At 42.6% G+C, this 144,179-nt stretch overlaps 10 protein-coding genes across 14 annotated transcripts in view; 7 read left to right on the forward strand and 3 right to left on the reverse strand.

The window, feature by feature from the left end:
- The window catches only part of LOC306743194 (actin-related protein 2/3 complex subunit 5-like), a 7,011-nt gene extending 5,429 nt beyond the window's left edge, over positions 1 to 1,582 (forward strand). The window contains exon 4 of the mRNA XM_079225687.1: positions 919 to 1,582. Within this exon, the coding sequence (XP_079081813.1) occupies positions 919 to 981 (63 nt within the window). The 3' untranslated portion in view covers positions 982 to 1,582. The remainder of the gene's footprint in view (positions 1 to 918) is intronic.
- Positions 1,583 to 2,266: 684 nt separating this feature from the next.
- On the forward strand, positions 2,267 to 4,593 carry tmem70 (transmembrane protein 70). Its single transcript, XM_079227556.1, has 3 exons — positions 2,267 to 2,424; positions 3,075 to 3,174; positions 3,904 to 4,593. Exons 1-3 carry the CDS (start codon positions 2,269 to 2,271, stop codon positions 4,341 to 4,343), a joined length of 696 nt encoding a protein of 231 aa, XP_079083682.1. The 5' UTR covers positions 2,267 to 2,268; the 3' UTR covers positions 4,344 to 4,593.
- Positions 4,594 to 17,019: 12,426 nt separating this feature from the next.
- Positions 17,020 to 29,802, forward strand: LOC306742992 (casein kinase I-like; the record flags this gene model as incomplete). Of its 2 annotated transcripts, XM_079225457.1 has the most annotated exons (11): positions 17,020 to 17,313; positions 17,583 to 17,652; positions 18,725 to 18,873; positions 18,971 to 19,205; positions 20,157 to 20,242; positions 20,342 to 20,426; positions 20,650 to 20,798; positions 22,048 to 22,128; positions 22,658 to 22,759; positions 25,354 to 25,460; positions 28,556 to 29,802. In XM_079225457.1, 11 exons carry the CDS (start codon positions 17,020 to 17,022, stop codon positions 28,608 to 28,610), a joined length of 1,413 nt encoding a protein of 470 aa, XP_079081583.1. In that variant the 3' UTR covers positions 28,611 to 29,802. The 2 variants fall into 2 exon arrangements, with proteins under 2 accessions (XP_079081583.1, XP_079081584.1); XM_079225458.1 differs by lacking the exon at positions 22,658 to 22,759.
- A 2,252-nt stretch (positions 29,803 to 32,054) lies between these two features.
- On the forward strand, positions 32,055 to 41,760 carry LOC306746233 (major facilitator superfamily domain-containing protein 12-like; the record flags this gene model as incomplete). Its single annotated transcript, XM_079229112.1, has 11 exons — positions 32,055 to 32,202; positions 33,932 to 34,051; positions 35,321 to 35,531; positions 35,628 to 35,757; positions 37,769 to 38,005; positions 38,114 to 38,206; positions 38,313 to 38,405; positions 39,156 to 39,326; positions 39,416 to 39,510; positions 40,023 to 40,153; positions 40,243 to 41,760. 11 exons carry the CDS (start codon positions 32,055 to 32,057, stop codon positions 40,284 to 40,286), a joined length of 1,473 nt encoding a protein of 490 aa, XP_079085238.1. The 3' UTR covers positions 40,287 to 41,760.
- Positions 41,761 to 42,383: 623 nt separating this feature from the next.
- Positions 42,384 to 68,671, reverse strand: depdc5 (DEP domain containing 5, GATOR1 subcomplex subunit). 4 transcript variants are annotated; one of them, XM_079229079.1, is made up of 42 exons: positions 68,468 to 68,671; positions 68,284 to 68,371; positions 68,155 to 68,201; positions 67,416 to 67,501; positions 67,253 to 67,336; positions 67,118 to 67,167; positions 66,786 to 66,855; positions 66,571 to 66,649; positions 66,397 to 66,458; positions 66,249 to 66,318; positions 66,093 to 66,165; positions 65,487 to 65,590; positions 65,297 to 65,371; positions 64,731 to 64,865; positions 64,567 to 64,628; positions 64,412 to 64,485; positions 64,078 to 64,147; positions 63,967 to 64,003; positions 62,289 to 62,409; positions 61,598 to 61,821; positions 60,912 to 61,112; positions 60,436 to 60,571; positions 60,241 to 60,332; positions 59,677 to 59,730; positions 58,452 to 58,608; positions 56,964 to 57,121; positions 56,605 to 56,725; positions 54,962 to 55,129; positions 54,631 to 54,853; positions 53,874 to 54,010; positions 53,686 to 53,782; positions 53,377 to 53,439; positions 51,776 to 51,888; positions 51,431 to 51,511; positions 50,790 to 50,922; positions 50,274 to 50,373; positions 48,758 to 48,997; positions 46,628 to 46,797; positions 45,632 to 45,803; positions 45,485 to 45,545; positions 42,924 to 43,006; positions 42,384 to 42,830 (listed from the first exon to the last, which is right to left on the reverse strand). In XM_079229079.1, exons 1-42 carry the CDS (start codon positions 68,526 to 68,528, stop codon positions 42,532 to 42,534), a joined length of 4,731 nt encoding a protein of 1,576 aa, XP_079085205.1. In that variant the 5' UTR covers positions 68,529 to 68,671; the 3' UTR covers positions 42,384 to 42,531. The 4 variants fall into 4 exon arrangements, with proteins under 4 accessions (XP_079085205.1, XP_079085204.1, XP_079085203.1 ...); XM_079229078.1 differs by having other exon boundaries at positions 53,874 to 54,007; positions 58,452 to 58,635; XM_079229077.1 differs by having other exon boundaries at positions 58,452 to 58,635.
- Positions 68,672 to 70,014: 1,343 nt separating this feature from the next.
- rab36 (RAB36, member RAS oncogene family) lies at positions 70,015 to 74,932 on the reverse strand (the record flags this gene model as incomplete). The annotated part of the gene is made up of 10 exons (XM_079218266.1): positions 70,015 to 70,355; positions 70,452 to 70,565; positions 70,654 to 70,744; positions 70,829 to 70,910; positions 71,481 to 71,532; positions 71,656 to 71,720; positions 71,795 to 71,896; positions 73,627 to 73,701; positions 73,804 to 73,895; positions 74,855 to 74,932. The coding sequence occupies 10 exons, from the start codon at positions 74,930 to 74,932 to the stop codon at positions 70,294 to 70,296; spliced, it is 813 nt and encodes a 270-aa protein (XP_079074392.1). The 3' UTR covers positions 70,015 to 70,293.
- Positions 74,933 to 84,843: 9,911 nt separating this feature from the next.
- On the forward strand, positions 84,844 to 88,025 carry LOC306749306 (phosducin-like; the record flags this gene model as incomplete). The annotated part of the gene is made up of 6 exons (XM_079232578.1): positions 84,844 to 84,920; positions 86,031 to 86,091; positions 86,308 to 86,444; positions 86,638 to 86,857; positions 87,013 to 87,125; positions 87,837 to 88,025. The coding sequence occupies exons 2-6, from the start codon at positions 86,043 to 86,045 to the stop codon at positions 88,023 to 88,025; spliced, it is 708 nt and encodes a 235-aa protein (XP_079088704.1). The 5' UTR covers positions 84,844 to 84,920; positions 86,031 to 86,042.
- Positions 88,026 to 89,133: 1,108 nt separating this feature from the next.
- LOC306737208 (kinesin-associated protein 3-like) lies at positions 89,134 to 105,026 on the forward strand (the record flags this gene model as incomplete). The annotated part of the gene is made up of 20 exons (XM_079218914.1): positions 89,134 to 89,162; positions 90,350 to 90,481; positions 90,877 to 91,034; positions 92,603 to 92,664; positions 93,220 to 93,361; positions 94,493 to 94,592; positions 94,677 to 94,810; positions 95,072 to 95,161; positions 96,409 to 96,587; positions 97,677 to 97,839; positions 98,042 to 98,142; positions 98,603 to 98,711; positions 99,099 to 99,211; positions 99,436 to 99,601; positions 99,705 to 99,830; positions 100,086 to 100,184; positions 100,332 to 100,417; positions 100,779 to 100,932; positions 102,050 to 102,134; positions 103,224 to 105,026. 20 exons carry the CDS (start codon positions 89,134 to 89,136, stop codon positions 103,324 to 103,326), a joined length of 2,331 nt encoding a protein of 776 aa, XP_079075040.1. The 3' UTR covers positions 103,327 to 105,026.
- Positions 105,027 to 106,298: 1,272 nt separating this feature from the next.
- On the reverse strand, positions 106,299 to 120,091 carry LOC306747480 (protein Niban 1-like; the record flags this gene model as incomplete). Its single annotated transcript, XM_079230537.1, has 15 exons — positions 106,299 to 107,325; positions 107,419 to 107,903; positions 108,445 to 108,556; positions 108,670 to 108,777; positions 110,623 to 110,733; positions 110,825 to 110,971; positions 111,057 to 111,232; positions 111,400 to 111,562; positions 112,231 to 112,335; positions 112,467 to 112,582; positions 115,468 to 115,629; positions 117,560 to 117,677; positions 117,781 to 117,918; positions 118,087 to 118,217; positions 120,037 to 120,091. The coding sequence occupies 15 exons, from the start codon at positions 120,089 to 120,091 to the stop codon at positions 106,543 to 106,545; spliced, it is 2,910 nt and encodes a 969-aa protein (XP_079086663.1). The 3' UTR covers positions 106,299 to 106,542.
- An 8,443-nt stretch (positions 120,092 to 128,534) lies between these two features.
- The window catches only part of xkr4 (XK related 4), a gene marked incomplete at both ends in the record, with an annotated part of 16,525 nt that continues 880 nt past the window's right edge, over positions 128,535 to 144,179 (forward strand). Inside the window, 3 exons of the mRNA XM_079232527.1 lie at positions 128,535 to 129,244; positions 138,821 to 139,020; positions 143,570 to 143,924. Of these exons, the coding sequence (XP_079088653.1) occupies positions 128,535 to 129,244; positions 138,821 to 139,020; positions 143,570 to 143,924 (1,265 nt within the window). The remainder of the gene's footprint in view (positions 129,245 to 138,820; positions 139,021 to 143,569; positions 143,925 to 144,179) is intronic.

The raw sequence follows: 144,179 nt of genomic DNA on the forward strand, positions 1-144,179 counted from the left end.
ATGTTGCAGGTGAGAGGGAAGCCTGGGTCAGCCTGCTGGGCCTGCTGCCACCGCGACTTGACCCTGGACTAAGCGGATGATAATGGATGGATGGATGGATGGATGTTCTTGTCAACAAAGCCAAGAAAATGTGTCTTTGGTCATGGCCGGCATTACATTTTAGGACATGGAGAAATATGAAGACATTTTTATATTGAGCTTTTTGTCTTGCCTGGATGTGCGCAAACTTGATCCCTTTTATGAAAACAATTCCCTCACCTGCTGAATGACTGAGATGTAGTGTCCAGGGTGCACCACTTGAGACCGCTTTAAAGCAGAAGCAAAACAGATAGCAGTCGGAGAGGTTACTCAGTGATCTAAAGCAGCGGTCCCCAACCTTTTTTGCGCAACGGACCGGTAAGACAATATTTTCACGGACCGGCCTTTGCGGTGTGGGCGAAAATTTTTGGGGTAACGTATCACGTAACCAGTCTATTGTTATGTCTGAGGTTATGCACAGACCAATATATCTGGTCATTTTTCAAAATAAAATCTCTTGTCTAAGGTTTTTAAAGCACTTCTTAGGAAGGTGTTCACCACTCCAATGTGGAGTCATTCTTTTGCTTCATAAAACACATTTGAATGATTAACTCATTGTTCAAGACTTTCCTTTTCACTTCCACATAACACTTCACCCCCAAAGTGACTAGTTATATATCGATTTCTCCCCACACGTTAGTGGGATCTGGGATTTGTTGTTAAACGCATCCTTTAATTCTAATATGAGAGAACTGGTTTAAGTAATTAAAAATATTGTAATTTCCTCAACTCTCTTTATGGTGAGTTGTTACCTTCGTACTTCATTGTGAAATACAACTATTTTGATCAGTGCACTACGCCTTACATCAGCCTGTAATGTGCGTGTTTGTGTGTCCACAGGCTCTGGCAGTGGGAGGAGTTGGCTCTATAGTTAGAGTCCTGACTGCCAGGAAGACCGTATGATCCTTCCAGAACCCACAGAGTCCATCTGCAACACAAGATCACCAGACCTGAGTATGACGTTCTGTTTTTGAACACGATTCCTGTTTGTTTTATTTTTTTAAAGCGGAGTGCCCTCCTCATGCAGGTCTGTCCTCTGTTTTTCTGCATTCACTGTTTTCAATCACACCTCTGGAGTTTGTCCGTGCTGGATGTCCGGCAGTGAGGTGCTGGCACCTCACATGTCTGTCGGACATGCAGAGAGAAAAGACACATTTGAGATGCTTCACTTGGACACTTGGCTTCTTTAAATTGCCTCACTCTCTGATGCCTCCCTGTAACCTTCTCCTACCTCTCTGAAGCCTCAGAGTCATCCAGGTTGAAGAAAAGATTGTTCTTGGATGGACCATCATAGACTGGTGACCTGTCCAGGATGTTTCCCTGCCTTTTTGCCCAGTGCATGCTGGGATTGTAGTTATTTTATTTCCTCATATCATTCTAACTTTGTAACGTTTTTGTTTGTCGACTATTGTTTTCTACTTACACCACATTGTTGTGTGCAGCCTGGCTATTTGTCTTTGATATCTAAAGAAAGCTACAAAATAAAGTAATAAACTTGAATATATACTGGTTACTTTCATGTCTCTTGCATCGTTCCTTATTGCATTACATCTGTAATTGTAAACTACCAAAGACACTGAATAGGCCTATATATTATGTTGCTACAGTATAAAATAATCTCAAACTGCTGATCTTTTGATGGGAAGATGGCCCACTCTAACTCTGAGCCACGAGAAGCAGTCAAAATGGGAATTATTGAAGTCATCAAAAGAGCAAAGTCAGAGGGGAAATAGTGTAGAGAAAGGTACACCATCATTGGCATCAGCAGTGGAACAATTTCCTCGACACTTACACTTTTATCATAGGAAAACATCCAACAGGTCTTTGTGATCTATGCTATGCTGCTGAGACAGTAACATGCATATATACATACAGGAAATTGACTTATGACACAACTTATGACAAAGGAAAATGGGGCGTGTACAGAACAACCTTAAAGTAGATTAGAGTGTGGAGACAGCGCTCAAGGGAATAAGTGGTTAGGCTATTTCGTCTTTTCAGAGCGACTGGACTGGCAAAACGTCTTTAAACAGAAAGGAAACCTTCCCGCCTGCAGGTGGCAGTAATGAGACACTGGGGATGCCCACTGCCGTGAGACCTCAACGAAGAAGAAGAAGAAGAACGGAAGCGGAAGTACTTCAAGCGTGTGTGAAATGCAGAATGTCAGTCAGGGTCGGTAACAAAATCACGATGTTTTCTGTGAATATTTTGCGGAGACTACGACCCTGTGTAGTTCCCCAGTCCCTCGGAAACACACACTTAACGTCTGCGCGACGTGCTGCTTCGTTCAGCGAGTCTAGGAACCAGCTTCAGGCTCACAGAAGGTCCTTCCTCAACCTAAACAAGGTACAACTTCATATTTATACTCAAGTATCCCTGCTAAATTACATTCATTTTTTTAAATTATATTTATTTTGATAGCACAATATCACAAACATACATTTTCTTCAGAGGCTTTTACACATGTGACCCTCACGTGTAAACCCCCTTTAAAGGGGGAGGGCAGTTGTAGCACAAATAAATAGCAGTCATAACAATAGAAAAATGATTACAACTACTAACAACAGCAGTGGATAGACCGATTAATAATGATGATGAAAGCCGTAGTAATGGCACTAATAATAAATAATAATAGGAATGTGTCATAATATTGATAGTGTCAGCAGGGCCATGGCAGGAGGCGGGACCATGGTCCAGATATAACCACAATTCATGTAAACCTGTGAGGAGAGGGAGCAGTTCTGTCGACTGCAGAAACCACAGACGGAGGTTTCCATCTCTTTGTCATTTCTATGCGACGAGATAGGATTAGGGGGAAACCTTTTGTTTTGTTTGTTTGTTCAGTAGATAGCATAGATGGGAAGCCATTTAGAATGATAACGTGTACCACATAAATACCTTACAGGATATCACAACAGACTTAAGAGTTCTAACAGAGTAGTTTATCCGTGCTAAATCCAGCTCTCATCGTGTTTGTCTGCTGTTTCTTTGAGTAGGTGCAGTCCCACTGTCCGTCCACCTGTTGTTTCTCCACCGTGACCCACTCTGAGGATGGGAACCTCATCTACACTGGCAGCCTGGGAAGTGCTGTTCGTGGTGAGTCACTTTCACCTTGTTACAACTGTGTCTTTTTTCCCCTATGTCTGATATGAGTGCTTATTTAGTTAAAATGAAATTGAAACTCTTGCTACTCTTTCCTGCATAGTAGACCAGGGGTGGGCAATTAATATTCCCAAGGGGCCACATGAGAAATTGGGACCGTTGTGGAGGGCCGAACCAATAGACTGAACTTAATTCAATTATCTGTAGCTCCTATTGCTTCAATATCATTACATGAGAGGAAGGATGACTTGATGAACAGATATGACTGGTGGGTCTGTAGTGTAAAAAATGTGTCCCTAGTGGCAATTTAGCAATCAGGTACGATTGTCTGTGGGAGATTGTCTTTTTGGAGCCAGAATTAACATGGGGTTTAATGGAGGAGAGAGGTGGACGTCCTCTCACAATCTGTCGGATGCAGGGAGATTTGTGGATTCAATCGACCCAAGTTTCTGACAAAAGACAAGATTTCCGTTTGTCTATGAAAAATTATGCCTAAAGATTATTATGAATACTTTAGTCTTTAAAAAAGGCCAGCGGCCTGTAGTAGCTGAATGAATTGTAGTCACAAGATGACATTACGGCCACTACTACGCCTTTTTAAAGCCTTGTTGTGTACGTATACATGGCTCATGCTTCTGTGTATTGTATTTAGTTAGCTTTTTATTCTTGGCAATCTTGCTTCACAAACTGTGTGAGTAACATCAACTTTTTCTCTTTTGTCAGGGGTGAAACTGTTTTCATACAGCACCAGCGGGACCAGCCTCTTCATCATGCCCTACACCATGCTGAATACCGGATTAGTGGTCCAGAGCGTTGTCATGAAGGCCGCTTTCTGTGGAGTCATTGGATTCTTCACCTTCCTCACCCCTATCCTCCTCCATTTCATCACCAAGGGCTATGTGATTCGCCTGTACCACAACGCAGACAGAGACACCTACACAGCCATCACCTACAGTGTCTTCCTCACAGAAAAAAAGAGTGTATTTCACCAGAGGCAGGTTAGGATCCCAGCTATAAGCCAGATGTTCACCACCTTCTATGCTGACAAAATGGGGCTCCTGGTAAACCCGGACATGTTCCCCATTCCGCAGGACTATAACCACCTGATGGGCTACGATAAGCCCTTCAGCTTTGACACAGACCAAATAAATAAACCTGATTAGAGCTGAACTGCCAACAGTTTAAATGTGGTGTTGGTATATGAATTGTATCCTCGAGTTCAATCTCCACAGTACATACATTCACATTTCATAGCAGGGTGAAACATCCACGGAGCACATAGCAATGATCTCTCAAAACAGATTTTTTTGTTGTCAATATTTTTGATTGATCTTACACATTAATAAATGCTAACTACATTAACCTGTTCAAACAGGTTTCTTGGTCTCTGTAACTATCAATAAAATGGTACCTTTCCCAAGTTGCAAAAATTCTCTCTCTCTCAGGAGCTACATGCTACTCTCATAAAATGACCATAGCCTGCCAGAACTTCTTGTAATAGGTCCAAAAAGGCAGAACCACAAATGATTTGATTTGAACCGAGACCACTTGTATTCATCGAACCAATGGTTGGATGTTTGGTGCAGATCGTGGTCTGGAGGAAGTTTGGACCTGTAATTTTGGTTTGGATCAATCTGTGAGTCTGAATCAACATGAGGCTGTGGAGGCCGTAGATGGCTGTCAAAGTTCTGGACATTTTTCGTTGGTTATCGAGGTTCAGTACATGACAGATTTTGAGAAACTGCCCCATTTACAGGACACATGGTCACATAGATTGTTGGATGTCAATCCATGTGTCTTGGTCTTCTTACTGAGCTTTTTCTAGGTTGGTTTGGATTGTATTTTCTTTCTGTATCTTATTGATAACATTCTTCCTGAAGTCTAAAGTTGGGGGAAAACATCAGATTTCTGTTTAGTCAGTAAACTTATATTAGCCAGTGTAAGATCTGTGCTGACTTTATAATAGTAAGAAGAAAGTTATCCTTTTATTAATCCCCTTGGGGAAATTCTTCTCTGCATTTGACCCATCCTTGGTAAAGGAGCAGTGGGCTGCCCTTTGAGGCGCCCGGGGAGCAGCCAGGGGTTCAGTGTCTTGCTCAGGGACACTTCGACATGTGAACTATGGGGGGACTGAGGATCGAACCGGCTACCTTGTGGTTGCGGGCTGATGCCGTCTAATGAGATAGGCCACAAATTGGACAAACGCATTTGTTTTTAAATTCTCTTATAGCTCTTTGCAAAGCATCAATTATTTCTAGATAATTAGAAAAGCACAAAGAATGGGATGTCCAAGCAAAGTTTTATAACATGATACTCCAGTCGGTTATCAAACAGAAAAATGTGTGTCGGGGGGACTTCCGGTTAGCATGCTAGGGGGATAGACGTGTCTAAGGGAGGCTCCCGTGCTTCGCTACTTTTCTTAAACTTAAACCTTATTTCGTCGTCATATTACCCATTCTTCAATCTCAAAAACAGTGAAAAAAATTATGTTGGCCGATTTATTCCCCACTTCGCCAACTTTGGACCGGGCGCACCGGATCGCCCAAAAAGCACGGAGATATATTTATATACCTATATATCTATATAGCAATCATTTGTCCAATATAAGTCAAAAACTACATTTTTGACATTATATGAAGTAACATGAAGTTACACCACTAAAAAGGTTTGAACATTATAATATTACCAAGTTATAATCTTTAACCATGTTCATTGGTTAGCTACAATTTCCACTGGATTCTTGTTCATGAGGACTCAAAAGACAATGATATTCATAATTGACCCATATTTAGATTATAAAAGCAGATCCTTAAAAGATTATATAAAGATTCAAATGGATTCTTATTCATGAGTACTTCTGCCATGTCCATGTTTATTGCAATTATATTTTACTGTACAGTTTAAGAAAATGTAATGCAAAGTCAGCTGAAAGACAATGATATTCATAATTTACCCATACTTAAACAGTTATAAAAGCAGTCTCTATGGATTCTTCCACCTCTTCTTTTGCCTCTTCCCAGGCTGAAACGTCTTTTGTGAGCATAAAAGGCCAGATATAAGGCAGTAAAGTGATGAAAGCATCAGGTATTCATGAAAAGAAAATTAAATTAAACTATGGATTCTTCAAGCTCTTATTTTGCCTCTTCCCAGGCTGAAACGTCTTTTCGGAGCATAAAAAGGTGGCAATGCAGCATTGAGGCAGTAAAGTGATCAAAGATCAAGTATTCATTAAAATATCATGAAACCTGTAAGACTGCTCTTCTGAGACACTTTATTGAGGAAAATCAAGTAAATTATATTCTATAAGAAAATCCCCTTCTGGCCCCACTCCAGCCTGAAACGTCTTTTGTGAGCATAAAAGGTGGAAACTCAGCTCTAAGGCAGTCTAAGTGAAGAAAGCATTAAACCTGTTTAGAGTCACTTTATTGAGAAAAAAAAACATGAAACAGTGTTTCAACAATGCTTCAACAACAGCCACGTTATGCCACTATGTTTCCACTATCTTCAACAACATCCACGTGTTGCCTCTTCCCAGGCTGAAAGGGCTTTTCTGAGCATTAAAAGCAATGCAGCTTTGAGGCAGTAGAGTGATGAAAGATCCGGTATTCATTACAATGTCATGGAACCTGTAAGACTGCTTTTCTGAGACACTTCATTCACACGAAGCCTCGCGGGCCTCCCAATGATGGACACAGGACACGGACTTGTACTATTTGAATTACATTTTTTTTTTTTTACATCACATCCCGTGTCACAAGCGACAACGCATGAAAACACACATCTCCGACACGGGGTCGGTTACACAGGTGCAAACGTCAGGCCGTCGAGAGTGCATTTGAGCACGTCGGAGGAGACGAGGTGTCTTCCACAACTTTTCCTCACGACTCTGCAGCAGAGTGAGCTGCACTGTGCTTTGTTAATAATCTCTGTCACCTTTTTTTGTGGGGGGTTGTTAAACCGTGTGGTGAACTATATAGATATTAACACGCACATAAAAAAAACATAAAAGACGCGACAGACCACCAGATACCATTAATATATGACTTATAGGATTTATGTATCATTATCACCTGGTATGAAATGGGTAGATCAGTCAGAGTTTAACTGGTAAACAACTGATAAATAATATAAAACTGTATAATATATGTGTATATACATATATGTGACTGTAGGGGAGGAGGAGCGGCTGACCTTGTGCCATGTCAGATGTTGTTCCTTCAAATGTACTCTGTATGTATTTTGAGGTATGAACGTTTATTTTTGGCTGAATAGGCCAACGGTATTTTGCTCCTGCTTTCAAAACATTAGATTGAACATTAAACTTCGATCAATTCATCTCTAGGTTGTTGGCTACAGAAGAACATGAACAACCCATGTTAATATAGATGTTGCTAGCTTGGTTTATCATGGCTGCAAGCAGGGACGGTTGTAACGCACACACGTGTTGACATACTTTTTAGAAAGAGTTTTTACTGGATTTGAGTGCAAATTAAAAGGGTGTAATAAGTTGCATGTGTTTATTTTAAGGATAGCAGCTCATAAATAAAGATACTTCAAATTGTGTTGCAATTGTAACACTCGGACATCTTGAATTCAATATTATAGGCTTGTCCTTATTTGTGAGAAGTCTTATTCTGTTAAAACAAATACCTCATCTTTACCTGCCTATGTCTCTCAATTAATTGACTTCATTGTCTAAATTGTTCAGAAAACCATCCCCTCAATTCAGTGTTGTAATCTTTCCCTGTCTTACTCCAAACTATTGCGTTGACCTCTGATTTGCTGAATGGAACAATCCACAGCTTCTCTCTCTGTACAGCTTGTTTTGCTAACCGCTCCACCTGCTCATTTCCCTTCAGACCTAGCCTACATGGACAGGAACCCACATCAACAGAATTGACATACTTCCATGAATGAGTCTGGAATGTAGGCTACTTGTCATTGGCTGGATAAAATGACTTGACGGGTAAAATTTGAAAGATCTCAGGCTGTTGACAACAGAAAACGAATTGATTCCTGGTTTATATTCCTCTGCTTAATGCAGAGCCAAGAGTAGCCTATTGTACTAGCATCTCCACTGAATAACTCCCACACTATATATACACAATATAAAAATGAGTCTCTCTCTCTCTCTCTCTTTCTCTCTCTCTCTTTCTCTCTCCCTCTCCCTCTCTCCCTCTCCCTCTCTCTCTCTTTCTCTCTCCCTCTCCCTCTCTCCCTCTCCCTCTCCCTCTCTCTCCCTCTCCCTCTCCCCCCCTCTCTCTCCCTCTCCCTCTCCCCCTCTCTCTCTCCCTCTCTCTCTCCGTCTCTCTCTCTCTCCCTCTCCCTCTCCCCCCCTCTCTCTCCCTCTCTCCCCCTCTCTCTCTCTCTCTCTCTCTCTCTCCCCAAAACATCCTAAACACAACAATGATGAAAAATTGTCTACCTCCACACTTCAGTACTATATAGTTCACAGTCTTTTCAAATGTTTTCAGCTAGTATTTTCTAACATGTACAATGTGTTTAGAAACTAATCTCAGACTTTACCCAGACTTTAAATGATTATTTTGAGGACTAATTAATGCAGAAATAAAGAATATTGGAGAGAGGGAGAGAGAGAGAGAGAGAGAGAGAGAGAAAGAGAGAGATCTGGATCCTTCTTTCCTGCTCGCTTCCTCTTGTATTTTACAGCCAGAGGCCAAACTGAGGAGGAGGATGTCAGTTTTTCCCAGAAGAATCCAATACCATATCTGATCCTGCGGACCTGTACATGGACACAGACAGATGCAGATTAGTTACATCAAATCTCTCAAATGCAAAGCTGATGTATGTAGCATTGTTAAAAATCAAACCGAACACAGACCATAAAAACACCCCCGTCTCCTAAAAGTTATGTTCCCCTGCAGCAAAACTGTTTTGTGGATTACGTTTAAAAGGAAACGTATTTTACAAAAATGATTTTGAAGTTAAATGTTTCTTGCTCCAAGCATGGGAAATGCTCCAGACCCTGAACAGGAAGCCTCGTCTAAAATTGTTAAATGAATGCATCAATATTAGTCTGTACTTGAGGTATATAATATGAAATAAGATATAATATTCTGCCATAGTTCACAGTTCAAAGAATCCATATCCCTTTTGAGATGTTGCACGACATGGCTGTGAGCTCTTACCTGCTGTGCTGATTGGTGCAGCTGGACTATGCAGGATCCTGTTTGTGGACTTCAGCTCTGCCTTTAACACCATCATCTCGGCTCAGATGCATTACTAGCTCTCAAGCTGCACATGTCTCAGAGACTTCCTGTCCGACAGGAAGCAGCAGCTGAATCTGGGGAAGCACGCCTTTGACTCTCCCCATCAGCACTGGTTTCTTTCAAGACTGAGTCCTTTCCCCTCTGCTCTTCTCCCTGTACTCCAACAGCTGCGTCTCCAGTCACCAGTCCTTCATTTGACTCCTCTCTGGAGGGGATGAGTCCATCTACAGGTGGGATACCTGTACGTATATATATATATATATATATATATATATATATATATATATATATATATATATATATATATATATATATATATATATATATATATATATATCAAATGTGACAAACCTTGACATGATGTAAAAGTGTCATGGGGAAAATAACTTGAAACGGGTCATTTGGAAATACAATTTTAAATATAACTGTAACCTGCTCCCGTTACCCCGTTGTGTTTTCCCTCGCACAATGACCCCTCCACCCTACCCTTCACCTGCTAACCCCTGCTCCCTACCCTCTACTACTACACGACTCATTCTGTTGCAGTACCAACAATGTTCTGTTCATTTGTTTTGTTTGCTCCTTTGTCTTTCTATTTTTTGTTTTGTTCTGTTTGTCTCTGTCCTATGTAAAGCGTCTTTGAGTATTCAGTAAAGCGCTTTATAAAATTAAAGTATTATTATTATTATTATTATTATTATTATTATTATTATTATTATTATTATTATTAAGGGGCATCAGGCCATACTTTGTTGTGCTGGACCTCTATAGTCCATACTAACCCTTAGTATTTATCATTAGTCTAATCATGCCAATCCCACCAGTAGTCCTAAACCGGCACATCAATCTGCTTGACGTTTGTGGCTAATAGACTTCAACTTCTCTAAAAGATTAGGAACCAAATATTATTATTATATTCAAAATTATATTTAAAAATGCAACAATGTACTGCTGTCCATATTGGATACAAGTATTTACACACAAAGTATGAAAAAGCCAGAGCTGGTCAACGTAAAAACAACTCTTCTCCACAAATCAAAGTGTGCGTGACCCCCTCTCACGTACTCACACAGACCCACATCCGCGCACACAGATTTTCTGTCGATATTCTTCAAAGCAGTTTACGGTCGCCCCTTCCGTTCGCTGCGCCTACTTATCTTCCACTACGCAAATTGCGCTATAGTCACTGGCGAGGCTTTTCAGCTGGTTAGCCAAACATCCAGAGAAAAAGAGATGAGCAGGAAAACGAGACGGAAGAAAATAAGAACAGTTTATTCCAAGCTAGACAAATAGCGACATAAATATACTCTGTTTAGGTACGTAATGTCCCTTTTCAACTTTGTACAAATGTGTTTGTTAAATTATCTTCCGTTTGCTACGTGTACGAATGAATATATGTATGGGCAGAAATTCTGCGTTAGCCAACATTGGCTAGTTAGCTGGTTGGCTAACATGTTAGCTAACGCTTGAGTCTATTATCGGACTACGTCTCGTTCCGACCACAGAAGCTAGTGGACGCTAGCCGGGTAGCGAGTTGTTGATGTGGCTCACATGCCCCGCATACACTGCTGCTCGTCGCTGTTGCCCTGGTTGTGTTCTCTGACACGACTTCGCTTCTGTCGCTATTGCATTCTCTCCAATCAGCGAGCTATTTCAAACGAGTTTCAATGAAGCTCAGGTTGTCAGGCTACACCGAGGCCAAACACTCACACTAACTACTGTGGCCTCATCCTAACTTCCTGCGTTACCTAGCTTGGTTGCTCATTTGTCGTGCAATAACTCCATGCTATTATATTTTCCACAATGGGCTCCTTACCAACGTCGGGTAGCGATCGCAGACGCATAGTTCGCAGATTGAACAGGCTCTGCTCCACTGATGCTGGAATCTGCTGCAGTCGTATCAGCTAACGTTAGCTCCACTAGCAAACTCAAAGAGTTCGTCCCCTGAACAGTGCTCTTGTCCAAATGTTGAAATTGTGACGGCTCGCGACGATCTTCAACAAAACCGTGTTGTCCAGTCTCTCGGGTTGACTTGTCGTTCTCAGGTGTTTACTGGAGAAATGAGGACGAGGTGGGGCAGCTGAGTTGCTCGTTGCAGTGTGGGTGGTGAGGCCAGGCCATGTTGGTACAGCTAGATTGTATTTCCCTTAAAAATTCCATCGAGAACTCTGTCCTGTCTGCCGAGAACAGTGTGAAATGATCAGATTGAATATTAAGATAATAGCGTTTGAACCCACAGGGGCCATACGCACTAACATGCACTTATTAGCTAGTTCCACTGTAAGGGGCCATTGCTGCATAAAATGACAAACCTCAACAAGAATATACATTTATGAAATAGTAATAAGGTGGACTGGAAATGTAGAGACAGCAGTAAAAGTAGAATTGTAGTCACCATCGCATAGAGTAAAGGATATAGAGGAAATTGTGAATGGTCATAAATGTATCTTTACAGAAAGGAACAGCATACCTTTGTTTGATTTGGGCCAGCAATGTTAAGGACATTATAGCCAAGGGCTATTCTTTTATTGTTAATCTCTGGATAGTTTTTTTTAATCAGTAAATTATGATTTAATTCCATGGATTAAATTAATTATTCATCAATCAAAACCATAGAGAGTAAAGTAAAATTTAGGCTAATTGTAAATACAGTAACCATAGAAACCTCAGAGAATCTACATCACCCCTTGTAAATTAATTTCCCCATTGTTAGAATGTATTGCAGTTTGCCGTTACCGATCTGATGTGAGGTCCCGGGACAGGTATGTGTACAGATTGTAAAGCCCACTGAGACAAATTTGTGATTCTGGGCTATACAAATTACATTGAATTGAATGGAACTCACTTTTTGTTCCATATGAACACAATTTATACAGCAGACAAATTGTGTATCGAGGCTTTGCACAGATGTTTTCAAGTCTCTAAATTGTCATATTTAAGAAACAGTTCCTGCGTGTCAGGTTTGTCTTGTGGAGAAACTGTTGAATCGGTTGTCCCAGTTGCTTGGTAATTGGGGTCAGGTCTGTAGCCTGTGGACATGCGTGTAGTGGATACTATTGGGTGTGAGGCTGTATGCAGGTTAGTGGGTGGAGTAAAATACTTTGCTTTCACTGTTCAGCTTGACATTGTCAGATAGGAGGGGAACCAAAACATTGCTGACAATGACTCTGTGTGGGATACCAAAATTGGTGTCTTGATATCAGTGCCTCACAAATACTATTGTCATTACCTACATAGCTTTAATATTTTAGAAATGTTATTTAGTTACCAGTGAATTATACAGTCATTTTCAGTAAAGTTGGGGCATCCGAGGATTCCTAAAAAGTCTTTAAACTCTTAAAAAACCCTGAAAGTATATGTTAAGACATCATCAATTGTTTTGAGAAAAGGGATGCAGGGATACAATACTGTGGTCAAAGACAAGCTTAAAAGCCTTCCTGATGGTATTTTATGTGAACCTTAAAAATACATAGTTTTTTATACCAAACTATTTCAGAACATATTTCCAAATTAAATGCATGATTTGATTTTAAAGGAGGTTATAGTAATGGTCAATAATTTGTCAAGAGAGAAAAATATAAATATCAGGCACAGGCCAAAGCATAAAAAACAACCAGCTTTGGTACAATAAGTACACTCTTACTAGCTAGACAACTAGCTCAAAACAATATTTCAGCAAATGCCCCGGCCTTTTAGATTATATTCATGCAAGAGCTGCATACTCTTCCTTTAGCTGAGGCCAAAGACAGTGTGTGGGAGTGATGTTGCCTCTTGCTTTGAGCAGGCCTAACCCATTCTCATGCATGGCCTATACAGTAGCATTGATTTTTTTTTTTGTGGGAGTTGCTCAATCTGACAGAGGCCTCTGTGGGAGGGGAAAAAACTGTTTGACCTGCTGCAGCGGATGTAATTACAGACATAGGACTGACTTCAGTCAGGGCAGAAGGCTGTTCAATGTTTTTATGGAATCTGATTTTAGCAAGACCTACAAACCGGTTTGCTCATTTTTGAGCAACCAAATTGTCTTATTTGTCAAACTCAGCTGAGCAGCGTTCCCACATAATCAACAAATTCAAGTTGTCCGTTTACGCAGCTGCACTGGAAGTGAAGTTTTGGTTGCACTCAGCTCATGTCTTTTTTAATCAATGTCTTCATAGAATGGAATCGCCATCAATCTTTATTTTAACATGCATTTTTTAGTAACTCTTATTGGCTGCAAATATCCTGTGTCTCCGCTAGTAAAATCAGTTTGATGAATTCAGATCATCAATATCTGAATAGACTGTAATAGTAGTTTGTAAGACCACAGTGGTTTGTCACATGACGTATGCTGTGATTTTTCTTCTATCGCAGTTAAGAAGCTGTATTGACTAAAGTAGAGATGTATTTGGGCAGCCTGCAGACATTCAGCAAACACAATAAAAACCCACACAATAAAAGCATTGGATTCACATGCGTGTTGCACGTACTCACAGGGGCTCGGAGGTAATGTTATTCCTGTTAATGACATCAGAGGAGATGCTTTGACAAACTGCACATTGTCCGCTATCTCAGACATTTCCTCCTCCTCCTCCTCTTCACTGTTATCCTCCTCTTTGTGTCCTCCATGTTATTATCACCAGTAAAGAAGTGGTCAAGAAACCCATGGGCACTGAACTATTGTTCTGAAGTTGAACAACCTGAATCTTTTGATATTCAGCCGACAAATATATTTACCACACGATGCTATGGACATAATGCACAAATATAGATATTCTAATAGTTCAAACTTATTTGTTTTCTTTTAAGAATGAATATTTGCATTTTTGTAATTTTTGGTCAATTGAGATCACCACAATCTAAGACTTCAGTGCTAAAGGGCCAATGGATCTGTGTTGACAATCAGCACAAAGACCAAAATTGTAAAGGGAGAGAAGAAACTGAGGGTGGACACGTTACCTGATAGTATCAGATAATACGCAAACTACAACATTTTGTTTGATTACTGTAATAGAGCTGTTCTTCTTTAATGCTTTTTCTTGATTGAGCTGGCATAGTATCTTAATACTCATAACATGAATAACATTTTTCAGTGATTTTATTTTATTCTGTACAAATTGTCTTGCAACAAAGTATTCTGAGGCTGAACCAAAACAACAGCAAAGCCACGATGTAAAGTTAAATGAGATGGATGTGATAAGCTGTGCTGTGTTGGAGTAAAACTTCACTGGCTGTGGGGCAGCTGTGGCTCAGGGAGGGAGCGGGTCATCTGAATGTGAATTAGTTTAGCGTCCTGGTGGGCAGGTGGCACTTTGCATGGGAGCCTCTGCCATCAGTGTGTGACTGGGTGAATGAAGACATAAATGCAAGTCCATTAACTATTGACCCTTAATCTCCCCTAAAGTTAATTTACAAGGCAGAAAACAGGACCCAACCAACTGTAGCTCAAATTCTCGATGGACATTTACTTTTGCTTTGAGTGGCAGTTAAGGATTTTACTTTATTTGCAGCAATTATATAGTCAACAATTGCTCTGCAGTTATATACAGTATATATAATATATATTCACCACAAAAAGTTGAAGATAAGAATAGATGACTGACGTAATATATCGGACTTGTTGTTTTTAAAAAACACAAATGATCACTCAATGGGAGATTACCTGAAGGCCAACTGCAAAGTCAGATTTGTATTTTTTTTTTAAATGAAGGGGAAGTTGTGTTTGACTTGGATGTGCAGAGAAGGAAGGAATGAGAGAAGCCAGGATGAGTGATATTGTTCGAAGAGGAAATCAGCAACACGAGAGAACATTTCCTGTCCTGGTCTGGTTTTAGGAAGGCCAAATGTTGTCACTTGGTTTCTCTTTTAGATTTTTAAATCTAAATACCTAAATACTAAAATGCAAAATGTTTATTGAATGCAATAAATATATTTCTTTAGATTTTAGAGGTGAGAGGAGCTCAGTGTATCCTAAGATGTTCCCCAGCAGCCTAAGCCTATAGCAGAACTGAAACTTCTGCATTTCTGAAAATTCTGAAATTTGAAGAGGAGGAGCAATCTCTCTGACAGAATCACGGGCTGAGATGCCCTCGTGAATTGCGAGGGGAGTTGTCTGACTCTCCCTCTCCTGACGGAGCCAGCCCTAACTATAAGCGCTATCAAAGAGAACCTTTTGATAGCTAACACATAACTCTGTGTTATCTCAAAGTACGGGTCTCATGAAAACCGATACTTCGGATCCAAGTAAAAATTCTGAAAACCTGAGACTAGTACTGGTTATCTAGTGCGGCAGGTACCGACGTCAGGGTTTGAGTCATGGCTCTGTCGTCTAAGGGACAATATAACATTTCCCTGATAAGTCAACACTGTGAATAACAAATCTGTGTGGTAATCAGCAGGAGGAGAGCTAGGTAGCGTTTGCTGTTCGCTATTGGCAGCCAATGAGCATCATGGTTTTGCTTGGCTAAATGGGCGACCACTCATCCCCCTGAGCTACAGCCGCCCCACTTGTATGCATATTAGTTATTCTGGATGGGCAGGTGGCACCTTACATGTTAGTCCCTCCCATCAGTGTATAAATGTGTGATGACAAGCAGTGTTAAAGTGCTTTGAGTGGTCGGAAGACGAGAAAAGAGCTATACAAGTACAGTCCATTTACCATAAATCAGGGAGCTAACATACGGACGTTGCATTGAGTTACATTATGATGAGTTGAAGTTCTTTTCATGTATTGGGTGAAGGTCAATTACAACGTTATGATGTGTTCAAATGTAACAAAATATTGTATGTTTTTTTTTGCTACACATTATGTATTAAAATATGGTTCAACTTTTATGAAATAATTTCATGTTTTTTCTGTTTCTATCAGGTGGTACGTTGGAACTTTGGCCCACAGCATTCCAAACACCTGATGTTCTGACAGTGGACAAGTACAGAAATCCAGCCTTTATAGGATCAAATGCTCTAAAACCAACTAACCTATGGCAATAAATCACACGCCTAAAGTTTTTAGTCATTCCTGAATATCAGATGCAAAAAAGGGGATCCTGTGAAATACTTTTTTACCTCTAAACAGTTTCTGCAGTTCTGAGGTTGGGTGCATGGGTGTTGTGCTGACAGCAGGCTGTTGTCATGGTGGACTGGTTTGTCTGAGCCTGAAGCTAGCGTAGCTTCCCAGTTTCATATAGCATGTTAGCTTATGGCTAGCCACGTATGGTGACTGATCAGGCCATTATACTCTTCCCCTCCATCACCATCTCTGGCCCCCTTCAAGGGGGTATAAACTAGTTGGTAGTGGTGCCCCCTTACCCTGTCCTCTTTTCATTTCTCTTTCATTTAGTCATCTATCCACCCCACCCCCAACTCATCAGCTTTTGCTTTCTTTCATTCACGTCTGCACTCATCACTTTTTCTTGGTACTAAGCACTCTTTCACTTTTTCTCATCTCACATCTATCCCACTTCAGCTTCTGTTACCCCAGCTCAATCCCCGCCCTGTTTAAGTCTCATTTTGGCCAAACCTAGCCCACCCTGACGTCTTGACAGCGTAGCTGCTTGGCAGTTCTTTTGGTAGTTGTTTTTGGTTGCATGGAATCGGCTTAACCGTGGAGAGACCAGGCTACCACAAACTGATGGACTTTGACAAGCGAGGAGTAGGGGGAGGAGGTGGTGGAGGAGGAGGAGGAGGTGGTGGAGGAGGTGGTGGAGGAGGAGGTGGAGGGAAGGCGGATACAGAGGAGGGGAAAAGGATGCCTGGGAAGACGGGGAGTCGATCGGGGCATGGCGGCCGGAGTGCCAGCTCCAACTCCGGGGTTCTGATGGTCGGCCCAAACTTCCGCGTCGGAAAGAAGATCGGCTGTGGGAACTTTGGAGAGCTGCGACTTGGAAAGAACCTGTATACTAATGAATACGTGGCTATCAAACTGGTAAAAAAAACGTGTCTCTAGTTTATAGTATTGTAGTGCGTGATAGTGATAAGAACAATTAATAATCAATATTTCAGAATATAATAATTAGCACTTGGAAGGGACAGAAAGCTGTTTCACATTGTACTTAAACCATTATATTCACAACATTCGGGTTTGATTGCCCTGAAAAGATGTGTATTATGAATTGTATATTATGAATTTAATTTAATTTCATCTATTGTGTGACAAAATAATTATTCTAATTCAAACATAATCCTCCTTTGTAGGAGCCTATCAAGTCACGTGCTCCACAGCTCCACCTAGAATATCGCTTCTACAAACAGCTGGGAAGTTCAGGTGAGGAGCACTGTTTCTTTTGTCAGGTTTTCTACTGTGAGAATCAGCATTTTGATTTGTATGTGATGAAATAATATATTGAAGTTGGCAGCATCAACACTAATGCCAGCTAGCAAATAAGTATTTTTAAAGTTTTTAAAGTGGGAGGTTCATGCTATCCCCCCATTGTGTCGACCAACCAGTATGTGTTGTTTGTGCCGCAACAAACTCAAGACCACCTGCTGGATATTGAACCCTGGGTCTCTTGTGCACCACATAAAGTAGAATACAACACCATGCATAGTCGCAGCTGCAGTCCTCTGTCTGTGTCTACACAGGGGGCAATCAGGCACAGTATTGAGTAAGGGCTGGGTATCGGGGAAGCCTCACCACACACACACACACACACACACAGACACAGACAGACAGACAGACAGACAGACAGAAGAATATTAGTTTAAAACTGATTGGTGATGCTGTTTTGCCCTCATTTGTCTTCGTGAAGATTGCTGTAAGTATGTAATGTAGCCCCGGTGCCAGTTATGTGGAGTAAGCACTGCACTGGCCTCAACCAGCCTGTCAACAACCAGTACAATGGAAGAAAATATACTTGAAGCCCATGAATTGGCTTCTGGCCGTGGTTAGAAAACCCGTCTTTACTCAGCCACGTAAAGTGTGTTTCCACCTGGACTTTGAAGGTCAAGGTTACTTTGACCTCATCTGTACCATTCTTGTAGGATCTTGAGGGCCGAAACATCCACCTGGACACAAATTAACTGAGTAGATTTAGGTGATAATAACGTTTACCTCACAGAACACTTCATCTACGAGGATAACATGATTTAAGTTATGATATTTTGGACATACATGGACGTATACTGCAACTTGACTGGTTGGCCGAGGCATATACCCTAGAGGCAGTAATCCTAGTTTTATGGTGGAGAATGAATTTAGGAGTGGAACAGGCGGTTGCTGGGGTGGATATTAACTTTGAATTTTTTGGGACATTGCGCAGGCACCTCACCGATATCACAGATCAATGTTAACGTTTATACTTAAATGTATTCTGACTGTCCTTTATCTGTTCATCCAGAGAGCGTACCGCAGGTGTTTTACTTTGGACCATGTGGTAAATACAATGCTATGGTTCTGGAGCTACTGGGACCAAGCTTAGAAGATCTGTTCGACCTCTGTGACCGGACCTTCTCTCTAAAAACTGTACTTATGATAGCCATACAACTGGTAAACACATACAAACAATAATATATATATATTTTAAACACTTTAGTTTAGTGTTGGATTACTTAGCTCTGCATCTTTGTTCTGTCCTTTCCCTTAGATAACCCGTATGGAGTTTGTCCACACCAGAAGCCTGATCTATCGAGACGTGAAGCCTGAAAACTTCCTGGTGGGCCGACCTGGTTCCAAACGGCAACACACCATCCACATCATAGACTTTGGCCTGGCGAAAGAATACATAGACCCAGAGACCAAGAAACACATCCCATACCGAGAACACAAGAGTCTGACTGGAACTGCGAGATATATGAGCATCAATACACATCTGGGGAAAGGTGAGCTGCTCCGTCATGCTACATGTGCACATATATACTGATACTGTGTGGGTGTGTATATATGTGTGTGTGTGTATGTATGTATATATATATATATAGCTATATATATATATAGCTATATATATATATATAGCTATATATATATATATATATATATATATATATATATATATATATATAGCTATATATATATATATATATATATATAGCTATATATATATATATATATAGCTATATAGCTAATATTAGGTGAGTATGTGAGCGCATCATTCTCCAGGTGATGAGGTGGTTCACACTGATCTTTAGCTTCAGCTTCTATCTTTATCTTTTTAACCTGTTTTCACTGCTGAATCAGTTTGTCATCCTGGATACATCATTCAACACATATAGTAGACCCTTCTGTCTGCTTCTCTCTGAAATTGTTTGGATGATAATTATTCAGGTAGAGCAGTTAGTGACAGTGTGGATTCCATAGTAGCTCGGACAGCTAGACTGTGTGGCAGTTGAGGGAGGGGCTTAACAAAGGGTCAATGGAAGGTAAAAAGACACAACCAGGCGGCAACCTCCAGGTCTGAAAAGTGAAGCCAATGCAGAAGTGTCGAACACTTCAGTGGGCGACTCCTCTGGAAGCAGAAAGTGTATTACCTCAGTAAACATTGTCAATATGAGTTTGTTGTTTCAAGTCTTCTTCAATACAGCATAATGCTCATTTAGTAAAGGATTGCAGTCCAATGGGTGACGATAAGACCTTGATGACTGGGTGCTGGATAATATTAAAAGGAAAGATGAGAAGGGCACTCCAATTTGACTTTTTAATCTTGTTTTATGGATGTGGATTCATACATGCTTAAGAACGACATTTTGCCCAAAAACATTTTGTCCTGACCCCAACGTGACATCTTCAAATAATTTGTTTTGTCAGTCATTCATTCATGTGCTTCTGTGTTTCAGAGCAAAGCAGGCGGGATGACCTGGAAGCTTTGGGCCACATGTTCATGTACTTCCTGCGAGGCAGCCTACCCTGGCAGGGACTCAAGGTTAGGAGGCAGTTGACCTACAGTGTGATGTCAATCCAGTCATCTTTGTTTGATTGGTCTTTCATTGCTAATATGTTTAAATGTCCCTTTCTTCACCAGGCTGACACTCTGAAAGAGCGTTATCAGAAGATAGGAGACACAAAGAGAGACACGCCCATAGAGGTCCTCTGTGAAAGCTTCCCAGGTTCGCGAACACACAGACACACACACACACACACACACACACACACACACACACACACACACACACACACACACACACACACACACACACACACACACACACCTACAAACAAAGTCAGCGTTCCTGTGCAGCGGTTGCATTTATGATCAGGTTAGCAGATGTTGATCTTGTGTGTCTGTGTGTGAATGTGTGTGTGGCTTTGGTGCCTGTGCGTCTGCAACAGAAGAGATGGCCACCTACCTGCGGTACGTGCGTCGGCTGGACTTCTTCGAGAAGCCAGATTACGACTATCTGAGGAAACTCTTCACGGACCTCTTTGACAGAAACGGATACATCTTCGACTACCAGTACGACTGGACTGGGAAGCCACTGGTGAGTGTGTGGTCTGAGCTGAACTTACAGCTGGGTTTAGGGCAAGGTCAGGGTTCAGAGGGCAGTTCAATGAAGCATAATCATTTGGATGATCTACTGTGTCGTAGTCATAGGGTGCAACCGGAGGTTGTTCCACCAGAGCAGTGTTTTTCAACCTTTTTTGAGCCGCGGCACATTTTCTACAATAAAAATATCCCACGGCACACCAACAACCCAAAACCTTACAAAATGTCAAATTGTAGCATAATAAAGCATGTGTGGTAGGTAATTAGTGCAAAGTAATACCTCACAGTACTTCTAGGCACTCCATCTGTGCTTTTATAAATAATAGAATAAAGAACATTGCAATCACTTTCAAGTAAACCAGATTGCTCCATCAGACAAAAAAAAGTGTTATATCCGTACAAAAAACAACTAATATTTAGTTACTACTAAATGGCTTATTGTGGAAAACAATAAGCTATTTTTTTGCAAAACAGAATGAGTGCAGATATGTGAGCATCAGTATTAGTGGCTGCAGTGAGCTTCTTTCCTCTACACATCTTTTAAAACAGGGTTGTAGATTTGATACGGCTCTCAATTAATGCTCAATGTTGAGAAACGCTACAACAGAAATGACCTCACGGAGGGAGATCTCATAAAGATCGGCTTTTGACAAAATGACAAGTGATACTAGTGATAACTGTGTCTTTATTAGTATTAGTACACTGATGATACCTGTGTCTTTATTAGTACAGTGACGATAACTGTCTTTATTAGTACACTGATGATAACTGTCTTTATTAGTGTTAATACAGTGATACATTTTTCTAAAAACACATTTCTTCGTTTCCTCCCTCCTCGCGTGGTTGCCTTGCGTCTCTCTACACCGCAGGTGGGAGAGACTAAGACAAAACTTTAGGAGACTTGAGATGCAGCCAAATTATTGTTGTCTCTTATCTCCAGAAAGACACTTCCTCCTCCTCCTTTAAGCTTCTTTAAAAACTGTAATCTGAATAGACTCACTTTAAGTGATAAATAAAGTGAGCCGAGTTCAGCGGTAAGGTTTGAACTTTGAGTGGTACATTCAGCATCCTCACGCTCATGCCTCGAGGCTCATTTTTAATGGCTAAATGTACAGGGTTCCTTTTGTACAGCAACATTATCCATAACATTAATAATAGTGAGTCCACATGAAGAAACGTCTTGCATTCAAATGTGCATTTCCTTACTCTGACACCATGTTTGACCCAACTTCCTGTGTGTTTAGCCCACTCCAATAGGTCCGGTGGCCAGTGAGACTCCACTTCAGACGAGCAACCGAGAGAAAGCGCCGCAGACCAAAAACCAGGTACACGCACTCAAACCAATATTAACATTCCCAATCAATATAATTGCATATTTTACAGTGAGGTGTTCTGGTGATACCCCCATCTTCTACATTCACAAACACAAATGCACATCAGTCTTACAAAAGTTTCTATGTGGGTCTTAACACCCCCCAAAAAAATCTGGTTTGAGGCAGGTGAGGTTGAGGAAACACAGAAAGTAGACCACCTCCTTCCCCTTTTGCATGGGGCTTCACCCGCCTGTTACTCCTCCACCAAATACTGACTCTGAACTCACTATTTCTTCTCTCTTTCCTCATTCTTTTCTCTGCTCCTCACCCCACCACTCCTCTTTTCCATCGGCCCTGTCTTCTCACTTCACCCTCACCTTACTGCTTCTTCTGTTTTCTCTTTTACACCCTGTCTCCACCACTTTCCATGGCGTGCCTCCTCTTCCATCTTATGTCCTTTTCACCTTTTCCCTTCCACCACCACTTCCTCCTCCTCCCTCCCTTCTCGTTCCTCCTGCGATCGGCTTCCTGTCTCCTCTAGTCTCCAGAGGGGAAAGGCAGTGAGTCGCAACCCACTCCAGTGACCAATCGAGAGCTGCTGGGCTCCCATCTCACTGCTGATAGGCTGGGCGGGTCCGTCCAGGTACTGAGAGGAAGGGTTAGCTCTGCTGGCTTCTTGTCTGTCTGCCTACCTGTCTATCTGTCTGCCTGCATGACCTTCTCCGAGACGGAGCACGGCCAACCTCTAGTCTGTTTCCTCACAACCTCAATAAGCCCCTCCCAGGGGACTATTGTAAATTGAGATTCTAAATGAATGCATCACCCCTCTCAATAGTTTGGGCACTTCTTTTCAAACTAGCACCCCCATTGTCACATTAAAATAATGGAGACTCTGCCAGAGACCGAAGGTTGTGTCCCGGCTTCTCTATGGACAGAACAGAAAGTGTAGAGACCATATGATGTAGACTGACTAGTGACGAGGTAGAAGAGGCTGGCTTTCACACTGTGTTGGTATCAACAACTGGAATAAACTGGAAAATTAGCAGAAGTTAAGTTGATAGTTATTGCTGAGATCATGTGAGTTGGTGTATACTCTGTGTGTGACGTAGGAGTTTGGTGACGAAAAGTTCAGCTTGCATTTGGCCTTTTGTTCTGTTATATCCAGGTCTCCAAATGTAGCTCAACACATGCCGTTGCTCAACGAGCTGTGACCGGGTATATTATCAAACCACAGTTCAAAGGGAAATGTGGTGTTACAGAGTTGGTGTTTATTGAGAATTTTCACATGACATCATCCATGTCTAAACACTAGTGGTGCAACGGGTCCTAAAACTCACAGTTCGGATCAGATTCACAGATCGGATCAGCACAAAAAAATAAAGGGAACAAATATAACTTTTAGATGTTCTGTTCACATTTGCTATAATATGATACTAATTGCTGATCAATGATGATCCATAATAACAGCTACAGATCCCTTTTGTTGTAAAGCTGCTCTTCAAGGACTAGACTATTTATTTTCTCAACCGTCCAAAAAATGATTTCAACACTGAAGTCCATCAACAATTCTAAATGCTATCTTTTACTTTGTTTTTTTTCTTCATAAAAACACACAATTCAAATAAGGAAATATACAATTGTATTTTTATGGATTAAAACAAATCTCGTTGTAGTATAAATAATCTTCTTAGAGCTAGTGTAAACAGCTCACAATTCATCTCTATCTATTTATGTTGTTGTTGAAAACATCTCCTGCTAATGCTGATGTTACTAGCACTCCTCCTGTGGATTTACATAGTAACAATATAGCATGAATGATGTCCTGATCACATATTTTATTAAATATTGGATGGATAAAGAACGTCAGTAAAACTATATTTCACACTGTGGTTAACGTTATACTGTGTAATTAATCCGCGGTTCACATGCGTGCCAAACTGTAAGGGGGGGGGGGGGGATCAGTATGGATCAGGGATCCAAAGGGCTCCGTTCCACAACGACTAAACATATTGGGATTTAGTGCATTCTGATGCACTAGTAGTTTCCCTGTCAGCTGACGTTGGATGCACTAGATGAAGGCACACAGGATTTCTTCTCCAGAAGTAGTGTTCATGCCTCATGTAAGGTCACTGACTGTTAACATGCACAAAACATTACATGTTTTACCCTCATTCAGAAAAAGACAATATTGCTATATCAGTTGTTAACATGGCAAATGGAAATGAATTATCCAAAAATTTTCCTTTTTTACATGCAGCCATGCATAACCTACTCTGATTAACAATCTAAATATGGAAAAAAAAAAGGAACGACTGTGCCCGTTTGCTTCTTTGCTTTAAAATCTGAAGTTTTCACCGGTGGTGAACGGTTCGACTGATCTCCAAGTCTTTCATGAAGTAAAGAAGTAGCGGTGTGTCTACCTCCGACTAGAGAGGTGGGCCTTTTCTGTCGGGCATGCAGGGTTGTACAACAATGTAGACATGAAGGGCTCATTCCAACGAAAACTCAACGAGCCTTAGTTTCAGGTGATATCATACATTAATAGTTATGAATATTCAATTTCTGCCAATAAATCTTACACACTGCCCCCTTTAAGCCTCTGCAGTATTGGCAAGTCGATTTCACATTTCGTGAATATCAGCCGCACTGAATGGAAGACTACTTTGAACAGCAGCCGTTCTGACATCACAAGCATGCTTTTAGAGTGAAAACATGTCAAGGCCACACAGTCGTCATTGCTTGTTGTTATAAGACATAAAGCAGAGGTGTCGCTTTTCTTTTTTGCATGGCAGCAAAATTAATGTTGACATTGCCTGTGTCTGGAGTTGTGATGCTTCCCTGGAGGCCACAACTCTTATTCAATTTATTTCAATTTATTTTGTATAGTCCAAAATCTAAAATTACAAATTAGCTTCAGAGGGCTTTACAATCCGTATGGACTGTTCAGACCACGTTAAGCCGGCTACATTTTAAAACAATCTTTTCCTTCTGTGAAGGGGAGAGCAGGATGCAGATGGACGTCTGACCAGCTGAGACTAAAGTGAAGAAAAACATGACTTTAAGCTGCTTTTCTATTGTTTTGGTGCTACAGTGTCGGAAAAAAACGTCCGGAAAACTGACCCGAAAAGCACATGGAAGCATGTTGTTTTTACTCACAAACAACATTTTCAAAGCACATAGGAATCTATGTGTTGGTGCACTGCACTCATCCATCTCTCCTCCATTTGTCACCTGCAGGTGATGAGTTCCACCAATGGGGAGCTGAATACAGACGACCCCACTGCAGGACACTCCAATGCACCAATCACAGCCAATGCAGAGGTGGAGGTGGCTGATGATACCAAGTAAGGACACACACACGAGGCGGGCCGACTGTGGCTCAATAGAAGAGCGGGTCGATCCCTGGCTCCGCTAGTCCATATCAATGAGTCCTTGGGCAAGACACACCCTAGTTGCTCCCGTAGATGTTCCTATGGTGTATGAATGTTAGATAGTCTTGATGGGCAGGAGGCCCCTTGCATGGTAGCTCCTGCTATCAGTCTATGAATGGCTGTGAACGGATAAATGATGACATGAAGTGTCACACACAATATATACTAGAATATGTATAGAGAATGGCAACACCTGCAACTCTTCTTTGAACCATTTGCAATTCCAGGTAAAATATAATTTTGATTAAACAAAAACCAGGTAAGTTGGTCATGTGACTGTTAGCTTGACTTCCTGAGGCTCTAACTACTTCTCCTCTCAAAAGCAGTGCTTTAGAAAGTGTTGACTTTGCATTAACAGGATGCTGACAGTGCCAGTCTCATTCCACAGAAGAGCTTTCTGTTTTGTTTTTTTGGAACATTTATTATTAGATCATATTTTTCCAACTAAGCCACTTCAAAGTACTTTTCTGAGCCCAGAAGAAAACCACTTAAATACAGATCTGTTCTGTGAAATAACTAGACATGGGACTGATCCGATCCAACATCGGTATTGCCCTCAGATACTGAGATAATCGGATAGCGAACTTAGGTTACCGATCCATATAAATATATATATATATACTGTGTGTGTGTGTGTGTGTGTGTGTGTGTGTGTGTGTGTGTGTGTGTGTGTGTGTGTGTGTGTGTGTGGCATACATACATACATACGACTGCAAAGGAGCCTATTAGCTACACTGGAGGCCTTAGCACGGAGGCTGCTCCGAGCCCACGACAGGAGACGAACAACACATCGCTACGATTGTGTGTGTGTGTACTGACACAGCCGTCCGTTTGCCCCGGGGCAGTTGGTAACTCGGCATTTCAAACGGAAGGTGAAAGTAACGCCCGGTGATCTCAATAAGCCCTTCAGCATTCAGGCTACTGCTAGAGGGTATTAATAATCTAGCTTGTCGTAGATGTACCGCATTTCCAGCTGATTTCCTACTCTCATCACCACTTCCTTGAGTCAACATCCAACACAAACAGACCTCTGGCCTCACCTTTTAGTATCATTACTCACTATTCTGTTACCGATTTTAAGAAGCTGCCACGTACATTGTAGATATTCATTTCTCCACACATTTCAGGAGTTGCCATGACAATTTGCACTGCTACACATGTTTGTCTGTGAATCCGACCTTGGGAGTTCAGATGAATAGCTTTGGAATACATTTCAATGTATTATTTACTTATTTATTTAGTTGTTGTGCTCTGATATCGGAGTTGCATCTGTATGGGCAGGTATCCAGTATCGGGTCGGAACAGGAAAACAGTGGATCAGTGCATCTCTAGAAGTAACCAAAAGTGTTCTAACTTAGGCTGAAAGGTTTGTGTTCATGTGGGACCCCATCAACCATAGTATACAACATCTAGTAACTCTAATCTAGTTGTCAATATTTAAATTTTTATCTTATTTTATTAAGTGTGTCTTCTTTTGAAATGTATGTTACTAAGTGCTGGTGCATAGGTGCATGCAGCAAACATGGGTACTGATTTGAATATTTAAAAAAGCATTATTGTTGCTGCTAATGGTTGGTAGACTTGGACACGAAGTGTGTGTCCTCAGAACCCCCACAATGCCACAGGGGCAGTGTCCTGGCTGCAGCTGCCTCAGATAAGAGCAGAGGGGTGGAGGTTACACCCTCACCAAGACGCAGGCAGCTTCTGTGTTTGCTTCTAGCCTCAGGAACCCGTCATTAATGAAGCACTAGACAAGTGTTTTTTTAGTCTTCATTCTATTTCTATTCGGGCTGCAACAACGAATCGATAAAAATCCATTATCAAAAGAGTTGGCAACAAATTTCATTATCGATTCGTTGTGTCGCGTGATTATTACGGCAGTCAATAAGTCGCGGAGAAAGAAAAAAAAGAGCAGAGTAACTGGCCTGCCAGCGTTTCTGAGATTGGAGTGAGACACGGAGAAAAGCTGAGGTTGTGATCAGATGAGATGTCAACAGCGTCTTCATGTTCCTCAAACTTGTTTTTAATGGAAGCTAGTCAGCTTGCTATCGCGTTAGCTAACGTGTTTGGGTTGTGTATTGTCGTTAAAGTTACGTTATGTTCCGTTACAGTTCAGTCTTGCTTGTAAAAAAACGTAACGTGATGAAACATGCCGTAACCCCCCGGTCTGGTTCAGTTCACGCTGTCACTCGTTAACGTTAAACCGGCACACCGGCGGATCTGGCTGCAGGTTTTATTTTTTCTCAAAGTAGAATGAATCAAATCACATAGTTGGGCTTAGCCAACAATGTGATGTCGTGGTCATAAGAGACCCAGAATTAAATAGTTTAAGGAAGAGGACGCTCTATATGCAGCGCAGCTTGATGCAGGGCTGAGATGAAGTGGAGCTGGGCCTGAAGATGGAGGTCAAAACAGACGTGAGAGGAGCAGTAAAGCTTCCCACTGTCCCAGTGTTTCATACATATTGATAAAGCAGGGTATGCTAAATGCAGCCTCTGCTCCAAGGAGATCAATTACAGTAAAAAGGGCTCACATTTGGCAGATGTAAAGCATACATGTGTAGGTTTTTTGTGTTAGTCCATTTTAATTTTTTAATTAACAGCTCAGGGATGTTTAAAGAGCAACCTGTTTTTACTTTCTGAAGATGTTTTGCACCGTCAGTTCTGTTTTTGAATAAAGGGTTGGAAATTAATGCTTTTTAGTTTTTTTATCCGATTCATCGATTAATCGAAAAAATTATCAACCGATTAATCGATTATTAAAATAATCGTTAGTTCTAGCCCTATTCTCTATCTTCCTTTTATTTCTTGTATGAGAGGTACTACACAAACACAGTTTAATTATTCATATTATAATCATCATCCTTATTGTTATTGGTTCGCTGCATGAGAGGTCCTACCAGAATGTACACGTTTATTTCACAAAACTTGTTACTTCAAATACATGATAGAAAAAGAAAAGAGTATTTGGAGAAGAGAAGTGTGTTAATGACTGGTGGTGTGTTGCAGGTGCTGCTGTTTCTTCAAGAGGAGGAAGAGGAAAGCTCTCCAGAGACACAAATGAAAGCGAGAGGGGAGAGAGAAGCCCTGGTCCCTTTGTGGGTTCTCTCAGTCTCTTCCTCGAGCCCTCTTCATGTAACCCTCTCTTCACCCTCTCCCCCTCCCCCCTCCCTCAGTCCCCCTCTGACCCTCCTTGCCTGCTGTTGGAGGTCCTGTAGTTTACCTTAAGTCGGCTGGACTGGCTGGGCCACCGGGCAGCAGGATATGTTTGCTAAGCTGATCTACTGGTTTCTACCGGACTACCATGACCGGACTGGCAAAGTGTTTGCGGTTCCACCTGGGAGCTTTAACCGTGGACTAGCCGCACCAGCGGTGGGGTCTTCTTGTATTTATGGTCAGAACTGAAGTGAAACTGGATCAACCCGAACTGCTGGGGGGAAACAAGAGACCACACAAACAGTTGAGACTGTAAAGGGCAGATGATTGGCTGACAGACTGGATTCAGCTGGTTTTCGGGCATACGGGCTAGTTCTCTATTTTTTGTTTTTTTGTTTATTTCTTCCTTATTGACTGGAGAGAGTGTACTTCTGAGGAGATACAGAAGAGAGGACAACAAAAAAGATGGGAAGCAATGAGACTGCCGGACCACACGTGCGTGCGCGCGCACACACACACACACACACACACACACACACACACACACACACACACACACACACACAGATATGTACAAACACGCAGCACACATTCTTGAGCTCGTCACAAAGAGACTTCATGGACAAAAAAGATGCAGCTCTCGCATATAGTCTATAAAGTTTTTATTCTCTAGGGGTCAAAGGAAGACACCGTGGGCGGCTTGGTCTATTTCCTGCAACAGACTGAGCTCAGTGTTCTTCTCAGACACATTCACCCTCAGAGGAAAAACCTCACAACCACCAGAATCAAAAGTTTAAAAAGATGTTTATGTGAAAACTATGCTTTTTCGTGTTTTAATTTGTAACTAAAAAAAACTGTCTACAATTTGGATCCTGTGTTTTTATTTTCTGTCTTTATGCGTTCAAAAAGTTTGTGTTTTGTAGCTTGGAGTGTGTTCCTCAATGTTTTTTTGTTTTTTTTAATAACTTGTAATTTTAATTTTCTGTTTTATTTTTTCCTCTTTCTCTCTGGGTTGGAAGATGGAAAGTCGGATAACTCCATTAAAAAAAAACAAAAAAAAACAACCAAACAAAATAAAAGCTGATCTTTATTTAAGGAATCGTGAACAACGTTTGTTTCAGTATTTTATGTTTGATACGTGTGCCTATGATGGATCATTCTAAAGCTTGATCAGAGAGGTCTTGTTGGTCCCTTCGTGTTTAGATTGCGGTGGCCTCGCAAAGAGCACATTACTGCCACCCCTGGAACAGGATCAAACCAGGTCCAGATCTCGCTGGAGAGTGTCACGGTCAATGTCAGTGTCTTTAAGTTGCAGTAATATTAAATCACTTTAACCAATGGCATGGATGCCTTGAACTGTAAGAAAAGGGCTCTGCAGACTAAATAGGACACCAATCGCCTACAGTCGTGATTATGAGGCGCCAACATTCACTGTCAAGGGAACCAAATTGTAGAATGGATTAAAAATTGAGACAAAGTTTAGTTTTTGTCGTTTTCTGTCTCCGTCTCCAGCCCTCCTATCACTCCTCCTCCTCGAGTGGGGCTGAAATAGGCACACTGCAACTAAGTGGGCTATTTGTAAAAGGGACCTTTATGCAGAATAAATATATACAAATATGTATATATTCATTTTTTTTGTATTAGATTTTCAAAGGTTTTCTTAAGTATGGGGAAAAAAATGTACACAACACATGTAAATAATATTAGCACAAATTTTGTTCCATGGTCCTTCAAGAGGAGATGTTGTAAGGCCTCCACAAATCCAATTTTGGTAATCTCACTTTATGCTCTGGACCTCTTGAAGATGAGAGTTGTTTATACTTTGAAAAACATTACACACAATTACCAGGTAAATATTAATATCAATGGGCAACAAATCAAGGGTTTCTTTCTGTCATATTTGTTTTTCTGGCAGCTACATTGAAATGATGTTTAATGAGCATGAATATCAGTCAGCTCAGTAGGAGATATACATCATTTGAAACATTTTTCTAATTTATTATTTAAAATAGTTACCCAAACACAGGATAGAAGAGACAATCTCCGATTAGCTGTCATATTTGAGGGCCGTTTGAGACGTCCTAAATGTGACGCCTAACTGCTTGGATATGCTGTGACAATAACTTTGGCATAAAAATGTAGTGATTTTTTTTTTGAATCATGAATAGTGACAGAGCTCAGGGAAGCAAAAACTGTCCCACGGGTGTAGAACTAAAGTCATGCATGCTATTGAGGGATACACTTGTATTTGATCCTGAACACCACGTCAACATGCATCTAATGCCAGCTGTGACCTTGTGAGGCAGGCAGCTAATTACTTCCTGTTGAAATAACTCTTGTGCCCCTGAGCAAGGCACTGGATTCAAACTGCTGAAAGGGAGCAAGAACTGAGGCATAACATGTATCATAGCCTGGGTTGTACTTTTTTGGAGAAATCAAATTCTGCTCGGTTGTTTTTGAAAATATAATTTGACTAATGCAAAATGTGTATAATAATAATACAGCACCTACTTTTATAATATTGCCTAATTGTGGCCAAATTGACAGTGATTTATGGCTTTGACGCTTATGTGACATCTTTACGCAACTGCGGAAGTGACCTGGGGATGTCGCTCACACCATTTAGATTTGTTACGACACACACGATCTTTGGCTGTCACGTGAGGAAGTTGAACCCACGCGGCTTCCGCTATTGAACCGGAGCAGGAGGGCTTCCTATTGGTCAATCCCTCTGCCTTGTCACGCTCTCGTCATCATCAGCAGCGCCGGGTCTATGTTGTTTGTTTAACGGTCTGTTTATGTTTGTTTCGCCAGACGTGTCCGCTGTAGCTCGTTAGCGGTAGGTTACCGGGGTGTTCTCCGTCCCGAGCGGTTACCGTCCACGCTGCTGCCGTGGAGCGAGATGTACGAAGAAAAGGCGCTCGAGGGGTTTAAATTCGGGGTCCCTCTCAATGGGATCGACCTGACAGGAAGCTGAGAAATAGCAGCTCGCGTGCGTTAAGTTGTATCTGCCAGCTGGGTGTCCAAATCAGCGTTAACGGGAGAAAGTCGGCGGTGAAACGCCCCGTTTCGTCCTCCGGTGTGCTTCTGTTTCGGTTCCCATACCGTCTCCTCAGACGCTCCTCCTGGCTTTGACAGTCTCCACTGTCACCTGATCACAAGGAAGCTGGCACCGAGATGCAAGGGAACGTGTTTTTGTCCTGACAAAGTATAACTTGCTGAACGGACAGACGCGGCGCTGAGTCAAGGGTGGCATGAGAAAAAGGGAACCGAGAAATGGTGTGTAGTCCTTGAGCTCTGCCGACCGGCTTGAAGAGGTGTATCTGACTTGTTTCGTCTCCCGCGAGCCACAATGTCGGACACGGAGAGGTCCCTGCCGGCCCTCAAGAAACTCAGCTACGCGGTGGGACACTTTCTGAACGACCTGTGTGCCTCCATGTGGTTCACTTACCTCCTGGTGTTCTACCACTCAGTGCTGGGATTTGAAAACACCTATGCAGGTAGTCTGTGTCTGTTTTTCTGTGTGTGTGTGTGTGTATATATATGTATATATGTATATATAATATATATACACACACACACGTGTGTATATACATACAGTATATGTGTGTGTGGCTTGCAAAAGTATTCATACCCCTTGAACGTTTCCACATTTTGTCACATTACACGCCACAAACCTAAATATATTTTATTGCAATTTTATGTGAAAGACCAACACAAAGTGTCACACAATTGTGAAGTACAAAGAAAATTATACATGTTTTTAAATTTTTTTCACAAATAAAAAAAAAAAACTGAAGTGCAGTGTGCAAAATTATTCAGCCCCCCCTGAGTCAATACTTTGTGGAACCGCCTTTTGCTGCAATTACAGCTGCAAGTCTTTTGGGGCATGTCTCTACCAGCTTTGCACATCTAGAGACTGAGATTTTTGCCCATTCTTCTTTGCAAAACAGCTCAAGGTCAGTCAGATGGAGAGCATTTGTGAACGGCGGTTTTCAGATCTTGCCACAGATTCTCGATGGGATTTAGGTCTGGACTTTGACTGGGCCATTCTAACACATGCATATGTTTTGTTTTAAACCATTCCATTGTAGCCCTGGCTTTATGTTTAGGGTAGTTGTCCTGCTGGAAGGTGAACCTCCGCCCCAGTCTCAAGTCTTTTGCAGACTCCAACAGGTTTTCTTCCAAGATTGCCCTGTATTTGGCTCCATCCATCGTCCCATCAACTCTGACCAACTTCCCTGTCCCTGCTGAAGAGAAGCACCCCCAGAGCATCATGCTACCAACACCATGTTTGACAGTGGGGATGGTGTGTTCAGAGCGATGTGCAGTGTTAGGTTTCCGCCACACATAACGTTTTGCATTTTGGCCAAAAAGTTCAATTTTGGTCTCATCTGACCAGAGCACCTTCTTCCACATCTTTGCTGTGTCCCCCACATGGTTTCTGGCAAACTGCAAACGGGACTTCTTATGGTTTTCTTTTAACAATGGCTTTCTTCTTGCCACTCTTCCATAAAGGCCAAATTTGTGGAGTGCACGCCCAATAGTTGTCCTGTGGACAGATTCCTTCATCTCTGACCTGTCTGGTGTGTTCCTTGGACGTCATGGTCCTGTTTGCTCCCCAATATTCTCTTCACAAACCTCTGAGGCCGTCACAGAATAGCTGTATTTGTACTGAGATTAGATTACACACATGCGGACTCTATTTAGTCATTCGGTCAACATTCAATCATTCAGCAGTCATCAGGCAACTTCTGAAAGAAATTGGTTGCACTCAGAGAAAAGGGCGCTGAATAATTTTGCACACTGCACTTTTCAGTTTTTTTTATTTGTGAAAAAAATTTAAAAACATGTATAATTTTCTTTGTACTTCACAATTGTGTGACACTTTGTGTTGGTCTTTCACATAAAATTGCAATAAAATATATTTATGTTTGTGGCGTGTAATGTGACAAAATGTGGATACGTTCAAGGGGTATGAATACTTTTGCAAGCCACTGTATATATGTATAACATTTATATTTCTGTCTGTCAATGCATGTAGTCTGATACAATAACTCATTAATACATCTTTGTGATGCTTGTAATGTCTTTTTTTTTTAAAGAGACTCCATCATTCAGTTTACACTGGTGTTAGTTATTTTATATCCATTCCCTTTATATGGATATTGTCAATTGTCGCACATTCATTTTTATTGCGTATAACGGATCTGTGAATGCGCGGTGCAGGTGTGTTGCTGCTGGTTGGCCAGGTAGCTGATGGCATCTTTACGCCGCTCATTGGCTACGAGTCAGACCGGACCCCTGGCTGTGGCAACTACGGCAAGAGGAAGACATGGCATTTAGTTGGTAAGTCAGAGAGATAAAGGGGCCAATGCCCCACAAGATTCACAAATGATTTTTCCTTCAATAGAGTTTGTAATCCACATACAGCTGCTTTTCACATAGTACATCGAAATAAACTTTCAGGCACAAGGTAGGGAGACAACATTTTATTTTATTTTATTTATTCTGTGTATTCCCTGACTGAGTTTTTTTTAAATCTAAACTATTTATATTTGTATTGATACATATTACATAATGCTCATATTTATGTAACTTTTAAAGAAGTAGTAGGTGATTGTTCTTCTATGCTAGTATCCTGCATCCCAATCAGATCAGCCGGTTGTTTAGTCCTAAAGCTGGTCCTTGTTTCAGTCAGTCAGCTGTTATGTACATGCTCCCATAAAGGGTATTCATGTAACTTTTATTAAAACCTCCAGTTTGGACTATGCTCCCATGTCGAACTCTTATTGATCAAGTTCAGGTCGGATCATGTTTTACAAGACTCCGTAATGACAGATGTCAGAGAGCTTCACAGTGGAATGTCTTAAAGTGTAAGGATCCTAGTGACACGCATACACCTCATAAACAGTCTATACAAGGTCATGTTGTGTTGGTGGAGCTGCTGGTCACAAGATGTCTCCTACTTTACTGTAAAGTCCATTCTCAGTGTGACCTGGATCTTTAGAGTTTTCCCATCACACTTGTGTAAGGTGCACACTTATGGAGCTTATTCCCTATCTTCCTTTGAGCGTGACCATTCGACTTGAGAGCATGACTCTCACTTCTGATTTTGTAATGTGTTCCCTCAAAACGCTGTTCTAGCACTCAAATGGCTCCTGCTTGAGCTTGGATTTGAAACGTCAGATAAAATGCTGACGTGGTGAAGCAACCATTAATGTGTTAAAACACACTTATTTTTTTGCAGTTGTGCAAAAATTGTGATTTCTGCTTTTAAAGCTGGGGTAGGCTGTTTTTTTGTTTTGTTTGCAAAGTAAATGGGTAGGTCATTCTCATACTGACTAGTACATATCACTGTATGAAGGACGATGTATGAAGTGAATGACTAGTACTAGTACATGAAGGACGATGTATGTGATCATTTCTGATGTTTCTTCATTTGTCCAGAAACCTGCCTTCTCTGGGGTACCACTTAAATAACAATATTTTGAAAGGTTATCATGTATTACCGTGGTTGCTTCAGTGAGTCACTTGCATGTGTGTGGATATGATTGAGGTTATCTGATACAAGTCCACTTGAGTGACTAAGAAAAAGTGTGTGTGTGTGTGTGTCAGGTACACTGAGCGTGATGCTGTCCTTCGCCTTCATCTTCAACCAGTGCCTGGGCTGTGACTCCCTCACCCCTCAGTGGGCCAGTTTGATCTACTTCATCCCGTTCATCATCGTCTTTCAGTTTGGCTGGGCCGCCACCCAGATCTCCCACCTGTCTCTCATTCCAGAGCTGGTCACCTGTGAGCACGCTAAAGTAGAGCTCACTGCATACAGGTGCGTCTTCTGTTCAAAGATAGTGCACCTACCTAACAGTACACATGGCACGATCATCTACAGATTCTGTGTGTGTGTGTGTGTGTGTGTGTTTAGGTATGCGTTCACAGTGATAGCCAACATCACAGTGTATGCAGTGGCTTACCTGCTGTTCCACATCCAGGCCAGTCAGGATGACGACCCACTCAGCAATGAGCTTGGGCCACAAGATATCCTCATCTTCAGGGTAAGGAGGAGTTCTAATCAACTCACACATGGCACTTCACAGGGTTGTGCCTAGAACCCAACATAAAGGCGAACACATAGAACCTTCTGTGAGAGGTTCTACACTGTACCCTTCTCTGGTGTGATGGTTCCACCCAGAACCTTCTGTGGGGGTTGTATCCAGAACAATAAATTACCTACTACCTACTTTCATATTCCAACAGTTTCATCTCGAATCCACCCACGTGGTTCTACCGAGAACATTTCTATATTCAAAGTTTGATATTTAAAACAATCTGGAGTATGTTACCCATCCTCAGGATGAGTCCTGAGCTCAGCGTCGGAAATACACGAGGGCAAAGGGCAAAACTGCCCCTAAGAAATATAATTTTGCCCCTGACACCACTAGGAGAGGGGCAAAAAATGCCCCCATAATTTCCTCTAATACTTATGATAATTTAATGAATTTAGAAATGTAATGAACTTAGAAATTAGAAATGCGCCGTTTAAATCAAACGTCTGGACTTCCTGTCAATCGCAGCGCCGCTGCTCGCACAGCTGTTGCTCGACACACAGGACAACATGCAACATGCGCGACACGCCGCTGCTCAAAGGCGTACAATAAAGCATCAAACTGGCTCCGGGTCCTCTAGCAGCGCTGGAAGCGGCCGTCATTCAGACGCACTTCCCCGCGTGAAATCCACCGAGCTGTGTGGCTAGAGTGATTATTTCCATGGTGAATGGAGGAAATGAAACCTGCACGGAGATAAGCTCCGCCCCCTCTTCGGCGCATCCAGCTCGAATGACAACATTTATCACAGTGTTGGTCAGTTTGTCTGCTTGACAATCACATTTTGCTGCAATACAAATTATTGAAGTGAGATGAACAGACTGAAAAGTTTATCTTCTTAGATACAATATGTTGACAAAGTTTTCCTTTGGGGACAATTTGCGGTGAAAAAAAGGGAATAAATCGCAATGCTCAATATATCATAGTATCATGATAGTATAGAATCGTAGGACCTCTGGTGATTCCCACCCCTAGTAGGTACAACGTGATTAAGGTAGCAAAAAAATCAAAAAATATAATTTTGAATTATAAAAAAAGAAAGGAAAAAAGTTATAGTTGTTTAAAAAATGTAATAACAATACATTACCACAAAGAAATAAGAATAACATTGAATATGATTGTCTGATTTATGTTTTCTGTTTGTTCTTTTGTTAAAAAAATCTAAGAAAACACTTTGAATCTGTAGACTACTGCCTAATAGTCTTATTATTGCCATTTGATGACAATTGCTCATATACTTTAAGCCTAAATAGGTATATTTATTATTTTGAACAACGGTTAAATGTTATTTCAAAAAGTGCCCCCACTTTTTATTGAAATGCCCCTGGATTTCAGTCGGTGGGGGCAAAAATCGCCCCCTAAAAAATATGTAAATTTCCTACCCTGCCTGAGCTCCAATTTTCAGCAAAGTCTAAATTCCATTTCGTCAATGGTGACTCTCCCTGGTTCACGTCTAATATCTTGGGCAGGCAGTTATGGCTGCATGTTCAGGGACCTCTCGTGGTTGTAGTGACTCACACTGTATTCAAAACACATTGTATTGTACCACTAATCCTGGTGGCGGTGTTGGTATTTGTGAGTTTGGCCCTGTTCAAGGAAGTAGGAGGAACAGTACAGTGGAAGAGGAGAGCAGAGATAGAAGCTAAGCTAACCCAGCTAGAAACCTGAGGCTACTCCAGAAAAATAAGATGAAAGCAGCGGGAGGTCGGGGACTAAGCCCACATCTTCACAGAGACCAGTAAAACTCTATATCTAAGATGTTATTGTTGTCATGCGTTGTAGTTTTTTTCTTATTATTTTCACCGTAGAATAGAGTTGTGAATAGAGGTATGTTTTATAAAACCTCCGACTGAAACGTTCTGCCTTCACACAGTTTGGGGGAAGTGAAAGAACACAGAAACCATGATCTACAAGCTCATGTGGAGGCGTGACCATATCTGTGCCATGTTGTGTTTGATCTCAGAATCTGGCGCTGATTGTGCTGGCCATCGGCGCTCTCTTCTCCCTCCTGTTCCACCTGGGAATCAAAGAGAGGAGGCCCGGAGCAGACGGGGAGGCTGGAGAAGAGCATGAGAGGAAGAGGATGGAGGAGGAGGAAGACGAAGAGGAGGGAGAGGGGGTGCCGAGACTTCCCCGTTCTAAGACCTCCTCGCCTCTTCTGCAGTGGAAATGTTGGCTGCAGCAGCCTTCTTTTTACCAGGTAGGACCATTCTACAGACACACCAGAGCCTGAGTTCCTCTTCTGTGTTTTTCACTGCCTGCAGCAAAGCTGGCTGACAGACCTGCGTGTCACTGTGCTTCTCTGTAGGTGGCCCTGCTCTACATGTCTACCAGGTTAATGGTCAATCTGTCTCAGACATACATCTCCATGTATCTCATCAACACTCTGGGGCTGCCCAAGGTAACGCAAAGTCACCTCAGCCGTCCTTTGTCATCTCCTCATGATCCGTTCTGTATCGCAGCCGTCCTCACCCTTTCTTCCTTCTTTCTCTTCCTCCCGCCAACAGAAGTTCATCGCGACGATCCCATTAGTGATGTACCTGAGTGGCTTCCTGTCCTCCTTTATCATGAAGCCTGTCAGTAAACTCATTGGTAAATGTGTAAGTGAACCCTCACACCTCAACCTGGCTCCACACTTCTGAATGGGTGCTCTTCTCTTTGACCAGTTTGTTTCCCCTTGAAAATCAGGCTACTTTCAACTTGTAAAGGTATAATGTGTAACTTTTCTGCGTTCAAATATCTAGAAACGACTACACCCATTTTTTAAGCCAGCTACACTCTCTCTTTCAGTGTCAACCAACCGTATTACCATTAACCCTTTGACCCCCAATGATTCATTGTACTTGAAAAATCAAACCTTTTCTTCTCAGCCCTGAGTGACCGAACACGTAGTTGCAAAAAGGCCCAGACTGTGTCATCAACATGGTTGTTGTTCCTTCAATTTATTTTGTTTAGCCCAAAATCACAACTTACAAATTAGCCTCAGAGGGCTTTACAATCTGTACACATACAACCTCCAATGTCCCGGGACCTCACATCGGACATCAGAGCCGTTCCATTTACGTTAATTTACGTTCATCAGGGTACTTTTCAGTGTAATGCAGTCCTGTACAACACGATCAATATGTATGTGACCGAAAGTACAGCCGAGAGTCAAGGAGTTGATGGACTGGTTCTGTGGTTTCAGCATTTCCTCATGAGACTGTACTCTATCTGATTCTGTATCTCCACTGCTAAGAAGAAGGCATTTAACCCAGAGTCCCAGCGAAAGTGTCGACTTTCACCAAGGCGGGATTTGAACCGGCCACTCACCTGTCACTGTGTGTCTCTCTCTCTCCTGATTGGTGCAGCTCACCTACTTCGTGGGCCTGCTGCTGATTATGGCCTTCTCCTACTGGGTGCTTCTGGATGACAAGATGGGTGAACGGGTGTACGGGGCCGCTCTGCTGCTGGGGGCGGGGTCGGCCACCATCCTGGTCATATCGCTCGCCATGACCGCCGAGCTCATCGGCGGCCAGACGGTAATGTGTGTGTGTGTGTGTGTGTGTGTGTGTGTGTGTGTGTGTGTGTGTGAGACAATCTTTACCTTCTTCTTCTCTCCTCTCTGCAGCAAAGTGGGGCATTTGTGTATGGAGCCATGAGTTTCACTGATAAGGTGGCCAATGGAGCGGCCGTGATGCTCATTCAGGTTCTGCATCCTTGCCAGTTAGTGCACACTATTATATTATGTTATCACATACTCATATTTGCTGTATTGACATATTCACAGTTAAAGGGACACTCCTTTAGAGCCACATGAATAAGAGCATCATTTGCGGCTGCTACTGGGCCCTTCTCAAGGTCCCATTCATAAAGAAACTAAGCTCTGATTATATTCACGACTGACATTGCCTCCAGTCAGTGCCTCCGTCTTTGCCTGGTTACGGCCACTGTGGGCTGCAAACCCTCGTAAAACAAGCGGCGGTGAAGGCAGCTCCACGGCGTTTGAACTCCCCAAGCTGTGCAGCAGTGGTGTACTGGTAGTACCGTGAGCTGTTAGCGGTTAGCCCAACACACTTAATATCCAGAGAAAAAACTGGATATTCTGAGATCATAAAGTCAAACATTTGTGACCCCCGCCCCCCTGTTTTTCTTGTAAAATTACCCATTTAGTCTCAGAGAATATGAATATTTGTTCCCTCCATCTGATACGCTAATAACATGCTGTTCTCTCTCAGTACTGTGGCGTGCTGTCCAGCCTGCGCATGGTTCTATCATTACATCATGGTCATAGTAACGGGAGGCGTGGCAGTCATCGCAGCTTTGGCGCTCTGCTCCATCCTCATCTGGCCAATCAGGATCAGACCACGTGAGTTGGACCACGTATATTGTGTAGTTGTTGCTGTTCCTTTATGGCTTAGTTTGGTTCATTGTGTGTGTGTTTGTGTGTCCGTCCAGGTGGTCAGCCACTCATCTCTGAGGATGAACCCGGGGTCAACTAACAGCCCCTCCCCCACCTTTTCCCTACAACTGACTGGGGGGGGTCAGCACAAGAGGGAAGCACAACCCTGGACTCAGCTGGACAGGAAGAGTGCTCCCTTTTTGTGTCTTTCAGGATGAATCCTGTCTACTTCTTGACTGGTGCACTGGCTGTGGCCCATTTAGCCCCTCTGATAATGTTACATAGTACATGGGGAGTCCACAGGAGCTGAGAAGGGACATTTTAGTTCGAGCCATTTTCAACATGGGTCCGGTTTTCCCATAATGTCCCCCAAACATCTTTTCATCTCAGTCTGGTAATAAAAATCTGGTTAATATAGGTTAATTTATCTCCCGTCGTTAAATAGACGGCCCAAACGTTCTTAGCTGGTGCGGACGGTCTTCTGAGTCTATTTGTGCCAAATCCCATCATTCTCTTGTTGTTTTGTCATCCAGCTGCCTCTAATATTGTTTAGATTACTTCTGTACTGCAGTGTTCACCTCACAGCGGTGAGCGTGAACATGCCGTGAGGTCTGACATCAGCTGCAGCCGGTGCAGTCGTACAGAACGCTGGAAAATGATGAGCAGGGTCTTCAGCTCGCTTCGCTCAGAGGAACTGAGCTTGAGGAAAGATCACTTTCAAAGGGAGCTGCTGTCCTGCTGCCTCACCGATGGACATCAGGGCAGGGAAAGGATGACGAAGGGAACCAGATGCATTATGGGGTGCATTCAAGCGACCCAGCCAACCTTAATGACTCGACGCACAACACTTTCCTCCTGACGACACAAACCACTACTTTCACACAGGCGGTGGAAACTGACTGCAATCCACACCAGCGTGATGGGGGAGAATGAAGCCTCGCTGCGACGCACAAACAGGAAGTCAGAAGAACTTCACTTGAATGGGACACACACTTTGGGAATCAGCAAATTGAGAGGCTATGTGACATCATGCACTGGAGAGCCTGCAAAGTCTCATTCAAACGAGCTTCAGTGGTCAATCTGCTGCTGAGGGTCTCAACACTGAACTGGGATTCAGTGGGCATACTGAGATACCTTGTACTTGTGCCTCCTGGTTGTGGATCAGCTCGGTTGGCGCTAGTATTTGGAGGCGTTTCCTTCATGGAACAAATCATTATGTGATAATATTGTTTGAATCGTTTTTCTTGTTGTAGTTCTTCATGATCACAGACCAAATGGAATATGGTCTCAAAGAATATTTTTACAATCAAAAGAAACTTGAATAGCAGAATTGTATTTGATATAAAATCACTTTAAAAGGGATCAGCTCTAAAATATGTGTATTATTATGATGTAATGTGTGAATACCAATATGAGGGAATTATACCGGTTCTAATAATGATCAGAACCTGGGACCTGCGTGATAATCTGTCATCTAAGTGATAACTTAATGTTTTTATTTCCTTATGTCTTGTGACTTTTCTCAGTGTTGGTTTTGTTAAGAGAGCTCATTAAACACATACCATGAAGTTTGACTTGGATTCTGAATGATTAGTCATCGACTTAGCTTTATAGAGACGTGAAGCAAATCATAACCACATTAGTTTTTACGATAACTAGAATTACTCAAGGCGGTGCTTTGCCTCCGCCAATCAGCCAAGTAACAGTTCACATCCACGTCTGTCCAAAATGTCATCCCTTCATCATTTGAACATAATTATCGTACTGATTCTTGAGTTATGGACAAAACATGGGTTTGGGCATATTTTGTGAGGTCAGGTGTTCCTGAGGTCACACAGATGAACTGAAAACATAATGGCTCTCTGCTGTCGCCGATGCAGAGGCTGATTTAAGAGAAATGTGAAAAAAGATTGGAAGCGGACGAGAAGGTCAGAAAATGTATTGTTTCGTCGATGATAGTTGGTGATTTAATAATCTACTCAGATCTGCGTTTGTCAAACCAAATTCTGTGTTTCCCCACTATAACCCTGCTGGTGACAACTGTCAGGAGGTGCTTGTTTATGGGATGCTTCGACAGTTGGAGGGCGTCAGGTGAGTGTGACATGAAACAATAAAGTATCTTATCTATAATGTGAAAATAAACAAACATCATTTGAGCAGAATGTCTTCTCTTAAGGCGTGAATATGACATTTAAAGTGTGGAGAGAATCAAATATTTAATACTGGGAGCATCCGAAGAGTTGATTCTTATCCGTCACAGCATTGCATGTAACCCGGAGTCCAACATTTTGCTGGATAAATAAAGACTAAAGAGATTCCATGATCATCTTGTTGTCCTGTGCTCGTCAGGGAGCGCTGGCGTTCATTTTCTCCTGGCAGCTGTCCCACAGGTTGAGCAGCCTGTTGTCCTTGTTGGCACAGAAGTCCGTGAAGTCCCTGAGCAGGCGGTCGGCGAGCCTCTCGTCGCCCAGCACGCCCGTCCTCCAGGCCTTGGTCAGCATGGTGTTGTAGGCCCAGTAGTAACCGACGCGCTCCTCACCGCCGTACGGGCCTTGGCTGTTGGAGGTGGTGGAGTTTCTGCGTCTGCGCTGCTGCCCACTCGAGTACTTCCTCTTTGAGTACGGCAGCTGCAGGAACACGGTGCCTGGTGAAGGAGAGGCAGGTTGAGAGTGTGTGTGTGTGTGTGTGTGTGTGTGTGTGTGTGTGTGTGTGTGTGTGTGTGTGTGGGGTTACTAACCTGTCACGTGGATGTACTGGGGCTTGTTCTCAGAGGGGAAATTATAAGAAGAAGCAGAAAACTTGTCGTGCACGAAGCCGAATCTGATAGAAGGAGCACAGTTTTGCATAATTCAGACAAACTATGTGGTCGGGACATAGAACTTTGTGATTCACTAGCACAGGGGTGCCCACACTTTTTTGGCTCACGAGCTACTTTTAAAATGACCAAGTCAAAAAGATCTACCTACATTAATAATGCTTATATCTATGTAAAGCATTATTAATGTATAAATATACAGAGTATACTTTATATTTACAATATTGGCGTACCTTGCATAACTGCATGAACCCTTATGACACAATACAATTTTGTACATTTTTGGTCATTACATTTTACTCTGATGACTTCACTGCATGGAACCAGCAGGGTTGCATAGTCCGGACAGTAGCTGCTGGTAGTCAGCGTCAGGCAGACCAAATGGTCATCAGTCATGGTGGAACGGTGTTTGGACTTAATCTTTTTCATGTGGGAAAAGGCTGACTCTAGGACTGCAACTAACGATTATTTTCATAAACGACTAATCTATCGACTATTTTTTCGATTAATCGACTAATCTAATGACTATTTCCCATAGCAAATTAAGAATAGTAACTCAAAATGTTGGAATTTGAACTTCAAATGTATTTGAGTAACAAGATCTGAACATCAGAACATCATCATAACAAATAAATTAAATAGTAATACAAATTAAAGTGCAAATATGCTTTAAAAATAAAGAAAAAGTACAAATAAAGCTTTAAAGGTAACTCAACATAGCAATCAAGCCTCTGAAAGTGCAAAATAACTAAAGAATAACTGGGCTGCAAGTGCCATTCAAAGTCCAAAAGTTTAAAAAAATTGTCCATCCTACCCGATAATTAAAGCGCAAGGGTTTAAAAGTAAATCAAAATGACTCATTATAGTCCCACGTCTTGCTGCTCCCTCCTTCAGGGGAACACACAATTGACACACGTTTTAAATTGTAATTCAGAAACGTGAGCATATTGACATACTCTTAGTTGGTTGTATTCTGCATGTTTAACAACATGTAGAAACTCCTGTATCTCCGGACAGAGCTCTATAAGCCATCTCACATCAGTGTGCAGCAGGAAGTCAGAGTGGCTGCAGTCCTTCTCCAGATGCGCACAGAACATCCGTCTTTGAAGAGCTCTCGCTCGATTAGACGATCTTTGTTGCCACATCCGTGATCTCTTTCATGTTTAGCGTTGTAGCGCATAATGCTTGTTGGTGTATTATGCAGTGGTAATTAAGGAAGTCGGGGAAAACATCTCCCTGTACTTGGCAATACATCCATTCAAGCGGCCAACCATTGCGGGCGCAGCGTCCGTAGTGATTGACATTAATTTGCACACTGGGAGCTGGGTTTTGTCGCTAAAGTTTTTTTAATTTTTTTTAATTATTATTATTTTTTAAATGGCATGCGATCTACCTGCACTACCTCCGCAATCGACTGGTAGATCGCGATCGACGTATTGGGCACCCCTGCACTAGCACATACCATGTTGCAAAAAAGATTAATTGGAGCTAGTTGGATAACTTGATGATTCCAGCTATAGAGCTAAGGCATTATAACCTTTAATGCAGTTCCTTTAAAAAAAGTACCTTTAAATCTCAGATATAATTTTGTTGAACAGAGTGTACTACATCTCGCCTGCTAGAAGATGGTTAATAGTAACTAGTATGCTAGTCGGCTATTACTAACAGTTGAGTTAAAGGTACACCATCTCGTACTGTTGGTACATAACAGTACAATTACTTTGTAACGTCTCTTGGCGCACAATTACAATGGTACAGCAAGGAGAGGATTCTGCAGGAGAGCAAGGTACCCACACACACACACACACACACACACACACACACACACACACACACACACACACACACACACACACACACCCCTAATGGACCCTAAGTGACGCTTGGGAGGGTTTATACATTATGGGATGGAACATTCGACTCACTGAAGAAATATTATCCATTAAACAGCAGCATGTGTATACCTTTAGCTAGCATCGCATGAAAGTGCTCATGTTAGTTATTGGTGTGCTAATGTACTCTGCTAATGTTAGCTCCACAGGTTTTTAATGTAGAAACGTATATCTTCTCCAACCTCTCAGAGTAACAAGTATCACTATCACAACGTTTAACCACGACCAGCTCCAGATCCACTAAACCAGCCTGAAGATGAAGAAACTCTGATGAACCATTGATGAGTCCTATGGAGCAGAGACGGGTAGCTGTCGGAGCTGGACGATGCTGAGCTATGTCTGCTTTTGAATGGCGGGACAATTGTTATGCAACTAAATGCTAGCTCAGCTACTGCTGATCCAGCAGGAGTTAGCCACATACCTACTAAGATAGCTGGGATGTATCACACAGTTATGAAAATTAAACTTTTGTTTAACAACATCTCTACAAAAACAACATCTCTACAAAACATATTTCATGTGCTTAGAAAATGAATTTCCTGTTATCAAAATGTCCCATTGAGACGCACAAAATAAATATAAAACAACAACCTGTAGAGTATGGCCTCCTGAAAGAGCTGCATCCGGTCCCAGTACGTCTCTGGTTCAAAACCTGTTGGATGAGTTAAAACGGACAGATGTTGAGACTGAGCTGCCGTACACATCACAGACAGGAAGTCAGTCAGGCGGCTTCTGTACCGTCGAACAGGTTGTCAGTGGCGTTCTTCAGCAGACAGTGGATGTTGAGAGGGATGAAGAGCTGGGCTCTCAGTGGATCTCCGTACAGGTAAGACGTCAGAGCGAAAGGAACCTCCAGCACAGGGACCAACAGGAAGCCGCAGGAGGCTGCTTTCCTGTGCCACCCTTGGACCTGACAGATGATAAGTGATTAAAAAACATTTTGGTTGAACTAGACCTCTAACTTGGATCTGTCTTTGCCTCCTACTTTGTAACCCCACTAGGCGACAGCAGGACAAGCTGTATTTCTCTGTGACCATCAAAGACAATGACGGTGCACTTATCACTGCCATCATTGAGTCCATCCTCCCCTCCTCCTGCCGATGCTGCTTGACTACTTTTTTATTTCCTCAATGCTTACGTGTCATTACCTAGTGACACGTAGGCATTGAGGAAATAAAAAAAGGATTCCGCCAGACAACCAAAACAGTTAATATGCTGTTGTGTTGGATACGGAGAATTTAGGGTGTGCTTGAAAATACCTTGTTGATCTGTAAGTGATCGGGAGGTATTATAGTGTCAGCGCTCCACCGGGAGGGGAACTCACAAATCATTTCAAGGTGTGTCAAAATAACAGCTGTGTAAAGCCTTTTGTGTAGTAGCGCCAAATTTGATTAAGGTAATTGCCTCAGGTGATGTAACGTAAGTCAGCGTCTGTGCATTGTGGGTAATGTAAGCACTGGGTTTTTGACAAGATTCAGACCGATGGCGCCATCTTGGAAGCTTAGCACCCTCACACCGGTTCCCCTCCAGGTAAGTTAGCAGTATCAGGACTGTTAGCTACTATCCACCGAGTCAGCCATCCCTCAATCATATACATCCTTTGATTTTAGGATTTAGCACCTTCAACTGTCCCTTATGAGTAGATTCTGTAATTTATTCCGATTTTGTGTCTCTTGAAATGTGAAGAACAACTTCTGACCCATTGACAGTTAACCAAAGAGGACATCTGGTTACCATCTCAAAGAGCACCGCAGCAGTGACGGCCATCCAGTGCAGCTTGATCTCAAAAGCGGAGTTGAGTGAGAAGTTTCCGTGGTAATAACAGCTGCACCACTCGGTTCGGTCACTGCGGTTGTTGACGTCCACATCCAGAGTGACCGTCTTCTGCTCCGGGACCGTAGCAGCTGGGGGGGGCAGACAGAGGGAGGGAGGGAGAGGTGGAGAGACAGGAAGACAGGAGGCAGAGGAAGCACAGGAAGGGGATATGGGAGGCATGATGGGCAGGCAGAAGGAGGAGTGAGAGCAGGTGGTTAGAACAGCAGCAATGCCTGCATTATAGGTTATGTAGGTTTCCTGGTGCAATAGAGTAGCTAGAACAACAAATAAGCTATGAATGCAGCCAGAGTCTCTTCAGCTCCACATTATTCCAGGACATCATGTGTCAGATGGAAAGCATTCATCTTGCAAAGTTGTTGCTTTAAAGAACTCAAGCATTTCTAAATGTGCCGAGGTCAAACGTGCCGAGTGGAGCTTTGAGCGGTCGTACGAAGCAAGAATGGAGGCAAAGAAGAAACCCTGTCGCAGCACGCCGTGTTGGGACAGGGTCTCTGAGAGCGGCAGGCGAGGACGTGGCACACCACAGCACTACTGACCCACAGCCACTAACACCATGCATTGAAACACCACACCCACCCATCACTCACTGCTCCTGGATCAGCTACACATAACCCCACGGCATGCACTAATTGGAAGGGGTGGGGGGATCCCATCGACCAATGATGTGGACGGATCACTCTACAGCTCGAGGTAGGAGAACCTCGGCATGCGCTACACACTGGAGAACACACCACCAGCTGTTCAGATCTACAGCCCCCCCAGGAGAGCTGGGTCCAGCATCTCTGTCACACAACAAAGAGATGACGTGGATGATGACAAATATGATGTCATGAAATGTTATATGATGTCATGCAAACAGTTCTGTGATGAGAGTAAGAATCCCACTGTGTGAGTTGGAAAATTATGAATTTATTGGAATGGTGAGTGGTGGTTGTGAACTAGAGCTCATTATTTTTGGTTTCTAATAATAATGATAATAATACTTTAATTTTATGCAGCACTTTTCAAAATGCTCAAAGACGCTATATTTATATAACTTTGTTTTTAAATCGGGTAATTTATTGTTGTTCATTTAGAATATTTATAAACAAATTTGCCCCGTCTTTGGACTGTAACCATATTTTACTAATTGCATTTTCCCAACAATTTATATTAGTGAAAGAATTGTCTGCGCTGTGCTTGTTGCAACACAACCCTGTTGAGTGAACCAGGGGGCCGAGTGGGGCCAAGAAAAATTCCTTGTTTGTGTAAACATTCCTGGTAAATGAACGGTTTCTGATTCTGATTTTCACTCTGTGCCTCGGAGGTAAACAATGGAGGCCCACCTCCCCTTGATCAGGAAAAGGTTGCGGAGGTGGCGTTCAACCTTCTGACCTTGTCTCGTCGTCTCTGAGCCGATGCTCTGTGTATCAACAGACACACAAACTTCCATAAAATAGACTTTCATCCAACAGCTGATTATCTGATCACAGCTGATTATCTGATCACTGCCACGACAATAAACTACACTCCAAAGTTCCATGGCTCAGTCTATTCTGGGTTGTTTAATCATCTGCCAAAAGCCTATATTTATGTTTACTGGCTAATTTTGTTGACAGACACTTTACATTTCTTTCATCTAATTCATTGCAAGCTGAGCATGAAGGCTAACATGGACAGCTAAGGATAAAATGAACATTTGAGACAGCCTATTTAAAATGTAAAAACTGAATCCAGTAGTTTTGCATTTTCACTATGTAACACGGAGCCGCAGGTAGATGTGGATGAATGTTGTCTGGAAGCTTGAGGGCCCATTTGAGAGTGCTCAGTATGTGTGCTTTAATAATGAGCAGCAGCACTGGAACAGCCAATTAAAATGTATGTTAGGATTAGGATACCTGGTCAAGAGCCCTTGAACAAATGCACCCTCTGTGCTTTGTGTGATGTAAAAACTGGACCCAGACAACTCTCTGAAGTATAGACTCATGTAGGATCTGCATCTGGATTAGGGAGGTGTGGGCTGTTAGGGAGGACCTGGGCTGGGTGTACCTAGCAGTGCGGCGGCCTGGCTGCGTCCTCCAAAGCTGCGGCTGAAGGAGCTGTGCCTACTTGCGTAGGAGGCCGGCCGGCTGGGCAGCCATGGCAGGAGGAAGGCGGGGAGGTCGCAGGGTCGGTGCTCCTCCAGCACAAAGGCCACCTCAAACCACTTCCTCTGGAACAGAGCAAAGTCCTCCAGGCCTGCAGCGGACCAGCCTCCAGCCAACGTGGAGGGAAGCTGGGAGGTTGGGCCTGCAGAGGAGAGGACAGCCAGGAATGTCACGACAACACACAGTGGATTGCATCTTCTCATTACCTGACATTAATTATAGATGCCGTGGCAAACCAGGGGAAACAGCAAAGCCAGTGCAACAAAGGAGGCGGATCCCCAAACTCAGGTTGGGAGAGATAATGGAGGTGGCCACTGGTCACACCGGCAGCCCGTCAGGTTATCAGGGGAGGCATTTATTCCCTCAGCATCCACGCTGCAGCAGTTTGAGCAGAGGGCCGAGCAGACAGCACCACTCAGACTAAAGCAGTTCATACTCGCCATCGGGAAGCCGGCCTGAGGCGCCAGGAAGTGACGTAATCACGGCTCGGTCGTGCACCCCTGAATTTTTGTAAAGGCCCTCGCAATCACATGACTGTCACAAATAGTTCACTGACAAAAGTACTATTTCAATGTCTCAGGATTTTATGCAAAGAAGGCCGATTTGTTTTTAGAAACAGGTTATATAAAACTTTATTTGAGGAAATAATTTTCAGCCAAATCAAACCGGATTGTAGGAGCTATTTATTTGATATTAGTATTTAGTTATTTTACTCACAAGTAGTATCAATTAATTATTCTAGAGGAATTATTCTGCTTTATTAGGTTAGATTTTTTGATACATTATAGGTTTTCCTTTTTATAGTTTTTAGTTTAGTCTAATTATTTGTAGTTGTTGTCTAGATATACTTAGTCTTTTGGTTGTTTATTTGTTTTGATAATTGGGTAACGCTGTGGGCACCTGGTATTATTGTAGGAGGCAGGTACAGTACCAGCATGCACCTGAGTAGGCCTATGGTTTTTTACCAGCACAGGAGAGGCAGCATGGAGAGTTCCTTTGTTCTTTTGTTTGTTTGCTTGTTTTGTTTAGTTAAATAAATTATTTAAAAAAAACGGAATCTTGCATGGACAATGCATTCTTTTGGCTGCGTAATCCACATACCCACGGTGCGTCAGTGGCCCTTTGATTTATGTCTATTTTCTTTGATTTATTGGACAAATGGCCACTACAAGTATGTTCTACAAGTATGGGGACCAACAGCAAAGACTCGCCTCTCACTCTGGATAGTGGAACCCCCCAGCCTTGAGACAAGGCTGAAGGCCAAAGACCGCGGACGGGAGGCTTCTTCAGCTTAAGTTTGACCCCATTCCGTTTCCCCTAAACTCTTTTGTAAAGGACACTAAGTTTCCTATTTCGTTGTGAATCTCGCCTCCAAGACCCCTGGTTTGCCACAATACATATAGTAGGAGCACGTGTACCATCCTTCTCTCCCACGATCCTGTAGAAGTAGAATCCGTAGACGAAGGTGCGCATGGCATCTCCAGAAGCGTGGGCCACCACACATTCATCCAGCATTTTCTACACAAACCAGACAAATGGAAACGGTGCACAGCTCAGCAGACCAAACAACTTATGATTATATAAGCCGTGGTAATGTATTGTGTGTATCCTTTCTGAGCAGTGGGTCAATGTAAGAACATACTAACTACATGTGACATTTGGAGTTGATAAAAGCAGCATTCAGTGGTCTTCTCTCAGCACCACCATTCAAATCAAATTGGGGTGAGGAGCAGGAGTATTTCCAGGACAGAAGCAGTGACTTCCTGTTGCCTGGCAATCTCACAGTGACAATAGGACTCCAGCATAGTTTGGTTAATACTCTTACTGGTTGCCTTTGTTTTCTCTTCCAAAACCTCTCATCATCATCTGTTTCTTGTCCTGTTGCTCTTCTTTTCAGTGATGTTAAATGTAAAGGTGGGACATGCAACTCTTACCTGCATGATATCCACAGCCATCCCCTGTGTGGCCACGCCCTCCACATTGTTGACCAGCCAATGAACAACCTCTGCGCTAATGAAGCAGTTGAGTGGGAGGCCTTTCTGCTCCGGGAGCAACTGTACACCTGTCCTGTAATACCAGAGGCACAGACAACGAAATGCAAACTCAACATGTTGAATCATCTCCAGACCTTTTTATCTGCTTAATTTGTCATGAAATAATGAGGGAACAGGCCACACCTGGCCATCAAACCATTTGTAAGACCATTGTCCAATTACCTTTGAGCCTCTGAAAATGTTGGGGACTGTGTACAAATGGTTGTAATTCCTAAACGGTTAATGCGATAGTTTTGTTATAACCATTAAAATGAAGCGGAATGTCTACACTTTAACCACATATTGACTGATTCATCCTAAAACCTTGTAAAGAGGCACAATTAGATTAATTAGATTCAATGAATATAAAATGCATGTACAACACCACATACTGGTTACAGTAGCCACGTGAAAGATTCTGATGGGGCAACTGGTTTTCTTTACAGGTATCAAATCAGCAAAAGCCAGAATATGTGAGTGTGAATCGTTTGTGACTAACTCAAACGTACCAGGATCCGAACGCACACAACAATGGATCTTACGTGGGATGTTTGATGGCCTCCAGGATCTCCATGAGTGTTGAGGAAGAGGACAGAGAAAGGGCTCCCGCTGCAGACTGCCCACTGTGGACAGATATCACCACAGGTCAGTGCTACCTGTTACACTACCGTAAATTCATCATTAAGTTATTATCAGCAATTCTCATTGGTTCGAGGTTTTAAATAATTTACTGGTACATTATAATTGAGTAAGACTTTATCAAACAAATACTTGTAAGAAACCATTTAGCTATGCTGTGGTGTCCATGTTTAAAGTGTCCTGTAATCCTGGATAGGACCATGACAAAATATTTAAAGCTGTCCCTGCAGTAAGAAATAAAAGCCCACCTGGTGTCTAAGGTGCTGCTGCTGGCTGCAGTCTCTCCTGCAGGCTGTGCTGCTCCAGCAGTCACTGCTGCCTGCACTCCTTTCTCTGCAACCTCGCTGGCTTCAGCAGGCAGCTGCACAGGAAGAAGTACTTCATTCAGTTTTCCGTTTCATTTAATAAGTTCACCAAAGAGCACATTATCACTTTCCTCCAATGTGCATGGCAGTCAGCCATGCACATTGTTCTAATTATCCACTGTGGAGATATCGGACTTTGAGATTTCTGCCGCCACACCAAGACCGTGAGGTGAACTTAATTCTGCTTGTGTGGCTCAGTGCTCGCATGGAAACATATCATTTAAAAAGTGTTTATTTTTCAGAAACACTTGCTGTTACTCTGGATAATGCCCAGAGAAACAGGCTCTATGTATTTCCTGTGGTCTATCCAGAGTACAGGAGACACCGTTTCTAAAAAAAGATTTTCTGTTGAATTTTTAAATACTGTGAGCACCACATACATTATGCCATTCACCTTATTTCAGAGTGAGGCAGACACTTCAGAGACAGATATCTCAAAACCTGGATGAATACCAAAAAGTCTGAATGGACAGCTAACAGTGGATTGAAGTAAATGTGTCTTTTTTACCAACGGAGTCCTGATATCATGTCAGGAAACAGCAGCGGGCCTGGGTCCAGCTGTGTTACAGAAGGTTAGTCACACCAGGACCACACGACATGTATTACTCACTGAGTTTAGGATTCAGGCCATTCAGTCACTGAGCATCTTATAATGAGGATAATGTCACACTGGTGCCCCAAGCCAGACATCTAATGGTGCCCTTGGAGGGGATGCACTGGACTACTTTTACCAAAGGGAAGGAGATAATATGTCACACAATTCCTTGCGGCAGCAACATTTAAAGTGATGCACCATTTAGACGTCAGTATCATCTGCCACTGCATGCTGCAAGTGCAGTCCCTCTCTTAACATCGCTGTTGTCTTTTCTGAAGTCATTATGAACTCTCCTTCACATCTTTCCTTGACCTTGTGTTGTTTTCCCATCGAGCTCAAGGACAAATAGTGAAGGAAACACATTGGACTGGACTATTTTCAAGTGCAGTCCATATTTTATGATCTATCAGGGGTCTCGTTATTGGAAAACTAAAGAATTAAACGTCTGGAAATACAGATAATACCTAACTACGTCAGACAGTTTTTTGTCACCTCACTGCAACTTTGCATGATGTTAAAATTGTTGTCAGTGTATTACACCTCACTGAATACATTTTATGTCTCAATGTTTCAGCTGTGGGGAACTTCCAACAGCTTAAATCCTCACAAAGGTACTGGAAGAGTTACATGTGATCCTGGTGTGAGAGTCCACAGTGTCACTACCTACCAGCAGCCACTACAACACTGGGGACAAAAAAGTGGAATCTGATGAGGCACAGCAAGTCAAGCATCATGTGACTAGCACCAGAGGGTTTATGCACACCATGCACATGCAGCAATGCAGAGGGAGTTAGAAGGGAGGCACATGTGGGGACGGACACAGACACACACACACACACACACACACAGACACACAGACACACACACAGACAGACACACACACACTGACCTGAGAGTGATAGATGTAGGAGGAGCGAGGGCTACGTATAAAATCCAAAATAAAGGCAGCGTCCTGTCAGCACAGGAAGAACATAACCCAGGATCAAACACCCAAAGCCCAGTGACAGGACCAGAACAGAGCATGGGGGGACAAACACAGATGGAAGGATAGAAACCAGAGCAAAAACACCACACCGAAACCAGCAAAGAAGAACCATTTTATCCAAGTATGTGATGCTGATTAAATTACACTCAGATACATCTGAAGTGCCTGAAGCAAAACAATTTATTCTAAACCACAGATGTCACAGATGCTCACCTTGCGGGGGCTGTCCACATATGTGGGCGCTGTGGCAACACTTGAGGGCTCACTAGCGGCTGTTGAGGGCTTTGCCTGCTGCTGCTCCTCCAGAGACCTGGGAGGAAGCAGAAAGAATGCCATTAAAACTGATATGCGTGGCTCCATCGCTCACATCACGACAGCCTGCAGTGCCGTAAGACACTCACTTCTGGTTCTGCTCCATCTCCAGTAAGGCCGATAAGGCTGATGTTCCTTTTTTGCCTTGTGGGGGCACCACAGGCTCCGCAGGGTACGGGGGTAGAGGACCTGTGACCTGCAGTCCTTTCATTGGTGTGCCCTTCTGCTATGTGAGAGCCAGAGTGAAAGAAACAGAGGAAGGTGTCCACATCAGCATCTTAAGATACAGCAAATACAAATGTTTACAGAGCAAATGTGAATAGATGTTTGTGGCTGCTGTATCTATATATATATATATATATATATATATATATTTTATTTTATTTATTTATTTATTGACATACATGTGTGAATATAAAAAAGGTAATCCTTTTGCAAAATAGCTCCTGTTAGCTTTATATTATTATATATTATATTATAAGGTTGTTGTAGTTTTAATGTTAATGCTGGAGGTGATCAGGATGAAACTATTTTCTTTTTAGGTAGTAAATACAGCTATCAGATACATGAAGTGGAGTAGAAGTACAACAGTAGTAGGGTAGAAGGGTAAAGTAGCAAAAATGGTAAAAACTACAAGTAGAGTCAAAATAATGCATAAAAAAAAAGACAAAAAAAGTATTACATTTGCAGAATAATTACTATAGGACAATTATCTGGTTCATTGATATTAAAATATAGCAGGGACACGTAAATCCAAACAGCAAACTGTGAGGAAAGAAACAGCTGTAAAAGGTGTTTTCATGAAACATGTCGTGTGCAGCGTGATGTAAACTAGGAGAGCCTCACTCTGATGATCCTGTCGGAGCGGTGGCGACGGCGAATGCGGTTCAGACCTTCCAGGAAACGGATGAAGCCATCCAGCAGGACCCAGTCCCCGCTGCCACCCATCCCGGCACCTGCTCCCTCCCCATAAACATCCCAGTGCCCCTCCCCGTCTGCCACCCGCCTAGCTCCTCCGGCTGGCAGCAGGAGGAAGCGAGTCCTCCAGAACTTCAGAGAGTCGATCAAACTGGAGGCAGAAGAAAGGCATAGGTATTCCGCTCATGATGCTCTCTCAGCGTATTTATGAGAGAGTTAACTCATTTAAACTCTGTAGATAACATGTGTTGGTGTGTACCTGAAGTCCTCCGAGCCAGCAGAGCAGATGTACTGGTCCAGGTAGTTCCACTTGTATTCCTCCAGTCTCTCGTGGCCAAACTCCACCCAGCAGGACACAAAGTGGGCATCAGAATGTGGTGGACACAGGCTGTAGCTGTACTGGATCTGTGCTGACTCGTACGGGTACCTAAAACACACATCAGGATCAAATAGGAGTCCCTTTTGCTGGTCAGTATTTCTTTTAAGTAGGTAAAGATAGTGGAGAAATGACAGCGGATGAGGGAAGAGAGATGGGGGATGACATGTCTCGAACATATGTGACTCAGAACATAACTGACACTGGTTCTCCTTTTCATGTGTATTCACGGAGGTACTTTCCACCGTATACAGACAGGAGACTGTAAGCAGCTCCAGCTGAGTTACAACAGCTCTCCTGTTGGACAATTAAAGGTAGAGTTGGGTTTTTTGACTTGATATGAGGTTCGGATCCATAGTCAGTGTATTGCATAGATGGGGGTCGGCATGTCTACAGCTTGGACAAACAGACAGGAGTACCAGCCTCTATCAGTCCTGATACCGATGGTGATACCAGAGCTTTTGGTATCAGCCGAGACAGAGTACTGATAAGATACCAGTGTTGAATTAATCAACTGAATGCCTCACTGACGGGATCATTCTTTATGCGTCAGGTAACATCTGGCTCGACTTAAACACTGCTTTGCCAACTATGCAAGAACTAAATGTAACAAATACATAGAGAGATATCATTTACTGAATTATATTATCACTATGAAAATTAATTTAGTAGAATTGGTAAAAAAAAAGAAAAAAAAAAGGAATTGCAACCTTTCTAAATGCAGCCACACATTGGTAAAAATGTTACAGGAGTATACAATGTACAATGTGTATAAACATAGAAATGAATTGAATAGATCGGCTCCATTGTCCCCGATATACAATCCATCTATTTGAGACAGTAACTAATCTCTGTGCTGTTTTAAAAAGACAGGGTTGGTAATCTTCTTCAAAAACATTTTGGATATTTTGGTTGAAATTCTCATTACATCCTGACAGCAATTAAATGCTCTGAGACAAACAAAGACAAAACATGGAACCTGTGGTTGTAGCAAAATGCCCATCCTATCGGAGTGTTAGTATTGAACGGGTACTGTGAGTATGGACAATAATCGTGTTTGTTGTTTACGTGGGGGAGTGTTTTTGGGGGAGGCCTGAAGGGACTGGCCAAGTTGCCAACTTTCTCTCTAGATTTAACAATTTTACGAGCAAGTGCTGCTACTTTCATTGAAGAAGAGTTGGCAACTTTGTGCTGGGTTTTTCGTTTCGAAAAGCGTACTCTTGCTAGTTTTTTAAGATTATCAACCCTGCCTTTATAGGGTTAGTTAAGTTTCACCAAAGCCGCACAATAGCATTAATAAACAAACTGATCGAGGCAGAAGTCGACCAGCAACTCCCCTGTTCTGAGGTAAAATTGCTGTTTTTGTCAAAAGAAGTCTGGTCCTAGACAACAGTCTCAGTTCCCCGGCAAGGTAAAGCTGTGAAAATACTCTAAATATAGCATACACAAAACTGATACTGATTTTTTTTTAGGTGTCTAGAAGAAGATTTGCTGCTGCCCCCGTTAGGGCCACCAGGAGTACTCACTTGGGCAGGTAGCGAGTAACTGTGATGATCTTGTCTTTGAGGCAAACTTTATGGAAGGTCCGGCCCATACTGAGCCAGTAAACTGTCTCCTCCTCCTCTGCTCGACGCAGAGAGACCAAACCTAAAACACCAAGAAGACAGAGGACACGACACATACAGTCACCATGGGTCTTTTAAAAACTGCGACTAGATGACGAGAATCAGGGGCGACAACAATTAATACTTAAGACTTCAGTCATACCAAATAATCAAAAACTAACTAATGATTACAATTTGATGTGAGAAGATAGTGGACAATAACAAAATGTTAAAGGATTATATGTATAAAAATAACCAAATGATGTGAAACATGAATGTACCTCTAGAGTAAAGAGGACTGCTGCCAAGGGGTGTGGCCACAGTGGGCTTTGGTTTCCTGTTGGTTTGGACAATGATCTGGTAGCCCTGCATTAACCTCTGACAGATAAACTCCTCAAAGACCTGGGATGCACTCATCACTGGGGCTTCGTCCTCCCGCCTGAGGAACAGATGAACACTTAAGGTTTGCTTATTGCTGCTAAGGTTATTTCAAACTCAAAGGAATTTGTATTTGTTATGTTTGATTGGTTTCACAGGACATCATTTTAGTGGTTCTGCTAAAGCAATGTGAAGCCAGTTCACCTCCTGGGCACTGCCGAGGTGCCCTTTAGCAAGGCACCAAACCAAACCAATAACTCCAACTCTCTCCAACTCCCATTTATATGGGTCCTGTGTCTGTGTGCCTGTTTGTATTTGGGCATGTGTGTGTGTGTGTGTGTGTGTGTGTGTGTGTGTGTGTGTGTGTGTGTGTGTGTGTGTGTGTGTGTGTGTAATATTAAAGGAAGGAAAAATGTAATCTCCCCTGTGGGGTTGACCTGTGGGGTTAAGACCGAAATGCGTGACAGTCACGCTCAATGTGTGACACTTGAGAGCCCTGGGGAGGAGAGCAGCGAAGTATCGTCAGTCAGGGATTGAGGCGGACTGCGCTGTGCTAGCTAGCCACTATTTCTTGTCTCATTTGTGGCTTGATAACCAGTGCAGCAGTACAGATACACTTGTTAACAAAGAATGAGACCACACACCAACATGAGCTCTTTTCATATGTTATGACAATGGTTGATAGTTAACTTGTTTTGAATTTGTGAAGACATTATTACAGTATTAGTGGCTATTATCTTTGTTTAGCAAGTAAGCTAGCTAGCGTTGGTTTATTAAAGTCACAAGTCATGGTAAAATGATCTAAGAATTTGAATGAAAGTTCGCTAAATCGTACTTAAGACCAAATGCATGGCTACTGAACTGAATGACAGGAACAGTACATTGAAGTTACTGGGCAAAACATGTAAAAGTGCTTATAGTTAGGGCTGGCTCTCTCCTTCTGCTGACATGGATCTTGGTTATCTGGATCGTGGTCCATGACTACTACTCATTATATGAATAATTTCTGTCATATTCATTGAATGTGCTGTGCTGTTAATATAACACTAACAGGAGCTATTTTACAAAAGGATTACCTTTATATACACACACACACACGTGTGTGCGTGCGCGTGCATTGTGTGTATGTGTATATATATATATATATATACATACACACACAGACTATAATTGGAAATGGAATTTCTGTTGAATGTTTTTTTCTCTTCTCTAATCAAGATTAATATACTTTGTTCAGAATCATTTTAGTAAGAAAATCAACCATAAACTACAATAGTGAGGGGGACATGTCTCCCATGTTACTCTATGGACAGCTGTTGAGTGTCTTAGTCGGTTGTACGCTCTACGTGACTGACTGGAGACAGTTCTACTCTAAAGACAGTGTTGCCTACCTCTCCAGGTCACTGTGCGGCAGCAGGTCGTAGCAGCCTTCGGTGTAGTCGTTCTGTAGCGCCTGGCGGTCGGGGAAGTAGTCGGTGGTGAGGGGCAGGCAGGCCGGCGTGGTGAGAGACTTCCAGTCCACCCCCACTGTGCAGCAGAAGCTGGGCACTGTCGGGGGCGCAGACAGCAGCAGGGCTTCAGGAGCACCCACACCATACACAAAACACACATGCACACGCGCACACACACACACACACACACACACAAATCCCCACAACAAAGACAAATGCATGTACCCAGAGTAGAGAGGTACATGTGTGTGTGTGGGTGGGGGGGATACACAGAGGAAGGGGAAGCACAGTGGGGTGAAGTAAAGACAGGAAGGGAGAGGATGAAGAAATTAAGATGGGAAAGAAGGAGTGAAGATGAAGATACAAACAAACAAACAAACAAACAAACAAGAAAGTAGAAGAGAGGGGAAGAAAAAACAGAATGTGTTACTTTTACTGGCCTTGTCGCCCCAGCTGGTGATTCCTGAGGGGCCTGTGGTTGTAGTGTAGTGATCAGACATGCAGATTGTGGCCCTGTGACAGTCTGTGATCGCTCACAAGGAAGAAGTGAAAAATGTGCCCTGAGCTCAGCAAGGGTGTAAACTGTAAAGTGACTGAGTGAATTTAAGCAGAGAAATCACATCGTGCAAACTCATCATGCAAACTCTTAAAATACTGTGTGCGAGAGAGACTTGTTTAAAAGAAGCACCAATTTAAAGTCAATCAAGAGAAATATACTATGCATACCGCCATGCAGGAATGAGATATACAAGGCTCGTTGGGTACAAACAGGTCATGGTGAAGGAAAACGATGGTAGGGATAATTAATCGGAGGAATATAAAATTTCATCATGACAATTCAAATCAACAGAAGGCCCAGAGAAACAGAGAGAAAATATTGGGACAGAGACAGTGAGGATACAGAGGGAGGAGGAGGGGTAACCCCAAGCCACATGACCCGTAAGAGTCGTTTCTACCTGCGCCCCCTGGAGACAGACGCTCAGAGAAACCTGCCTGCCAAAGCTGAATAAGCCCTCACAGGTTAAAGAAACCTCTGAAGGTTTATTGGCATTTTCAGTTTGGATATTCAGAGCATCAACCCGATCCTGAGGTACAGCTGCATGACAATGTTTGCGACTTTGCGATTGACATGTTTTGTTTTTTTGTAGGGGAAAGATGGACTCACTTGGATCGGCACCGCTTGGGGAAAAGTCTTGCAATGTGGGATTGTTGAGAGCTCCTGTGCAGAAATTACAATATCTTCATGTATTAAGATGTCCCATTAACAACCAAAGACATTTCATGTATTATCATGTATGACAAAGGAAAGCAGCATGAGGGAATCCTCATATTTGAGAAGATGGAACCGGAACATTAACAGCATTTTTGCTTAATGACTGAAACAATGGATTCTTTGTCAGAACAGTTAGCAACTTGTTTCTTTCTCCCAATTAATTGATGGATATTTCCCTCTCCTTTACTGTACATAGCTTTCCCTTTTGTAACTGAACTTTTCTAAAACAGCTGTGCAGCTGCAATTTTAACAAACTTTACTCAAACTAGAGGACATGGGGCATTTGTTGGGGAATAACAGAGAAACATGTCACCCAGTGCAACAGTGGGTCTCATTTATAGAATATCGCCAACTTCCACTAACATTGATATCTAAGTCAATGTCCATGACATCTATGATGCGACATCTATGATGCAAAATACTCAGGAGAACAGTGTTCTTGAGTAGACTTATCACCACTGTTGTGGCTTCCTGGACTTCCAGTCAACTCTTCCATCCCTCCACCAACGTAAAGGCCGTTCTCTCCTGCATGCCTAGAAGCTGTGCGCCTTAAACAATAAAGAGAAAGATCAAGCATTCATCTCATCGTCTGTGCTTCCAGCTAAACTTCTTCACAAGGGAGACTTTTGTTTCATGTGGGAGGTGTCTAACCTTCCAGTGGCCTCGTGATAGGCCAGTTCCAGCAGCTCAGCGGAGGTGTGGGCGGGGTCTTTCTGCTGGCTGCCCTGCAGTTCGGCCATGTTCTGTCTGGTCTGGTGATGAATCTGGATTGCTTCTCCAGAAGGACCTGAAGAACAACAGTGCACATACGGTCTGATGCTTGGATAACCGGTAGCATTGCAGTGCTCATTTGGATTCGTAATCTTCCCATTAGTTTTTGATTGTTCTTGTGTGGAAGCGTTAAGTTGTGATGGTGGCACTCGAGAGATCGGGAAGAAGTTAAATACCACTTCTCTGCATAATGCAATGCAGTTTGACACCAGTTTGAACTACATCATCCAGAGTGATCAGAAATAGAAGAATGTCAACTGACACATTAACTAGGTTCATTAAATTGCTGACTGCATGCAATTCAATTGATTTTGTACAGCCTAAAATGTGTTTTCACAAGGCCGTGTCTCCCTCACCGACAGGGAAGGTGTGCATCCACCGCCGCCGATTGGAGGTGAGCTTCATGGGCATTCTGGATGGGGTGAAGGGGTTCATGAGTGCTCTCTGAGGGGTGTAACCTCCTGGGCGGATGTGCAAAGTGGACTCAGCGCTTCCCACTGTGAACCTGCCCGGGGCACTGGAGTCCCGCTGAGAGTCCATCATCTTCTCCAACAACTCTGAACAGCAGAAAAACAAATAAAGACCAGACGATGGGCTGGAGAAAAGAAAGTGATGGAAGAAGCACACTTTATCACATCCCTTGTTTGCATTTTTGCTTAATGCAATACTTCAGATTTCTTTTCAGAATCTTTCAAAAAGGCAGAATATTTTTCAAAAAACAAACAAACTAAAAAAACTAACCAACTGAGGCAGCAGCAGACCAGCAACTCATTTAATTCTGCGGGGTAAAATTACTGTTTTTGGCAAAGGAGTCTTATGGTTTTGAAGAGAACTTAGATAACGACTTCCGTTCCCAGTTGGAAAGGGCAGTCTGACGGCAAAGTAAAGAGGTGAAAATATTCTAAATATAGCATTCACCCCAATTGAAATTGATTATTTTTGGTGGCAACTGCCATCTACTGGAGGCAATACACTGACTATGGAAGAGTACCTCATTCAACCCCACTTTAAAAACTATCCCTTTAAGATCTGGAGGAGGTACCTCTGGTGCTGGTGTATCCCAGGGAGCTGCTGACTTCATACTGGAGGAGAGGCATGCGGGGTATGAGCAGCATGTTGGACACAGGGCCCAGACTATCGTCAGAGGCCAGGCTACGCTGTTCTTCTGGACCTCCAGAGCGGACGGGAGGAGACACGCCTATGCCTGCACTGACGTCCACCGAGCCCCAGCTCTTCCTCCCACTTGTCTCTTTGTCTCGACCCATCCTGAAAGACACACAGTAAATAGTGGCGGAGTTTATGGTGACCCAACCGTGCCCCCGAAGCAAGCACTTTACCATGACCTTGAAGAAACCAGGCTCTGGGTGGGCGCTCATGTGCTTTGACAGGTTCAACAGACCCAGGTCCACAAGGTTTACTAGAAAGAATAGCTCTGTCCTCAGTGTGTTTAATGAGCACAGTTTTTCTTTGGACCCTCATCTAGGTGTAATCTACAGAGACTTGTAAAGTAAGCAGGATTAAGGCTCAATGTACTTGTCCTGGCACTGAATCTTTTTCATGCTTTGTTTGTCCAAGTATGCCATTTGGGTTTTATGTGTCGCTTATGTTTAACATTTACGCTAGGAACCCATTAGAAATGATATTCAAAATCTCAATGGGATCATCCTGGTGAAATAAAGGATAAATCCATTTCTTTTTTAAAGTATTTTAGTGTTGTGAGAGCAGCAAGCTACCTGAAGTTGGTGCTCCTCTGAATTCGTGAGGGGCCAGGCAGTCTGAACACCTGAGCATCATAGGCGTCGTAGTCCACCTGAATAGGCAGGCTGTTTTCAGAGTCCTTTGGCGCACAGAGAGCTGGAAGAGGATTCGCATCATTAGAATCATTAGGATTCCTCCTCTGAGCTCCATCAATATTTGTACCATATTTCATTCAAAATGTTGTGAAGACATTTCACGGAAATGAACGGACAAGAATTTCACACAATAACACAAACAAACTAAGAAGGGAAGAGTAGACCAGCAACTCCTGTGTTCTATGGGGTGAAATTACAGTCGAGGCTTTGAAAAACGTTGAGATGGAAATACAAAATTCAGTTGGAAACGGCTGTCTGACAGCAAAGAAAACCGGTGAAAATACTCTAAATATAGTAAACACTTAAAGAAATATTTGAATTCCTTTAGATGTCTAAAATATGTTTTGCTGCTGCTGCGTCCACAGCATGTCATGGCTTTGCGCCTGTGCTGGCACACTGGTCTGACTTTTCAAGGTGGGGCCGAACTGCTGTAGTATCTTTGGCATATTTAAAATCTGTTCAAATGTCGTAAATCCATTCCACTAAAATCCAAAGCTTACATTCATTTAAGTCGGTGCAAAGTGTTATTCAATCCAGAGGGTGCTTGGTTGAAAAGACTGACTGCAGACTGACCAAAACTGAAGACATTATCTAATTCATGATTCCAAAAATTAGAAAGAGCTCTGGTACCCCTTCTTCAACCGAAATGGAAGGGTTCCGTTCTGGCCAGCACACCTTATTTTTTAACCGTTCAGAGCATTTTGACTCAATAAATAAATAAATTTGTTCAGATCCTGAAAAGTTGGTTCACAGCTGGAACCAAAATAGCAGATTTGTCTCAACCTGAAGTGCTAACCGTGGGCTACAGATCGTAAAGAGAAGATGAAGTCTTGCACGCAATAGTCTTCTAAGTTTTAATAGTAATCCATGCTTGTTTTTTGAGATTATAAATAGTAATGAATTCCATCTGCAGTCCCATTACCAGGGTTCATACACATTGTGACCAATGGATTTCCATAACTTTTCACCAAATTTCCATGAGCAAACATTTTGTGAAATCTCGGTGTATGACATGAAAAAGTGAGAAAATGTAGTATTTAAACTAACAATGAGAATTCCAAAGCATACAGTATACCTTAAATGACACAAATGAATGAGAGACAATAGTTTGATTAAAATAATAAACATTTATATAGATGTATGTATGCCTGCTTATATTTTGAGTGTCTTTCTTTTAAAAACATATTCATTATTTCAAACTCAGTGTAAATGAATGACATGAACACATGAATATAACACATTTCCATGACTTTTCCAAAACTTTAGTGATTTCATTTTTTTTCAAGGACTTTTCCAGGCCTGGAAATAACCATTTTAAAATTCCATGACTTTTCCAAGTTTTCCATGACGGTAAGAACCCTGCATTACTACTGTTTAATTCCGTCAAATTGTACAACACCCTCTGCTGATGAGGGCATCCCTGATCACAAGGGTTCTGCTCAAAACTGGTTCTCTAGATAGCACAAACGTTCCAAACCCCCTGAACGGAACCACGTCAAGAATCAGAGCTAATCTGGTGGAAAAGGGGTGAGAGGAGAGATAAAGGGTCACAACTTACTGTGCTCCTTGCTGCTCTTGAATTTCTCAGCATGAAGCTAGAAGAAACGTCATTGTAATGAGATGTTACACACAATTTATTTTCATTTTTTTTATAAAAATGTGAATGCACCTTGCGGCCAGCCAGTTTGATTCGAGGGGTGAAGGAACTGCAAGAGTTCTGACTTTTGGAGGTGTAGAAGCTGCAGGCGTGAAAGACAGATATGCAAATTTCACCTTTACAGAAAATTAGAATTATATTTATCAGTCGTTGCTATGCAGGCAGACAGCTGTTGCCTTCCTACACGGCTGCTTGTTTTGTGTGATTTACGACACCTTACAGAACATTGGGTGTCGAGCTGGGGGGGTTATCCAATTGTGGTTTTTATTCATTCAATGACACAATACAGCAGTGGTTGTTGCAGACACCTGGCGGAGATCTGCGTTCTACAACATTCTAGTTTTACCTGTGGTTGATCCAGTGAGGAAGATTGTAGTCGTCCCCCACACGAGAGTCTCCAGGTGTCGTTCTGTTGTGCAGCTACAGAGAGTAACAGCCATCAGAAACCAACAGGTGTATGGCCTAATGCACCGAAGGACACTTACACTCTAAATGTGTTACCTTGAATAATGGTACTGCATGCAATGGCTGCTCCCCCATGCACACCAAGTCTACCCCAATGCCTAAAGAGAGAAAACATACCAACATCGTTAACTACATACAATTAACTTTGAATTCTCTGTCAAATAGATCTGGCCAGTTTGAAGTCTCGTTTCCACACTGACCGTTGTCAATCATACGCTGTTTGGTGAGAATCATAAGCAGACGGTCGACTTCAAACACTCCCACCCCGGGAGTGATGACCACTGACATCTGGCCGGTGCGGTCAAAGTTACGGTTGATGTAGTGCTTGTCAAACACTGTGGGAGACAAGGTGATTGACAGCTTCTCTTATCATCTTTTTTAGTTAGTAACCAGTGAAAGACTAACTTTGGATATGAAAGGACAGGTTGACAATTTCCCAAGCCTACATGTTCCAAATTTCACTGCAAAATTCTCTCTATTTGAGACTAACCAGCCACTGCTTTGTCTGGGGAAATAACAAGATGGAATATTCAGGTTCCAGTTTTCTTGATAGCAACTTAGGAGAAATTAGGAGAAAGTTGAAATAATGTATCAGGACAAAAATGATTTTCCAGGTCATTCTACTTTTTTCCTTCTTCACTTTCCATGTATTTTCAATGACAATGAATCCTACATTCATTTAACTTTAGGTACCAAAATAAATCTGCTAAAATTACTTTTTCCTTTTTTTTCTTGAGCAGTTCTATTCTGTTATTAGTCTATTTACCATTGAAGGAAAGGTTAATGGCCTCCAGGTAGTTTCCTTGAGCAGCAGTTGAGTTGTAACCAAGAGGAAAACCATCTGGCATGAAAAATGAAAAATAAACACAAGACACAAGACACAAAAGGTAAGATTGTAATTACAAAAGCCACTTAATCAAGAGACCCCTTCATCAGCCAAACACTCAATTCATTACCTGCTTCTTTCAGCCGCACCAGGACAGGATACTGAATGAAGAGCTTCTTGATCGTGACCAGTAACGATGTCCACTCATCCCGTCTCTCATTCTGGGCCACGACCCTGATCACAGAACAGTTAAAGGAATAGTTTGGATGTTTAGAAGCAGGGGTCTATGAGGTACGGTTTTTGCACGGTTACTTTGGATTCCCTAAAGTCACACAATGACAAAAGCAAACTAATAGAGGCAACGGAATACGAGCAACTCTCCTGTTTTATGGGGTAAAATTACACATTTTGTCAAAGGAGTCCAGTTTGAAGAGACCATAGATAGATATAACATATAGCGTCAGAGCCCCATCAGAAAGAGCTGTCTGACAGCAAGAAAAAAAAGGTGAAGATATTTGTATTTAGCGTACACTTAAACCGATATTGATTTATTTTAGGCGTTGAAAATCCGTCTTCAGCAGTACATTACTTTGCCTCTGTGCTGGTACTCCTGTCTGTTTCTCAAAACATCAGGAAAGTACCGTCAAAACAAAAGACCTCTGTCCTCCAGATAGTAAGTCAGATCAACTTGAAGTAAGACAAATGATTCAAAGCTGTGAACAGTAACTATAGCTACCTGTAAAAGTCTTCATAAAAACGTCCTTCGTGATCCTGTCTGATGGATCCTCTCAGAATCTCAGGAAATTCATCTGAGGAAAATTGTATTCGTATTATTGATAAATGTATCAATTTGCAACATAACTCACGTGACAACATAGGAAAGCAGACTCACCAACAGTTTTGGCATTGTATAAAGTACGGGAGAAAAGTACAACTGTCACCTCATGGCTGCAGTTCTTCTCCTGTTTTAACAGTAAAAACACTGTTTTTGTTTTATATTTACAACAAAAGCCAACCAAAAAATAAAGAAAATCGCAAACCTTCCACTTGGCAAAAAGATCAGACAGGAAACCATTGACAGCCTTCTCAAAGTAGAGATCACCTGAGAGCAAGACGTTTGAATGAGACACTGACAGAGAGAGCCTTTATGGAATTGAAACTCAAACACGCGCTTACAGAGAGGAACAAATCAGAGAGATCTGACATCAACTCACCATAGATGTCAAAGTCCCACATCTCACAGCTCATCTGGATAAAGATGTACACCATTGCAGATGTGGATCTGAACACCACCTGTGTCACAATAAACAAATGATGAATAACATGAATAGATACTACCGTGACCATTTGATAGCAAGCATTCATAGCCAAAGGGCCCACATGCTTATGGGGAGAGCATTTCAGCATCTGTTTCCAACACTGCTCTCACCCTGGTGTCTTCGCTGATGTACCCACAGGTCACTTTCTCTCCCTTCACCCAGAGTTCACTGGCCTGGGCTCTGGAGAATGAGAAACATCATGAGCATGCAAACGCAAGGCACAGCTGAGATGTAAACAACGTCCTCATCTATGTAAATATACACCTTCTTTTCTAACCGTAAACAAAGTTCCAGCAGGATAACTTTCTTTTTTTTTAGCAAAGGCTAAGAAAGCACATGATTTATGTTGCTGCGTGTGTACATGTTGATTTATTCCACATTCAAGTCATTCTGAATGCATTTCTGGAAATGGAGTGGAGAGAACACAACGTATGCTTCCTACCTGATTCCTGCAAACTCCACTTTCTGCGTCAAATAAGCACATGTGCTCACCTGGAATAAAGATTGCAACAGTTGAATCCCCAGTAACTGTGCTGTTACACATTATACCCAGACACATAAATGTCCACATATCTACCAGACTCTTCTTTAATCGCCACATGTCTCCCCGGCCGATGTACTGGTCTTTGAACGTGAGCTCCACCAGGTCCAGTGTCACATTCTGCGAGGAAAAGAAAACTATGAGAGATTCTGTTCAACTGGCAAATGGTGAAGACGCAACAGGGTCCTAATGAACATACCTTTGGGTCGACAATGTTAACAATGACATCTTGGTAGGCACGCAGCTTGAATGCTTGTGCTACGGTCTGGTCCACACTGATTGTCTCTAGACAAGAACAAAATATCCCTCATGAGTAGTGAACAGGTGAGGCAACCATCACAAACCTTTGCTTTAAGTACTGAATGGACGTCATATAACAATAGAACTTTTACAGTCAATGTCCAATTTGGCCATTATGCTGTATATTATAGGAGAAGGACGAATCGGCCAATTATAGTCTCAATTAAGTTTTGGTAAATAAAATATGAGAAGATAATGAAAAATGCCCATTACGGTTCCCTTAAGCAAAGGTGAGGTCTTCAGATTGCTCCACCCACAGTTTGAGAACTACCTTTGCAAAAGTGCCCCATATTTGTCTCACAACCTGCCACAAGCTCATTTTTTAAAGGTCATAAAAAGCAGAATTATCGTGAGACCATGGCCGGTGGGGTCAGCGATTACGTTTGGGCCAGTGCTCCACACAGACCATCATTAAACAAAAGCCTGCTCGAGCGTGATTGGTCAATACCACTCTGACTAAAAATGGAAACCAGACTTTTCTGTTACCTAAATCTAGACCCGTTGTCTGTTACACCGTTATGGTTTCAGCTCTATACGGTATTATTATTACTATATTATTTCTTAATGTTTATTATTATTAGATGAATTGTATCCAGCCTAATGTAATTCTTGAAATATAGCTCAGATCATTAATTTACCTTTCTGAAGGTCCTCTTTCAGGCTCTTCACTTGCAGCAGGAGGGGACTGGGGAGAGAAACACCAGACTCAGTGGGGCATCAACACGGAATGGACGTCTAGCAGCGACCCTCTCATGGCGGAAGCTCACCTGTATTCATCGGTGGGGTGTGCGATCTCGATGATATCCCTTAGGCTGACTTGAGGGAAAACTTTTGGATTGACAACCAACTCGTCATCTGCTCCAAGGAAAGAGTTTGTGTTTGTAACATAATCAAATAAAACCTTTCATTGGGGAAAACGTGCATTTGCACGAATTGCAGGATACGGCTTACCACTTCCACCGAACCCTTTCTTGTGAAGCACAAGCTTGTACGACTTGTTGGTCTTCATCATGAAACCAGCTGGGGATTCAAACGAGGAGTCAGTGTGTGACTTCTCAAGTAAACGAACACGTGAGCTTTGGTAGGATCTGTTCTCATCGGCGTGCCATCCAGACACTCATTTAACGTCGTAGTCTTCCACACAGCGGTGTCGGCTCTGGGTGTTTATGAAGAAGGCGGAGAGCTCGGCTAACTCATCCGACAGCTACATTTTGACTGAAATGAAGTTGTGACGTTACTTCAGTTCCCCGTTGAGCCACGGCCACTATTGAACGCTCTCTCTCGCACAGACCTAATTACGTACTGTAGAGGTATGCCGCTTTACTTAGGACTAACTTATTACACCGTAATAGATCGGTAGGAGCGAGTGAGCACACGTAGAATAGATCAGCAGTGCCTCGGCAGTCTGTCAAACTCTTAGCAGCTCTCAACTGTCCTGGGACGTTGACATAATGCTAGCCTCGCGTGTGTCTAATTTGGGACAATTCACCGCCACTGGACTATATTAACCAACACCAGCACCAGCGTCACAGTAACCATACGCAATGAAAATACATCCGAAAAGTTGAAATAAGGGAGAACTACCGTTTTGAGGAGGAAATATAACGCGGTTCGCTAGCCAGCGTTGACTAAGCTAACTAGCTCACACTAGTCGTACTTCCTCCAAAACATGGATACGTGCGATATGATTGGTTCAGGGCGGGTCAGAGACTATTTACAAAGTAAGAGGGCTCACTCCGCTTTTTTCTATCGTCACTTCTTTTGAAAGACTAAATATTAAAACCCATGTTTTTGTTTTGTTTCACGCAGAATACCTACGAATTCCCCGAAATTCCACACAATGTCTTTAAATGTATATCTATCTATATGTACTTACTGGTCATACTTAATTAAAATTAAGCACAAACAACTGCAATGCGATGCAAATATTGAATTCATCAAAATGCTTAGGATGGGTAAAATGCAGAGGTCAAATGTAATGTACGTACTTAGTATGTATGTATGGAAAATGACAATTGTAATAAAGTTTTAAAGACATTCAGTGTTTTTCAGTAGATAAGAAAGTCCTAGTCATTAAGGATTCATTAGGTAGCCATTAGTTATCTTGAATATTATCATGACAGAACAGTTCAGACAGCTGATAAAGCACTTTAATAGGTGTTGACAACAATACTGGTTTCATAAACGCACAGCTGCTATAGTTGGCTATTGCTCCAATGAATCAAGATATTACATGTTGTGACATTATTAGTTAAGAGTAGACACATTTTCATTTTTATTACTTGAAAGTAAACATCAATATTTGGTTTCCTTGCTCACAGTCCAGCCTATAAACATATTAGTATATGTGAGACATATTCTACAACAATACTATATGAAAAAAAAAACACTATAACAGCAGCAGAGAAAATCAAAAGCATCCACAAGGGATTCACCAGGGTCCATGTTGGCCTGTCCCAAATGAGTCTGGTCCATGAAATGATGGACATAGTTGAGTTTGTTCAGATATTGCAGAAGTGACCAATACACATGAGGAGACGGTAAACTGAACGGATTTTAATGAGACACACTGATTTTCAGGAGCGTATCCTGGTTGAACCCTTTGCAACAGAACGCATGGCAGTTTGGAGACATTGATGCTGAGAAACCTAGAGCAACATGTCCGAAGGCACATTGGAACATGGTCAGTCCCTTTGATTTCTGCAGCCAAAGCTCAAACAGAGCCTCTGTCTGGTTCCGCTCTCCTTAACAGCTCACTGGGAGAGTTCCTCATTTCGTCAGCAGCAGCCTCTCCTCATGTCTTGGGGCGAGGCCTTCTCGAGGTTTGCGCAATCTGATTCTGTCGGGACAAAGATCGATGGTAGATTCATATGCCCTCGTCTCGAGGCTTTCATTATGACCATATCTGTTTGTTGCGAGTCAAGTCTATACTCACTGATACTACCTCCATGTCCGATGCTAGCAGGGAGCCCATTCTCTTTGTCCTTCAGTACACACTTCTCAAAGGCCAAAGCTGCCACCCTGAAGAAAAAGCCCTGCACGTTCTCCCCTGGAAATAAGAACAATCAACAGTTGTAACTTTGTATTCATCTTGTCTTTATCAACCATATGGCACCGTCAAGTTTAAGCTCTTTTACCCGTTTTAGCTGAAACAGACCAAAACTCTGCATGCATTTCTGTTGCTATCCTGATGGCATCCTTTTCTGTCCTCTGTGTTTCATCTGAAGGCTTAAGAACAAGACAATTGGGTACTAGAATAAATTGTGTTTGTGAAAATCTGCAAAATAGACATATAATATAAAATGTATTTACCAGCAGGTCATTCTTAGTTCCGACCAAGAAGATGAAACAGGAGTCAGGCTCGTTTTCTCTCAAGGCCTCCTCCAACCATTGGCTACGAAAACAAATCAAAGTTGGGAAACACTTTCTCTGATCCCCATGTCTATAATGCATTTGAAACATACTTCTAATGCGTTATTATCTGTTCATAGCACTATCATTATAGTTCCTGGGAAAAGACATGGTTTTCCAGGACATTTGACTTTTTCTCTTCTTCTCCATGTGGTTTCCATGCCTATAAAATCGACCAAATGTTTTCCAGGTGGCGTGCGAATCCTGTCCAATTATTAATAAAAATATATTTATTAGAGCCGCTGTACAACTTCACAAGACACTAATTATATCCATCCATCTGCTGTCTTTTTCTGACTTGAAGGTAAGGTTCAGCTGTTGAGCAAAAATGCTCCACATCAGATCTGAAGAAAGGTGTGATGTCACAGCTCAGATGTGGGTGGTAAATAATAGTGATCACAAACTGTGCATATGTTGTAGCAGTCTGTAGTCTGATAAAGTGGACTAAACAGGGTGATCCCACATAAATAAGATATTTCAACCCCAAAAACAGCACATTCATGTTTTTACGACTGTAGAACAAGCTGAATGACTGTGTTAAAAACAGACCTACCGTGTATGATCCAGGGACTTAATGTCTGCCATGTCAAAGACTGTGATAATGACTGGAAAATAAACAGGAAGTTTCAGCATTATTAGTTTACACCAGTTATAATGTCAACTGGTCTCACCTAGCTTTAGACCCTGAACCATGTTTTTTAACGTCAGTTATTACCAAAACTTCTTACCCTGAGCCCCTCTGTAGTATGCAGAAGCGATGCACTTGAACTTTTCCTGCCCAGCAGTATCCCAGCTATATAAAACAAGTCAAAATGAAAGGCAGTACTCTAAAGATAAAGGTTTGAAAAAATACTTCAAACTACTTACATCTGAAGGGAGAAAGGTACTCCAGTTACCTGAAACCTTTCAATTTCAAAGTCAACGCCTATGGTGGCCTTGTAGTCTCTTTCAAACACATCTTTACAAAACCTGAAAACAGCATGAACAAAGAATGTTATTTTTCTTCCTTTTGCTCATGGTTTTCAGAACTCAGACACACTCCTACAGATATCTTTATAATTGGTTGCCTTTTTTAAAAATACTTTAGTGTTGTATTAATGCAATCAGTCAGTTCCCACAAAGAACTGAGATAGGGCTGGGCATCATTCAAAATATGACTTCACGAGAACCCCTGACCTGAAGAACTCCATCCATCCATCCATTATCAGCCGCTTATCCGGGGTCGGGTCGCGGTGGCAGCAGGTTCAGCAGGCCGACCCAGGCTTCCCTCTCACCCGCAACATTTTCCAGCTCATTCTGGGGGATCCCGAGGCGTTCCAAGGCCAGCCGGGAGATATAATCCCTCCAGCGTGTCCTCGGTCTTCCCCGGGGTCTCCTACCAGTTGGGCGTGCCTGGAAAACCTCTAATGGGAGGCTTCCAGGAGGCATCCTGACTAGATGCCCGAACCACCTCAGCTGACTCCTTTCGACACGAAGGAGCAGCGACTCGACTCCAAGCTCCCTCCTGATGTCTGAGCTCCTTACCCTATCTCTAGGGGTGAGCCCGGCCACCCTGCGGAGGAAGCTCATTTCGGCCGCTTGTATCCGAGATCTCGTTCTTTCGGTCACGACCCAGAGTTCGTGACCATAGGTGAGGGTTGGAACATAGACCGACCAGTAAATGGAGAGCTTTGCCTTCCGGCTCAGCTCCCGCTTCACCAGGACGGACCGGTACAGCGCCTGTTTTACTGCTACAGCCGCACCGATCCGTCTGTCGATCTCCCGCTCCACCTTGCCCTCACTCGTGAACAAGACCCCGAGATACTTGAACTCCTTCGCTTGGGGTAGGCAGTTTGTCCCCACCTGGAGGGAGCAATCCACCGGTTTCCGGCAGAGCACCATGGCCTCAGATTTGGAGGTGCTAACTCTCATCCCTGACGCTTCACACTCGGCTGCAAAACGCCCCAGTGAATGCTGGAGGTCACAGTCCGAGGAGGCAAACAGGACCACATCATCCGCGAACAGCAGAGAGGCGATCCCGAGACTCCCGAACCGGATCCTCTCCGCCCCCTGGCTGCGCCTAGATACCCTGTCCATGAAGGTCACGAACAGGACCGGTGATAAAGAGCAGCCCTGGCGGAGGCCAACACCCACCGGGAACGTGTCTGACTTACTACCGAGGATACGGACACAGCTCCTACTGCAGGCGTACAGAGACCGGATAGCCCGTGCCAACGGGTCCGGCACCCCATACTCCCGCAGCACCCCCCACAAAAACCCCCGAGGGACCCGGTCGAAAGCCTTCTCCAAGTCCACAAAGCACATGTAGACTGGTTGGGCAAACTCCCAGGACCCCTCCAGTAGTCTTGCAAGGGTAAAGAGCTGGTCCACTGTTCCACGACCGGGACGGAATCCGCACTGCTCGTCTTGAATCTGAGGTTCGACAAGCGGTCGGAGCCTCCTTTCCAGCACCCTGGCATAAGCTTTTCCCGGGAGGCTGAGCAGTGTGATGCCACGATAGTTTGAGCACACTCTCCGGTCCCCCTTCTTGAAGATGGGAACCACCACCCCGGTCTGCCAGTCCATGGGCACTGTTCCCGACCCCCATGAAGAACTCGTCTGAGTTTTGACTCGTCTGAGTCAAATATATGCAGACAGTATAACATCTGATTTTGACATTGTAGTCTCAGGTATGCATGTTAAATGATATGATAAAGCACCTGTTAATGAGACATGTCTTCCCCACATTAAGATCTCCAACAACCACCACTTTTGACATTCTCTGGCGGTCCCACCTTTAAAGAAGACAGCAGATTTTTAACACAAGTGAGGTGTAATTGGTTTGCATGTGATGTTCAAGCAAAGCTAAGAACGACGACCCAAAGCGGGAGACTCACAGCTGATGCCTCGCGGCTCCATCTTTACAGGCCGCTTTAGCCTGAAGGTTCCAGTCTTTCTTCAGCTGCAGAGAGGCATTAGACGTGTAGCACTGAATAGAACAGGACCATAGATCAGTGACATTTAGCCACTGAATACATGTTATGACATGTTTATAAAGGTTCCACCTGGCACCCAGGGTTCTACCCTGAAGCGTATAGGGTTATACATATAACCATCAGTGATAGGTTCCACCCAGAACCCCCTATGGGAGGTTCCACACATCTTTGTGGTTCCACCCAGAACGACTCTGTAGGTTTTGTCCAGAAACTTTCCATCTTCTCAGGGTGCTAACAAGAACCCACAAGGCGGTTCCTGAAAGGACCTATTTATATTCCCTTAGACCTTTTTAATGCCAGTTAAAATAAAGATATGAACATTTGCATCATTACTAAATCCAAAAGACAGCAATTCGTACCTTCTTTTTTTTTCATTAGAACATGACTTATTGACTACAAAACAGCAAAACAAGTAGCCATGACATTTAGGACTTTTAAAACAGAGTCTATATGATTATTCAACTGTGTTCAAATCCATTCGAGGCATGCATCTTAACTTCAGGAATAGTCCTGGATGATTAATACTTCTATAATTTTAATATTTCTGGAACTGGCATGTATTCTGAAATATTGGATAGAACCACTAGCAGGGTTTCTCAGGCAAACAAGGAGTGACAGTTGCAGAGAGAACCTGTGAACTGACCCCATTAGAAGAAGTTATTAAATATTGTAGATTCCTACACAAATTAAGTTTCTTAATTTCTTATTTTGAGATGATTTAGAGGGCAGAAGGGTATGCTGACTGTAACAGCCTGTAATTTGAATACTGTGATCTGAGACTAATTTCACTCGCCGAGGAAGATAAAAGTCACACGTTTCCAATAAAATGAGTCTTGTGGACTGACGTTTTTACTGTTTTAACCACAGTGATCTCACAGTAAAAGACAAGCGTTTTCTTGGAACTGGATTCAACTGGAGCAGACATTATTGGGGAAAAGAAAACAGGGCATACCTTCGGGAATTCACTGATGACCCTGTCTCTGCTGATGGGTGGTGGGAAGGGGATAATCCCATTCCTGTTTCCCTGCATGACAACCTGAGGGAACGAGTGACAGAAGTTAGCCTTATGTAATTAGGTCTAATATCAAGCACCCCGTCAATGTGTGTGTGCATTTTTACAAAGGTAAAATGTTCTCTGAATCTACATTAAAGCATCAGGTCCCACATTCTGATTCTCATTTCACTTCATTGCATCAAAGCGGCAGCAGACAAACACAGGTGGTTACTGGTGTTCATTAGTGAGACCATTTTGAAACCTTTCATTGTGTGTGTTACAGACCGGGACGTTAACGACGCAACTGCTCAGGCTGTCTAGTTTTAGAGAGACGCTAGTGTGGCGGCCTCATTGTGAAGTTATCCAGTCTGAGGCCGGAAGTAATGCGACTTTGCCTTTGAAATAAAAGCACACAAACTACATTTCAATTCCTATTTTAAAGATATTTACTCAGCCTTTAAGTGCATTCTTTATTGCCACTTATCTTTTGTTTTGTATTGCTTTTCTGTGTTTTATACTTCCTCCTCCTGCCCCCAAAACTGCCACGGGTTTTAGTTTGAAGGTCCTGAACGGAATTCACCTTTTGTTTCGCTCACTGTGACGCTGGCAGGCAGATCCCACAACCAACTCCAATGAATAATTCCTATTATTTCACAGGTGCTGTGTTTTTTCTTCTCAAAATGGCGCTACGTTAAACCGCGGTTCTCTCTGCGCAGACTGGGAATGGCTTGTACTCACCACAAATGAAATATCCGTGTATGTCCTGGATTTCTCGCACAGTGCCGCTTGCTGCAGCGGCAAGCCTGGACACTGTTTGATGAGGGTCTCGTTTCCGTGACAACCATACTGTAGCGACTGTGTCACGTGATCATTGGACTTGTATTGCATGTGGTTGTATGTGGGGGCCATAACAGGAGCCCACAGATGGCCATCAAAGCAAATAATAGTAACCCATTCATTACTATGCAATAATTACATGATAACATATATTTTGTGTATATTTAAATATATGACTTTATTTTAATTTGTATATATCTTTCATCCCTGTTGCTTCTTTATATATTTATCTTTTATGTTGTGTGTTATATCTTCAATTGTCAATTGTAAGGCGTTACTGATGACGACAAAAAAAAATCCCCTTGGGGATTAATAAAGTATATATTCATTAATTCATTCATATAACAAATATAAATAAAACAAGTTGATCAATTGTACAATATTTCCAACTGAAATGTATTGTCGTAGAAGAATAAAGTGGCATTAAATGGAAATACTTAGTGACCTACCACAGAATGGTACTTATCTAGAGCTTGAGTAAATGCCTTACACCACAACTTGTGGTTACCACATTGACTCTCTCAAAGTCCTTCACAGTTTTAGTTCACTTTAATCCCAATAATTGTGTACGTTAACTTTATTCCCAATCATTTTGCACGGGGATAAAAAAAGTAATTAGTTCCTCCGCTCCTTCATATTTGAGAAGGTAGACTAATTCCACCACCTTGTGGTCTAACAGTCTCGATAATGTACAAATGAAAAATCCCAGTTAAATGAGCCAATAAAAAAATAATCCTCTATTTAATTTACATTTCGTTCTTCTCTTTAATTTAAAAGAATGCTTTTCTAATGTGTGCTTTTCTAATTTTAAATAGTTTCCAAACATCATAAATATCATTATCACAACTAAGTAATACTCATTTTTGCTATAATATGAAAACTAACTATTGTGAGATGTCAATACTATCGTTCTAACATTCTTTTATTGTATACTGTGTGAAATGAACATATCTGGCCACTAACAAAGTGGCTGGGGTACAACCATAACAGAAAATAGGTGCATTTATACTTGGCCTTTAGTCTAGTTTAACGGATTAATAATACTGGACGTAATGTACACTAATTTAAATTGCAGTAATATCACACCGCCAGTACCTGAACGCACCTCAGGTCATGTGTCGATGCCCTCAGGGGACTCTGGGAAGCGGCAGCAGGGCAATGACCGAGCACGACACCAACTAACGCGACGGTCTTATGGTCAATTTTATGCAAATCGTACAATGTTTAAACTGGTTAGACTGTGTTTATTATCAGTATTATTATTTTGCATTAAGTTGTGATTCGAACCATTTTGCCAGTCCATTTGGGTTTGAGACGTCTGCCGAACTTGGGAAAGAAGAAAACGCAGGTAGGTTACTGCTAATATTTCATTCGTTTGCTAAGCTAACGGTGGCTAACGCCACTGGTCACGAGCCTAGCAAACTTCAGCTAACGTGAATGCTAGCTAACAGGAGTTGTACTTCATAGCTTTGCTTTAATATTGAAACGCTTGACTAAATTCATTAAATAATTAAGTGGACTCATCTATTTGGGACACTTATCACCCAAGTCGTCCCAAGAAAAATATTCACTTCATCCCTGATGGGCCTGACAAAGGCAGGACGTTAATGCGAGCTAATGGCTTCTGCATGATTTTAGATTTTTAAAAGGTAAATCAATCGTAATATAGCTTAAACGTTAAAATGTGTGTAGATAACTTCATTTTGACCCGTTTAAAGAAACATTTATGAACTTTGATCTGAACAAGAGCCAGTGGTGGAGACAGATGATGTTTCTGTGTACCATTACTGATAATTGCAGACTGTTATTTCATATTTAATCTGATGATATCTGTATGTCGAGATTTTTTTAAGAGGTGGGTGTTGTTGCCGTTTTCTGCAACATAGGCCTGCTTGCACTTAAAAAAATAGTTCTCACACAGATGAGAGCACAGTCCATTTATGAAAATTGCTAATGAGAAGTGTGAATTGTACGGCTAAACTCAAAACCCATAGTCAATGAACACTAACATAAATTTGTAATTTCCCAAATAGCTTTCCCTGGCTGAACCCGGAGCGGGATGGACGTTTCCAGACTACTCCATTCAAAAGCAAGCATCTACAGTGTGAGTAACTCCTCTGGGGTGAAGTGTGTTGTTCTTTCTTTGACATTTTACAACGTTGTCCCAGAGGCTTTAATCTCCTGATGTGTGGGCGTTAAGATAGTGTCATAGGAAGGGTGTATTTGTTTCGCTGCTTTCAGTGCAGTCTATTATAGGCTTTGATTTGTTAATTAAATTACATTTTTTACATTACATTTCATTTAGCTGACACTTTTATCCAAAGCTCAGGAAGTTGTTTGTCACTGACACTACTGGTCCTTGTGCTATAAGTCCTAGTGCCATTACTGCTACAGTGAGTGTTACTACTTCTATTGCTACCGCCACTATATTACTGTTAATACAGTATACTACCACTTTTTGTGATACTTTATTGATGTGTTGTATTGTATTGCACAGCTTGAGCTGGGCGTTAATTCAATATGATAATCTTGTTTCAACGGAATCATATTGAGCTGAAATCATACATATGTTATAGATATCAGTATACACTATTACATTGTCTAAATTGATAATAACAAGCATACACTAAATCAAAAATATATTTCATGTAAATGTGCTCAGGCCTGGACCGGCATCATGCATGAGAGGTTTTGTGCGGATTGCATGATGTACCTTGGAGTTACAACAGCTTTCTATAACATAGTGAATCGCACAAAATGGGTTTGTCTTGGGGTCCAGGCCATATCAAGGCCGTTCACCAAAAGCCTGTAATTAGCACAACTTTAGATCATAAGGGTCTTGAGATCATCCTTGAAGAGAATTGAAGTCGATCGCATAAATATTGTAGGACGAGTTCGTAAAACTACAAATGTTGAAAACTGTAGCGCCCCCTAGTGTTTAAATTGTTATGTTACAGGATGCAATGTGCACATATGCTGCACATTTGGAGTCATTAGTACAAATAGTTTGGAAGTTATGAGTATTGAAAAACAAGACACGCCCCTAAGAGGTTCATTGGTCCGTATTTCCTGAACAAAATGAGATATCAAAACTCTTTTGATTAAGTTTTGATGATACAGCTCCAATCATGATCCAAAGCAAGTTTGGTATGAATCGGACCAAACGTGTAGGAGGAAATCTCAAGAATGTGTTTTTCACAAAATTCAAAATGGCGGAAACTCTAAGTAGGCGGGGTCTGGGAGGCTTTCTTGTAGCGCAGGTGGAGATGGACATGTGTGAATATTTTCAAGTCAATCGGACATTCTGGGTGAGGGGCGTCGGCGGTCCAACTTTTAGGGGGCGCTAGAGAGCTACTTATTTTTTATATCAGATGGTATATTTCACCAAGCCTGGCAAGTGTGCCAAATTTGAATATGAATCAATATTACGTTTACATGAAGGAACAAAAAGAAAAGAAAATCTCCTCGGAGTCAGGAGTCTCTGTGGCGCAATTGGTTAGCGCGTTCGGCTGTTAACCGAAAGGTTGGTGGTTCAAGCCCACCCAGGGACGAAAGAGTCTTTTGTTCTGCAGAGACGCTGTACACATGGAATTCAAGTGGGCTTTGTGCAAAACCTCCATTGATGAAGTACTTGCTGGTTGCTCAGTGTGAAAGGCGATGTGATTTGTCCTGGATGACCCAAGCCTCTTGCCTCCTCCCTGGCTGCAGCCTCTTCTCTGCTCTCCCAGCTTCCTTCTGTTATTGAATCATACCTTTAAAAAAAAGAAAAATTACAAATATGTCCAAATGTATTCGTCCATTATAGCAATATTGACTTTACATAAAGGAAGAAGAAAAAAAAAAACGCCTCGAAGTCAGTTCACAGAAGTCTCTGTGGCGCAATTGGTTAGCGCGTTCGGCTGTTAACCGAAAGGTTGGTGGTTCAAGCCCACCCAGGGACGAAAGAGTCTTTTGCTCTCCAGTGACGCTGAACAAATCAGAACCATTTATTGCCAAGTACGTTTACCATACAAGGAATTTGTCCTGGCGGGAGGTGCAACACATTTACAATAACAATAAACATGAAACAGTGCAATAAAAAGGGAGCATGGATATTTAGAAATGGGTGTATTGAATATTTATAGTTGGATCTACAGAGAATACAAATTAAAGTTAAAAATAAAAATAACGTGCAGGGGAGTGAACGGTATGGAATATTCCTGGGGGTGACAGTCAGTCAGTGGGGGACCCGGGCTCTGTTGATGACCCTGACTGCCGACGGGAAAAAACTGTTTGTGTGGCGGGAGGTCTTGGTCCTGATGGACCTTAGCCTCCTGCCAGAGGGAAGGGACTCAAACAGTTAAGTCCAGGGTGAGAGGGGTCGGCTACAATTGTTCTTGCCCGCTTCAGAGTCCTGGAAGCGAACAAGTCCTGGAGGGATGGCAGATTACAGCCAATCACCCTCTCAGCAGAGCGGATGATGCGCTGCAGCCTGCCCTTGTCCTTGGCAGTGGCTGCGGTGTGCCAGACGGTGATGGAGGACCAGAGGATGGACTCAACGGTTGAACTTCTTTAGCTGCCTCAGGAAGAACATCCTCTGCTGGGCCTTCTTGATGATGGAGCTGATGTTCAACTCGCACTTGAGGTCCTGGGTTAGGATGGAGCCCAGGAAGCGGAATGACTCAACAGCGTCGACGGCGGAGTCACACAGAGTGAAAGGGGCATGTGGGGCTGCGTTCTTTCTGAAATCCACAACCATCTCCACTGTTTTCAGAGCATTGAGCTCCAGGTTGTTTTGGCTGCACCAGGTCACCAGGTGGTCAGTCTCCCACCTGTAGGCAGACTCGTCCACCAGAGATGAGTCCAATGAGGGTCGTGTCATCCGCGAACTTCAGGAGCTTGACGGACCGGTGACTGGAGGTGCAGCTGTTGGTGTACAGGAAGAAGAGCAGAGGGGAAAGAACGCAGCCTTGGGGGTGCTGATGGACCTGCTTCCCCAGGTTGAGGTGGAGGGCCATGTTGACAGCATCGTCTACAGACCTGTTGGCTCTGTAGGCAAACTGCAGGGGGTCCAGGAGTGGGTCAGTGAGGGGTTTGGTGTGGGACAGGACCAGGCATTCAAAGGACTTCATGACCACAGAGGTCAAGGCGACATGGCCTTTAGTCATTCAGTCCTGTGATCCTAGGTTTTTTGGGTACGAGGCGTGAGCCCCTGATGATCTGTGGCTGGTTGATGGGCCTGTGGGGGATGGCGTCAGGACTGCTTCATTGTTTTTCAAAGCGACAGTAGAACTCGTTCAGCTCGTCTGCCAGGCGCAGGTCATTCATGGCGTGGGGGGGTTCGGTTTGTAGCTGGTAATCTGTCTGAGCCGTTTAGCATCTCTCACCGCCTTGCTAAACCTGTATGTTGACTCTGTGTACAAATCCTTGTCCCCATGGAATTCAAGTGGGCTTTAAAAGAAAAAAACTCCATTGATGAAGTATTAGGACTGGTGTCCTAGATGACCCAAGCCTCTCGCCTCCTCTCAGCCTGTTGCCTCCTCCCTGGCTGCACCCTCTTCTCTGCTCTCCCAGCTTGCTGCTGTTATTGAATCATACATAAAAAAATAAAAAATAAATGTCCAAATGTATTCGTCAATTATATCAATATTCCGTTTACATGAAGAGAGAAAAAAAAACGCCTCAAAGAAGTCTCTGTGGCGCAATTGGTTAGCGCGTTCGGCTGTTAACCGAAAGGTTGGTGGTTCAAGCCCACCCAGGGACGGAAGAGTCTTTTGCTCTACAGAGACGCTGGACACATGGAATTCAGGTGGACTTTGTGCAAAACCTCCATTACTTACTGGTTGGTCGAAAAGATCCACAAGGTATCATTCAAGATATTTTTATTGTTATATGCCCAGATAACAGACAGTTACTCTTGTACAATGAAAAGCTTATTTTGCTGGATCTTCCTAACACACAGAATTACAATAAACTTAAGGTAAAAAATAAATAAAAATAAGGCACAATATATAGTGACAATATTGAACAAAAAAACATGATAATAGTATTGCTTAGTGTATAAAGTGCACTATGCATTGCTACAATATCCAAGTATGGTCATGACATGAAGTCACAGCAGCAGCCGTTCACAGTTCAGTGAACGCAGACAAGACCAAGGAGATGATTATCGACCCAAGGAGGAAGAGGGTGCAGCACACACCACTTTACATAGGTGGGACAGAGGTGGAAAGGTGAAAACCTTTAAATTCCTCTGAACGCACATCAGCGAGGACCTCACCTGGTCTCATAACACACTGCAGAACATTAAAAAGGCCCAGCAGCGACTGGATTTCCTAAGAAGGCTGAGGAAATTTGGCATGCCACCCAAAATTCTCAGCAACTTCTACAGATCGAAGTTCTGCAGGCCGAGACCATCCTTACCAGCTCAATCACAGTATGGTATGGAAACTAGGGTTGGGTACCGAAAACCCAACACGTCCGGTACCTACCGGACCGAAAAGCAACGCAGATTTCAGTGCTTCCTGATGAGGGCAGATGAGTGCAGGAGTTTTTGCCGACCGTCCTCGGCTTGTTGGAACAAAGCTCTCCCAGTTGATATTAATGATGACATGTAGTCCAGTAAAGCAGCAGTTTGTAGAATCCAACAGTGTCTGAGTTCTGTTGCACACGGTCCCATCAGGCCACCTGATGCTTGTGTCTGTTCTTTTTTTAATATATATTGTTTATAGTTTGAAGTTAAAAGGTTTGAAGCTGTAGTTTGAAGTCAAGTGTTTTGTATTTATTTGTTCATATTTATAGTATACTTTAAACAGTTAATATATTCTTCAATTTGAAGAAAAAAAATTGCCTTGGCAATAAAAAAGTATCGGATCAGGCACCGGTATCGTTTTAAAAGTATCGTTTTAGCACCGGTATCAGAAAAAACCCAAACGATACCCATCCTTAATGGAAACTGCACTGCCCAGGACAGGAATGCACTCCAGCGTGTAATAAAAACTGCACAGTACATCTCAGGAGCAGCCTTTACCGCTCTTCAGAACATTTACTCCACCAGAGTAACCAGGAGAGCACACCACATCACCAGGGACACAACACACCCCCAGCACAGACTCTTCTCGCTCCTGCCATCAGGCTGACGCTACAGAAGTCTGAAGTCCAGAACCACGAGACTGACGAACAGTTTCTGCACGCAACACACACACACACACACACACACACACACACACACACACACACACACACACACACACACACACACACACACACACACACACACACACACACACAAAGAGGGAAGAAACTTTTGGGAGCACAACAGAGGAGGATCCCTCTCCCCGGATGGACAGAAGAACAATAGATGTCATGTGTACAGAATGAAGAACGTAACAGAGTTATATCACATTCAATGCATACGACAGAAATGATTCATATAATGAGTAGTAGGCATGATGAAAAGTTACAACTACCAGAAATAACAGCAACAGTGGATGTATTAGAATACAAATGATAATAGAAGCAGTAATGGTATTGGCAATACTAATAGCAATGCAACTAATACTAATAATAGCAGGAGGTGTCAGGCAGGACCACGATCCAGATAACCATGATTCATGTAAAAGAAGGAGATGGAGAGAAGGGTCATCAGCAGGGCCATGGCAGGAGGCAGGACCCAGGAGGCAGGACCGGCTTTCAGACACAGCCACGATCCAAACCTGTGAGGCAAGAAAGCCCAAAGACTCCGGGGAAGAAGTAGAGTTAGTAATGTGCATTTAAGAGACATGAATTCTTCCAGAAGGAGAGAGAGAAGAGGAGAGAGGACCTCATTGTATCCCAAGATGTCCCCCAGCAGCCTATAAGAAGCATATCTAGGGGCTGGACCAGGGCAAACCTGAACCAGCCCTAACTATAACTAGGGTTGGGTACCGAGTGCCATACTGGCACCGGTTCCAACACGTCCGGTACCTACCGGACCGAAAATCAACGCAGATTTCGGTGCTTCCTTCCGGTGCCTGAGCCGATTTAAATACTTTTTTTTTTAACCTACTCTGTAAAGTTGCACGGTATATAGATACTAAAAAGGTAGTGCGGTGTCCGCACGCTAAAAACGATTATTAAAATAGCGCGGATCAGAGCACACTCGCTGCTCTGCTCTCTGTCTGCCTGCATGCAGAGCGGGGCTCGAGGGGGCGGGGCTTCCAGCGCTCACACACACACCCACACACACACACAGAGATCGCTGAAGACACGAGAGACACGAGCACGAGCTTTTGAACGTCCGTCCTCGGCTTGATGGAACAAATCTCTCCAGTTGATATTAATGATGACATGTAGTCCAGTAAAGCAGCAGTTTTAGAATCCAACAGAGTCTGAGTTCTGTTGCACACGGTCCCATCAGAACACCTGATGCTTGTGTCTGTTCTTTTTATAAATATATATTTTTATAGTTTGAAGTTAAAAGGTTTGAAGCTGTAGTTTGAAGCGTGTTTTGTATGTACTTATTTATTTATATCTATAGTATACTTTAAACAGTTAATAATATTGTTCAATTTGAAGAAAAGAAAATTGCTTTGGCAATAAAAAAGTATCGGTTCAGGCACCGTTTAGGCACCGGTATCGTTTTAAAAGTATCGGTTTAGCACCGGTATCGGAAAAAACCCAAACGATACCCATCCCTAACTATAACTGATATCAAAGAGGAAAGTCTTAAGTCTGACTGTGCCTGCCCCCCAGACTGAAAGTGGATGGATGGAACCAACACCAACTGCCACTGTTGAATTGTACATTTGTAACTATCCACATATTCATTATGCATACAAATTTGAGGAAGGTCACTGAGGAAATGGCAGATAGGTTACCGAAATGTAAAACTGGCAACCGGATAAATATATGCCTTGTCTACTTTGCAGTCATTAGTCCATAACCCTGAGCCTGGTATAATGCCGATAATCATATTAGACAACATCATATTACAGTGACAGTGACGATGCAGATGACAGTGAAGATAAAGCTTATTCCCTCATCTCTCTGCCCACCCTTTTCTAAACCTGTGTCCCCCTTCCTCCTGTCGATCCTCCATATCTGGATACGCTATTCTGTGAAAGCCTAGATTGTCAGAAGAGCACAGATAGACACAACTGGCAAAGATTGAATAACAGAATAAGCTGTAAGAAACCGACAGACACCAGTTCTCACTCGAGACGCAGAGGTAAGAATTTCTTTCTGTTTTAGTTTAGATACACAATGTTTTAGTTTAGATACACAATGTCTAGTACTCTATCATCTTCTGAGTTCTGAAGCTACAAGTATAGTTTCTCCTCACTAAAATGCAAGTGTTTTAGTTTTCAAGTCTTCTCATGCCGTGTTTAAAACGCTTAAAAGTCACTTGGCTGAACTGCATTTGAATAACTTCAAGCCAACCACGCAAGAAATATATTTATTTGACCATTATCAAATTATGGCCATTATCAGTTTGACCACTGACGCAGTGTTGTTGTTATCGACAGCTCAGCTGTATCAGCACGGCTTTCAGTATGTCCTCTACCAGTGGGGCCTCTACCAGTATGGCCTCTACCAGTGTATCATTGATATTGCACATGAATGAATAAACAAATGAATGGGTAATTTGCCAGTTTTTTTGGTACGTGTAATATGACCCACCCAATCCTGTCTACGGTGTGTAAAACACTGAATGATTACTTCATGCAACCCCAAATCAAATAATCCTGACTATCGCTTTAAATAGACCATACAACATATTCTTTCCTCTTTTTTCTCAAAAATGTTAGTGTGTCACCAGAGATTAATCTTAAATATTTAGGATCACAACGATAGAATAATACTTTATTTGGGTTACAAAAAGGTGACGTGGTGTCCTAGGCATGTGTACACGTCAGAGTCCCGGTAATCTGAACGTAATCTGATTAGTAAACCTCAGCCCAGCTCACAGTAAGTGGTTGTGATAACAATGTGTCTAACAGTTACACATGGATTTGTCAAAGTGTTGGATAGTGCTGTTCGGGCCATGTTCACACTAAGACGGCATCTTTTTCACCCTAACAACATTGCTTACCCAGCTGAATTCATGGCTGTGTTTTATTGTCTGCTGGTTTTCATTTGTCCTTTGGCATCATGCAGACAATGTCATGTAAAATGACCAAGAGGTACACCAAGAAGTGAATAATAGGATTAGCTCAACTTTTATTTTGCACAGCTATACCAGGGGACACATACATGACCCATCTATCATGCATTTGAGTGAGTAAAATGTGCCAATGTATGGTCAGGTCATCCAGTTTGTGTGTTCTCTGTATTGCAGACTGCTAGCAGAATGTCTGGCTCTACCCCGGAAGAGGAGGAGTTGCCTGCCAATCACACAGGTCAGAGGCTCAAGTCAGGAAGACGCAGTAGACTGAACTCGCTCTGTACAGTGTCGCTCTTGGAAATCATCAGATGTACAATTCTGACTCCAAACCAATTAATTCTGTCTCTATAAAAAGTTTCACTGAGGCGTCAACCGACATGCAGTTTCAACTGTACGTGAAGTATGTCTTCCTGACGTCCTGCTTTTGTTGGCATGTCCTTCGTATCTGCAGGTCCAAAAGGTGTAATTAATGACTGGAGGAGGTTTAAGTTGGACAGCGTGGATCAAACTGTCCCCCAAAGCAAGAGAGAGCTGCTCAGACAAATGTCCAGTCCACGGGAGGACGACAAGGAGAGACTCAACCGAAAGGTGGAAAGACAATTGCACAGATATTTACCAACAAAATCAAAAAGATATGTACAGAGGGACAGACAAAAACATATAGTACACACAACAACAACAATCTACTGCATGTCGCTTCGGACACAAACGTCTGCCAAGAGAATCCTCTGAAATTTAACAAAAACAGTGAGGCCGTAACATGCTTTTCCTCTCCCTCTAGATGAGTGTTCAGGAGTACGAAATGATCCAAGAAGAGGACGAGCGTTGCCTTAAACGCTACAGAAAACAGTGTATGCAGGTAATGCACGAGCGCCTGAGCTTCGGCCCCACGTTTGAAGAAGTGTACGAGCTCGAGACCGGAGAAGCCTTCCTGGAAGTCATAGAGAAGGAACACCGGCTGACCCTCGTGGTAGTCCACATCTACCAGCACGGAGTCAAAGGTTTATTTTTGTTGCTTACTCTTAGCTCAGTGACTCATGATACAGCTCCTGCACAGAATAATCTCATTGCTTCAACATAAACTGCAGAAGTATCCCGTGAGATGGTTCCCTGCAGTGCTGTCGGCTAATCGTTCTGCTTGTTTGTCCTGTGTCAGGTTGTGAGCAGTTGAACTCGTGTCTGGACTGTCTGGCTTCAGAGTACTCCAGCATAAAATTTTGTCGTATTGATGCTGTGGCGACAGGCGCTGCTGAGCGCTTCGCCCCCGAGGTTAGTAAACTGTTCCAAACCAAAACCATCAGTAATAATAGACTAGATTAATAATTTATGGTATTACAATAGTCCCATGTGTAGTCACTCAATTAACACCTCACATGAACTGTGAGGTGTTAATTGAGTTTCAGTGTAAGTGTTGCATCATTCAACAGCGATGATAATGGAATCCACTGTTTGAAACTATAAAACCAGTGGATCTAAACTTGGGACATATCGCAGAAAATAAAAGTCCCTTCTGCACATTGTGTTAGACTGATGGCTGATTGAAAAACTGACATTTGAAACACAGTTTTCACACATGGTGAAGCATCAACCCTTTCTGAAAACAGAATTCAGGAAAACAAAAGAATGGAACCGATTTGATCGGCACCTAATCAAGGACCCATTGTTTCAGAAGATTACAATGAATATGAAGTGATGCGTCTCACACTGTTATCATTGTAAACTAAATCATCCTGGAATGGAAAGCTTTGCAGGCATAACAACAATAACTGACTTTTCACTTTAATTTAGAGGTTGTAATAACAAAATAACAAATTGTTAATCTGGAGTAGCAGTGATTTATACCCCTTGTTATTAAAAAAACATTTATCATGATTGTGCTGAGCACTGACTTCATTAAAACCAGTGTCACGGTCTCTATTAACTGATCGACCCCAGAGACGGCCTGCAGGTCCACTTATGTTCCTGCTGATCTCCCTCCAGGTTCTCCCCGCACTACTGGTCTACAAAGCTGGGGAGCTACTGGGGAATTTCCTGGCTGTTACCAAACACTTCAATGAAGACTTTTTCGCAACGGACGTGGAGGGGTTTCTCAACGAATACGGCCTGCTACCTGAGAAAGAGTTCACGGCATGTGCTGACGATGAGGACGAGGGAGAGGACGTAGAATAGTGAGAGAGAGAACGAGAGGAAGGGACAAAGAGTGGAGGCCATGTGGTGGAGAGTGGAGGAAGGCAGAGGGAGAGTAAACAAGAAGAGGCTGTATCAGAGTTAAGAAAGCATTTACATTGCATGTGCAGACAAACACACAAGATTAAACGTTCACCAGCACACACGCTGGAATGCAGATTGTATTTAGAAGCAGTTAGTTGCTTGGTGTGAGGGAGTATCTGCAGTCACATCACAGCTGTCCAATAAAAGCTTCCATTACCAAAGTGCTGTCTGTGTCTGTCTGTGTCACATTGGATCTTAATTAGGGCCCATATGACCAGTTCCGTCTACCATACAACCACCTCAAAGGCATGGTGAAATAATAATGTTAGTAACCACAATCCAATCACTACCTGTCATGAAGACGACATGGGCATCAGGTGGGCCACTCTGATTGTAAAGCAAAAAAATAAATGTTGTATTCATTCATTTCGGGAGTGTGGAGGATAAGCCCAGATATACCCCTGATAGTTGCAATAGTCAATGTTTATAGTCAAAAGCCAATTTAAAAAACAAGTCCTTTGTTTGGCAACTTCATAAATAATACAAGTACTTTCAATTCTATGTACAATCAAACCAGAGCCCTTATATGCTTCATCACGGGTGATGAGTTAACAAGGTGGAACGGCTTGAAAGCCTGAAAGTTAAATGTAATAGAAAATGAATCAACCTAGTTGTTCTGGTTGGGTACACGTCAATGTATGCTATTTCCCGAGTTTAGCCTCACAGGCAGCTGCTGCCACTCAACCTGCTGTGCAATGCTAAACGGTGTTGATTTGTAGATTAACAAGTGTTGTGGTACACATTATGGTTATTATCTCATGCCAATTGTTTTAACTGAGGGAGTATGTGTCCGCTGCACGGAAAAAAAAAACGCTGCCTGAAAGTCTCTACTTTGGGACCATTAACCCAGGGTGGAGCCCATGTTTGTAGTCCTCTCCTGCTGTTTTGACAGTGGTGCTAGCGATTAGCACGCGGATTTCTAGGATCGTGATTTGAGGAGTCCGTTAGATGTAGCCGAGCTGTGCAGTTCAGTCAAAATCTGAAACATTAACTACATTTGTTGAAGATGCAGGATGACGCGCGCTACCTCAAACGGTGAGACGAAACAAAGAACGAACTTTACGTTATTTCAATATTATTTTGGGGGGTGAAAAGTAACGATGGCTAACCTTACTACAATACTCCGTGTACGGTAATATAATGACGACATGGCAGCACCGTGTGTCAGCTCTAATGATGGCCCTTAATAAGCACCAGGTGAGACGTATTCCGTCCCCACGGTGCTGGTGAGCCGTGATGCCTGCGGCTCCACTGCACGGAGAGAAGCCCACACCAGCTACTCGTCAAACTTCGGGCCATTGCATATGTACTTGCTCACTGGGTAACGCTAGTAGCATGAGTGAGATGTCTTTGGGGCACTTGTAAACCAGGATGACACACCAATCAATTCGGCATGTAACGCAATCCACATATAAAATACATACGTGAAGAAATCTAGCATTTTCCACACGGCGTGCTCGATCCACAGTCACGTCTCTCCCAAACCACCCCTTCTTAGAAGACAGCGCTACCTCCTATTATCTGTGTACCGGTGAAAATTACCAAGCTGTATTACGTGGTGAATTTAAACTATACCGAGTCGACCACAAGACCTTTAAAAAATTATACGAGACGTATTTAATTTTTCTACCGATGTATATTTTCGCCGGTAACCACAACGCCATTAAACCGACCGATCGTTAAACGGGGTTTGGCGTTACGTCCCCAAAGGGGGGCTGGGATGTCTGACCGGCGGCTAACACAGCTAGCAAGCTAATGTGGACCGGTGACCGGTACATTGCGCTGCTGGTTATCTGTCTTGTGTTGAACTGGTTCATAGTGGAGCTATGTTGTATTATTATCCATCCCTTTATGGAAACATAAGCAGCCGGTGACGTTATGTCGCTGTCTGGGCGTGTCTTCCCATGTAACTTATATCCTTATTGTTTTGGTTGATGGTTACATGTTAATAACGTTTTCTCCATTCTTTTTTTCTTACTATATGTATCAGCATTTAAAGTGCGTTATTTAGTTATTGACCTGTATGATATGAACCTCAGCAATGTGGTTACGTTCCAAATGTGGAAAAGGGCACCCATTTGACGGCTGACGTCACGCTGAATGACAGCACTGACTTACAACTTTCGCCCAATGCTGGGCTATCACATATGTATTTCAAATGACTTCACTGGAGTCTTACACAGTTTTTGTTTACTTCTCTGTCTGTCCATTATCACCCAAAGCAAAGTGACCGCGGGCAGTTTGGATGTCCATCCCACAGAGAAGGCCCTTGTGGTCCACTATGAAGTGGAGGCCTCCATACTGGGAGAAAGTGGAGGTCACATGCTGGGCGAACGAAAGGAGGGACAAAAAATGTGAGTGCACTCTGGATTTCCTACATAGAACTCTATGAACTCCAGTGAGGCTTTGGTTTGTTGATTTTTTTCCTCCATCACTTTTTCTTTCTCTAATTGAATTCTAAAGGAATTACTTAATTGTCATTTAACTTTCATTCATGGTTACAGTTTATTTTCTATTTGTATTATCTTCCTTCTTTCGCCATCCACTCCAGATTTCATCGCTCTCTACCTCTTTTAATTCATATTTATTTTTGCAATGGTCTTATGTTCTGTTGCAGGTATGGAGGTTACTAAGTTTTGAATTTCACATACTCAATCTTGAATTCTTATAAACCTGTAAGAAAAAATAAACAGCTGAAGTCGACCAGTGTCAGATCAACCTTTCATTTGTCCTCTCTTCCTCCCTCCAGTATCCGAGTGAAAAGTCTTTCTCCGAGCACAGATGTGGGAGCCTTGGCCAAGAAAGTGGTGGAGGAGTGTAAACTCATCCCTTCGTCACGTTTGGCCCAGGTGGAGCAGCTCCTCTACTACCTACAGAACAGGAAGTCATCACCTGTGGAGGGGAAAGGTCAGTCCCGTCACCATTTCTACACCCTCGTTGTGGAGTCCTAATGTACACATTAGGGCTGTCAAAATTGCAAAAAAATTACGTTTGAATATTCCCTTTAAAAAAACACATATGTTCGAACATATTCGACTTTCTGGTTGCGCATTAGGCACGTCTATAACAGGACAAATTAATACAACGAGACATAACTACTTGTATAGGTAATTTATTTAAGTTTAAACATTTCTAACAACATATTACCTACACAAAAATAAGTAAATGAACTAATGGCCAAGACTGCAGACCTTGGCCTCTCGCTCGCACACACGCACTCTTTCTTTCTCTCTCTCTCTCCCACATCGTCGTGCTCTCTGCGCATAGCTGTTTAAATGAACGACAACAATAACAGTTTTGTGAAAGCAATTAAGTTTGCGATTCTTGTCTCAAATATGGCAGGCTTCATTCAGAGATTGAAACAAATATTATTTACATTAATTGAAGTTTTACAGTATAGAACCGACATTGAACGCTCCGAGCGAGCTGTGTTGTGGTAAACATGGAACTTTTCCTTGGCATGAAACGGCAAATAATCAAACCAGTGCATTAAGCTGTTAGCGGTTAGGGATAAGGTACCTCGGTTCCAATGCTTCACAGAACTCCCTGAAGCCGATCCCATCCACCACACTGATCGGCCTCATGTCCTTGCATACGAACAAAATCAACTTTTGCGTGCAGGCCTCCTGTCGTGCCGCAGACAAAGAACTTGTGGTGGACGGCGCAAAATACGTATCCAGACGTGGCTGTTTCGCTGAAGTTCCACATTTTATGCCATATTCTCTTGGGTGCACATTCTGGAGATGTAGCCTCAAGTTGCTTGTCGTTGAATGGTAAGCTAACTCTAGCTTACATAGCTTACACACTACTTTAGTTGTAGGCTCAACAAGTTTCCCATCAACTGACCAAAATCCGAAATGTTTCCAGACATCACTCTTTAGATTTTTCGGGGTTAATATCACTTTTTCTTCACGATAATTATCCTCCAAAATACTTCATTTTTTTTTTTTTACATTCGAATATTAATTTTCACATTCGAAATTCTGTTTTTAACAACTATTCGAATATATATTCGAATTTCGAATATTCGTTGACAGCCATACATCCACCATCAGGAATTTGATCACAAAGCTGTTGGCCAACTTCAATTAGTTTCACTCATCTAGTCCGGCACCAGACCTCAAGGCTGATCACACAAACGATCGCAACCGATTGTCTGTGATTAACGTAAAAATGTGCTCACTCTCTCTCAAAGACAACAAAGTTGAGATCATATTGACGTTTATGTGCGTCTAAAAGCGCTAGAAAAGTGCAACATGCGGAACGAGAGGAGCACACGCCAGGCCATACAACGGGAAAGAAATGCTTCCGGCAACGCGACTTCTGGCAACGCGACTACAAGTAATGTACGACTGACTACTGTAACGAGCCTCACGGTATCTAATACAATGATAAACCATACGAAGAATGAATCAAACATTCAAGCTTTGAAGGCAATCCTGTAATTTTTCCATCCTGTGTTTTTGTGTCGCCAGCGGAGAAGAAAGAGAAAAGAACAGTGAAACCCAGAGAGTTGACACCGTTTGAAGGAATGGAGGTAACAAATGAAAACGCTGACTCTGCTGGTTTGTTCATGTGTCTTGTTCCTTCACAGCCTTTTCAGTTTGAGCACTTTGTAAATGTAATTATGTCTGTTTCATGACCACTCTCCTCTCTAATCTGATTTGAGGCCTCTGTGTCATACAATACTCCCTATTCATTAATTGCATTATATTGAATCTAATTTACACTACGGCTGAGAGTCTAAAACCTAAAGCAAACATCAAGTTTATTGTTCACTGGAACAGAGTGCTGCAGGAATGAGTCCTAAAACCCAGAAGTGACTCAGCATTTTTGTCTTTCCGGTTCCCTCATATTGAAGTCACTGGGTTCTTTGAATGGTTTGCTGATGGTCAGGCGCTTCAGGCTTCAAAAATCATTATCAATCATTATTATTTGTAGATCAGATTATCTGGCTGAACAAAACATGGACGTATTACAAACGTTTGTTTGCCACAGAATTTATTTTCTGCCCTCCTCCAGCGCTCTATTAGTTCATGCCTTGTTATAGGTCAATGACGTGCGTGTCTGTGCTTCCTGTTCGTCTGTGCAGTTGGATGAGGAAGCCAGTGTCACCAGAGTGGATGAGTACATTGAACTGCTTTACGAAGGCGTCCCAGAGAAGATCAGAGGCTCTGCTCTCATTCTGCAGCTCGCCCGCAACCCTGACAACCTGGAGGAGTTGCTACACAACGGTACTCCATCGCTCCACCGGCTCAGTATTCAGCAAAGGAGCTCCTTCCTCCGTCCACATGCATCTCTTCTTTTACATTCAATCGCTAAGGCTGTTTAGCTGAAGCCAATCAAAGAGCGTGTCTGTACTTTCTGTCGGTGAAGATTGGCTATATATTTATAATTTCTATATCACTGCACATGAAGAAAGACAAGCAGTCAGATCAATCTGAGCTCCCTTTTTATTTAGAAAAGTGCCCAAACAGTGTTTAATATCTACTCAGTAGCAGTATGTGTGTGAGCCTCCTCAGTCCATAAACATTACAACAACAACTTGTCCACTAAAGACTCCCACTGAGCTGAAATGAAACCAAAATCCAGATATTCTCCCACTCGATGCAGAGCAGCACGTCCACGTCGTGTTGCATCTTGGTATCAAGAAATGTCCAAACCTCTTTTTGTCACAACTTCATTCTTTCTACATGCATTTTTTAATTTAGGTGTCCATAGTCTAAACATTATTGCATATGATACGCTTTCACCTGGTGCAGCATCAGTGAGGTGGACAGTGCTGAGGAGATTGTCCCACATTATTGACGTCTTTGATGACGTATCGGCGCGTCGCTAGAATGGCCGCGCCCAATCAAAGCCATCCGCCAAGAGAACAAGCTGCAGGAGAAAAACCCACTGAGGATCCTCATGTGTGGATGTATTTTAGTCAGAGACCCTTCAAACGGATAGCAGCTTTTACAGCAGTACGACATGGCTGCCTGTCCCATTTGCTTTTATATGTATATATATGTATATTAGGGTTATCGGAACATAGCAGCAGTAGCAATTGACTTAAAAAAAAAAATCTGCTGTTATGTACCGTTACACCATGCGTTATCTAAAAAATTAAAGTCAGGTCCAGCCCTTCAATGTAAGTGAAAGCAACTACTATCTAGTGATGACAATTAAGATATACATACAACTGATTTAATTTCAGAGAGAGTAATGATGCAACACATGTCTTCCATCATTCATCACTCCTTTGGTACTTTGATGTGTTTAAGGAGCTGGATTTAAAACCATTTGTGTGTGTGTGTGTGTGTGTGTGTGTGTGTGTGTGTGTGTGTGTGTGTGTGTGTGTGTGTGTGTGTGTGTGTGTGTAGAGGCAGCCTTGGGTGCTCTGGCCAGAGTATTGAGGGAGGACTGGAAACAGAGTGTAGAGCTGGCTACCATCATCATTTACATCTTCTTCTGCTTCTCCAGGTAACACACGCGTACGCCCCTCTGGTGTGTCGTACTGTTCTACTTCCTCCTTTCACACAGTGCGCCCCTTCTCCCCTCCTGCAGTTTCTCCCAGTTCCACGGGGTGGTGAGTCATTATAAAATAGGTGCACTGTGCATGAGCGTGGTGGAGCACGAACTGAAGAGACACGACGTGTGGCGCGAGGAGCTACGCAAGAAAAACAAGGCTTATATCCTTCATCGGCTGTCGTCTGGGTTGTTTTATTTATTTGTAGTCATTTATTGTAAGAAGACTGTAAGGATTTAAGGAAAAGTTTAAACGGTTAGATGCCAAAAATGTAGATACCTCCCCTATTAGATATCAATAGTCATCAACTAGTCAGTCCTTTTCAGATGGTGTGTGTGTGTGTGTGTGTGTGTGTGTGTGTGTGTGTGTGTGTGTGTGTGTGTGTGTGTGTGTGTGTGTGTGTTCCTTAACGCTGTTTGTTTACGCGAGTCAGCACCAGAGGACGGCTCTCTGAGGAGGGACCAGGACAAAGCAGTGAGGAAGTACCATGGCCTTCTGTCCAAACAGGAGCAGCTGCTCAGAGGTGGACCGGCCCTTTCAACACTGTTGTCGTACCGTAGCGATAGACACAACCAGAACCCGTTTGTCTTTTCTGTGACGTGAATGCAGGGTTGATGCAAAATTGTGAACTCCAAATAAAAGCTGGCTAGGCAGCAAAAAAAATATCCATAATAAGCATTCAGAACATTGTAATTCAAGTGGTTCCACCAGGGTCGGCGGTTTTCTGGATAAGGCCAATTAAAAAAATTAAAAAAGCATGTTAAATACAGACATTGTCCTGCAGCTCCGAGCTCACGCTTCAAACAGTAACTGTAGTCGATAATTTCAAACATCATCCCGATCTGTTTATTGAGTCCCGTTTTCTTTGCAGACTTGTGGGCCTGTAAAACGCTTTGAGACGACGTGCTGTGATTCAAGGCTCCGGCTACAAAATCAGAGAGGCATTTCAGAGAAGGAGACAAAGTGTTGCTGATAGTTTAGCCTCTAAACCTTCGGCTACGGTTAGCAAAACATTTTCTCTCCATCTCTGGAACTCTTCACTGATTTTGTCAGTTTCTGTGATACGGTCCTTGTTTGGGTTGCTTTGCGGTGTTGCCAATGCTGGACCAGCAACTCTTCCTGCAGGATATTCTGCTGTTGAATCCGGCTTTCACTATAAAGAAGGGACATGTGGGCGCATCAGCATTTGTAGAACAGCCAATGGGAACACCCTCCCTGGGGCGACTGTAGCTCAGTAGAGCAGAGCCGCCCTTCAATCAGAGGATCGGCGGTTCGATCTAGTGTGTATAAATGGGTGTAAATAGCATTTAGAGTTAAAGCACTTTGAGTGGTCCGAAGACTAGAAAAGCACTTTACAAGTACAGTCCATTGGAATGACCTGTTAGAGGCCAAAGTATTTTGTGAAGCCTGAACACAGAGCCAGGAGGAGGTGCGTAGTAAAATATGTCAAGAGATTATTATGGATGTTTGCAGACGGCAGCTTTAAGATCAGACAAAAGTGCATTCCTTGTCCCATCCCAGCAACTCGTTTACGACATATACGTTAAGACTTTCTCACCATACTTACCACTTTGTAGAGTGGAGCTAAATTATTCCATTATCTCCAAGCATTATTTGTATTCATAGCTAGTAGCTTTATGAAGTGTACAACACAAAGTTTTGAAGTATAATTCCATATTTATCATAATTGTTTATTGTGAAGAGCTGACACAAGAAGTTGCTGATATGATCTCTTATTTATTCTCCCTTCTTCTGTTCACCGCCGCCCAGTGTCTCTTTACCTCCTGTTGAACCTCGCTGAGGACACGAGGACGGAGCTGAAGATGAGGAATAAAAACATTGTTGTTCTGCTCGTCAAAGTCCTTGAACGGGATGACGAGGAGCTGCTGGTCCTGGTGGTTTCTTTCCTCAAAAAGCTGTCCATCTTCCTGGAGAACAAGAATGACATGGTGAGTGGAGAGGTTTTTCAGAACTCATCCTGTCCGCCCAGATTAATGCAGGGAGGGGGGGCCGAGAGAAACCCTAGATATCATTTTACGTATTAATTTTCACTGAGCCCAAGAGATGCCACTAGTGGTTGATAGTCCAACCATGAGCCAAGTAATAAACCTCAATCAAAGCCTTTCACTTTTACCTTCTTCCAGTCAACCTTTTAGGTAAATCTAATTAAAAGTCTCTTACTTAATCTTGTCTCAAAAAAGTCTAAAATTCTAGTCTCCTTTTAAAAGATAATCCCAAGGAACACGCTAGGTTTGTGCAAAATTCAAATGCCTCTAGTCTACTTGGCAAAATGTATTGAAAATGATTTAGAGATTCAAGATTATATGAACACAGAACACCTGCGTGTGTGTGTGTGTGTGTGTACTACTATTGTCTTCTAAATTGTCTCTTCGTTTGAACTAAAGCCCACAATGCAGTGGGGTTTCTCTGTGACATCTACATAACTCATACAGAAGAGGCTTTTGGACTTAATGTTGACAGCTGGCTGGTAATGTTGTTCTGGTCAGTGATGTACGTGTGGCTCCGGTTTCGGTTTTAAAGTTGGAAATGCCAATCCATTTATTTTCAAAACTCGAACAAAAGTATCTCTCAAAATAACAACACCACCTTCACCCTGCGTCACGGTCAAAGACCATTGGCCTCGCTGTCTGTCCCACCTGTATCAAAAGTAGACCACCAACTGCCCTCCCCAAAGGCCACCATTGAAATGGCTCCAACAACTGATTTGCAGTAGTTCTTGCAGAAGTGACAGGGTCTTCGGTAACACCCAGTGAGGGTCTTTACTCTTTGAAATATTTGCCTGGTGTCCATGTTGTTGGATTCCTGTTCATTCCTGTTCACCTTTGCATCCGAGTTTGGCTTTAAGGATATAACGAGGGAGGCAATGTTTAAAGTTCTCATAAGCTGTAATCAATGCTTCATCCAGAATTGAAATTGGGATATTTTTTCAATGTCTAAACTAAATATGTGGTTGTCATGTGGTCTGCGATGACAGATCCCCATCAAATAGTATCTGTGTCTGTGTTTGTGATGTTCAGGCTGAGGTGGATACTGTGGAGCGATTGTCTCGCCTCGTTCCCTGTGACCATGAAGACCTGCTGAACCTGACTCTGCGTCTGCTGCTCAACCTCTCCTTTGACTCTGGGCTCCGAGCCAAGATGGTGGAAGTTGGACTGTTACCTAAATTAACGGCCTTGTTGGGTAACACTAACACCTACTGTATATACTGTCTATATTGCATGTACACGATACTGTATTCACAGTAGAGTAGTCTACTGAGCCCATAATGTTTTGACATAATATCTTAAGATGGTAGTGTTAACTTTTTACCCATTGCAAATTGTGTTCAATAATAACGGGTGTAAGAGTCTCTTTGGTGTTTGCTTTGTGTGCTGTCATGCAGGTGACGAGAACAACCGTCAGGTGGCCATGCGTATCCTCTATCACATCAGCATCGACGACCGGTTTAAGGGCATGTTTGTTTACACTGACTGCATACCTCAGGTACCATGGAACCCCAACTTCAAGGAGCAATATATAACACCGACTAGCGTTTACCATACTGCAGGCTAAAGTCTAAACGTTGGAGAGAGTGACCTTGAGAGTCGTGACCCCTACCTGGAGCTCACTGCTTCAGCAGCAAATGGGCCAACTCAGCAAGTTTAGGTTGAGTAGAATCCAACGTTATCTCTGTGGCTTCCATGGCAGCAGCACGCTGTGTTTGCGTGCCAATCAGTTTTACATCTGGCATCATATCTCGAAATAGGCAGTGGGTGGGGTCACACAAGGAAAAACAAAACCATAAAAACATATTTTGTTGTCGGTGAAGCCAGTATTATAACTGGGCATGTTTCCTTTAAGATATTAAATGAACATATTGTTCCTATAAGAAATATGAACTGTTAACCTCAATATTGATATTGACCTTGGTAGTTCTAAAGTTCCAGTTGGTGTCTTTGTCTAGCTCATGCAGATGCTGTATGAGCACGGTGAGGATGACACCGAAGCTGAGCTCATCTCCATCTGCATCAACCTGGCTGCCAACAAGAGAAACGCACAGCTCATGTGTGAAGGTATATTAAGCTGAGCTGCCTTTTCTGCATTTTTTCCCTTCCCACTTAGTTTTTTTTCCCCAATGCGATGACATCCTGTTGTACAGATTGTAAAGCTTTGAAGCAAAATTTTGATTTTTGGCCTATTTGATGACCAGATAATGGCTCACTATTGCTGCAAGTTCCTGACACTTTTTCCTCGAGTAGATCTTCTATTTTATGCTATTTATAGAAAAGGAAGCAAGTACTGATGAGTTATATTCATCAAAATAAGCTTCATTCAAAAAGCCTCAATAGTACATCACCATTGAGTTGAGTCTGACTCAGCAAGGTGTGTGTGTGTGTGTGTGTGTGTGTGTGTGTGTGTGACTTTACTGAACAAGAGTCTCTGTTTGTCTTCATCTGGAGGAAATGGGTTGAAGATGCTTATGAAGAGAGCTCTGAAGATGAGAGACGGCCTTCTGATGAAGATGATTAGAAACATCTCTCAACATGACGGACCAACCAAACCAGTGTTCATAGTGAGTTCTACATACACAATACAAAGAATACTTCTCCCCTAATGGTTATGAACAATGGAAGTTTTTAACAAGTATTACTGTTAGATAGAGACTTTATTAATCCCGCAAGGACACATTGTTTTAACGCCACGTTGGTGTGGGAGTAGTGCGAGCAGGAGGAGCAGTCTTTATTTTACTGGAGGGATTTGGTGTCATGAAGAATGTCTTCTGTTTGCATCTGTCAGGACTATGTTGGTGACCTGGCAGCAGAGATCCGTGCAGAGGAGGAGGAGGAGTGGGTTCTGGAGTGTCTCGGGACGCTGGCCAACCTCACCATCCCTGACCTGGACTGGGAGTTGGTGCTGAAGGAGTACAACCTGGTTCCCTACCTCAAAGACAGACTTAAGCCAGGTGCAGGTCCATTTAGACTAGAGAATACACATGAGGAATTATTATCGGCACATTATACCTTTTTAATAAAGTTACATTCTCTATAATCCTCTGTGTGTTTCAGGCTCAGCAGAAGATGACCTCATCCTGGAGGTGGTGATTATGATCGGAACAGTTTCCATGGACGATGCCTGCGCTGCCATGCTGGCGAAATCTGGCATTATTCCTGCCCTTATTGAGCTGCTGAATGGTAACACACACACACACACACACACACACACACACACGGACACAGTGAGTGATAAATGTTTGCTCACCTTTTGAGACGTCGGTCAGCTCTCTAATGTAAAAGTCTTCAAGATTCAATAACTGATCGCCAAATTAGCCGCTATTTTATATTTCCAGTGATGTTTTGAGGGGCACACATAGAAGAGAGATATGTCACACCTCATATATAAAAAAACTGTTTTATGACCCGCTTTCCAAATGTGTTTTTTTAATGCAGCCCAACAGGAGGACGATGAGTTTGTGTGTCAGATCGTCTACGTCTTCTATCAGATGGTGTTTCACCAAGCCACACGCGACGTCATCATCAAAGACACCCGTATCCTTCCCATGGTGCACTCTGTCTCCCCTTAATTTACACATGAAAGAGTCTTGTGGCTGGTTCACAGCTGCTGACGTTCGGGTGAGACAGGGTTACATGCAGCACCACCCTCGAAGAAATGTCTTTCTTTAACCTTCTCTGCAGAGGCTCCAGCCTACCTGATAGATCTGATGCATGACAAGAACGCTGAGATCAGAAAAGTGTGTGACAACACCCTCGATATCATCGCTGTAAGTGAACCCACTGCTAACACACTCACGGGTAGCAGCCTGAGTGAAGCAATACATGAGGCTCCTCATACATACAAGGGTATTTTATTGTCATTGTACAGCAGGGTGGCACAACAAAATGCAGATTGCAGTCCCATTCTGCTGCATAACAAAACACAAAAACAGGGGTAATACAATAATATATATTTATATCTATCTGGAGGGTGGAGGATGAGTTGAGGAGTCTCACAGCCAGAGGACAGAAGCTGTTGTCTGGTATACAATAATATAGTCCTGTCTATATTAAGAAGTAGACACACACCTTTCTGTCCATGCCAGTAGGTTGTTCTCTAATGTATCTACTTTTTTCCTCATCTTCCAGGAGTACGATGAGGAGTGGGGGAGGAAAATTCAGTCGGAGAAGTTCCGTTTCCATAACAACCAGTGGTTGGAGATGGTGGAGAGTCGCCAAGCGGACGAGTCTGAACCATATCTCTATGATAACGACGACAGGACCGATCTCTTCTATAGTGCAGGTACACGCACAACACTGGTCTGCAAGATGGTACTGCTGGTCATTTCAGGTTGACCATTAGCCCTTTTAGATCTGTAATGATGACAGTCCGTCTGGTCCTTTTTGTCCAATAAATATGTCAAAAAATGTCCTTTTGGCAAAATTATTTTGCTCCTTTTTTCAGAAGAAATGTAACTTTCAAAATCTGGCAAGTATTTGTCATTATTATATGTTATTAAGGCTTAAAACACTGTGTAAAAAATAAATAATGAAAAAAACGTATTTACATATTCATCATATATTTCTCTTCTAAATAATTGAAAATGAACATGACCAAAGCTTTTGAGATTACAGAAATGAAATTTAACCTATTTTACATCTTCTCAAACTGTTTTGTTTGCCCAAAGCATTTAGAGTCCATGTTATAGGCTTTTATATGTGTCCATGTCCAGACATTTTAGAGATTTGTTTATTTTCCTGAAGCAGTTCCTGTCCAGCTGAAGACAGAAGCCATTATTGCCCTACTCACACATCCAGGCAGGCTTTTACAGGCAGCTAGTACAGTGTTTCCTCCCCAAAATGGCCTTCTATCTGTTATTTTCCCAGTGTCCTTCTTTGTGTTTGTGGGGACAGAAAAGTGACCTTTAGTGGGGGGTTTAGGTGGGCCAGCAAGTGGCAGAACTCCCATAAACTATACTAATACTATTATTTACAACCACAACATTTTATTTCCAAAGAAAACGCCACTCAAAGTTCAGTGAAAAGCAGTGAAAAGCCAGTCAACGTCTCTCCCCTGATCCTCTTCAGCTGGGCTCAGCTCGGCTCACTTCCACCCCTCCCCCACAGAAAAACTTGCCGGCGTTTCTTCATACCATTAACGTAATGGACTGCAAAATGCCGCATGTCATTGGAAAGCTACGCTTCTTAGCGTTCAGAACCCGTTGGAATTACGTCGATTGCGTAAATACTCGAGTTCTGTACTAAAAGGGTTAAAAGGAACTCATATTTTATCTTCATCTCTATCGTGTCGCGGTATCAACAGATCCTTGTGCTGGTTTCAATACATGACTTATTCAGCAACGGGTGTAGGAAAAGACGAAAAGATGATAATGTGTTATCCTCACGTGTTTGTCTTTCAGATGGAATCACTCCAGCAGACGGTTCAGTCAGCCCGGATTTCTTCAATGACCTCCAGCCTCAAAATGGAGACGTGCTCCACACAGGGTGAGTGAACTTAACTCCAGAAACATGAGCTGCCTCAAGAAGGTTTAAACCGGATTCGGAGGGAAAACAAATGATCCAAAGCAACACAAAATGTGTCCCGTCTTTTCCGTCCTTTTATTTAGCTGGTTTAATGCTATGCCTCTTCCAGAATTGGAGTTTGTTGGACTTCAACTGTAAATGTGTTGGTGTGGAAAAGCAACTTCAATTCATGAATGGTATTCCAGAACTAGACCAAAAGGAGCATGTGCAGCGTGCACCCTGATCATTTAACAGCACAGTGTGTTTGTGTGCAGTGAAATGTCCGCTTGTGCGACTCACGTAGCTCGTTTGTGTGCGATGGTGTGTTTGTTGTATGAGAGAGTAGTGCCATTCCCCTGAAGACTTAAAGAGAAGAGCGGTAAAGATGTCAGCCTCATATGGGCTGACTAGGTGTGAGCCACCATCATGACCAGTTTAACCATCATAATGCTTTCTAGTTGCTGATCCCTGACAGTGCAATATTGGGAACAATAAATCTGTGTTAATGTTGGCGGTTAATGCTAACAGCTGTTAACGGAGATTCATTCAGTTCCATTATGATGCGTTCAATCTCTACTGAGCATTGGGAGAAGGTAAATTATAACGTTATCATGATGTGTATTATGTATTATTTGTGTGTTTACAAATGTAATCTTGTAAAACCTAGTTTTTGAGAAACTTTAATAAATTTTTTTTTTTTTTGAGAATGTCTTTCCCCTAATTATACAGATGACTTAAACGTAAAAGGATATAGTCGATTATAAATATCTTAGTTCATTATTTATATTATAAATATTTATATTAATAATTGTGATATTCCTTCTGACAATGCTCACAACATCAATATTTTCATATTGTGACACCCTTAATCCCGATCTGTTCAGACTATTTTTCAACCTGTATTTAAAAAAAGACCTCTGATTTGTCATTTTGAAGAAGAGGAGTTCATAGGCTGTAATGTTTCAGTCAAATTAGATTTTCATATTAACGACTGAGAGGGTGGATGGAAAATTGTATATATCACCAGCAAGTTGGATAAACAGCAAGTCTCTGGCTTTGTTTGTTTTCCAGAGATGGCAACGACGTCTTCGACCAGACCAGCTCGTCACCTGGACGACCAGCCACCGCTTACGGCTTCAGGCCGGACGAGCAGCCCTTCTACCAGTACTCGTAGACGCAGGACGTCCTGTCCCCTTAGACCCACTCCTGCATGTCCACAGCCCCATATTCACTGCTAGTCCCTCATGACTGAAGGCTTCACGTTGGTATAGTCACCAAGACATTGATCATCAAGGCTGAAATACATAATACTCCTGAGTATAAAGTAGTTATTACATAAACGACACATTTCATTGCCCGCTTCAATCCTTCACCATGATGTAAAAGTAGTAGTCTTCCTTCCACACTGGCCACAGCCTTCTTGTAGTGACTTCCCAGTGGGTCAGCTTATCATTTAAAGAATGTGAAGAGACTTAACATTTCTAATGTATGTTGATACGTTTTTGCACGTTTTCCTATAATAATGAATATTTGTTGCTTCAAATCCACTGAAAAAAACCTTTAGTCAAGTGTTCCTGTCAAGGGTTTGAGAGCCAACAGTCTGACTGCTCTCTCACTCCATGTCTACATGCTTACCTACAGTATCATGTTATTCACATGCACTACCATGTACATAGCAGTTCTTTGTCCATGTTACTGTAAAATGTTGTTCGTGATCCTTAGAACTTATGGTGCTTTCACAAGAAGTGGCAAACTTGTCTTCAGCCCCAACCGACCCCGGCTCGAGTGGAATCCCTCTCTGGGGCTTTCTCTGTATATTTTACTGATGTCAAACCATAACAGTATTATCATTTATTCAGTAGGGACGAAAGTAGAAACCCTGTCCCTGCAGAGGAGGTCGACTCTCTCTTCCCATCAATGCAGATGTCACTCTATAATAAACATCTGTTATTGACCTGCTACCATAAACCAAGCCCCCAGGAAGCCTTGGCCAAACCGTCGAAGTACAACTTCCGGGTCAGTCACGTGACACCTCTGGGCCCAGAAAGCCTTCCCCATTGACTTACTTTGGGAAAGAGACATTTACAACTTGTAAAACATCTTGTCAGTACAAACCCTTACATATCTAAATATAAATAGTTATTTTCCTTCCCCCGTTCACGTCAATGAGGCCGAACAGATCCTCCTCTCTTAAATCATCACATGACCCGAGTCCAAAAGTCAAGTCTTTGAAAAAGGATAGATGCAACCATCTCCAAAAGTTCATAACATGTTTTTATCCAACAAAATATTCTGCTTCCAGCCATATTCAGTGGTGTTTAGCTTTGTTAAAATAATGTTCACTGTGGTCAGAAAGGGTTTACTCTCCAGCTAGGTTACATAGTGAATGTCAACATTATTGGTATGATTTTTATGAGCGACAACAAGTATAATTAAAACAATTGTGGCTCGATTCTCATCAATTTAAATCCCAGTTTGGTGAAGAGAACCAATAATGTGCCCTTTGCAGGGCCCTTACTGCTCGGCAACAGAACACGTCTGAATGTATAAATGTGACATTTGTTTTTCTTACAACAATTTATTGTGCCGTTGACTAAACTACATATGGAAAGGGGCGTCACACATACTGTATTTGGAGGACACTGACAATGAACCACATGCGGTGTTACTTCTAGGCATATTTTGCACAAAAAGTTATTTTTTTCTTTTTTCTTTAAGTTATTGTTAATCTGTATATTATTATTATTATTTTTTTACAATAGTTGATTTTGTTGCTCCTTAACAAGACACTGTAAATGTAGTACTGGACTCTCCATCTCTCTCACTGTCTTTCATCCTCAGGTTCTTTAAAAAAATAAATCCCACATTTCATGACACATGACTTTTTATTTTTTTATTCCTTTTGTTCATAACATCCCAAACATAATGGGACCCATGGAGCTTTCTTGGCGTTGTTTTATGTTTTGCACCAAAAGGCATTGTATATATCTTTTAGCCTATGACAAGCTTGAAATACATTTCCTCTGGTTTGCTTTCTTCAAAATATTGTATTAGATTTCTCATGGATGGAACCTACGAGTCCGGGACATTCTCTCCGGTGTTTTCACAGTCCCAACCTTTATCGAGATATACACAAGTAGTGAACGTCTGACTCTGACCTAAGAGATAGCGATATCCTCCAACAGACACTAATGATCAAGACAAGATAACACTTATCCTACAAATGTTCCTATAAAGGGAGGCGGTCCTGTTAGTATTTCTTGCGCTATTAATGATTGCACCTTTGTTAAAGAAGCAGAGTCACTCACACACACACACACAGAGGCAGGCACATGTCAAATGAAAGACGCTTTTCAGGTCATTAAGACAAACGTAAGGGTTTTGGGGTGTTGGAACTATCTGAAGCTAGAAGCCAGAATATGTCGGGCTCAGTTGCTTCTTCTTTTGGGAATCTATTTCTTTGTAAATGCCCCTAATTCTGAGTTATGACCAATACAAAAATTATGAGATACAAAGTGAGGTCATAATTATGACACATTAAGTCAAAACTGTGATATAATACAAAGTCTAAAAATGTTAATCAAAAAGATTATGCGATGCCATGTCAAAATAAGTACTAACCATCTCATCATTTTGTGAGTCAAAATTCAAGTAACTTTGTTTTTATTCATGATTAGTCCCAGATGGTCGTCTCTATCTCAGGATTGGCCCTTAAAGAGTACAGCTGATTTAAAACCATAGAGCGTTTTGAGCCGATTTTTAACCATGAAATTCTTATTTGTATAAATTTGGATATAACTGTCAATATTAACAGCATCTGTATGTTTCATCACAGTACAGTCGTATCATTTACTTTACAGCTAAAGCACGTTTAAGTGTGCAGTTAATCCTGAACCACAAGGTCGGCAGTTCGAACCCTGGCTCCCACATGTTAAAGGTTCCTTGAGCGTGACACTGAACCTCAAAATGCTCCGCGGGCTCTTCACAGCAGCACCCTGCTCCTAAACTCAACGCAAAATTCATGTATTTACATGTATATGACGGTCATACCGGCAACTTTTTAATGTAATAGGTTAGTGCTGGCCAAATGGCCAAACAAATCAGTGAATGCAGCTTTGAGATCATAACGGGTTCTTAAGTCTTTATTGGGGTCGTTTTATTGATTTCAGTGAGTAGAAAGAAAAACAGCAAATGTAAACATCAGAAGACAAAATCATTTGTACCTTTTATACAACACAAATGATTACTAAAGTATATAAGTAGTCTAGTAGTAGTATAACAGTGATGCAGTAGCCTAATATAGTGAGTTAACCTTCTTTCTCCTCTCTGGACCATCTCATTAGAAACTGTGGAGCAGGTAGGACACCCGGTCGTCATAGTGACCTGTCTGTCAGGGTGCATGGCTGCTGTGGGGACAGGGGCCGACAACGGTCTCCACTTCAGTGATCTCAACCACAAGTTCTCTGATGATCGCCACACTGTCCAATGGCAGCTCAGCAGCACTCTCTGAATGCGGTTCCATTGGACGAGGGCTTTGGAGAACCTCCTCCTGCTCTTTTTCCTTCTTTCCTTCTTTTTCGGCATGATCTTCTTTCTCCTCTGCTTCCTCCTCCTCGTCTTCTTTTCCTTTCTTAGTCTCAAGCTCACTATCTCTCTCTTCATCATCGACCTTGTCTTCGCGATCCCTCTGCTCAGGGGTTAAGGCAGTGGCGCTCTCTTCATCGACAGGCTCACCTCCTGAGTGGGCTACTTCTATTTGCCCTTCCCTTATGTCCCCTTCTTTCCCTGGTCCTGCCTCTTCTTTCCCATCTTTGATTCTCTCGTGGACCATCTCCTCCCCTGCCTCCCCCGTCTGATCCTCCTCTTTTACCCTCTCCACCTCCCAGTTGTCCTTCATTTCTCCCGTCAGGTAGACAGCCCTGTCAGTGGGGTGCTGTGGCATCGTCTGCGTTATAGACGCTGCTGCGGAGTTGCAACCGATTGCCTCGTTTAGTGACCCAAGGCTGATTTTCGTTGGACTATGTGTCCCAGGTGGCTGTGACGATGAGGGACAGGGATGCTGGACTCTGGTGTCTTCTGGTACTCCCTCTGAGGTTGAGAGAACAGGTGTGGCAGAATTTTCAAGCGTTACCGATTGATCACTTTGAGCACATTCGGCCGGAACGTCTGCGGCCTGCGGAGAGGACAGAGTGGACATTGAAAGGTCAGAAGAGTCTGGAATGGCATTAGCGGACTCTTGGTTTGCAGGTGCATCGAGGGTACCGACTTGATTTGTAACCGAGCCAGTTGTGGCTTCGTTGGAAGGCTCAGCTGTCGTTGACTCCCTCGCCGATGGTGCGTCAGTTCCAAGCCGGACTCCTTCTTGTGTTTCCTCGAAGCAGGAAGCCTCCTCGGTCACAGACCCATCCAACTCTTGTGTCACAATGATGACAGGAGGCAGAAGTACTGCGCTCCGGTCGCAACTTGGAGTGATATTGTGTTCAGATTTGACATCGGTGTGGAGATTTGCGTCACTCTGAAGGCAAACCTCAGCTGTGACCGTCTGACCTCCCTCCTGATCACCCTCAGGAGCAGGTCCTTTACCTTCACCTGGTGGTGCCGCTGGGGAGGAGCAGTCTCGAGTGGCAATGGCGGGGCTGCCTGGTGCGGAGCGAGGGGGCGTCTCCCCCAGAAGACTGTACCGACTAAAGGTCAGATCTGAAGGGTCCAACGAGAGACTGTTGCTCTTCTTACTGGCTGCCTCCTGGACCACTAAGGAGAGGGGAAGGTATGTTCTGTTTAACGTTGATCATTTCGCAGCTGTTCTTTTTTACTTAATAGAACTGGAACTACAGGACAGGGCTGCAGCTCCCATCAATGGCACACCTGTACTTTCAAGGAATTTGTGGCTCTTTTTGACCTTTTTGTGGAGAGGTTTTCATGCCTCTCCACATGAAGAATACTGACTTAAATACAGAGCAGTTCTCTGCTAGAACTAAATCCTGTTCAATTGGGGAAACAGCATTTAGAGCATTGTTGGACTCTGCAGAGAACTTAACTTAACACCTTTAGATCTGAGCCTATCTCCACCACTGCATAATTTAGAAAAATGCAAAAAATGCACTAATCTTCTTGGTGAAATAGAATCAATGCAGACACAAAGAACATGGCAATATCAAAAGAAGATGAAAATATACTGTCATAAAGATAGTCATATGTGTATGTGTGTGTGTGTGTGTGTGTGTGTGTGTGTGTGTGTGTGTGTGTGTGCGTGTGCGTGTCTGTGCGTGTGCGTGTGCGTTTGTGTGTGTACCTGTCTCTATCTCCTGACTGAGGATCTTTCTCAGTACATCGTCGTAGACGTTATGAACCAGAATGAAACTGCAGTAGTCTGAGAAAATGTACTGCTCGAACTGCTGCAGCTCCTGGACAGAAAAAGAAGGACGTCACACTTTGTACAATCAATTAGAGAGTGTGAATGTCAACACTGTAACGTGTAAGATAATGAGAGTGAGACGACTGCAGTACGGTGACCTACACTTATCCACTTGCTGTCCATCTTCCTGGTCAGCACGGGCAGAGTGATCTCTAGGAGAGCTTCCCGGTAGAGCCTCCTCTGCACAACTCTGCTGTCATAGTCCAACTGCTGCTCACACACACACGCACGCACGCACGCACACACACACACACACACACACACACACACACACACACACACACACACACACACTTACTGTGTGCTCATCACCTGATTCCCTCGAGTTTGGATTACTGCAGAAAACAAGCTCCATGGCAAACAAACGCTTATGATACCAATGTTTTGTTCAGCAAGTTCAGATCAGATTTTTTGGAGCGTAAAGGCAAACTTCAGAAGGCTGATGTTTGGAATAAGCTAGACGTTTAGTTGTGTCATTTAGACTCTTGTCAAGCAACCGTGTTTATTAAGATACGTAAAAGCTTTGGAATTCTTGCTATGATGCAAAATGCTTTTGCATCATATTATCATTTAACTCCATCATCCCTTCCAACCATTATGAGGTTCATTGTGTTGTTTTTTTTAACATACAAAACAAATATCAACCAACAGTAGTATAGAAAGCAAGAAGTATGAGATGATAGTAGTCTGTTTTTTATCTTTTAATATAATTTTACCGTATATTGTGTTCATTTACGAAAATAACATATGTTCTTCCCCGGGGTCTCCTACCAGTTGGACGTGCCTGGAAAACCTCTAATGGGAAGCGTCCAGGAGGCATCCTGACTAGATGCCCGAACCACCTCAGCTGACTCCTTTCGACACGAAGGAGCAGCGACTCGACTCCAAGCTCCCCCCTGATGTCCAAGCTCCTTACCCTATCTCTAAGGCTGAGCCCGGCCACCCTGCGGAGGAAGCTCATTTCGGCCGCTTGTATTCGAGATCTCGTTCTTTCGGTCACGACCCAGAGTTCGTGACCATAGGTGAGGGTTGGAACGTAGACCGATCAGTAAATGGAGAGCTTCGCCTTCCGGCTCAGCTCCCTCTTCACCAGGACGGACCGGTACAGCGCCTGTTTTACTGCTGCAGCCGCACCGATCCGTCTGTCGATCTCCCGCTCCACCTTGCCCTCACTCGTGAACAAGACCCCGAGATACTTGAACTCCTTCGCTTGGGGTAAGCAGTTTGTCCCCACCTGGAGGTAGCAATCCACCGGTTTCCGGCAGAGCACCATGGCCTCAGATTTGGAGGCGCTAACTCTCATCCCTGCCGCTTCACACTCGGCTGCAAAACGCCCCAGTGAATGCTGGAGGTCACAGTCCGAGGAGGCAAACAGGACCACATCATCCGCGAACAGCAGAGAGGCGATCCCGAGACTCCCGAACCGGATCCTCTCCGCCCCCTGGCTGCGCCTAGATATCCTGTCCATGAAGGTCACAAACAGGACCGGTGATAAAGGGCAGCCCTGGCGGAGGCCAACACCCACCGGGAACGTGTCTGACTTATTACCGAGGATACGAACACAGCTCCTATTGCAGGCGTACAAAGACCGGATAGCCCGTGCCAACGGGTCCGGCACCCCATACTCCCGCAGCACCCCCCACAAAAACCCCCGAGGGACCCGGTCGAAAGCCTTCTCCAAGTCCACAAAGCACATGTAGACTGGTAGACTAGGAGACCCCGGGGAAGACCGAGGACACGCTGGAGGGATTATATCTCCCGGCTGGCCTTGGAACGCCTCGGGATCCCCCAGAATGAGCTGGAAAGTGTTGCGGGTGAGAGGGAAGCCTGGGTCGGCCTGCTGAACCTGCTGCCACCGCGACCCGACCCCGGATAAGCGGCTGATAATGGATGGATGGATGGACATATGTTCTTTTAGTCATTAATCCTTAACAATTAGGATTTATTGTTTCACTGCATATTTACTATGACATTTTGAAGTCATACAAGGTGGATTCCTTCCGCTGAAAAAACATGTTTTGCCACACAACTAATTCGATATGTTGTCATTGTTACCTTTAGGACTCGTTCTTTGGCTCTCTCCATCTTGACAGGGATTTGAGAAGGCTGCAGCCGGGCTGACGCCTGCAGGAAGAGCCGTAAGGTGTACACAGCGCTGTCCGACAGCTGCAAGACACACAGGACAAGCGCGCTGTTTCTCTGTGACGCAAACGCTTTAGCTTGAAGGCCATGACCGAGCCTCCACACTGCCCCATACCTTCTCCATCTCCAGGTGTGCGGAGTGAACCAGTCGCTGAGTGCTGCTCAAGCCGAACCGCTGTTTTAAGTCCCCAAGTTTCTCCGTCAGGTTCTCCACCTGCCTGTAGCATGGATCCAGACTGATGAAGCATAGAGGGGACATGGCCTGCCGAACACACACATAAGCACAATGGTGAGTTTGAACGAAATCAAAATACGAAAGAGAACGCACACACAGAGGTCTCCCTCACCTTCTCCGCCTCCTCCGTTCCTCCATCTGTGTGTGTGAAGTCCATCTGTGTGTGCAGTGTGTGTTGCATCCCCTGAATCCCAGCGCTTATGTTTTCTGTCAGCACTTCAAGGATGGAGGACATGTAGGGTGCTATAGACTCGCTGCATACTTTCTCTGCTTCTTCACGTACACACGCTGAAACACAAACACACACATGGTTAAATTGTGACTTATTTAAAGTTACTGGAGGGCTGCTATTAGACAGGAGACTGTTAGCGCGTGCTAATTATTGGATCTGATGGTTTACTCTTCAAAAGACATCAGGTGATGTGTTTTCTGACTGAAGGGGTTAACTTTGGTACCTTTGACTTTCTCCTCCAGGAAGCAGTGAGAAGATATTATCTGGTCCAGGTTGGATCTGATCAGCGCCTGATTGGCTGATGCTGTCTGATGACACTCCTCCCTCAGAGTCTCCAGACTCACTGTGAGTTGTTCCAGCACCAAAATGTAGGTTGCCTGCACTGTCTACATGTACATAAACACAAAATAAACCACAAAACACTGAGTTGCAAATGTGCTAAATTAGTCACACTTCTATTCAGTAAATGTAAGGTTAAAAGCTGCATAGAAAAGCAAATTCTGAGGTTAATATCTCAATTCTGACAAGTGATACAACTTTCTGAGAAGTCAGAATTATAAGTCTATAAATGTATTGATATAAAGTGTGAATGTTGCATTGCACTGAAAGCATGCAGTGCCTTTTTTCAAAGCTTAATAGCCCTCATTCCAATCGTGAGGTCCTAAAAGCTTTAAAATGCATAAATAGCTGAATCATGATGGCATGAGAAGGGTTTTTACTATCTTTATTGGGGGAGTTTTTCCCGATCCGATGTGAGGTCCCGGGACAGGGATGTCTTGTGTACAGATTGTAAAGCCCTCCGAGGCAAACTTGTATTTGTGATGTTGGGCTATATAAAATAAACTGAATTGAATGAGAACGAGGCTGGACCGAGGGTTAAAGGAAAGCCTGTGGAGCCCATTGATACGGAATATTGTTGCCCGATCTGGGTTCATCAAACCACTGAGCAACTCTCATAGGAATAATCGGGGCCCTGCCTCCAACACTGTATCCAGTTCTCTTTAAAGGTCCACACTCTCAACCTGCGTTGTGTTGGTGCATTAGTTTCACTCACTGCCAGCCACTGTCGAATCCTTTCAGTCGTCTTAACCTTCACTCTGGCCTGAATCTGACTCTGTAACCATGACAACATTTCCCCCATCACCTGGAAGGCCAGCACCTACACACGAAAACACAATTTGATGAGCAAGTGTACGAACAACCGCGGACAGACAGAAAGCTGAAGTGTGTGTGTGTGTGTGTGTGTGTGTGTGTGTGTGTGTGTGTTTGTGTGTGTGTGTTTTTGCTGACTTGCTCCTCAGTGCCTAGCAGCATTTCCCAGGATTCATAGCATCCTTTGTCCTGTCGGTAGAGTCGGAGGGCTCGGACATACGCCTGGCTCTCGTAGGATGAATCACACCAGGGGTCTGCAGAAAGGACGTGGTTATGTTAAGAGTTTGGTTTAAATCGTCCTTTTCACGAACATGTATATATGTTCTTCGTCTGTACCTAGAAACTATTAAAAGCACATCACCGAGTCACTGTTGCACTGGGTGACATCTTCATTTATTACGAGAACACCCACACACTAGTTTATTTTGATTCAATCTAACATACATGGTTCTGCTTTCCCAGATACTCACTACTAGAGCACCAAATGTGGCTGAATTTGCTGCTAAAAATAGACCCCACCTAAATTTCCTCCTGTTTGATTAAAGTCTGATAATATGTAATGGTGACATATATTGGGGTGCCTTTGTGGCCAGTGGATTATGGCACATATCCTCATGCAGCGGCTTGCATGATATCTTATGAAAAGTTACTCCTCACTTTTCATGTTGGACACCATCCTCCTCTTCTCCCTTCCGGCCTGTTTGCTCTACTGATCTTTATACTTCCTCATTCAGGATTTCGTGGATAACATAAGAAATCATTTTGCGGGGTATCTACGTATTGCATTATTTTTTGTAGCTTTTAATAAAAATGCTGGATGAGACCAGCCTTATTAGGTTTCGGGGATATATTAATTTTTAACGTAGTATACTAATATACAAATTTTTAACGTAGTTAAAATTTTAAGAGGCTCGTGGTGAAAGAGCAAGTATATCTTGGGGCTTCGGGATAGGGCGTCTCTTGCATGTCATTCTCAGCCTCATTCCCTGTCATCGCTCTGCTGCTGGTTATCTAATAAAGTGTTGATTGAGAGGTAAGTACACACTCTATCTAGTGTGTTTTTGTATTAGAGTTCACTAATGTTACTCTTCACATCAGGCATATTTGCTATCAATGAGATGAAGATCTACTGTTGAGTCTTTATTAGTTTTTAGTTCTAGTGTTTCTGTGATTAGTGCCGGTAGGTTTCACATCTCTAATTTTCAACATTCTTATGTTCTGTTTTTTCTTAGTATTTCATCATTGTTTCTTTTGTGGTCTTGTTCCCCGTAAGGCTTTCGGGCATTCTTTTTTCACTAAATGGATGGAGGATATTTGAGGAACTGAAAGCTCCACTAATGCTGAGAATACTTCCCTTGTCATTAACACCATCAGTATGAATCACACGAGTGCAGTTAAAAACGGAAGCACGCAGCATGAAATAATGATGTCACTGACATGTGATGTGCTCCATTGCAAATTGACTCCAAACCCCATTTCGAGGTGGTTTGCAATGCAATTACAGCTGAACTTCTACAGATGTGTCTCTGTCCAGATGCTTTGGATGCATCGGGTTTCAAAGTTTGGAAGTGCTGAGAAAAATCCTGTTACTAGCAGAGCACTGTGGAGGAGAACAACAGCCCATGGACAGATGCAGGCACTCTCCCTTTGCTTTCACTCTGCTGCAAGTATACTCGTCTACTCTCCACTGAGTTGGTCTGGTGTGACAGAGGAGTTCTGCACCGCGACTTGACAGTGTGAGAGGGCCAATGCTTCTACCTTGGAAAGCCACCTCACTAGCGTAGTCAATAAGTTATTGATGCCTAGCAAAGCAACACATGCAAAAATACAATCTGACCACTTGCAAAAAACAGTGCAGAAAGACTTGCTTGGTCTGGCCACCTTGGCCAGACAAGCTTGAAAAATAGAAACATGGCACGAGCTAGCTAAGATGTGACTATATACAACGTAATGTTTCAGTGTAGATCGTGACACCAGTATAGTGTGACTTTCAAACAGAAGTAGCATATCTAAGTATTGGAAAGAGAAATGTTGACTGAGGTTCTTTCAGTTTCCAAGCGAACAGCTGTTATTGGAGCACACAGCGAAAAGGGGCAGATCTTAGGGGCAGTCAATTACGTGAGATATGCTGAAACGCTCTGTAGAGGTGAGGGGAACTGCAGAGACATTACCTATAGTCGTTTTACCCATTGTTTATGAAAAGTATTTATTGATTTATTGACAGTTTTAAGAAATTGTAGAAACAAACTTGGGTGATCTTGGATGAGAACAAGATAAGGGGAATTTTGTGTGGAAGTTCCCCCATTTACTTTTAATTTTATCTGGTAAAATAAAACTGGTCCATGCTGGATTTGTGTGTTATTTTTGACACCACATGAAGTCTGGTCTCCAGTTTATTAAATCAAAGAATGTTTCAAGAAAGTATGTGTTATTTGAAAAAAAAAATAATAAAATGTTTTAACCATTTAATAAACAACACAGGTTTTGTATTGAGTGTTTAAAGTAAAGAAGTCATTGCTGGCCAGCTGCGTGTTGTTTCCTGTTACTGCTGAGAAGATCCCGGTGGCTTTGCAGATATGACTGGATGTGTTTTCACAACCTTATGAGGTAAAGTTTTTTTTTATTTTGTATCCTAGCTAACCACACAGGAAGTCAACAGCATTAATATTTGTATATGTCACCAGAGCAACTGCCACCACATGAGTGACAAATTAAAAAAAGAGGCAACCAGCAAGGGCCCTCATCTGACTTTACAGACGTGTTGAAGTCTTGAGGCCTATTTGATTGATGAGAATATCATCTGTACCACCTCCTGGATGTACTAAACAGGAGGCAGGACTTTTACCTAATTTGGCATAAAATATGATTGGGGAGTCCCATGTAACATGCTGCAACTGTTTACAACTGGAAGCTGTCACTATACTCAACTGTTGTTGCCAATAAATGATTACAGCACCTTACGAACCTTTGAGGTGGTGTTGGATGAAATGAGAGTCCCGGTATCAATTTTGCAACTTGCAAAAGATGTCACTTCTTTTTGTCTCCTTTATTTTGAATATGCTACATATTTTCAAAACAGGTAAAGAACTAAGTGTAGAACTAAGTGAGTGGGCAGAGAGAAAATCTGTGTGTGTTTTACCAAGGTTGCAGTGTCTAATGCAGGTCTTGAGTGCAGACAGGAAGTTATCTCGCTCCTCTTCCTGTTGGAACAGGAAGCAGGTGTGGCCCATATAAGGCAGGTGCAGATACACAGCAAGCACATCTGGAGACGGTACAACCGAAGAAGAATCCTCCTTCCCTCCTAAACACACACATAGACGCACACACACATATGAAAGTGTTACAGATGTGGGCTTGACTGTATTTTCTCTGAAGCATGAATTAGTAGCATGACCCATACTCAACAAAATAAAAGCAGCTGAGGTTAATGTTAACCAGTGACAGCAACACTTGATTCCTAAACATGCTTTTAATAACATCATTTTCGAAGAAGTCCTAAAAAACAGAAACAGGACTTGGACTGTTTTATTGCGTTGGGATTGGTTGTTTTTAAATGTCGTCCTTCTCTCTCTGACTTGGCCCATTGTCAACACAAGAGGAATATGCGAAAGAGACCGTGTAGCCTGGCAAACTAACAAATAAATGGATGAAATAAAGCAAATACAAAGCTCACGGTCTGAGGTCAAGGTTTCATATTCCAAAGTTTAAGTCGGATTCAATCTATTTGGGTCTCGAAAGGCAGCAACTATTTAATCTTTCGTCTTGATGATCTTGAAGTAAACAGCTCATTGGCAAGAATATTACTATTACTTTTGTATGCAATCAGAACGTTTCATTCACAATTATCTGAAAAACATCTAACATTATAGCACCTTTTGTGAAATCTGAGCCCCTTTTTGTGACAAATCTTTGAATTTAAACAATTAATTAAAAATTAATGCTTTTTTTTGGAGAATCATATAGCAAAAAATAATAATATCGCGATTCTCAAGTGTGTCGATATTTTCTTAAACCCGTAGTTAACAGCAGATATTTTGCATTGATGTTACAAAGTAGCACCAGCAAATACATGAGAGGGCTGTGATTATTCACATTTTTCCCCTGCAGAACTTTAGGAGACCTATTTACATATACACATATATTTACTTTATCTAGATCAGGCCGAATCCGTCCCGCCAGGGGGTCCAGCTCGGCCCGCCGGATAACTGTTCAAATTACAGAAAAAAAACAGGCTTTTGCCAACATTAGCGTAACGAGGAATACTGTGACGGATAGGATTTCCGATCTTTCAGCAAATTTGGATTAACAAAAGAAGCATAAAGTAAAGTAATTTATAGCATTTTCAGTTGCAATCACTGACATTACAGATGCTGCTCAACTGGCCATATTCATTCGTGGTGTTGATGAGATTTTGGCGGTCACCGAGGCGTTCCTTGAGTTGATACAGCAAATTACATTTTTAGCATTCTCGTTGAAGCACTGGACCGGGTCGGAGTGGACTGGACCCGTGCTGTCAGTGAGGCTACAGACGGAGTACCATCAATGATCGGGAGAAAAACAGGCGTTGTGACGAAATTCAGGGAGAAAGTTCAAGCTGCAAATGGAGGATAACGTTTTTGGACATTTCACTGTATTTTTCACCGCGATGCATTGTGTTGCAAGTCATTAAAAATGGATCACGTCATGAAAGTGGCGTCACAAACGCGTCACAAAGCGAGGGAATTTGCAGAGGAGAACCCAGGCAGATAAACAGTGGGTTGATGTCTGAATTGTTGGTCTTTATGTATGACCTTAAAATAGGGTTTATCATCTGAAAACCTTCACCAATGATTTAAACATAGAGAAATATAGTCGTTATGGATGCATTATTATGCTGTGATTTTACTGGTCTGGCCCACTTGAGATCAAAATGGGCAGCATGTGGCCCCTTCACTAAAATGAGTTTGACACCCCTGATTGTCTTCAATCCTTGAACAATGTCCGTTTCAGTATTATAAATACTTTGCTGTTATTCATCTAAACTGCACACACCAAGCAACAACATGTTGAACAGACTGGTGAATCAAAGTGATGAGAGATGTGGAAGGTGTTGGGGAGTCCAGGAGACACTTTGCATTGCTCTTTTATTATGTTCAACCCCAGAAATAAAAAAACTACTACAACAAAACATTATTAACTAAAGCTATTGTTGAACACGGTATGTATGTTGTAAAACAGGAATAAGTTAATACCATTGAGTATTCCAGAACAGGTTTGCTCCAGGCGAGCCCTGGACTCCTCCTCTGTGGTGAACACACTGCCCCCTGCTGGCTGGAGGACCAACTTGGCAGCACATCCACGACTAAAGGTCTACAGGTGGAAACACAGACAACGATGTCCGGCACTACCATACAAATCGTTTATATTCTGAATATCACATTTTTCTTTGCAAGTGTTTATGTGAAAGTGTCACCTCCATGTTCTCATGTATCTCCACTCTGTAATCTCTTCTCAGGACGGCGTATCTCTCTCTGCACTTCTTTCCCTGCTCATCCCAGCAGGAGAACTTCACGCTCCCTTGATACAGCACTTCCTCCAGAGCATGCTGAGGCTACACACACGCACACACACACACACACACACACACACACACACACACACACACACACACACACACACACACACACACACACACACACACACACAGTAAACCAGTGTTGACTGACAACGATTGTTGAGTGTTGTTTGATGGACAGATTGACATGTGCGGTGCTCTTACCTCTTGTGTGAGCAATAAGCCCCTCCCCTCTTTCTGAGGCTCCACCTCCCGGTGTAAGTGCCCGATGTAGGCGGCTGAATACTGCTGACGGTAAAACACGCTGAAGCTCTGGAATGTATTGTTGACAAGTCCTGGATTCACACACAACACATGCACATGTTTTAAAAGTCTAATGTATATTGTATTCATTCCTGGCCCTTCAAAAAATATTTTCTTCAGCGTAGAATCAGCGTATTCATTTATTGCAAGAAACCATTGGTGCGTTTTTCCCGTAAGTGGTAGATTTTGCTTTAATGGGGAAAAGGCATATATTAAAGCTGTACAAATCAATATATGTATTTAAACAAAGGATTGAGTAACTATGTGTAATGAGACTTCCTCTCCTACACCGTCTCATTCAACTCATTGTTTGATGTTATGGCCCGTGACTTGACTGCTTTGGATCACTCTCATCGCTTTTGTCTTCCTTGTTTCTTGTTTTCAGTACTGATAAACCAACTGTACGCAACTTGCTCAGCGCAAAACAACCGACAAACAAAGTTAACGAAGAGCTGCTGGACAAAGTGGACCATCAGCTGCTGAAGAGCCAGACTTCTTTCTCAGGAGTTGGTGGAGAGCTAGTCTGATTCATAGGATGTAGCATACAAGCCAACTGGCTGCATATTTTAATGCTCTTAATCTATTTTGAAGATGATTGTGATTCATTTATAGATAAGACAAACACAAAATCAGAGCATAACAGAGCTAAAAGAAGTATAAATGTTCATCAGGGGGACAAACATGACTCCAAAGGAATGACAATGTTTCTCCATATCAGCTGGGTGTGCAAGTAACAAACTGTTAGCTAACATGTTAGCCATATCCACTTTATATGATGACAATAAGGCTTGTATCAAGGTACTATGGTATACAACGGTATTTTGAAATCCTGAAGGGATGATTTTCAATACGATCAAAAATACAACCGGTATGTAAATTATATGGAGTTGTGAAAATATTGCCACATATAACTTTATCTTGAGATGACTTCCTCCCACTACAAACACATTTTATCAGCCACATGATTTTAGTGAACCCCCACCACCACCCATCACCAGCACATCCTCTCTGGGCAGCCCACTACAGATGCGTCGTGGCAACAAGTGTCATCAGATCCTCCGGCAAACATCAGGAAGTTATAAAGAAATAGGCACAGCTAAGCCTAATGATGATTTTAAAGTTCATCAGCTCAGTGTAGCATAGGAGAGGAGCGCCTGCCCTTGGTCTAAGCTCAACCCCCCCCCCCCCCCGAATGTCAAAAGAACAACTTCTCTCCAAATCTCATCATATGTGAATGTGGATCAGTGATAATCAGTTGTAAATCATTTGTTTACAGTGTATGGCCACTATTAGACATTGTTTGGGTCACTCTATAGCCTGACTTTGATCTTACATAGATACACACACACACACACACACACACACACACACACACACACACACACACACACACACACACACACACACACCACAGAGAGAGAGAGAGAGAGAGAGAGAGAGAGAGAGAGAGAGAGAGAGAGAGAGAGAGAGAGAGAGAGAGAAAGAGAGAGATCAGACAACCCATAATAATGTAATGGTTGGAAATGGCAGTAATTACATTGTAGGAGATTAGTGACAGGATGTGAGTGTGCTGTGCTGATAACATGTTTAGGAATGCCCACACAGAAATTAGACAAGCAACTCTCACAGCACATTTATTTAATTTGCTTGTTTAAAGTTAAGGTCAATTAATTTTAAGTTGAAATGATAATTTGTATTGAATTATAATTTACTTTGTAATGCAATGAAAAGAGAGACTTGCTAACTGTTCTGGTGGTTAATGTGAGCACCATATAACGCCCGCCCCCCCAACAAGAAGTGTCCAAAGCTGCAGAATACACTTTACAAATGTTGAACAAAGAGAAGTTTTACCTTTGATGTGGCTGATTTTAGCCTCATCCAACAAGCCAGAGGAAGATGCTCCCATAATATCTATTTCCTTTCCTCTCAAGAGAAACGCTTAGTTCAGCTCTCTGAATGTGCACACACAGCTGACACGGGGAGACCTGCAAGACACGGCAACTGAATGAGCTGCTCTGATGTGTCAAGAGGTTTTTGCTCCACTCATTTCCTCTGTTCCCTGTGAGTCAGTGTGTGGTGAGCTGGGCGGTACTGTTAAGACATGAAGCGACATTTAAGATCAACATCATACACAAGTGCCTCAGCCTCTCAGCCACCTGCTGGTTAACACAGAAACACTATTCTTGACCGAAGGCAATCGTGTTAGTCTACCATCAGAAAGGCCAACATAGTGTTAGTCTCCCTATCTGTAAAACATAGTAACTGTCTATGTAAACATGCTGTTGACAATTCAACTTTCACAAAGGGTTTTTTATGCTGTTTTGTGTTTTTATCATTTGAGAATGTGTTAAAGGCATGTAGACTCTTTGAGTATTTATTATTGCAGCAATATTCTCTCTCTCTCTCTCTCTCTCTCTCTCTCTCTCTCTCTCTCTCTCTCTCTCTCTCTTTCTCTCTCTATTAGAAATACGTCAGGCATTTGTTATTCAAAAAGCATGTTATGAAGCTGGCCAAAAATATAGTTGCTGGAGGACTAAGGGGCTTTGCAGACTTCATACATGCTTGTCTGCCAGCTATGCTGCATGCACATTTTCAAGGATTGTGAAGAAAATCAAAGACTGACCCAGAATCTACCTGGAACCACCAGGTTATAAAGACACTGATGGAAGGTAAAGAGTTCCCCACTCTAAAACATGTTGTTGCATTTATATTCAGATGCTGTCTGAAACCCAGTCACCTCCATCTATGCTCTTATTTCTTTGTGTTGTGCAGTGACAAAAAGGAATCTGAAGGACATCACGAGGAACAAGGCTAGTGTCATATGCAATGTTCCCTCTAATTTTTTTCAGCACTGAGCAAATGTTTTTTTTTCTGAGCGCACATTTCAGCACTGTGAGAAATTCGCAACCACGCGACCTGCCGAAAATGACCACAAGCCTGCGTTAGCCATAGGGGATTCAAAGAGATGACAGCAAATGCATCAATATGTATACAAGGTTGATTTTTATTAAAGGTGTTTAGTCATTTCTCAGCAAGTACAACATTTAAGTGGAACTTCATTGAAAGAAAAATGCTAATGCAGTGCTTAACAATAATTATAGGCCTATCAAATTGACATGGTGTCATTTTTCCTAAAGGTAGCCTATATAAACAATTTAATAACTTCATATTTAAATATGTTTGAGTGTCATCCTACCTGTGTCAGTTTGGACTATTTCATCTAGCCACTCATGTTTGAACGTTAGGCAGACCTTTTTCTGGGGCGCCTGCTCTGCCTTTCTTTTCGCCATGGTAGCCTATAACTGCTGGAACATGGCCGCCAAGAGGAGCCTAAACAGCGCCGGCCCGAGCTCATGTGGCGCTCTGGGCGAGCTTCACTCCTGGCGCCCGGAGGAGGACAGCGGGGGTGGGGGGTGCTAACGGAGGCAGAGCGCTAGCAGAGGTACAGAGAGCGCATGTCGAGAAACGGGACGCTGATTGGCCAAGAAGACTCGACACGTCACATCAAAGATCGTATTATTGTGAAGATGGCTCAATCCTATCTCAGAAACACTGGCGCAAAAAATATTTTTAACCCCTGAAAAAAAATCGGTGCGGTCAGAAAAATGTGCGCAGTCTGAAAAATCTATTGCGCGGCCACTTCGACTGTCCTGCGCGGCCGCGCACGCGTGCAACTTAGAGGGAACACTGGTCATATGTATAAAAACAGATGCACATTGTGACACATATCAAATATCAACCAGCGCTCCAACACTCAAGAGAAGTTAGCTGGAAGATAGAAGTCATACGTTAAGAACAGTAAACTCTGTTACGGCGGTTTGAAACAAGGTCACAGTGTGAAGGATTGTCGTTGCTAGCTCACTTGTGATACTTGCACAAGGGTCATCTGCGGCAAACCTATGCAAAGAAAATCATATATGCTTTATGCTCAAAGTGACACTTCGGCGATCAAGAGGTGAGTCGTAAAGATCACGTGAACGCTTGTCCAGTGAAACTAAAACTAACCATACAATGGGAGAACACAGTTGCAAACCGTGAAAAGGGGTCTGGTCTCTGATTGAGGGCTTACAGCTCAGCAACACACCTCCATACGCCTCCCTCATGTGTACACAAAGGAGTGCAAACCTGTAAACCTAAAAAGGAAGCATAGGGATTGGATTAGAAATTGCAGTGGCCTTTGAGACGATCAGCGCTCCACAGCCGACCAACCAGCCAGACCTGCCGGATCAAACGCCACTAGACTGCCCCAGGTAGGAGAGGGAGGAGAGCCCAGATAGAAGCTAAACTAACCCAGCTAGGACCTGAGGCTACTCCACTACCCAACATGCTCCTTGCTCTCTGATGTTCTGCTGCAGGAAATAAGATGAAAGCAGCGGGAGGTTGTGACTGTTGAGTCTACATCTTCACGGAGACCTTGGTCCATTGTGGTCCAGGATCAAGCTGCACTTGATGGGCGTGCAGCAGGAGAGAGAGCAGGATTCTGGTGGGACAAGAGGAGCTGGACTCTTTTTACATCATGATGTTGGAGCTCAAACACAGTCAGAGGCAATGTTTTCTTCATGTTGAATTCTTAATGTGAAGATGTCGGCCATATGATCTGACTAGATTGTTGTTTTTGTTGCTGCTGTTCATTCCTTATGATGAAAATAAAAAAATGCACTTCAGGAATGTACCACTATTTTTGTGTTGTTTGTCATGTGTTTGTTGAATATCGTTGTGCATCCCTGTGTTGCAGAATGACAATAAATGATCCTCGAATCCTTGAAGAAAGTGCCATTGCCTTTTAAGGAAAGGCCATACATGCCTGATAACAGACAGTCTCGGCCATCTCAAGGAGAAATTCTCCAGTGACGAGAGCTCCAAGGAAGATTATGCTTCAAGGGATCACTTCATTTACCACCCAAAGAAACCAGAAAAAAATGCAAGAAAAAGAGTGAAAATACATCTGCTTCTTGTGGTGGAAAGATTAGACTTAATTAGACTTAATATAGACATTTCTTTCCAAATGTGTAACAATCCTTATTTCATGGATAAAAAATGTCTCAACATGTCATTTACTGTTTTAAATCAGCCCTGAACCTTACAAGGCAACGCAGACAGAGAGCCGACCAGTCGAGACTTTTCTGTGTCATGAAAGGTATCTAAAAATATAATTTTAACACCCACAGAGCAACTCCTGCCTCGCCTCACACATCCATGCACTCCAGATATGCTGACTAGGGATGGGCCTATCAAGCAAAAATACTATTCGATCATCACTGGGAACTCTTTGATCAATATACGAACATTGAGTATCGTTTAAACAGGGTTTTAGCCAATGTAGAAACTATATATATGCATGTATATATATATATATATATATATATATATATATATATATATATATATATATATACACACATAAATAATATTTCAACAAGAGAAAAAATAAATTAACGGAATCATGTCTTGGGCAAGACCCATACGTAGCCTCTGCCAGCAGTGTGTGAGCGTGTGTGTTAAGGGGATGGACACATCACACAGCAAGGCATAACCCAACACTCCCATTTAACTGCAATCTGTGTTGTTGTTTCACGTCAAATGTAATTGTTTCTTGAACTCTACAATCGTGCACTAGATGAGTACTGTGCATATGATCAGCTGTTGCCCCACTGCTAAAGTAAACCTGACACCAGAAGTCTCCCAAATGCCATTTGGAGCCGCGGATCTGGATGTGACCACTCGAGTGGCATCTCATTATATTGTCACCTTTGATATTTCCAGCTGATCCAGATTCAAAATCATGACTAAATATAAAATATTTTATATGATAAGCTGTAGTCAACATACAACCATTTCCTTCACTGCAGCCTTAGATGTCACTGTTAGTGTGACACCACATCCCGTAATCAAGTCGTACATCCTACAAATGTCAAATTCGGCCATTGTCGCAGTCATCATTCCATCCATGTTTCTACTAGTGGTAATTAATATATGAGGTCGTTCATGTGGACTCAGCCCATCCTGATGAGTGTAACAGACTGAGGACATTTCTTCATGCTCAAAGCAGCTGTGAGTAGTAACTGAAAGCTAAAGGCATCGTTGAATCACTCTTTCTGCTGTGAAGCTTTTAGTTTGATATTAATATCAGGATTAGTATAGGATCATTTAGCTTGGTAAATACCACCACTCAACACCTCAAGCAATTGACTATTTCTGGAAACTAAAGCCACTTTGCTGTTTCCAATATTTTCAGGGTTTCTTTGCCCTCGGCGTGGTTAGCGGGGTGCAGAGGGTGCTGCAGGGCTGAACGTGCATCATTATATCCGTGCTCGTCTCCTGAATGAAATGTCTGTATACCCACTGTCATGCAATACTCTAAACTATAATGATCTGGTTCTGGGAGACAGTGCATCTTTGTTCTGTGCAGAGAGCATCTGGACAAGTTGACGCACCGGACCAGGGTGCTGTAATTTATCGGTACAATGTTCACACTCAACAAAAGCGGTTTATATTATTTCCAATGACAGCCAATCATCTGGTCATTCCATTATAATGATCATGATGAGCCCATCTACTGTGCGTATAGCTGTCATTGTCATCCTTTGGTGAGACCAGAATGACTGTGTTTGCCGATGTTGACCGACGCTCTCTACAACTGGGTAGCGTGTATAGTCGTCCCCGATGACAAGCAAGTACACTCTTGGAAGCGGTCCATAGAAGTCTGCACTAACACTATGCCAAGAAACTTCGGGCAGAATGGACATTTTCAATGGCTCAGTATGTACAACTGGTGTGTTGGCCTGACATGCAAGACAACTGCATACTGCTGCTTCTGCTTTGCGATCAATGCCCAGTGTCCTTCATGGGCTAGCTGTAAAACTCTATATTGTAGGGCCATGGGAATTACAGGCCGTCAGGGCCTGCTAAACCTTCTCTGCTGGCCTAAACAGAATCACAAAGTTACAGCTATTTTATCATTTAAATATTTTGTAATTTTTATAATTAAAAGTTATTCATAATGTAATTGTTTTTCAAAAATAAACTACATGTATTATAATTATAATACGCCGAATAGCATCCCGTCATGCGCATATTTATGTATACGATATCAGACAGCAGGCCTAGGTACAAAATGCATGGCTCGCCACTGTTGCTGCAGTGTGCCGACTGCCATTCACGTCTGTCTGTGTTAGCTTTGCAAGCTTGACCTAGCGTTTGCCTCACTCACCCGCGTGTCTGTTTTTCTCCTGTCTATTTTTTTTTCTGCTCGAGAAACAAAGAGAAAGACGCGGTGTCCGGGTTGATTCTTCAAGTGTCCTTCCGGTTACTTCTCGTGGCCAATGTAGTCTTTGTGTTGGGTTACACACCAGATGACCGACACTTGATGTACATTTACGCTTCACACATGAGCATATGCATTACCACCTGTCTTCCTACTCGCTCATGTCATGCGTATCTCACCAAGTGGCGTACTGTGAACATCACAGCAGTGAGCAATGCACTGTGGTGTTTTAGGACATGGGTTGGAAGCTACGGTAGAGACCAAGTGAATCCAGAAAGGGACGGGAAATACAGTTTTAATATGAAACTAAAATGGTTTCCCATCCGTGTTCTAGGCGCTCGCCGGTAAGTATCATTAAGACAGCGAGCTAACATTAGCCCTCCAGCTGTCACAGTCAGCTGAGACTCCATGTATCAACATCTAATTGCATTCACATTACAGGTATGAATTCATACAGCATGCAATACGCTGGAGGGGACATGTCGGGCAGAAACAGCTGACAGCGTTGCAGATAAACTAATCAATGTGGCAGAGACTTGCTAGGAAAGTGAGTGACCGAGCTGCTAACTCTCCTGGAGGGAGGAACTGGGACTACGTTTCCTGTTTAACGCATACAGCAGGTACATATCATTGTCCACTCTGCAAGTCAGGTTGTTGGCACTTTGCAGTATCAAATAAACAGGAAGACAGACCATGTATTCAGCAGAGTAACAACAATACTGATCACCAAGCACAAGCAAGTGAAACTGTGACGCCCACATCATCATCACATTTTACACATGCATTAACATTCAACAACGTTGATGATTATACCACATCTAAGTGGAAAATTACATCTGAATAAATTCACCACCATATTACACATGCTACTGGAATAGACATTTCAGCAAAACTGCTAGATATTCATGGTGTGAATGTGTGGAGATTAGCCTGAATTATTCTCCCTGTCCAGCCTTGTCTGTAAGTATTCTAGCATGCATGGGCAATAGGATATGATATATTTTTGGGGGGACCGACAGACCGACCAGATAACTGACCAGCAAACGAAAGAACGGATTGTCCTATAGTGCTCTGCCACTGGCATGTGCATCAGTTTTATGGTCCATAATGGTTTGGACAGGAAAGTCAATCAGCACACTTTTTTCGTGGTGGACACATTCATTAAACGCGACTATACAGCTGTCAGAGCCAGTGAGGGTCGCTGGGAGAGGAGGTTGTACAGATTGTGTTGCCTAAACCTAATGTTTGTGACAATTTTCCTAAACACACCGTTCATTTTATTGCCTACACCTAACGTAGTTATTTTAAGCCCAACCAGGTCTTTCTTTAAACTAACTGAGTTTTTTTTTATGTAGAGTGGACATGTCTCTGTACATGAAATCAATAGATTGCATGTTGTGTCCTGCTGTTCCTGTACTTGTACTGCTTCATATGTGCGGTGATCTTCTGAAAAGTACACAAAGCAACTACAAAGACACACAAATAACTACAAAGAGACACACAACGACTAAAAGGGTAAAACGACCACAAAGATGCAAAAAGAAAATGCAAAGAGACTTGAATGACGACGAGACCGTAAAGAGAAACACAAATACTACAAAGAGACACAAAGCAAACAAAGGGACACACAATGACTACAAAGAGACAAAGAAACTACAAAGAGATGAAAAACAGCTACAAAGAGACAGAGAGACTAACAGCGACTACAAAAAGACACAAATCAATTACAAAGAAACTAAAAAAGATTGCAATGATACACAAAGCAACCACAGAGACACAACATGACCACAAAGATACATACAGCAACTACAAAGACACTCAGAATACAAAGAGACACACGGCAGCTATAAATAGACAACAACATACTAAAAAAGAGACAAACAACAACCACACAGGCACAACATTACTAAAAAGAAATACACAGAGAAATAAAATGACCACAGAGAGAAACAAAACAAGTAAAGAGACTCAAAATGACCACAAAGTGAGGCTGAACAAATAAGTATGTGTGTCTTTGGCCTTTTGCATGTCTGTGCTCAGGGGGGCATTTTCTCATTATCCGCCCAAGCCCACATGGGAAAACCTAGTGTACTTTAGGTCAGGATCTGTTTTCCGACAGTATAATGCTATTTCCGACAACAGCAGCCCATTCTTCTAACTCTTTGGCAACAGTTTGGGGAAGGTGTTCAGTGTGAGATGGCCTTCTGCTGGGCAAATTAAGTGTTGCGCAGTATACAATGATGTGGTGATTACTGTCAATGTTTTGGGAACTGCTTAAGCACTTGACTGAGTATGAAGTTCAAGTCTCTGCAGAGGCTGCTGAATAGCAGTGAGTAACTGTCCATGGTGCTGGAAAGCAGTCTGTTCTGCAGGACTCTAGGCTGCTTCACCTCAGGGGTTTACATCCCGCTGGACAGGACAGGCTGCGCGCTGACAGGTCAACTGAGCGGCGGATTTATTCCCCCGCAATAGCAGATTTCTGACCACAGTATAGTCTTTACTTTGTGCTGTAACGGAGCTCAAATGGTACGCAAACAGCCGCGAGACCGAGAGACTGGCATTAGGAGGGAGAGAGTCGTCGAGGGAGAGAGAGGAGGATGATGTCATAGTTTTAAGTCTGTGCCATAGAACGGGCAGATGGATGCAGCCTTCCTCCCTTTCCTCCGCTCCTGTCTCCGTCTCCATCTCCACCTTCAACATCTGTCTCAGCACCAGGACTCATCGAGGACAAAGAGGGACAAACCGCATAAGCAGAGCATGTTCGGGTAGGCTGTCTGCAGGCGCAGGACACAAAGCGGAACCCCCTTTCTGTCGGCTGGATGTGAGCGGACCACACACCGGAGAAGTCCAATCAAGACGTGTTATGGACCGAAATATCGGAGCAAGCTCTCGCTCAGTCCTCGTTTTTATCTCGATTCTGTATTATGAGCAGGCGGCAGTGTGAAGGAGCTAGACCTGCCCAGAAAGGAGGAGGAGAGCCACACACAGAAGGGTGTCGACGGAGAAAGGCAGGGGGAAGCCTAGAGGAGAAGCGGAGAGGAGGACCGCTGCAAAAATAAGAGAGTAACATTACAAGCGTCCAATAATGGCGGCGAAGTCGGACGGGGTCCTGAAGATGAAGAAGAGCGACGTGGCCTTCACCCCGCTGCAGAACTCCGAGCACTCCGGCTCGGTGCAGGGGCTCCACCCGGGCGCGCAGCCGGACTCTGCGGGCACCGGGGACGGGGACTTCGCCAACGGGGAGTCGCGGTGCTGCGGCGGTGGCGGCGGCAGCGGCGGGGGCTCCAACTCGACGTGCCTTCGCCCGGGCAGGGAGCAGCAGAAATACACGGTGTGGGACTGCCTGTGGATTGCAGCCGCGGTGGCCGTGTATCTGGCCGACGTGGGCACCGACGTGTGGCTGTCGGTCGACTACTACCTCCGCCGCGACTACTGGTGGTTCGGCCTGACGCTCTTCTTCGTGGTGCTGGGCTCCTTCTCGGTCCAGCTCTTCAGCTTCAGATGGTTCGTCCACGACTTCGGCACCGAGGACGGCGCCGAATCCGCCGCCGACAGCGGCCACATGGACGGGAACAAGCTGCTGAGCGGCTCGGCCTCGCACGGCGACGTTACCGCTCCGCACCACCCGGCCACGCCGCAGAGGCAGGCGTCGACCGCCAGCAAGAACACCACGACCAACAGCACCGCGAGCACCCCGGGGGGCGGCAGGGGGAGGAAACGCTCGGCCTACTACTCCTTCTGCGTCTGGTTCGGCCAGTCCGTCATCCACATCCTCCAGATGGGCCAGATATGGAGGTAGGAAGGGGGCCTTGGGATGGGTAATGACGGCATGTGTGTGTGTGTGTGTGTGTGTGTGTGTGTGTGTGTGTGTGTGTGTGTGTGTGTGTGTGTGTGTGTGTGTGCGTGTGTGTGCGTGTGTGTGCGTGTGTGCGTGTGTGCGCGTGTGTGTGTGATTTGTTTTTTATGTGTGGTTTAAATGAATGAATGAGCAGAGGGCTGCTCTGACAGTAGTTGGCATTCTTGGCACCATTGGCCTCTGAATGAGTCCAGAGGCTTACAGCGTGGCTACCAGCTGCCATCTTTGACATGCTCCCATCTGCAGATCCACTGGTCGTGATACTGTGGGAAGCATTCAGGTCACTTATCTTCATATAACCATATACTGCTGGCTATTGATCATACAGCAATGATAGGCTACTTTCCATCTTTTACTAGAAACACAGGGAGTGGGCCCCCGGCCTGTCAGTCCCACCTTGTGTCAAGCAGTAGATGCTGCAGATGCTGTGGGTACGTCTCTCTTTTGGTGCCATTGGAAAGAACTTCCCAAACAGCCTGCGGGTGCAGACACACATTTGAATGAAACTTAATTCAAGATGCACATGGTTGCGTTTGACGACAGCCATTCATTAAATCTACATAGCAAACTATTACTGAAGTATCCTGGGGTGCACATGAGTAACCAGTGATGGAAGAAATGCTGGGAGCACCTTCTATGATGCCCATATGTATAACACATTATAAACATGATTTTGACGCATTACAATCTGCTTATCGGTTATTTGTGGCAGCTCTGATTTTTATATTGAAATTGTGCAAAATCTTTAACATTCCCAAGCTTAACTTGCATTGGAAATGCACCACAAATTGACACTCTTTGCAACCATGTTACTTAGTTCAACCAAAGACAAGCAGCACAAAGCAGAGAGTGTAGCCAGTCACCTATAATTTTTTTCAAAATTGCAAGTTACACACAGCAATCCAACAAAATCAGATCACATAACCTCAGGGTCCTCAGCCATTGCCCTGGCTGCAGCCAAAGTGTTACTGTCTGCTTGACCTGTTCTGAGCTGCACATATATGGGAGTCAGCCTTGTGACATTTACAGTACACCGTGTAATACTGTACATAGTACACTGTGTAATACTATAGTAGCACAAGGGTTCTCCATACTTCCTGTCACCTGATTCATACATGAATTAGACTGCAGCAGCCCTACCTTCTGGCATGCTCACATGAACCTGTACATTGACAGTTCATTACGGAATTAGTTTTTCGTTCATGAATCTTAACCTGATGTGTCCATCAGTGGTGATATGTGATGAAAATCTCCAAACCTCAGACAGAAATTTGAACATGCTCGTGGATTTTTCTCAGTAGTGATTTATTGTATTGTATTGTATTTATTGTATCTATTGTATTGGTCTGTTGACGTTTAGTGGAAACTTACATTAATTTTCACACTAACAGTAACATGAGAAACAGCTGGTTACTGGAGCAGTACAGAAACAATAAGTTAATTAGTTGACAGAACATTATAACAACGTTTGACAGTTAATCATTTTATACATGCAGTTCCCACAGTGTGCTTTGCTGCTTTTCTTAGTTTTCTTGTCACTTTTAACTGAATATCTTTTTTGGTTTTGGACCAAACAAGACATTTGAAGATGTTAACTTGGACTGTAGGAAATTGTAATGGTCATTTTTCACCATTTTATGACAGCTTCAAGACAAATGTATTCATCACAATCAATCACAATTTCAGTAAAAGGTCCCTCTCTCAGTTACATTGCTTTAGAAATTGGCTGGTTAAATGGTCTCCCTGAAGAGGAAAGGCTGTGTATGTGTTGGGATTTTGAGGATAGTAAAAAGAAGAAGTCTATTTAATGTATAATTGCTGATGATTTAAGGACAATAACTCCTGGTAAAATGTCCATCTCTGCTGATTTGTTCTTGTTTCATTGTTATAAAACACGTTTGTGGGACAGATCAGAATTTGTAAGAGGAGACAAAATTTACAATTTGACATTTCATTTAAGATCATGTGTCTTTTAGCCCTAATTTATGTTGATTTAGTATGACATCTCACTGCCTCAAAATGTGTCTTTGCAGCCTGCCTTGAACACAGTCAGAGACAGATATCTCTCATAATCTGGACAAATAAAACCCGAATGCCAAATCCAGTGTAAATATTTGTTGTTAAGAGAATGTAAATGAGACCCCTAAAGTCTACTGGATGTGGCAGCGTCACATTCTTTTTTTGTGCTTTACAGCGTTTTAGTAACACATTTGCAGCTCTGTTAATGTTAATGTGGTAACAGCTGAACTCATTTCAATGATTCTGATGCTGTGGTATCTTTATTTTGGGCATTTCCTGGATATGATGCGAAGCTGAAAGAAAGCTGGAGCTGCTTTCAGAGGTAACTTACTATGTTTGAATACAATCATTATGTTTGCAGGGGGAACTACACCTCTTCACTCGGACCGCCTCCTTGCGTGAATTTACACAGAATAATAGAAATGTGATCCAGCAGAAAATACTTTTCCCTCGAAACATAATTAACGTAATCAAGTTTTGTTGTATATGATTGTCATTTTTTGTATACACCAATATCAGATATTGGGCCGATACTGACTCAAATAGCTGAATATTGATGGAAATTGGGCCTATCTATTCAAAGAAATGCTATGTTTATACATTATACATTAAATACTGGAAATTGTAATACTGTTTAATTTTTAGCAATTTGTTGCTGCATTAAAACGTTTACATTGCAATTTGTGTTAATTTTGAAGATGTCTGGTGAACAGATTTATTATTTAGAAGATACCTATAGCCCAGGTATCGGTAATAGGGCTGAAAGGTTTTAGGAGACCAGGCGCAGTTAAAGAAAAACATATTTTATTTGTTACATAAAGAGCTGCTTCAGTAAAAATACAACAAGATGAAGCTACGTTCAGTGGACATCGTTCAATCATCTAATTGTGCACCTAACTTTTCTGAGAGCAGCTGTATCAGTGAGGAGCAGACTGTCTCTCATAGTTTCACCATTTGTTTTCTCAGTTTTGGTGCGGCTCACTTTCATTTCATTAAGCAGTAATGTTTTTTTTCACCAAGCTTTAACTTCAGAAATAACAGGCTCATCTGCAGGCCCAAGCAAGGGTTTCACATTTATTTTCCAGCCAAAATTAATGTATTAATTACCTTGGAATTCATATTTCAAATAAATGCAAGAACAACCAGAAGGTAAAGCACGGTGTGATTTCTAGATTATGGATGTGTTTATTTATTTACAATATATTCACAAATAAATAAACAACACTTTCCTTATTTTCATCATCATCGCATCATCATTGGCAAGTTTTACCAGCTTCAAGAGGTGATGGCAATTTGGAGAATCTGCACTTTATTGATCATAACATAACATTAGGTTAAATTAGGTTAAAATTGATCAGAGAGTATTTGAAAGCTTCCGAATCCTTTTTGTATTTCATACAACAGAGGACTACAATTTATATTATAATAGTTTATATTATCAAAAGTTAGTGTCAGTATTTCAAATGATTTTAAGATAAACATTAATGGACTATTGATCAGTCTCACTAGCATGTGCCAATAACTACATTACAGTCAACATATTGAACTTGGAAGCTCATCATACTTTTCATTAGTTGACGTTCAGCATCTTCATGAGCTATTAATGGACATGCAGCTCTGTATTCTTTATTCTCCATAGTGGATGCCGGCTCTATACACTATTTGTTGTTTTGATAATCCCAAAAAAAAAAGCAGTATTATTCTATACTCTTTAACTGTTGTACAGTGAATATAATAGAGTATATTATAAACATATACATATTCATTGTGGCTAGATAATCCCTGCCCTCTGCTTTAAGTGAACTATTCATTGTCTTGCCAGGTCTTGGCTGATGAAGCCAATAAAATCAGTTAAAACAGATCTACACCAATGCATATCACCTCATGTACTTGGAATGTGTAAATTGATAATATATATGCAGATACTGTAGTTCCTTGGTTCTACCTCAACCTGCATGAATTCATGTGTTTGAGTCAAATGAATCGATGCAATGTGAAAATGTCGCTTGGAGGGGAAATCTGTGACTGTATCTGTAAACTATCATCTGATGGTAATTCATTGGTTTATAATTAGCTTGTAAACTGGCTACACTTCCACTAGATATCTCAACCCGACTCGCCCATGTTTGGGTTTTCAAAAATCTAAACAGCCCTTTGACCACTGATTGGTCAGAGAGAATAGCTAACTGCGGGACATCCTGCACAAAAGCGCCATTTTTAAACAAGTAACTGTCAGTAATTTTTTAAAGTGCAAAAGTTCTTCTGTTTGGTTTTCGAATGAAAGGACTCAGTGAGTGTCACGTTGAAGATGATGGCAGTGATGGCAGTTTCACGGGTCGTCGCTTTGGCGATCAGCTGAGTCACTGAGGGGTTACTATCCGCCGTGCACAACGAAATAGAGAAAAGGACCTGGGACCAAAAGTGAGCCGAGTCAAGTTAAGCCAAACCATGCAGTGGAGATGAGGAATTAGAGACACAGTGGAGCATTTATCAGTTAAACAGCCAGAAATTATTCTCAGGAGTTGGTGGAGACCAAACCAGAGTTAAGAAGAGAGTGATTATTATTTAAAAAAACATGCCGACCTTAACTCTGATGTTGGGGTTAGGGTTGAACATTTGGTTGGTTGTTGTTGGTTAAGATCAGGGTGTAGGGAATGTATAATGTGTGTGTGTGTGTGTGTGTGTGTGTGTGTGTGTGTGTGTGTGTGTGTGTGTGTGTGTGTGTGTGTGTGTGTGTGTGTGTGTGTGTGTATGTAAGGCCTGCCTCTTGCATTATTCACAGTCTACTTCCAGAGCAGGAGAGGAACAGTGAGAAGTGAGGGGGGTGAGGAGAGAGCAGCAGACTGTATTGTAATGAGACTCTCTCTCAGAAGCAGGTGGAGCTCTGTACCATTCCATGTCTTCCTCACACTGCTAAGGAAATAGGAAATGCTTACAATATTTCCAATATTGCGTCAGAATGGGAAAAAGTAAATAAAATAATTCAAACTAGAATTAACACCTAATGGTTGTTTGCCTCCACCAATTGGTAAAGTTGCAGTTTACATCCACGTATGTCCACCATGTCTTTATTTTATTCTGGAAGACATTTGTGTGATGTCATAATTAGCATATCAATTATTGAGTTATGGCCACCAAAATGTTATCAGCTTATCTTTGAGTCCTGGTGGGCGTTTGTGCCAAATTTGAAGAAATTCCCTCCAGGTGTTCCTGAGATATCGCGTTCACGAGAATGGATCAAACGAACGGACAGACAACCCAAAAAACCTAATGCTACCGCTGCTGCGGAGGCATAATGAGATAAAAAAAGTGACAGGAAGCAGGAAGGCTTTGAAAAATTGGCAACGACACAGACCAGAATGTGGCATGGCATGTAGAGGCACAGTGGTGAATGTGGCTTGTGCAGCTCAAGGATAATTATTTGTCATTATGCAACACAGGCATGCACCACGAAATGCATTTGGCAGCGAAATCAAACCTGTCAAAGCAATGCAAAAACAGTCTTTATCCATATAGTGCATTTGTACAAAATTTGAATTAGGAGGAATGTGAACTCGGCTCTCCTCGGTCTTCTTCTGAGGCAGTCGACTGCTTTCAGTGGCATTTGGTCCGGCAGGCCTGGCAGACGGTCTGAAGGGGAAGCTCCCATACCAGCACAGCAATGACGTAATGCACAGCAGACTATAGGACAGGTCTTTTTTCTCAAATGTATGACTTCTCAGGGAACACAGATGTGTGAGACATGTTCCGAATATGCAGAAAGCTGTGAACACTAGCTGAAACCCATATGTTGCACACAGCTGGCCTGAGGTCTGTCGGACCCCGGCTCTCTCCTACTCACTGGCAAGGTAATGCTGACAAACACGGACTTGATCATTGTAGCAACAGCTTGTTCAAACCTATAGAAATATTTCTCCTTGTGCGTTAGAAATACAATCAAACCAGTTAATTCTCAGATTGTCTGGGTCATTGGCTACACTGACTGTGTACCAAACAGACGAGGTGTCGTGTTGCTGCTGTGCCGCCTGACTAATGGATTTGGAAACTAGTGTAGGGAGACAATTTATTTTTCTCACACTACAAGATGTGTTCACCAGAAGCTAAACACAGCCTGTCAATGAACTACATACACATTTCACTTAAGCTGCTGGAAGCTCATCCAGCTGTTTCTTCATATTTTAAACCCATTCAACAGATCAGCACAGTACAATTAGGATGGGAGGGACTTTGATTCTCGACCAAATACCAGTGTGCTCCAGATAGAGCGGAGTATGCTTTGAAACGTCTCGATCAGTTCAATACTGAGATGTGTAACCGAGAGCAGACCTCAGAAACAAAATCGTCAGTGCAACACTCAAGTTACTAAACACATTTTATTTTATAACAACAAGACAAAGTCTACAGAGGCTTATTTATTTTGTTTATTTGGTTAATCAATAACATATTAATTGAGGTAGTTTTGAGGATGGCAATATTCTTCATTTTTCTGACTGTCAACAAATCCCATGTGCAGAACCAAACCAACAATGAATGTTCTACTGATATTATTTAGTAATTCCAAATATTATTTGTATTTTTAGTAATGTGTCATGTGTGTGTGTGAGTCAATGCCCGATATAGCGGCTCAGTGGTGAGCATGGTCGTCCTTCATCAGAGGATCATTTGTTCGATTCCCGGCTCCACTAGTCCGTGTCAATGTTTTCTTGGGCAAGACACTTAACCCCAAGTTGCTCCCGGAGGCTGTTCCATCAGTGTATGTATGTGTGTGAATGGGGAACTGTGACATGTAGTGTTAAAGCACTTTGAGTGCTCAGAAGACTAGAAAAGCGCCTTACAAGTACAGTCCATTTACCATTTATACAACGCATTCCATAGAGCTCCATTGTTGCCCAAAACTATTTATATAACCATTAAAAACACATCATGTTGCACTGTAATACATGATATTCATTGCCAAGAACTAGAAATCTTCCGCCTTTCCAACAAAACTGCATTGTCAATGCGTCACGAGCGAAATGTATTTTCGCCCAAATTACGTTTGTTTTTGACGTCAACATTTAAAAAAAGTATTTCTCAACGTTAATATCATATTAAAACTGTAACCGTGATCGGGTAGAAAATATGTTTCCCTTGAAACGTAACTGGGAATGCTGTTTAGTTGTTTTGATGGAGGCAGGGTTGAAATCATGACAGATTCTTTAAGACCTGATTCTGATGATCCTGACTACTGCTGCCAAAGTTTAGACCAGAAGACCCGAGTTTTAAATTTTGCTTTATTTCATCCATCAATTTCATCCTTCATTTCATGGTTCGCCAGGTCAAAGGCCGTAATGGCAGTGACAGTAATTCAAACAAATCCGTGTCGGATCATATTACCATGTAACCCCCTCTACGTGGCCCAGCTATCGGACAACATTTGATGACACATGGATCTATAAATAATATAATCATCTATTTACAACTTAAAGGTTCTGTATACAGGATCTAAAGCAGTAATATTGCAGCAAACAACAATTTGCTCTGTAAAGATATAGTCGTTGTAATCCATAATCTCTAATAGCTGTCCTTTGTTGACATAGTTGGACCGGCCGTGCACGTTAGTGCATGTGAGCCCCACTAGCTAGCTCGTGGCCGTCGCTGGTTACAGCTGATAACGCCCCATTCTCCGGTTCCCCCACAGGTAAACTACTGTCCCCGTTGTTTGCACTGTTACCTACTAGCCGCCGGCTCAGCCTTCACCATGTTGAAGTCAACAGATGTGCTCTGAATTTCAAATTGTTGATTTATCAAGTAGATGAGTGAAAGTTCTGTTGAAAAACGCAAAAGAAAAAGAGAACAAGAGGCACACAGAGGTAAGTGGGGAGAGGCGACCTGTACAGGACTGACTGCTGCTCCGACCTCCATGCATGGGAAACAACAGGCCCAGGTGTGCTCCATGTCACTGTTAAAACGACCACAGGTCAGCAGAAAAGGCAGAGCAAATCATATGATCTCGTTGGTTTGAAGCAAAGTGAGGCCTTAATGCACTGCATTGGCTGCACTTTGTATTTGAGAGTAGACAGCAGCCCAAACCTTTTAGCCCTCGTGGTACCCCGAGCCATTTAAAAAAAAAGTATATCATCAGTAGACGATGTACTAGGACTGAAATTCAAATACAACAGCAGGCCTGCAGGTTATGAAACTAAAATGTGAGGTGCTTAGTACAACAGTGGCCACCATTCTTTTTCTGAAATTGCCGTTCAGATGGTTCTTCAGTGGGACACTGGTACCTCGAGCCTCCAGAAGCCAGTTTCATGCTCAGTGTAGACAAATGGTCCAGTGCCATAAATATCCTATCATGAAGAGTAGCATTGCCATGGTAATGCTGGCAGTACTGACGGCGGTGAGGGTGGCCTTGCTTCACGGCTAAATGAGCTGACTTTTCTTTTCTGTAGATGTGAGAGAAGCAGTCAGAACTCCTTCAGATACAGCGTGAATGTAGCCGGAGAGGTTAACAAGGTTGTATCTGTATTTGTAGACACAAACACACACAAACAGTGAGATACGTGTCATGTCCATCTGTCCATGGACAGGCTGCAGCTTTATTGCCCTCAGCCCAGATTTCAGTTTCAAATTCTTTATTGATAGTGGAACTTCATTTCACGGCCTATTAGGCTGCTGCTAAATGAATGCCATGTGTCGGTGATATTTCAGTGATAGAAAGAGAGACACACATTAAAATGTAGGCCACAGATAGACTGAAAAGTAATAATTAATTCACTTCATTAAATGAGCTCTTGCCTCGGGTCTAGAGAGGTAAAATTGGAGCTGAAGATGATCGCTGCTCAGGCAACGTCCATGTTGCAATCCGGTCTTTTCAAATGAAACTGCATGGTGAAAGTATAGACTATATAGCACAGGTTCTTTGTGTCTCCACTAAGAAAGTTGATATTTTCCTTGCTTTTGAAAGGAACTTTACCCACTTTGGGCATTGTAGATAAAAACTGAATTTAAGCCGTGCTTCGTCTGCAAATCAGGATTTGAAAGACAAGTTTAAGACGTGTATGATTCTATGATACAGGGTGACTGTGGCTAAGTGGGTAGCACGCCCGTCTTTCAATCAGAGGGTTGGCGGCCCCGCTCCTTTCTGATCCAATCTACAAACACTTTATACAATTAGAAATAAGGGTTCCAAAAAGATTCTTCCTGAAAGGCTTTTCAGAACCAAATGCTTCTGGGAGAAAGAGTGGTAAAGATGTTTTCTTAATTTGAGCTCTCAACCCGGAACAACCTAGAATTTGTGTCCAGCCTGACTTTCATATATAGGCAGGCAACATTTGTTCACAACTACCAGTGCACCTCTGCAGCCATCTGTGTTTTATATATCGATATAAGTAGAAGACTGTCAAAGAGGCAGATACATTTGACAAACGACTTACGTACCGTTCTACTTCTTTGTGCACTGTTACATGTGATGTGGATGCTGAAGCATGATATTTTTCCTCTATGTCCTCCAGGTATTTTCACACCATCTACCTGGGCGTTCGGAGTCGTCAGAGTGCTGAGACAGAGCGCTGGCGTTACTACTGGAGGATGGTCTATGAGTTTGCAGATGTGAGCATGCTGCATCTGCTGGCGACCTTTCTGGAGAGCGCGCCGCAACTGGTGCTGCAGTTGTGCATCATTATACAGACACACAAGCTCCAGGCTGTGCAAGGTAACACACTCACTTACACACAAGCACACTCACAAACCCTAATTTGTTAGGGTTAGAGGGTGTTGTATTTTTAGAAGAGTTTAATATTATTTCACATGGGCCTGTGCACCACGAACTAAACCCTTGGGATGTAGACTGCATCTCTCTTGACCTAACATGAACCTAATTCTACCCTGAACCTTAAAACCAAGTCTTAACCTTCAAACAGTCCTTTGAAGTAGTGAGAACCGGCCAAGAGAAAAGCCTTCAGACATCAGCCCACTGTTTATCTGCCTGGGCTCGCCTCTGCAGATTCCCTCGCTTTGTGACGCCATTTTCATGATGTGATCCATTTTTAACGACTTGCAACACAATGCCTCGCGGGGAAAAATACAGTGAAATGTCCAAAAGCTGTATCCTCCATTTGCAGCTTGTACATTCTCCCTGAATTTTCGTTACAACGGCTGTTGATCCATCCTGCGGAATGTATGTTTGACACCCCTGCCTTAGACTGTACCCGGATGACGGGCTAGAGTGGGCTGGGAACATGGGGGACCTCGACAAGAAGTGTCAGAGCTAGCTCTATTTCAGAGGCGTCCGAGTCTGCAACAAGATGGTGAAGAGAGACACTAACAAGCTGTGCTGTTCGGCTCAGACCCAATGTTGACTCTGAGTCCTTTATTGGGCTTTGCAGCCAGCTATCATAGAAACATACATCTACCCATATTCAATAAGTTACATAAATGAATAACAGTCAAAAACAGACAAAACAAGGCCATATTGTATAACCAAATGCAATACAAAAATATTCTAACTTAAAACTTATCAAAACTCAGCTCTGGATAAATTAAAGGATCTTCACAGGAACATCCTCCTTGGTGCCATCTCTTGGAAGATTTGTATTACTTCACTGTGATTTATTTCAATGTCTCAATGGCAAGCAGGAGAAAGTCGGAGGATCTTTCCACTGAAGCTGTTGTCACTGGCAGTGTTGCATAGATCCTTACCATCTTCACACATGTTGGAAAGATGAGCTGGCCAGTGTTCTCCTCCACAATGGCAAGGATTTCTTGCAGGTTCTTCGAGGGGAAGCTGGAGTGGAACACTTTTCCTGTAGTATGACTCCACATAGTCAATCTCATAACTCACTTACGATGCAGTTGTGCTGTGTTGGAAACGCACTGGCACTTTCCTCTCCTGACCAGGCACAACATAGGAAAAGGAATGGTGAGAGTCTCTGCCTTCTCTGGCGCACCTTGAAATATCTCGTCAAACTTCTCCTCAGACCTCAATGCTTATTGTGTGAATTACACCATCAATTAGCTTGTAGGCTGTGGAGCGGTCCAGGCTTTCTTCTTGCAGAGCGTTTGATGCAAGAGCAGTGACTTAAAATGGCGGGGTGCTGATTTCCATGCAGAGGATGAATGCGAAGTTAATCGCAGTTTTGTAAATTTTTTCTAGCTGTGAATTCTCGTGACAAACATAAAATTCAACATGTCTAAACGGCATTTATACAACAACAAAAATATGATGTCTGCCTGTATATCTCCCTCTCTCTCTTCATTAAACATGACAAACGTAAGTAAACAGCTGGACAAGGTTTTTTGTTTTATTTTTTTTAGGAAACGTCGGACCAGTTGCGACGTAATGTTTTCAGCGGCGTTAATGTTGTGGTTAATTTATCACCAAACAACGTCGGGGGATTGAACAAACACCGTCATTACCTGTTTGTCTGATGCTGCGGGTCAGAGATGAAGTAGGCTGCACCTGTTTGGCCTGGCGCTCAGCACTGTATGAGCACTAAGAGGAGGAGGAGGAGGGACGGGCGCGCGGGGGCTTGTGAGCGCTGTGGAGCATGTCGAGGCGAAATGCTCACAAGAACTCAAATAAATGGCCCGTCAGATATCAAAACACATTTGGGGGGAATTGATGACAGAGAGAGTCATCTTTATTCTTAAATACTGATGAATGAAGAAAAAATTGGGCTCCAGCAGAAGGGGCACTTTTCTCATCCAGGGCAAAAGGGCAGGTGCTTGAGCACCACTAGGGGTCTATCTGTGCACGTGCCTGTTACACATGTCATCAAAGTCCTACTTACAACAATCTAATAAAATAAGACCTCAGAAATATACTTAAAGCTATCAAAGTAAATTATACTCTCTGGCATTGCCAATGAGAGTGCCACAAAATGCAGGATGGTTATTGACAGTACGCACAGTCACTCGAGTAGAACCGTTTTACAACAGTTTTACATAAGTGGACTGAGGAGCTGCTGAGGTCTTGCTGTACTCCTTAAGTGTACCATATTATTACATTTTTTTGTAAAAATGTAAACACTGGGGTGGCAGTGGTACGGCTCGTGGACACTTGGCTTAGGAACCGGATGTTTAAGTCCAGCTCCGACCAAGTACGGAGTGTGTACTGCTGGAGAAGTGCCAGTTAACTGATACAATAGAATTTCCCTTCAAGGGATTAATAAAGTGTGCATACTTCTGGCACAATTTCAAACGGATAACTACATCCATTTTGCAATTCATACACATGCATGCACATGCTTAAAATGTCACATAAAAAAACATTTATGCGAATCGTGTTTGAAAAAGTTTTGTGTTCTGTTTTGTGTTTGAAAAAGTAAAAGTCATGCATTTTACATGGTTATGTCTTCTACGCACATAGAGGCTACCCCTGTCACCATCTTTGTTGTGTAGCAGATAGATGTCTGCTTTTGTGTGTTGTGTTGCTTTGAGTGAGAAGCACACGGGAGCCATTTATATCTCTCCATTCTGCTCTGATTATACGTACTTACTGAAGGTATATTGTGATTTATAAAGCTTATATCATACATACAGACACATTGTGAAAGTGCAACATGAGCAAATATAGTGTAAAATATAGTAAAGCAGTATCAAATGTGATGAAAGCGGTCTAAAAAAAACAACCTTTGTCATAAAAATCATTCAATCGAATGATTTCACCTTCATCAACCCAATTTAATGTCATAGTTCAAAAATAAAAATAACAGATGGGTAAATACTTCCAACAGGAAAACTTTCCCAAGAATATAAGAAAAATATGGGCATCATACATCACGAGCCATCTGCATTAGTGCATTCTACTAAACATAAACTCACGTACAAGTCGACACCCTAATTGTTTGACTGTTGTGAGCTGACTATTTACCCACGAGACTAGCATGAGTAAAAACCCTGTTGAAGCTGCACAAAGCTGAATATCTTCACAAACGTTGCCCGAGTTACTCTATTTAATATCAAAATTACGAGTTACTTATACAATAGAGGCTTCACCGAAAGGTTCATTAGAACATCGGTGTATAACAGTATTACAATATAAAAGAAAGCCTAGGCATTCAGAGCAAATCCATGATAGAGGGATTGTCTCCACACAACTCTCAACATGGCGATAGATGAGCCGACAGCTAGCGGCTAACATTACTAATGTTCAGAATGTTGACTAGAGAACCTTTATCAGACCAAATGACTCACACGCTCAGACCGTCTTACTCGCTCTCCTCAGGTATCATTTCCAAACTGTCTGATCGGACAGAACACCCTGCGTTCCTGCTCACCCTGCATTAGCATAACCGCAGCTAGCTGTGCTCCCCCTGCAGAGAGCGAATCGGTCAAAAGCTAAACTCCCTTACTAATTCACTAATATACACCACTACGTCTGAGTACTAGATAGTACGTTACCTGTCAGTAATGTTATCCAACAGCAAGACAGGACTTTAATGAAACCTACGATGCTTCTTATACTTTTTTTACTGATCAGAAGCTAGGCAATAATGTGTGAATGCAGATGCATTAGACGTTAGACTATATTAAATTTTTTTTAAGTAAAAATGTAATACATTTTGTCACAAATCTCGTTTTCAAGTTGTTTTGTTACGTTACTTACGTACTTAACTAATGCCACATATTACATTATATAATAACAATTGTTTTACATAAGAAGCATACTTATTTGAACCCAAACTTCATCAACTTAAACAAGTAGGTAAAATGAACACTTATCGCCTGTGCAAGAACACACGGAAAGTTACTTTTCATAACATGTAATACAACACATTGTATGATAAAATGTTGCATTGCGTAGCCCCGGTGTGAAGGAATTGCCAGTGAAACCTCTCAACCAAGGCATCGACTGTTTGCCCTCCTTTCAGGACTCTGCGACTCAGGACCAGCTTCTTTCCCTCAGCTGTCACTTACTGAACCTTTACACCCTTTCTGTTTATTCCACATTCTATTTATTGTATAATTTGTCCTGTATATTATTCTGCACATTATTCAGCTTTTTCACTTTGGCTAAACTGCATTTTGTTGTCTTACCTGTAATGACAATACAATTTTAATCTAATCTAAAAAAAGAAGAAAAAATGAATATTCTAAGCGAACATTTTCCCCTGCATGCAGCGTTGTTGCTAAACTAGGGTAAACACATACTGGGTCTGTGTAATAGATGCGCAGAGATGAAGCATTTAAGCATGTTTTCCAAAATGTGTGTGTTTCTGTACTGTTCCCATAATGTGTCTCTGTGTGCCTGACTGTTGCAGGTATGACAGCTGCAGCCTCCCTTGTCTCTCTGGCCTGGGCCCTGGCCTCCTACCAGAAGGCCTTGAGAGAGTCTCGGGATGACAAGAAGCCCATCAGCTACCTGGCTGTGATCATCCAGTTCTGTTGGCACTTCTTCACTATTGCTGCGAGGGTCATCACCTTCGCCCTGTTTGCCTCTGTGTTCCAACTCTACTTTGGCATCTTCATTGTCCTGCACTGGTGCATCATGACCTTCTGGATTGTCCACTGCGAGACAGACTTCTGCATCAGCAAGTGGGAGGAGATTGTGTTTGACATGGTGGTGGGCATAATCTACATCTTCACCTGGTTCAACGTCAAAGAGGGACGGACAAGGTGACACTCTCAACTCCATTCAGTGTGATGTAGACCTCTGAATAAATAAATTGGGTTCAGTGGCTTGATCTAGGCTCAATTTTGGGATTCAACTGATTTATAGAAGTAACCTTTTTGAGCTGCACCTTTTATATTCCAATATATACTACCAACTGGGCTTTTAAAGCAGGTTTTAGCAGGAAACTAGAGGTCAGATTGTATAGAAGTCTATGAGTAAATGACAAAAACAACAGTTCAAAACAATACATTTTTAAC

This window comes from Taurulus bubalis, assembly GCF_910589615.1.
Source record: "Taurulus bubalis genome assembly, chromosome: 1".
Taxonomy (NCBI): domain Eukaryota; kingdom Metazoa; phylum Chordata; class Actinopteri; order Perciformes; family Cottidae; genus Taurulus; species Taurulus bubalis.

Excerpts from the sequence above, each read along its gene's own strand:
- tmem70 (XM_079227556.1), top strand. The coding sequence starts at position 2,269 with ATGTTTTCTGTGAATATTTTGCGGAGACTACGACCCTGTGTAGTTCCC. Across the intron at positions 2,425-3,074 it reads CCTTCCTCAACCTAAACAAG|GTGCAGTCCCACTGTCCGTC; the intron begins GTACAACTTCAT and ends TTCTTTGAGTAG. Across the intron at positions 3,175-3,903 it reads CCTGGGAAGTGCTGTTCGTG|GGGTGAAACTGTTTTCATAC; the intron begins GTGAGTCACTTT and ends CTCTTTTGTCAG.
- depdc5 (XM_079229077.1), bottom strand. The coding sequence starts at position 68,528 with ATGATGAAGACCAACAAGTCGTACAAGCTTGTGCTTCACAAGAAAGGG. Across the intron at positions 65,372-65,486 it reads GGTGCGGCTGAAAGAAGCAG|ATGGTTTTCCTCTTGGTTAC; the intron begins GTAATGAATTGA and ends TTTTCATGCCAG. Across the intron at positions 57,122-58,451 it reads CCGCACAGTGACCTGGAGAG|GCGGGAGGACGAAGCCCCAG; the intron begins GTAGGCAACACT and ends TCTGTTCCTCAG.